Source organism: Triturus cristatus, chromosome 1_1 (genome assembly GCF_964204655.1).
Source record: "Triturus cristatus chromosome 1_1, aTriCri1.1, whole genome shotgun sequence".
NCBI classification, from domain to species: Eukaryota; Metazoa; Chordata; class Amphibia; order Caudata; family Salamandridae; genus Triturus; species Triturus cristatus.
In genome coordinates, this window is record NC_140579.1 from 597,978,591 (window position 1) to 598,122,769 (window position 144,179).

Below are 144,179 nucleotides of genomic sequence, written 5' to 3' on the forward strand. Positions count from 1 at the left end.
CTTTATGAGCACAGGAGCACAAATCGTCAAACAAGATTACAGTAGAATACACAGAAGTTGCACTTTATATGGATAGGCCCTGGTGGCCGCTCGAACCATATACTAAAATAGTGGTATAAGTACCACGAACAGAAAAGGGAAAAGGCCTAGGGCCTCTAGAATCGCTGGGCCTACAAGGAGCTAACTTCAGTTAGTGACCAGGAGGTCCACGGGTGGCGTGTGCAGAGCAAATAGTCACACGCGTGCTCCCATAGGTTTCAATTGGTGCGTAAAAAGTACAAAGTTAGTGCAAAAAGGATCTTCCGGATGGACTAGGAACTCAAGACTTGGAACACAGGCACTAGAGATGTAATACTACACTTGGGCACAGGAGTGCCAGCTTTACCTCACCCACAGGAAGCGGGTGCATAGGCCTCGAAGTGCGTCGGGTTTCTTCTATCTGTTCCGTGGAGCCTGTGGACAAAGATGCTGCAGGCGGTCGGTCCGGGAGAGATGCGGTGGATCCAAGAGTGGATCAGAGATGTTGAAGACCTGTAAGCAGAGGGGACAGTGTTCACAGTCACTAGCCAGTGACCAGCGTGGCACCAGGTGGGTACCAGGCAATGTCGGGTGCAAACAGGAAGAAAGGTGTAGTTTGTCTCTGCAGCCACGTGGTCCCTGGAGGTCGACGACGTCCAGGAGTCGGTTCACGAGCTGTCCCACGCAGGCTCTCGCTGTCGGCGGTGTCGGCGACTTAATCGAAGCAAACAAACCTTGGCAAAAGCAATTGTTGTGGAGAACAAGATAAGCTGATGGTTCTGACCAGCAAGGTCAGAAGGACTGCTCCTTTGGAGGGGAGCAAGGGCCAGTCGGGAGCAACCAGACCAGCGGTGTATTTCTTGAAGTTCGTCGCCAAGATGGCCACTAGCCAGCGGGCCAGCAACTGTTTAGGCGCGTCGAGTGGCGAAATGCAGAAGGGCCCCACGCAGATCGTAGAGATGCTGGAGGGCTCACCTTTGGTGTAGATGCTGCTCGAGGGTTGGGCTTCTCAGATCCCAAAGCACAACTTGGAGGGAGCCTCGGTTATTGCACTTGCAGCTTGTCGTGGTCGTTCCAAGATGGCTGGCTCCACGTGTCTCGGTGCCTCCACGGGTCTCCTCTTTTCAGGGACTGTGGATCGGGCGGTGAGAGGTTTGGAGGTCCAGGTCTTGTCAGTCTCTGGGCTTGGGCTCCGGCGGGAGGCGGCGGCAAAGCAGACGATGATTCGCTGGATGGTGCTTGCGTTAGCAAGGTGGTCACTCCCTGACCACAGGGGAGATTTCCTTCAGTCTTCTGTGCAGCAGAATGTCGAAGTTCCCGTCTTCTTCTTAGTTTCAAGTTGATTCTAGGATGTCTGAAGTCTTAGGACACAGCTCCTACCTTTAAGCGGATTCTAGGGGCCGGACTACCTGCTAGGTCCCTCCCTATGGGTGGGACCAGGAAGGGGGGTGGTTACACCCCCAATCCTTTGTCCAGCTCGCCCCAGGCCCGGGACTGGTGTGCCCCAAGACCGGATTGAACTGGCATATGCACCGAGGCGCCTTGTGAGCCACAGGCATGTCTGGTTTCTTTCAAGCCCTACCTGACCAATACACAAAATCCTGTCTGGGGTGGTGCATGCACCTCCCCTGGCAGGAAACCCTTTGTCCACACCTCCCAAGCTGGAAGGACTCCCAGCAGCAGGAGGGCAGACTTGTGTCTGTGGTGGCAGCATCCATTTTGTGGAGCTGAGGCTATGTCTGATTTTACCCGGGTTTCAGGTACTGTACATGTTGTGTCCCTCTAGAAGGGTGGAATGCTAACCCCGTCGCCAGAATTGGCGAGGGGTTAGTATTCCAATTCGTATGACACCTTACTCGACATGTTTTGATAAAGCCAAACCAAAGATAGCATTTAACCGCGAGGTTCATAATGCACTTAAGAGTATATGGTATGACGATATCTGGAAACAGTAGAAGGAAGTTGTTCCGACCACTGCAGACAGGCTCAGCTCATGCCAGAGCACCATCTCACATGGAACCAAGCACTCTGCCTTCAGGATTGTTAAGGCCTGCCATAGGAGTGACGTATAGGTTAACATGTGTCCCATTTGAGGTTAGGTATAGGTATACTACACCTAAGTAAGAGGTGGTTACACCAACTTACCCCAGCTGAGTGATCAGCCAGTTGTGTCAAATTTGTTAGGCCAGGCCAGGGGTGGCATAATACATGCTTCAGCCCCTGGTAGGCCTTAGATACACCAATGCCCTGGGTACCTAGTGTACACTGGTACAGGGGCTCACAGGGTGATCTAACCAAGTGGGTATGTACCTAGGGTACATGGAGTCCATTTTAAAGAGAGAACAGCCAGGCTGAGATCCTGAATGGCAGGATCTCAGGCCAACTAAGTCGAAAAACCAGCTAGACACTAGGCAAACATTTGGGGGTAACCATAGTCAGATATCCACCTTCCTACACAACCCCCCCCCCCAAACGAAGGGAGATAAGGCTGACCTTGACCAGGTAAGCCTATATTGCCCAAGTGGCCATATAAGGAGGAACCAGCACTGGCATGGTTACCCCCTGTCTCATGGTCCACTAAGCAATCCCTCACCCTAAGGGTATCAGAGGGTCTCCACCATAGGGAATCTCTACCTTTGGTGTGTCTTGGCAAAGTAAAAGGCTGGTGTTGAGATGGAGTACTGAAGTGAGTGTCCTCACAGTGAGGTCTCAGCTTCCTCCAATCATTCTCCACCATGGATGCCTTTCTTTCCTTAACTGAGTTGCACTGTGCTCTCAGGGTCAGCCTCTGGCTACCTAAAGCTGGAGGCTGGGTCCCTTTTGTGGGCTTACTAGAGGGACAGGTCAGGTTTGGGGCCCTAAGGTCCCATGTTTGCCTGTGCCCATCAGAATCCCTCTGGGGGAGGTCCCTAACTACCTGTAAAGGAGATCCCTCAGGAATGTTTTTACCCATCACCTGACTAGGGCTACTAGCCAGGCAATCCTCATTCTTTTGATGGGGGGGTTCTAGTGGACAGGGGCCCTCTGGGGGTCCACTGGCCTCCCTGACCTCTGCAGCCCTGGGCTGACTGAGGCAGGGTATAGAGAGGCAGGCTACCTGCACCAGACTGGGTCCCACCTTGGAAGGGGCCACTGACATCAGAGGCTCTGCCAGGCCAGGCCTGGCTACCTCTGGGGCAGTTCCTTCACAAGGGGTGAGGTCAGATCCCTGAGGAGGCTGACCTTTTCCTAATGTCTGGGGAGAGGGAGACTTTTCTACCTCCCCACTACTCTCTGTTTGTGTGGAGTGATCCATAGTTTCAGGCTTCACTACACCTATGTCAGTCTGAGTATAGGCTGAGACCATTACAGCCTTGCCAACCTTTTCAGGGGGGCACTCAGTTTGTGGTTGAGCTGTGACTGTCACAGCTCTGCCAATTTCTACAGGGAAGTCTGTCTGTGCCTGGGCTGTGGCTACCACTGCCCTTCCAACCTTTCCAGGGAGGAAATCTATTTGGACAGGGGTTGTGAATGGCACAACCCCACTACCCTTTTGTGAAAGGCCTACTATTTTAGAATGGGTGTCTTGTTCAACTCCAGCCCAAGCTGAGAGTTCTAAGTCATTCCCCAGTAAGCAGTCTACAGGCAAGGTTGGGGACACTGCCACCCTTTTAGGGCCAGTGACACCTCCCCAGCTGAGACATACCTCTGCCATGGGATGACTGTTCTGTTTGCCATCAATGTTGGTCACCTGGTAGGAGAAACCAGGCAAAAGCTGCTCAGAGGGAACTAGCCAATGGGCCACCATTGTGATGCTAGCTCCAATGTCTCTGTAGGCCTCTGCTTTTGTACCATTGATGTAGGGCTCCTGTCTGTACCTACCCAAAGTGTTGGGACAGGCAGTGAAGTTGGCAAACCCCATGCCACCATCACAGACAAGAGTATCTGCTGTAGGGGAATTGGCTAAGCCAGGGTCCCCCTGCGTTCCCCAAGTAAACCCACCCAGATTTCTGGGGGCACTCCCACCACCTGGGGGATTACTGCTGATAGTAATAGGTGGTGTGACAGGAGTAATTGGAGGAACAGTTTTGTTTTTAGCCCTTGGGCAACTGCTGTCAGTTTTCCAATGCCCAGGAGTTTTACACTCATGGCAGTAAGGCTTTTTACCTGTGGTAGAGGAGGGAGCTTGGGACCCACCACCCTGTGTGGAGTTTTGGGGCCCTGAGGAAGATTTCTCTTTTGCTTTATCCTCACCCTTCTCTTGAGGTTTGGTGGTATCTTTCTCTTGGTCACCACCCTGATTCTTAGGCCTGATCCTGGTCCTGACCCATTTATCTGCCCTCTTTCCCAATTCTTGGGGAGAGGTCAAATCTGAGTCTACCAGGTGTTGATGGAGGAGCTGGTTTTGACAGTTACTTAAAATCTGTTCTCTCATCATCAAATTGTACAATCCTGTATAATCAGATACCTTACTTCCCAGCAACCAACCCTCCAAAGCCTTAGTGGCACATTCAACATATTCAGACCAGTCCTGAGTCTGTGTCTTCTGGGTGTCTCTGAACATTAACCTGTACTGTTCAGTGGTTAAGCCTAACCCATCAACTAGGACACTCTTCAGGGCTCTGTAATTTCTGACATCCTCCTCCCTAACAGTGAGGAGTCTGTCTCTGCCTCTTCCTTCAAAGGAGAGCCAGAGGATTGCTGCCCACTGGTCTTCAGGAACCTGCTGTACTTTGCAGGCTCTCTCAAGAGCAGTCATCCATTTGTGGATGTCATCCCCACTTTTGTAGGGGGGCACAACCTTAGACAGGTTCCTATTATCAAAGACCCTATCTTTGTCCTTAGGGACAATGCTGCCACCAGTGGGTATAGACCCACTCTCTCTAGGTTGCCTAGCCTTGTTCAGTTTCTCTTCCATCAGGGCTACCTGTAGCTCCTGCTTCCTGATCCTCAGCTGGGCTTCCTGCATTCTGGCCTCATGTTCCCTCCTCTGAGGGGTGGTCATCCTTCTCCTGGAGTGACCTTGAGAGCCTCTAGAGGCATGAGAAGCATTAGAGTCACCTGAGCGATTCCTTTCCCTCCCAAGCACTTGGTTAAGTCCACTGGGGAGATCCAATGGGATGATCCCATTGTCAGTCCCCAATAGCCTTAGTTTAGCTGGGCCAAGTATAACACTTGGCACTGGGCTATTTCTCCCTTCATCCTCACTACTTTCTGTATCCTCACCACTTTCCTCCTCTGTAGTATGATTCTCATCTAAGGGATGGCTATTGGAAAGGGGTACTTCAGTAGCATCTTCAGAAGGGGGGCCTCCTGTTCCTGTCCCTAAGGGGGCTAACTGGGAAGCTTTCTTGAGCTCTCTCTGATTTTCATCATTTTGCAAGAGTTCTCTGAGCTCAGCAGAGGTAGGGTTCTTGGGCTGTTTAAGGCCTCTAAGAGTTGCCAAATGCCTGAGCTCATTCTGATTAAGGGTAGCAAAGATGGATGGTGCCCTCTGGGGGTCACTCTCAACAGAGATAGGTACATTGGACCCCTCTGCCCCAGCCATTGCCCTTAAGTGTGGGTGGATGTGTTGCAATCTACCTACACTTGGGTTTACCTACTAAACCTATCTAGTAGTTGTAGTCAGGGTGTGCTACTCCCTTTGCTCTACAACAACTAAGTTCAGTAGAACTTATGTATATCTAATCTTGTTTTATATGTACCTACAGGTACCTATGTGATCTTTCAATTGGTAACCAAGAGATTACAATGGTAAAACACAGCAAGCTCAAATCCAACCGCTGCTCACCAATGTGAGAAGTTGGCCTGGTATATGATGCTCACTAGTTAAAGTGATCACCTTGTACCATGCCAAGCAACCCTTATGGTGTGGTTGTAAGTCAACCTTTTCGGACTAGCTGCCCTAGTGGTAGCGTAGGCTAAGCAGTCTTTGAGGCTAAACTCGTGAAGCGTGTTAAGCCAGCTGTTTTTCCAAATGCAACCCCCTTTTATACCAATGAAAGGACACCACACAGATATATATTCAAAATATATATGTATTTATTTCTCAAAGTAACCCCTAGTCTCTTTATGAGCACAGGAGCACAAATCGTCAAACAAGATTACAGTAGAATACACAGAAGTTGCACTTTATATGGATAGGCCCTGGTGGCCGCTCGAACCATATACTAAAATAGTGGTATAAGTACCACGAACAGAAAAGGGAAAAGGCCTAGGGCCTCTAGAATCGCTGGGCCTACAAGGAGCTAACTTCAGTCAGTGACCAGGAGGTCCACGGGTGGCGTGTGCAGAGCAAATAGTCACACGCGTGCTCCCATAGGTTTCAATGGGTGCGTAAAAAGTACAAAGTTACTGCAAAAAGGATCTTCCGGATGGGCTAGGAACTCAAGATTTGGAACACAGGCACTAGAGATGTAATACCACACTTGGGCACAGGAGTGCCAGCTTTACCTCACCCACAGGAAGCGGGTGCATAGGCCTCGAAGTGCGTCGGGTTTCTTCTATCTGTTCCGTGGAGCCTGTGGACAAAGATGCTGCAGGCGGTCGGTCCGGGAGAGATGCGGTGGATCCAAGAGTGGATCGGAGATGTTGAAGACCTGTAAGCAGAGGGGACAGTGTTCACAGTCACTAGCCAGTGACCAGCGTGGCACCAGGTGTGTTCCAGGCAATGTCGGGTGCAAACAGGAAGAAAGGTGTAGCTTGTCTCTGCAGCCACGTGGTCCCTGGAGGTCGACGACGTCCAGGAGTCGGTTCACGAGCTGTCCCACGAACGTTCTCACTGTCGGCGGTGTCGGCGACTTGATCGAAGCAAACAAGCCTTAGCAAAAGCAATTGTTGTGGAGAACAAGATAAGCTGATGGTTCTGACCAGCAAGGTCAGAGGGACTGCTCCTTTGGAGGGGAGCAAGGGCCAGTCTGGAGCAACCAGACCAGCGGTGTATTTCTTGAAGTTCATCGCCAAGATGGCCACTAGCCAGCGGGCCAGCAACCGGTTAGGCGCGTCGAGTGGCGAAATGCAGAAGGGCCCCACGCAGATCGTGGAGATGCTGGAGGGCTCACCTTTGGTGCAGATGCTGCTCGAGGGTTGGGCTTCTCAGATCCCAAAGCACAACTTGGAGGGAGCCTCGGTTGTTGCACTTGCAGCTTGTCGTGGTCGTTCCAAGATGGCTGGCTCCACGTGTCTCGGTGCCTCCACGGGTCTCCTCTTTTCAGGGACTGTGGATCGGGCGGTGAGAGGTCTGGAGGTCCAGGTCTTGTCAGTCTCTGGGCTCGGGCTCCGGCGGGAGGCGGCGGCAAAGCAGACGTTGATTCGCTGGATGGTGCTTGCGTTAGCAAGGTGGTCACTCCCTGACCACAGGGGAGATTTCCTTCAGTCTTCTGTGCAGCAGAATGTCGAAGTTCCCGTCTTCTTCTTAGTTTCAAGTTGATTCCAGGATGTCTGAAGTCTTAGGACACAGCTCCTACCTTTAAGCGGATTCTAGGGGCCGGACTACCTGCTAGGTCCCTCCCTATGGGTGGGACCAGGAAGGGGGGTGGTTACACCCCCAATCCTTTGTCCAGCTCGCCCCAGGCCCGGGACTGGTGTGCCCCAGGACCGGATTGAACTGGCATATGCACCGAGGCTCCTTGTGAGCCACAGGCATGTCTGGTTTCTTTCAAGCCCGACCTGACCAATACACAAAATCCTGTCTGGGGTGGTGCATGCACCTCCCCTGGCAGGAAACCCTTTGTCCACACCTCCCAAGCTGGAAGGACTCCCAGCAGCAGGAGGGCAGACTTGTGTCTGTGGTGGCAGCATCCATTTTGTGGAGCTGAGGCTATGTCTGATTTTACCCGGGTTTCAGGTACTGTACATGTCGTGTCCCTCTAGAAGGGTGGAATGCTAACCCCGTCGCCAGAATTGGCGAGGGGTTAGTATTCCAATTCGTATGACACCTTACTCGACATGTTTTGATAAAGCCAAACCAAAGATAGCATTTAACCGCGAGGTTCATAATGCACTTAAGAGTATATGGTATGACGATATCTGGAAACAGTAGAAGGAAGTTGTTCCGACCACTGCAGACAGGCTCAGCTCATGCCAGAGCACCACCTCACATGGAACCAAGCACTCTGCCTTCAGGATTGTTAAGGCCTGCCATAGGAGTGACTTATAGGTTAACATGTGTCCCATTTAAGGTTAGGTATAGGTATACTACACCTAAGTAAGAGGTGGTTACACCAACTTACCCCAGCTGAGTGATCAGCCAGTTGTGTCAAATTTGTTAGGCCAGGCCAGGGGTGGCATAATACATGCTTCAGCCCCTGGTAGGCCTTAGATACACCAATGCCCTGGGTACCTAGTGTACACTGGTACAGGGGCTCACAGGGTGATCTAACCAATTGGGTATGTACCTAGGGTACATGGAGTCCATTTTAAAGAGAGAACAGCCAGGCTGAGATCCTGAATGGCAGGATCTCAGGCCAACTAAGTCGAAAAACCAGCTAGACACTAGGCAAAAATTTGGGGGTAACCATAGTCAGATATCCACCTTCCTACAGTTCACCAAAATGGCCACTAGCCAACGGGCCAGGGACCGGGCAGGCACGTCGAGTTGCAAAGTGCAGAGGGGCCACACCCAGATTGTGGAGATGCTGGAGGGCTCACCTTTGGTGCAGATGCTGCTTGGGTGTTGGGCTTCTCAGAACCCAAAGCACAACTTGGAGGGAGCCTCTGTCGTCGCGCTTGTAGCTTGTCGAGTGTCTTCCAAGATGGCTGGCTCCACGTGTCTCGGTGCCTTCACGGGTTCCTTCTTTGCAGGGACTGTGTATTGGGCTGTGAGAGGTCTGGAGGTCCAGTTCTTGTCAGTCTCTGGGCTCGGGCTCCACCAGGAAGCGGCAGCAAAGCAGACGTTGATTCGCTGGTTGGTGCTTGCTTTAGCAAGATGGTCACTCCCTGACCATAGGGGAGAATTCCTTCTGTCCTCTGTGCAGCAGAACGTCGAAGTTCCCGTCTTCTTCTTAGTGTAAAGTTGATTCCAGGATGTCTGAAGTCTTAGGACACAGCTCCTACCTTTAAGCGGATTCTAGGGGCCGGACTACCTGCTAGGTCCCTCCCTAAGGGTGGGACCAGGAAGGGGGGCGGTTACACCCCCAATCCTTTGTCCAGCTCGCCCCAGGTCCGGGGCTGGCGTGCCCCAGGTCCGGTTTGAACTGGCATATGCACCGAGGCTCCTTGTGAGCCTCAGGCATGTCTGATTCTATTCAAGCCCTACCTGACCAATACACAAAATCCTGTCTGGGGTGGTGCTCGCACCTCCCCTGGCAGGAAACCCTTTGTCCACGTCTCCCAAGCTGGAAGGACTCCCAGCAGCAGAAGGGCAGACTTGTGTCTGTGGTGGCAGCGTCCATTTTGTGGAGCTGAGGCTATGTCTGATTTTACCCGGGTTTCAGGTACTGTACATGTCGTGTCCCTCTAGAAGGGTGGAATGCTAACCCCGTCGCCAGAATTGGCGAGGGGTTAGTATTCCAATTCGTATTACACCTTACTCGACATGTTTTGATAAAGCCAAACCAAAGTTAGCATTTAACCGCGAGGTTCATAATGCACTTAAGAGTATATGGTATGACGATATCTGGAAACGGTAGAAGGAAGTTGTTCCGACCACTGCAGACAGGCTCAGCTCATGCCAGAGCACCATCTCACATGGAACCAAGCACTCTGCCTTCAGGATTGTTAAGGCCTGCCATAGGAGTGACTTATAAGTTAACATGTGTTCCATTTAAGGTTAGGTATAGGTATACTACACCTAAGTAAAAGGTGGATACACCAACTTACCCCAGCTGAGCGATCAGTCAGTTGTGTCAAATTGTTAGGCCAGGCCAGGGGTGGCAAAATACATGCTTCAGCCCCTGGTAGGCCTTAGATACTCCAATGCCCTGGGTACCTAGTGTACACTGGTACAGGGGCTCACAGGGTGATCCAATTCCAATTGGTTATGCACCTAAAGTGCATAGTGTCAATTTAGTAGAGAGAACAGCAGGCTGGGGGTCTGATTAGCAGGCCCACAGCCTCAATATGTCAAAAACCAGTGAAGCAAAAAGCAAAAATTTGGGGTAACAAGAGGATAGCAGACCCTACTCTCCTACACAACCTCCCCACAAACGCAGGGACATTAAACTAGCCTTGACCAGTCTCGTCTTCATGTCCTAAGTGGAAGTACCTGGAGAGACCATCTGCATTCCCATGGTCTGTACCTGGCCGGTGCTCCACTGTAAAGTCCATCCCCTGTAGGGAAATGGACCACCTAAGCAGTTTGGGGTTTTCACCCTTCATCTGATTTAGCCACAAGAGGGGCTTATGGTCGGTCTGAATCTTGAAGTGAGTGCCAAACAAGTATGGCCTCAACTTCTTCAGGGCCCACACCACAGCAAAGGCCTCCCTCTCAATAGCTGACCAATTCTTCTCTCTGGGGGTCAACCTTCTGCTAATAAAAGCAATGGGTTGGTCTTGACCATCTACATTAAGTTGTGACAGCACAGCTCCCACACCCAACTCAGAAGCATCTGTTTGGACAATAAACTCTTTGGAGTAGTCAGGACTTTTCAGGATAGGTGCAGAACACATGGCCTTCTTCAGGTCTTCAAATGCCTTTTGACAGCTTACTGTCCACTGAACCTTTTTGGGCATCTTCTTGGATGTCAGATCATTAAGAGGAGTCACAATGGACCCATAGTTCTTAACAAACTTCCTGTAGTACCCAGTCAAGCCCAAGAAAGCTCAAACTTGAGTCTGGGTGGTTGGAGGAGACCAGTCCTTGATGGATTGTATCTTACTCTCCAGTGGTTGAACTTGGCCTCCACCTACAAGGTGGCCCAAATACACAACCTTACTCTGCCCTATCTGGCACTTAGTAGCCTTGATAGTGAGGCCTGCCTTTTGCAGAGCCTCAAGTACCTTCTTCAGGTATACCAGGTGATCCTCCTAGGTGGAGCTAAAGACAGCAATGTCATCAAGATATGCTGCACAAAAGTCATCCAACCCAGTAAGGACTTGATTCACCAACCTTTGGAAGGTGGCAGGTGCATTCTTCAGACCAAAGGGCATCACCAAAAATGGTAGTGTCCTCCTGGGGTTGAAAATGCTGTTTTGGCCTTAGACTCCTCAGCTAACCTGATTTGCCAATAGCCAACTGCCAAATCAAATGTGCTCAAAAACTTAGCAGAAGCCAGTTTATCTATGAGCTCATCTGCCCTTGGAATAGGATGTGCATCTGTCCTAGTGACAGCATTGAGTCATCTGTAATCCACACAGAACCTCATCTCTCTCTTGCCATCTTTGGTGTGAGGTTTGGGGACCAGAACCACTGGGCTAGGCCAGGGGCTCTCTGAGGGCTCAATGAAACCCAGTTCCAGCATTTTGTGTACCTCAGCCTTTATACAGTCCCTGACATGGTCAGGTTGCCTGTAAAGTTTGTTCTTTACAGGAAGACTGTCACCAGTGTCCACCACATGGGTACACCAGTCAGTTTGACTGGGTATCAGTGAGAACATATGCTGAAATGATTGTAGAACCTGTCTACATTCAATCTGCTGATGCTCAGTGAGGTTGCCTCCAAGGGTCACTCCTTCAACTGAACCATCTTCAGGGTTCTGAGACAACAGGTCTGGGAGAGGGTCACTCTCTTCCTCCTGTCCCTCATCTGTAGCCATGAGCAAGCCCATGTCTGCCCTGTCAACATATGCTTTTAACCTGTTAACATGGAGTACCCTGTGGGGACTCCTGGGAGTGCCTAGGTCCACCAAGTAGGTAACCTCTCCCTTCTTTTCCAGGATTGTATGGGGTCCAAACCATTTGTCTTGGAGTGCTGCTGGGGCCACTGGCTCCAACACCCATACCTTCTGTCCTGGCTGAAACTCAACCAAGACAGCCTTTTGGTCATGCCAAGCTTTCTGTAAGGCCTGGCTTGCCTCAAGGTTTTTGGATGCCTTCTCCATATACTCAGCCATCCTGGAGCGGAGTCTAAGTACATAGTCCACTATGTCTTGTTTCGGCTTTTTGAGAGGTAACTCCCATCCTTCCCTCACCAGACATAGGGGGCCTCTTACAGGGTGCCCAAACAACAATTCAAAGGGGCTGTAGCCAACTCCTTTTTGTGGGACCTCTCTGTAAGCAAACAGAAGGCAGGGTAGAAGGATGTCCCATCTTCGCCTGAGCTTTTCAGGTAATCCTTTGATCATACCCTTTAGGGTCTTGTTGAATCTCTCAACAAGCCCATTGCATTGTGGGTGATAAGGGGTGGTGAACTTGTAGTTGACACCACATTCCTTCCACATAGCTGTCAAGTATCCTGACATGAAGTTGGTACCTCTGTCAGAAACCACCTCCTTAGGAAACCCCACTCTGGAGAAGACTCCCAGCAGGGCCCTGGCCACAACAGGAGCTGTTGTGGTCCTAAGGGGAATTGCCTCTGGATACCTGGTGGCATGATCCACTGCCACCAGTATAAATATGTGCCCAGATGCAGTGGGAGGATCCATGGGACCCACTATATCTATTCCCACTCTTTCAAAGGGGACCCCCACCAAAGGTAGTGGTATTAGGGGGGCCTTTGTTGTGCCACCTGATTTGCCACTGGCTTGGCAGGTTACACAGGAGCGACAACACTCCTTGGTATCTTCATTCATGTGAGGCCAGTGAAAGTGAGGGACAAGCCTGTCCCAAGTCTTGTTCTGGCCCAAGTGTCCTGCTAAAGGAATATCATGGGCCAAGGTAAGAAGGAAGCCCCTAAATTGCAGAGGTATAACAAACCTCCTGGTTGCACCAGGTTTTGGGTCTCTAGCCTCTGAATAAAGGAGCCCATCATCCCAATACACTTCATGGGTACCTTGAGCATTCCCAGCAGCCTCAGCAGCAGCCAGCTGTCTGAGGGGTTCAAGAGATGGACAGGATAACTGAGCCTGCCCGAAGTCAGCCCTGGAAGGTCCACCTGTCCCCAGAAACTCAACCTGGTAAGGTTCAAGCTCTTCAGGGACAGTTCCTTGAGGGTTCTCTAGATCATCCTCCTGGGAAGACTGATCATCACTTGGAGGCAGGGGGGAAGGCACAGCCTTGACCCTCCTGATCTTCTTCTTGGTAGGTGCTTGGTCCATTGTTCCAGGATCCAAGACCTGTGGTTCAGTAAGGCACTTTTTGGCCTGTGACCTGGTCACAGCAAGGACATGTGGTGATCTACCTAATGTAGGAGAGTAGGGTCTGCTATCCTATGGTCACCCCACATTTTTGCTTTTTGCTTCACTGGTTTTTGACATATTGAGGCTGTGGGCCTGCTAATCAGACCCCCAGCCTGCTGTTCTCTCTAACTAAATTGACACTATGCACCCTAGGTGCATAACCAATTGGAAGTGGATAACCCTGTGAGCCCCTGTACCAGTGTACACTAGGTACCCAGGGCATTGGTGTATCTAAGGCATGCCAGGGGCTGAAGCATGTATTATGCCACCCCAGGCTTGGCCTAACAAATTTGACACAACTGGCTGATCAATCAGCTGGGGTAAGCTGGTGTAACCACCTCTTACTTAGGTGTAGTATACCTATACCTAACCTTAAATGGGACACATGGTAACCTATAAGTCACTCCTATGGCAGGCCTTGACAATCCTGAAGGCAGAGTGCTTGGTTCCATGTGAGATGGTGCTCTGGCATGAGCTGAGCCTGTCTGCAGTGGTCGGAACAACTTCCTTCTACCGTTTCCAGATATCGTCATACCATATACTCTTAAGTGCATTATGAACCTCGCGGTTAAATGCTATCTTTGGTTTGGCTTTATCAAAACATGTCGAGTAAGGTGTCATACGAATTGGAATACTAACCCCTCGCCAATTCTGGCGACGGGGTTAGCATTTCACCCTTCTAGAGGGACACGACATGTACAGTACCTGAAACCCGGGTAAATTCAGACATAGCCTCAGCTCCACAAAATGGATGCTGCCACCACAGACACAAGTCTGCCCTCCTGCTGCTGGGAGTCCTTCCAGCTTGGGAGACGTGGACAAAGGGTTTCCTGCCAGGGGAGGTGCGAGCACCCCCCCAGACAGGATTTTGTGTATTGGTCAGGTAGGGCTTGAAAGAAACCAGACATGCCTGAGGCTCACAAGGAGCCTCGGTGCATATGCCAGTTCAATCCGGTCCTGGGGCACACCAGCCCCGGACCTGGGGCGAGCTGGACAAAGGATTGGGGGTGTAACCACCCCCCTTCCTGGTCCCACCCTTAGGGAGGGACCTAGCAGGTAGTCCGGCCCCTAGAATCCGCTTAAAGGTAGGAGCTGTGTCTTAAGACTTCAGACATCCTGGAATCAACTTACTACAAAGAAGAAGACGGGAACTTCGACGCTCTGCTGCACAGAGGACTGAAGGAAATCTCCCCTATGGTCAGGGAGTGACCATCTTGCTGACGCAAGCACCAACCAGCTATTCAACATCTGCTTTGCCGCCGCCTCCCGCCGGAGCCCGAGCCCAGAGCCCGACAAGACCTGGACCTCCAGACCTCTCACCGCCCGATCCACAGTCCCTGCAAAGAAGGGACCCGTGGAGGCACCGAGATACGTGGAGCCAGCCATCTTGGAAGTCCAACGACAAGCTGCAAGCGCAACGACAGAGGCTCCCTCCAAGTTGTGCTTTGGGTCCTGAGAAGCCCAACCACCGAGCAGCATCTGCACCAAAGGTGAGCCCTCCAGCATCTCCACGATCTGCGTGGGGCCCCTCTGCACTTTGCATCTCGACGCGCCTGCCCGGTCCCTGGACCGTTGGCTAGTGGCCATTTTGGCGACCTATTTAGAAATCAACAATGCTGGTCTGATTGCTCCAGACTGGCCCTAGCTGCTCTCCAAAAGAGCAGCCTCTCTGATCTTGCTGGTCAGAACAATCAGCTTTCCTCTCTTTCCACGACTCCTGCCTTTGCCAAGGCTTGTTTGCTTTTTTCGAGTCGCCGTCACCCCCGACAGCGAGAGCCTAAATGGGACAGCTCGTGAACCGACTCCTGTACGTCGTCGACCTTCAGGGACCACGTGGCTGCGGAGACAAGCTACACCTCATCACCTGTATGCACCCGACTTCGCCTGGTACCTACCTGGTGCCACGCCGGTCACTGGCTAGTGACTGTGAACACTGTCCCCTCTGCTTTCAGGTCTTCTACAACTCCGATCCACTCTTGGATCCACCGCATCTCTTCTGGACCGACCGCCTGCAGCATCTTTGTCATCAGGCTCCATTGAATCGATAGAAGAAACCCGACGCACTTCGAGACCTATGCACCCGCTTCCTGTGGGTGAGGTAAAGCTGGCACTCCGGTGCCCAAGTGTAGAGAAACATCTCTAGTGTCTGTGTTTTGAATCTTAAGATCGTAGTCCATCTAGAAGACCCTTTCTGCAGTAACTTTTAAACTTTTACGCACCCATTGAAAACCTATGGGAGCCCGCGTGTAACTTTCCTCACTGCACACGCGACCCGTGGACCTCCTGGTCACTAACTGAAGTTAGCTCCTTGTAGGCCCAGCGATTCTAGAGGCCCTAGGCCTTTTCCCTTTCCTGTTCGTGGTACTTATACCACTATTTTAGTATATGGTTTGAGTGGCCACCAGGGCCCATCCATATAAATTGCAACTTCTGTATATTATAACATTGTCTTGTTTAACGATTTGTGCTCCTGTGCTCATAAAGAGTCTTGGGGATACTTTGAGAAATAAATACATATATATTTTGAATATATATCTGTGTGGTGTCCTTTCATTGGTATAAAGGGGGGTTGCAATTGGTAAAACAGCCTGCTTAACACGCTTTAATGAGTTTAGCCTCAAAGACTGCTTAGCCTACGCTACCACTAGGGCAGCTAGTCCGAAAAGGTTGACTTTCAACCACACCATAAGGGTTGCTTGGCATGGTACAAGGTGGTCACTTTAACTAGTGAACAGCATATACCAGGCCAACTTCTCACACTGGTTTTGACAGTTATTTAAAATCTGTTCTCTCATCATCAAATTGTACAATCCTGTATAATCAGACACCTTACTTCCCAGCAACCAACCCTCCAAAGCCTTAGTGGCACATTCAATGTATTCAGACCAGTCCTGAGTCTGTGTCTTCTGGGTATCTCTGAACATTAACATGTACTGTTCAGTGGTTAAGCCTAACCCATAGACAAGGACACTCTTCAGGGCTCTGTAGTTTCTGACATCCTCCTCTCTAACAGTGAGGAGTCTATCTCTGCCTCTACCTTCAAAGGAGAGCCATAAGATTGCTGCCCATTGGTCCTCAGGAACCTGCTGCACTTTGCAGGCTCTCTCAAGAGCAGTCATCCACTTGTGGATATCATCCCCACTTTTGTAGGGGGGCACAACCTTGGACAGGTTCCTATTATCAAAGACCCTATCTTTGTCCCTAGGGACAATGCTGCCACCAGTGGGTATAGACCCACTCTCTCTAGGTTGCCTAGCCTTGGTCAGTTTCTCTTCCATCAGGGCTACCTCTAGCTCCTGTTTCCTGATCCTCAGCTGGGCTTCCTGCATTCTGGCCTCATGCTCCCACCTCTGAGGGCTGGTCATCCTTCTTCTGGAATGACCCTGAGAGCCTCTAGAGGCATGAGAGGCATTAGAGTCACCTGAGTGATTCCTCTGTCTCCCAAACCCCTGGTTAAGTCCACTGGGGAAACTCAATGGGGGGAACCTATTGTCATTCCCCAATAGTCTTAAGTTAGCTGAGCCAGGTATAGCACCTGGCACTGGGCTATTGCTCCCATCAGAACTACTACTAGTATCAGACTCACCCCCTTTGTCATCCCTGTCCCTATGCTGATCCTCATCATCTGTAGTCTGATTCTCAACTAAGGGGCGACTGTTAGAAAGGGGTACTTCAGTAGCATCTTCAGAAGGAGGGCCTCCTGTTCCAGTCCCTGAGGTGTCTAACTGGGAGGCTTTCTTGAGAGCTCTCTGATCTTCATCAGCTTGTAAGAGTTCTCTGAGTTCAGCAGAGGTAGGGTTCCTGGGCTGTTTAAGGCCCCTGATATTTGCCAACTGCCCGAGCTCATTCTGGTTTAGGGTAGCAAAGATGGTTGGTGCCCACTGGGGGTCACTCTCGACAGAGATGGGTACATTGGACCCCTCTGCCCCAGCCATTGCTCTTAAGTGTGGGTGGATGTGTTGCAACTACCTACACTTGGCTTTTCCTACTAAACCTATCTAGTAGTTGTAGTCAGGGTGTGCTACTCCCTTTGCTCTACAACAACTAAGTTCAGTAGAACTTAAGTATATCTATCTTGTTTTATATGTACCTACAGGTACCTATGTGATCTTTCAATTGGTAACCAAGAGATTACAATGGTAAAACACGGCAAGCTCAAATCCAACCGCTGCTCACCAATGTGAGAAGTTGGCCTGGTATATGATGTTCACTAGTCAAAGTGACCACCTTGTACCATGCCAAGGAACCCTTATGATGTGGTTGTAAGTCAACCTTTTCGGACTAGCTGCCCTAGTGGTAGCGTAGGCTAAGCAGTCTTTGAGGCTAAACTCGTTAAAGCGTGTTAAGCAGGCGGTTTTACCATATGTAACCCCCCTTTATACCAATGAAAGGACACCACACAGATATATATTCAAAATATATATGTATTTATTACTCAAAGTATCCCCTAGACTCTTTATGAGCACAGGAGCACAAATCGTTAAACAAGAAAGTATTACAATATACAGAAGTTGCACTTTATATGGATAGGCCCTGGTGGCCACTCAAACCATATACTAAAATAGTGGTATAAGTACCACGACTAGGAAAGGGAAAAGGCCTAGGGCCTCTAGAATCGCTGGGCCTACAAGGAGCTAACTTCAGTTAGTGACCAGGAGGTCCACGGGTCGCGTGTGCAGTGAGGAAAGTTACACGCGGGCTCCCATAGGTTTTCAATGGGTGCGTAAAAGTTCAAAAGTTACTGCTAAACGGGTCTTCTGGTTGAACTACGAAATCAAGACTTCAGATCTAAACATTAGAGATGTCACTCTACACTTGTGCACCGGAGTGCCAGCTTTAACTCACCCACAGGAAGCGGGTGCATAGGTCTCGAAGTGCGTCGGATTTCGTCTATCTGTTCAATGGAGCCTGGTGACAAAGATGCTGCATGCGGCCGGTCCAGAAGAGATGCGGTGGATCCAAGGGTGGATCGGAGTTGTAGAAGACCTGTAAGCATAGGGGACAGTGTTCACAGTCACTAGCCAGTGACCGGCGTGGCACCAGGTAGGTACCAGGCGATGTCGGGTGCAAACAGGTTAAGAGGTGTAGCTTGCCTCTGCAGCCACGTGGTCCCTGAAGGTCGACAACGTGCAGGAGTCGGTTCACGAGCTGTCCCACGCAGGCTCTCACTGTCGGCGGTGTTGGCGACTCGAAAGAAGCAAACAAGCCTTGGCAAAAGCAGGAGTCGCAGGAAATGAAGAAAGCTGGTGGTTCTGACCAGCAAGGTCAGAGGGGCTGCTCCTTTGGAGGGCAGCAGGGGCCAGTCTGGGGCAACCAGACCATTGTCGTAGTTTTCAAGATAGTTTGCCAAAATGGCCACTAGCCAACGGGCCAGGGACCGGGCAGGCGCGTCGAGTTGCAAAGTGCAGAGGGGCCCCACGCAGATCGTGGAGATGCTGGAGGGCTCACCTTTGGTGCAGATGCTGCTCGGGTGTTGGGCTTCTCAGGACCCAAAGCACAACTTGGAGGAAGCCTCTGTTGTCGCGCTTGCAGCTTGTCGAGTGTCTTCCAAGATGGCTGGCTCCACGTGTCTCGGTGCCTCCACGGGTTCCTTCTTTGCTGGGACTGTGGATCGGGCTGTGAGAGGTCTGGAGGTCCAGTTCTTGTCGGCCTCTGGGCTCGGGCTCCGGCAGGAGGCAGCGGCAAAGCAGATGTCGATTCGCTGGTTGGTGCTTGCGTTAGCAAGATGGTCACTCCCTGACCATAGGGAAGAATTCCTTCAGTCTTCTGTGCAGCAGAACGTCGAAGTTCCCGTCTTCTTCTTAGTGTTAAGTTGATTCCAGGATGTCTGAAGTCTTAGGACACAGCTCCTACCTTTAAGCGGATTCTAGGGGCCGGACTACCTGCTAGGTCCCTCCCTAAGGGTGGGACCAGGAAGGGGGGCGGTTACACCCCCAATCCTTTGTCCGGCTTGCCCCAGGTCCGGGGCTGGCGTGCCCCAGGACCGGTTTGAAATGGCATATACACCGAGGCTCCTTGTGAGCCTCAGGCATGTCTGATTCTATTCAAGCCCTACCTGACCAATACACAAAATCATGTCTGGGGTGGTGCTCGCACCTCCCCTGGCAGGAAACCCTTTGTCCACGTCTCCCAAGCTGGAAGGACTCCCAGCAGCAGGAGGGCAGACTTGTGTCTGTGGTGGCAGCGTCCATTTTGTGGAGCTGAGGCTATGTATGATTTTACCCGGGTTTCAGGTACTGTACATGTCGTGTCCCTCTAGAAGGGTGGAATGCTAACCCCGTCACCAGAATTGGCGAGGCGTTAGTATTCCAATTCGTATGACACCTTACTCGACATGTTTTGATAAAGCCAAACCAAAGTCAGCATTTAACTGCGAGGTTCATAATGCACTTAAGAGTATATGGTATGGCGATATCTGGAAACGGTAGAAGGAAGTTGTTCCGACCACTGCAGACAGGCTCAGCTCATGCCAGAGCACCATCTCACATGGAACCAAGCACTCTGCCTTCAGGATTGTTAAGGCCTGCCATAGGAGTGACTTATAGGTTAACATGTGTTCCATTTAAGGTTAGGTATAGTTATACTACACCTAAGTAAGAGGTGGATACACCAACTTACCCCAGCTGAGCGATCAGCCAGTTGTGTCAAATTGTTAGGCCAGGCCAGGGGGGGCACAATACATGCTTCAGCCCCTGGTAGGCCTTAGATACACCAATGCCCTGGGTACCTAGTGTACACTGTAACAGGGGCTCACAGGGTGATCCAATTCCAATTGGTTATGCACCTAAAGTGCATAGTGTCAATTTAGTAGAGAGAACAGCAGGCTGGGGGTCTGATTAGCAGGCCCACAGCCTCAATATGTCAAAAACCAGTGAAGCAAAAAGCAAAAATTTGGGGTGACCATAGGATAGCAGACCCTACTCTCCTACCGATACGGAGCCCACTGTCATTCTGGCACTGAGGAGCGACGCCTTACACTCTTTGATACGGAGCCTGTGAGAAATTGGCCTGGTATATGATGTTCACTAATTAAAGTGACCACCTTGTACCATGCCAAGCAACCCTTATGTTGTGGTTGTAAGTCAACCTTTTCGGACCAGCTGCCCTAGTGGTAGCGTAGGCTAAGCAGTCTTTGAGGCTAAACTCGTTTAGGCATGTTAAGCAATCTGTTTTACCATATGTAACCCCCCTTTACACCAATGAAAGGACACCACACAGATATATATTCAAAATATATATGTATTTATTACTCAAAGTATCCCCTAGACTCTTTATGAGCACAGGAGCACAAATCGTTAAACAAGAAAGTATTACAATATACGAAAGTTGCACTTTATATGGATAGGCCCTGGTGGCCGCTCAAACCATATACTAAAATAGTGGTATAAGTACCACGAACAGGAAAGGGAGAAGGCCTAGGGCCTCTAGAATCGCTGGGCCTACAAGGAGCTAACTTTAGTTAGTGACCAGGAGGTCCACGGGCCGCGTGTGCAGTGAGGAAAGTTACACGCGGGCGCCCATAGGTTTTCAATGGGTGCGTAATTGTTCAAAGGTTACTGCTAGAAGGGTCTTCTGGTTGGACTACGAATTCAAGACTTCAAACCTAGACATTAGAGATGTTACTCTACACTTGTGCACCGGAGTGCCAGCTTTACCTCACCCACAGGAAGCGGGTGCATAGGGCTCGATGTGCGTCGGGTTTCGTCTATCTGTTCAATGGAGCTTGACGACAAAGATGCTGCAGGCGGTCGGTCCAGAAGAGATGCGGTGGATCCAAGGTTGGATCGGAAGTGTAGAAGACCTGTAAGCAGAGGGGACAGTGTTCACAGTCACTAGCCAGTGACCGGCGTGGCACCAGGTAGGTACCAGACGATGTCGGGTGCAAACAGGTGAAGAGGGGTAGCTTGTCTCTGCAGCCACGTGGTCCCTGAAGGTTGACGATGTCCAGGAGTCGGTTCACGAGCTGTCCCACATAGGCTCTCGCTGTCAGCGGTGACGTCGACTCAGAAGAAGCAAACAAGCCTTGGCAAAAGCAGGAGTCGCAGGAAGTGAAGAAAGCTGTTAGCTCTGACCAGCAAGGTCAGAGGGGCTGCTCCTTTGGAGGAAAGCAGGGGCCAGTCTGATGCAACCAGACCAGCATCGTAGTTTTTCAAGATGGTCGCCAAGATGGCCACTAGTCAACAGACCAGTAACCGGTTAGGCGCGTCGAGTCGCAAAGTGCAGAGGGGCCCCACGCAGATCGTGGTGATGCTGGAGGGCTCACCTTTGGTGCAGATGCTGCTCGGATGTTGGGCTTCTCAGGACCCAAAGCACAGCTTGGAGGGAGCCTTTGTTGTCGCGCTTTCAGCTAGTCGAGTGTCTTTCAAGATGGCTGGCTCCACGGGTCTCGGTGCCTCCACGGGTTCCTTCTTTTCAGGGACTGTGTATCGGGCGGTGAGAAGTCTGAAGGTCCAGTCCTTGTCAGCCTCTGGGCTCGGGCTCCTGCGGGAGGCGGCGGCAAAGCAGACATCGATTCGCTGGATGGTGCTTGCGTTAGCAAGATGGTCACTCCCTGACCATAGGGGAGATTTCCTTCAGTCTTCTGTGCAGCAGAACGTCGAAGTTCCCATCTTCTTCTTAGTTTCAAGTTGATTCCAGGATGTCTGAAGTCTTTGGACACAGCTCCTACCTTTAAGCGGATTCTAGGGGCCGGACTACCTGCTAGGTCCCTCCCTAAGGGTGGGACCAGGAAGGGGGGTGGTTACACCCCCAATCCTTTGAAAAGCTCGCCCCAGGTCTGGGGCTGGTGTGCCCCAGGACCGGATTGAACTGGCATATGCACCGAGGCTCCTTGTGAGCCTCAGGCATGTCTGTTTCCTTTCAAGCCCTACCTGACCAATACACAAAATCCTGTCTGGGGTGGTGCTCGCACCTCCCCTGGCAGGAAACCCTTTGTCCACGTCTCCCAAGCTGGAAGGACTCCCAGCAGCAGGAGGGCAGACTTGTGTCTGTGGTGGCAGCGTCCATTTTGTGGAGCTGAGGCTGTGTCTGATTTTACCCGGGTTTCAGGTTCTGTACATGTCGTGTCCCTCTAGGAGGGTGGAATGCTAACCCCGTTGCCAGAATTGGCGAGGGGTTAGTATTCCAATTCGTATGACACCTTACTCGACATGTTTTGATAAAGCCAGACCAAAGATAGCATTTAACCGCGAGGTTCATAATGCACTTAAGAGTATATGGTATGGCGATATCTGGAACCGGTAGAAGGAAGTTGTTCCGACTACTGCAGACAGGCTCAGCTCATGCCAGAGCACCATCTCACATGAAACCAAGCACTCTGCCTTCAGGATTGTTAAGGCCTGCCATAGGAGTGACTTATAGGTTAACATGTGTCCCATTTAAGGTTAGGTATAGGCATACTACACCTAAGTAAGAGGTGGATACACCAACTTACCCCAGCTGAGTGATCAGCCAGTCGTGTCAAATTGCTAGGCCAGGCCAGGCCAGGGGTGGCGCAATACATGCTTCAGCCCCTGGTAGGCCTCAGATACACCAATGCCCTGAGTACCTAGGGTACACTAGTACAGGGGCTCACAGGGTGATCCAGTTCCAATGGGTCATGCACCTAAAGTGCATAGTGTCAATTTAGCAGAGAGAACAGCAGGCTGGGGGTCTGATTAGCAGGCCCACAGCCTCAATACGTCAAAAACCAGTGAAGCAAAAAGCAAAAATTTGGGGTGACCATAGGATAGCAGACCCTACTCTCCTACACAACCCCCCCCCCCCCCCCCAAGCGCAGGGACATTAAACTAGCCTGGACCAGTGCTGTCTTCATGTCCTAAGTGGAAGTACCTGGAGAGACCATCTGCATTCCCATGGTCTGTACCTGGCCGGTGCTCCACTGTAAAGTCCATCCCCTGTAGGGAAATGGACCACCTAAGCAGTTTGGGGTTTTCACCCTTCATCTGATTTAGCCACAAGAGGGGCTTATGGTCGGTCTGAATCTTGAAGTGAGTGCCAAACAAGTATGGCCTCAGCTTCTTCAGGGCCCACACCACAGCAAAGGCCTCCCTCTCAATAGCTGACCAATTCTTCTCTCTGGGGGTCAACCTTCTGCTAATAAAAGCAATGGGTTGGTCTTGACCATCTACATTAAGTTGTGACAGCACAGCTCCCACACCCAACTCAGAAGCATCTGTTTGGACAATAAACGCTTCGGAGTAGTCAGGACTTTTCAGGATAGGTGCAGAGCACATGGCCTCCTTCAGGTCATCAAATGCCTTTTGACAGCTTACTGTCCACTGAACCTTTTTGGGCATCTTTTTGGATGTCAGATCATTAAGAGGAGTCACAATGGACCCATAGTTCTTAACAAACTTCCTGTAGTACCCAGTCAAGCCGAAGAAAGCTCGGACCTGAGTCTGGGTGGTGAGAGGAGACCAGTCCTTGATGGATTGTATCTTACTCTCCAGTGGTTGAACTTGGCCTCCACCTACAAGGTGGCCCAAGTACACAACCTTACTCTGCCCTATCTGGCACTTAGTAGCCTTGATAGTGAGGCCTGCCTTTTGCAGAGCCTCAAGTACCTTCTTCAGGTGGATCAGGTGATCCTCCCAGGTGGAGCTAAAGACAGCAATGTCATCAAGATATGCTGCACAAAAGTCATCCAACCCAGTAAGGACTTGATTCACCAACCTTTGGAAGGTGGCAGGTGCATTTTTCAGACCAAAGGGCATCACCACAAATTGGTAGTGCCCTCCTGGGGTTGAAAATGCTGTTTTGGCCTTAGACTCCTCAGCTAACCTGATTTGCCAATAGCCAGCTGTCAAATCAAACGTTCTCAAAAACTTAGCAGAAGCTAGTTTATCTATGAGCTCATCTGCCCTTGGAATAGGATGTGCGTCTGTCCTAGTGACAGCATTGAGTCCTCTGTAATGCACACAGAACCTCATCTCTCTCTTGCCATCTTTGGTGTGAGGTTTGGGGACCAGAACCACTGGGCTAGCCCAGGGGCTCTCTGAGGGCTTTGAAACTTTTTTATTCACAAACAGAGACTTTTCTCCTTTGAATATCTCCCCCTTGCCTGATCCTAGAATGGCCGAAACTAACGTGGTTGACCTGTTCTCCTCTACTACTAACATGTCATCCAACTGCTGCTTTGTTCCTAATCATGTATTTTATATTGTATTTTATCATGTTTCTACACCTTGTTTTTCCTGCAATTGTTTTTCCATCATCTACGAATTCTAACATATGCTTATCACTTAAACTCTATCCGGGAATGATTCACACGGCCTCTTTCTTTCCCCACTCCAAAATGGCCCCCGCACTCACGCCTTTCTCGGTTCCCCACTGGCACAGTCCTATTTTCATTTCCACTACTACTTGCTGCCTTAAACCACACTTGCATCCTCGAGTCCAGTCCCCATTCCCGGTTGACACGGACTTCCCATCGCTCCACCGAGACTCTCACGAGGTAAGCGCCCAACCCCGAGCAGCTCCTTAGGCTATCCGCCACACCTTCTTTCCATTAACGAGCCTTTCCCCTCCATTTAGCTCATTTTTTGAATACGGACAGCCATTGCAGCTGCCGCCCGGATCCTTTACCAGACGCGCTAAAATCCAATACGCGAACAACGATTGTTCCCTTTAGCCCATCTACCTGGTAAGCATGCCCTCATATCACTTGACTGTCCTTAGACTAGCTCCTCACCTAAAGCCCCTATTGATACGAGCTTTACTTTCAGCTCACGGATCGCCGATGTCTACTCCCGCATTCCACGCGGACGTTCCCGCTGATACCCAGATTGGAACTCCCCCCCTAGAGCCCATCAGGTAACCCGGCACTCTGCCTCTAAAACACCTTGTGACGGGGATATCCTCCCCTAACGCTCTTCGTTCTCCATCCCCAGCAACTTTTAGGAGCCTCCAACCGCCCTCCGCGGTTTAACCTTGACGCATCATGTTTATATGCATTCGCCGAATTTAGGTAACTATCACTCCCACTCCTTGCCCAGCACCAGGCACTTTGCCAGGCAACTCACTATCGCGTACTTGCTCGTTTCCACCACACTACCGCCTGTCACCACTACCTGCCATCCTTGCCGCGAACTCCATCATTGCCACAATCACCCCACGACCATAGCTTCGCACGCTACTTGTCGCATCGTCGCATGAATCTGGCAACCCTTCCTCTACGTTCGCAAAGGCATTCGCCGATTTGAGTCATGTATCACTCTCACGCCTTGCCCAGCACCAGGCACTTCTCCAAGCAACCAATAATTGCGGAACCAATCGCCTCTACTGTAAGACCGCTCATCACTATCCTTTGCCTGGCACTCCATCACTGCCACGACCACCACACGACCTACTCGCTGCATCGTCGCATGAATCTGGCAACGCTTCCATCACCACTTGTCGCATGAGGCACTATTCCTGAGCACACAATTGTCGTTCTGCTGTTGTTCTGTTGAATGTTGTCAAACGAAATGCTGATTATCCTTCTTCTTCTCCCCTTCCTTCCCTCATTAACGTCCACAGGCTTTGCAATTATACCAGGCAATTGTTTGTAAACTCTTTAGTCCTGATGATGATCCCACTATACTAGGAGCTAGGGATCGAAACGTCACGTCGACTTTCTATAACAGTTCCACATTGTATCCATTGTGAAAATGTATTGTGGATGCTGTTGGCCAGAGCTTACTTAAGTTGATTATTGTATTGTAAGCCCCCATGGTCGCTCCAAAGCCTTTTGCCTGTTATTTCTTTGTACTTCTTTCTATTTTTGATCTTCCCCTTTCCTCTCTGTTGAAAACTTGGTACAGGATTGTGCCCTTGTTTCATCAGTCTTCACTATTCTAACTTATAATTTTGTGAAATTCAAGATTAAATTAGGCCTGGGCGAAGCACTACGCTACGCTCGCGTAGTTTGCGAAGTTCGCGCTACTTCGCACTACGCGAACTGCACGTAGCACAGTGCGAACACGCGTAGCGTAGTGTTGCGTAGTGCTGCGGTCATTTTTTGCTTGCTCGCGGTCCTCAACGTCAAGTTGGCGACCGCGAGCAAGCAAAATGACATCCTGGCGAGACTTTTTCCTTGTTCGCAATCGCGAGCATGGAAAATAAACCTCCCGGCGAGATTCACAACGCGAGAAGGTCAGGTTTCTCATTGCGAGGGGTCGCGTATGCTCGCGACCGCTCGCGATGAGAAACTACCAGTTCGCGTTGAGAAAGCTGCAGCTCGAGGAAAAATCTACTCGAGCAGCAGAAAAGTACAGCTCGCACTGTGCAAGATGCCATTTTCAATGATTGCACAGTGCCGGTTGCTTGTCCGCACTGTGCAATCATTGAAAACAACATCTTGCACAGAGCGAACATGTTACTTCGCAGTTCGCGAAGTGCTACGCGTAGCTCGCGTAGTGCGAACTTCACTTTGCGTAGCTTCGCGAAGTGCTACTTCGCGAACTACGCCCACCCTTAGATTAAATGCTCCTCTGTCCAGCTGGACACAGGAGGAACACACATAGGTCTCATTGAAGTCTATGTTGTATTAGTCTTCCTAATCAAGATTACGCTAGGGACCATTGTTCTTAAAAAAAAACAACTCCAGCATCTTGTGTACCTCAGTCTTTATACAGTCCCTGACATGGTCAGGTTGCCTGTAAAGTTTGTTCTTCACAGGAAGACTGTCACCGGTGTCCACCACATGGGTACACCAGTCAGTTTGACTAGGTATCAGTGAGAACATATGCTGAAATGATTGTAGAACTTGTCTACATTCAATTTGCTGATGCTCAGTGAGGTTGCCTCCCAGGGTCACTCCTTCAACTGAGCCATCTTTAGGGTTCTGAGACAACAGGTCTGGGAGAGGGTCACTCTCCTCCTCCTGTCCCTCATCTGTAGCCATGAGCAAGCCCATGTCTGCCCTGTCAACATATGCTTTTAACCTGTTAACATGGAGTACCCTGTGGGGACTCCTAGGAGTGCCTAGGTCCACCAAGTAGGTAACCTATCCCTTCTTTTCCAGGATTTTATGGGGTCCAGACCATTTGTCTTAGAGTGCTGCTGGGGCCACTGGCTCCAACACCCATACCTTCTGTCCTGGCTGAAACTCAACCAAGACAGCCTTTTGGTCATGCCAAGCTTTCTGTAAGGCCTGGCTTGCCTCAAGGTTTTTGGATGCCTTCTCCGTGTACTCAGCCTTCCTGGAGCGGAGACCAAGTACATAGTCCACTATCTCTTGCTTAGGCTTTTTGAGAGGTAACTACCATCCTTCCCCCACCAGACATAGGGGTCCTCTTACAGGGTGCCCAAATAACAATTCAAAGGGGCTGTAGCCAATTCCTTTTTGTGGGACCTCTCTGTAAGCAAACAGAAGGCAGGGTAGAAGGATGTCCCATCTTCGCCTGAGCTTTTCAGGTAATCCTTTGATCATACCCCTAAGGGTCTTGTTGAATCTCTCAACAAGCCCATTGCATTGTGGGTGATAAGGAGTGGTGAACTTGTAGTTGACACCACATTCCTTCCACATAGCTGTCAAGTATCCTGACATGAAGTTGGCATCTCTGTCAGAAACTACCTCCTTAGGAAACCCCACTCTGGAGAAGACTCCCAGTAAGGCCCTGGCCACAACAGGAGCTGTTGTGGTCCTAAGGGGAATTGCCTCTGGATACCTGGTGGCATGATCCACTACCACCAGTATAAATCTGTGCCCAGATGCAGTGGGGGGATCCATGGGACCCACAATATCAATCCCCACTCTCTCAAAGGGAACCCCCACCACAGGTAGTGGTATTAGGGGGGCCTTTGTTGTGCCACCTGATTTGCCACTGGCTTGACAGGTTACACAGGAGCGACAAAACTCCTTGGTATCTTCATTCATGTGAGGCCAGTGAAAGTGAGGGACAAGCCTGTCCCAAGTCTTGTTCTGGCCTAAGTGTCCTGCTAGAGGAATATCATGGGCCAAGGTAAGAAGGAAGCCCCTAAATTGCAGAGGTATAACCAACCTCCTGGTTGCACCAGGTTTTGGGTCTCTAGCCTCTGAATAAAGGAGCCCATCATCCCAATATACTTTATGGGTACCTTGAGCATTCCCAGCAGCCTCAGCAGCAGCCAGCTGTCTGAGGGGTTCAAGAGATGGACAGGATAACTGAGCCTGCCCCAAGTCAGCCCTAGAAGGTCCCCCTGTCCCCAGAAACTCAACCTGGTCAGGTTCAAGCTCTTCAGGGACAGTTCCTTCAAGGTTCTTGAGATCATCCTCCTGGGAAGACTGATCATCACTTGGAGGCAGGGGGGAAGGCACAGCCTTAACCCTCCTGTTCTTCTTCTTGGTAGGTGCTTGGTCCATTGTTAAAGGATCCAAGACCTGAGGTTCAGTAAGGCACTTTTTGGCCTGTGACCTGGTCACAGCAAGGACATGTGGTGATATACCTAACATCTCTGCATGTGTCCTGTACTCCGCTTCTGACCATAGATGTGAGAAGTTGGCCTGGTATATGCTGTTCACTAGTTAAAGTGACCACCTTGTACGATGCCAAGCAACACTTATGGTGTGGTTGTAAGTCAACCTTTTCGGACTAGCTGCCCTAGTGGTAGCGTAGGCTAAGCAGTCTTTGAGGCTAAACTCGTTAATGCGTGTTAAGCAGGCTGTTTTACCAAATGTAACCCCCCTTTATACCAATGAAAGGACACCACACAGATATATATTCAAAATATATATGTATTTATTACTCAAAGTATCCCCTAGACTCTTTATGAGCACATGAGCACAAATCGTTAAACAAGACAACGTTATAATATACAGAAGTTGCACTTTATATGGATGGGCCCTGGTGGCCACTCAAACCATATACTAAAATAGTGGTATAAGTACCACGAACAGGAAAGGGAAAAGGCCTAGGGCCTCTAAAATCACTGGGCCTACAAGGAGCTAACTTCAGTTAGTGACCAGGAGGTCCACGGGTCGCGTGTGCAGTGAGGAAAGTTACACGCGGGCTCCCATAGGTTTTCAATGGGTGCGTAAAAGTTTAAAAGTTACTGCAGAAAGGGTCTTCTGGATGGACTACGAACTTAAGATTCAAAACACAGACACTAGAGATGTTTCTCTACACTTGGGCACCGGAGTGCCAGCTTTACCTCACCCACAGGAAGCGGGTGCATAGGTCTCGAAGTGCGTGGGGTTTCTTCTATCGATTCAGTGGAGCCTGATGACAAAGATGCTGCAGGCAGTCGGTCCAGAAGAGATGCGGTGGATCCAAGAGTGGATCGGAGTTGTAGAAGACCTGAAAGCAGAGGGGACAGTGTTCACAGTCACTAGCCAGTGACCGGCGTGGCACCAGGTAGGTACTAGGCGATGTCGGGTGCAAACAGGTGATGAGGGGTAGCTTGTCTCCGCAGCCACGTGGTCCCTGAAGGTCGACGACGTCCAGGAGTCGGTTCACTAGCTGTCCCACGCAGGCTCTCACTGTCGGCGGTGTCGGCGACTCGAAAGAGGCAAACAAGCCTTGGCAAAGGCAGGAGTCGTGGAAAGAGAAGTAAGCTGATTGTTCTGATCAGCAAGGTCAGAGGGGCTGCTCCTTTGGAGAGCAGCTGGGGCCAGTCTGGAGCAACCAGACCAGCGTCGTTGATTTCAAGTTAGGTCACCAAAACGGCCACTAGCCAACGGGCCAGGGACCGGGCAGGCGCGTCAAGATGCAAAGTGCAGAGGGGCCCCACGCAGATCGTGGAGATGCTGGAGGGCTCACCTTTGGTGCAGATGCTGCTCGGTAGTTGGGCTTCTCAGGACCCAAAGCACAACTTGGAGGGAGCCTCTGTTGTTGCGCTTGCAGCTTGTCGTTGGTCTTCCAAGATGGCTGGCTCCACGTGTCTCGGTGCCTCCACCGGTTCCTTCTATGCAGGGACTGTGGATCGGGCTGTGAGAGGTCTGGAGGTCTAGGTCTTGTTGGGCTCTGGGCTCGGGCTCCGGCGGGAGGCGGCGGCAAATCAGACGTCGAATAGCTGGTTGGTGCTTGCGTTAGCAAGATGGTCACTCCCTGACCATAGGGGAGATTTCCTTCTGTCCTCTGTGCAGCAGAGCGTCGAAGTTCCCGTCTTCTTCTTGTGGTTAAGTTGATTCCAGGATGTCTGAAGTCTTAGGACACAGCTCCTACCTTTAAGCAGATTCTAGGGGCCGGACTACCTGCTAGGTCCCTCCCTAAGGGTGGGACCAGGAAGGGGGGTGGTTACACCCCCAATCCTTTGTCCAGCTCGCCCCTGCTCCGGGGCTGGTGTGCCCAGGACCGGTTTGAACTGGCATATGCACCGAGGCTCCTTGTGAGCCTCAGGCATGTCTGTTTCCTTTCAAGCCCTACCTGACCAATACACAAAATCCTGTCTGGGGTGGTGCTCGCACCTCCCCTGGCAGGAAACCCTTTGTCCACATCTCCCAAGCTGGAAGGACTCCCAGCAGCAGGAGGGCAGACTTGTGTCTGTGGTGGCAGCATCCATTTTGTGGAGCTAAGGCTATGTCTGATTTTACCCGGGTTTCAGGTTCTGTACATGTCGTGTCCCTCTAGAAGGGTGGAATGCTAACCCCGTTGCCAGAATTGGCGAGGGGTTAGTATTCCAATTCGTATGACACCTTACTCGACATGTTTTGATAAAGCCAAACCAAAGATAGCATTTAACCGCGAGGTTCATAATGCACTTAAGAGTATATGGTATGACGATATCTGGAAACGGTAGAAGGAAGTTGTTCCGACCACTGCAGACAGGCTCAGCTCATGCCAGAGCACCATCTCACATGGAACCAAGCACTCTGCCTTCAGGATTGTCAAGGCCTGCCATAGGAGTGACTTATAGGTTACCATGTGTCCCATTTAAGGTCAGGTATAGGTATACTACACCTAAGTAAGAGGTGGTTACACCAACTTACCCCAACTGAGTGATCAGCCAGTTGTGTCAAATTTGTTAGGCCAGGCCAGGGGTGGCATAATACATGCTTCAGCCCCTGGTAGGCCTTAGATACACCAATGCCCTGGGTACCTAGTGTACACTGGTACAGGGGCTCACAGGGTGATCCACTTCCAATTGGTTATGCACCTAGGGTGCATAGTGTCAATTTAGTAGAGAGAACAGCAGGCTGGGGGTCTGATTAGCAGGCCCACAGCCTCAATATGTCAAAAACCAGTGAAGCAAAAAGCAAAAATTTGGGGTGACCATAGGATAGCAGACCCTACTCTCCTACACAACCCCCCCCAAACGCTGGGACATTAAACTAGCCTTGACCAGTCTCGTCTTCATGTCCTAAGTGGAAGTACCTGGAGAGACCATCTGCATTCCCATGGTCTGTACCTGGCCGGTGCTCCACTGTAAAGTCCATCCCCTGTAGGGAAATGGACCACCTAAGCAGTTTGGGGTTTTCACCCTTCATCTGATTTAGCCACAAAAGGGGCTTATGGTCGGTCTGAATCTTGAAGTGAGTGCCAAACAAGTATGGCCTCAGCTTCTTCAGGGCCCACACCACAGCAAAGGCCTCCCTCTCAATAGCTGACCAATTCTTCTCTCTGGGGGTCAACCTTCTGCTAATAAAAGCAATGGGTTGGTCTTGACCATCTACATTAAGTTGTGACAGCACAGCTCCCACACCCAACTCAGAAGCATCTGTTTGGACAATAAACTCTTTGGAGTAGTCAGGACTTTTCAGGATAGGTGCAGAGCACATGGCCTTCTTCAGGTCATCAAATGCCTTTTGACAGCTTACTGTCCACTGAACCTTTTTGGGCATCTTCTTGGATGTCAGATCATTAAGAGGAGTCACAATGGACCCATAGTTCTTAACAAACTTCCTGTAGTACCCAGTCAAGCCCAAGAAAGCTCGAACTTGAGTCTGGGTGGTTGGAGGGGACCAGTCCTTGATGGATTGTATCTTACTCTCCAGTGGTTGAACTTGGCCTCCACCTACAAGGTGGCCCAAATACACAACCTTACTCTGCCCTATCTGGCACTTAGTAGCCTTGATAGTGAGGCCTGCCTTTTGCAGAGCCTCAAGTACCTTCTTCAGGTGATTCAGGTGATCCTCCCAGGTGGAGCTAAAGACAGCAATGTCATCAAGCTATGCTGCACAAAAGTCATCCAACCCAGTAAGGACTTGATTCACCAACCTTTGGAAGGTGGCAGGTGCATTCTTCAGACCAAAGGGCATCACCAAAAATTGTTAATGCCCACCTGGGGTTGAGAATGCTGTTTTGGCCTTGGACTCCTCAGCTAACCTGATTTGCCAATAGCCAGCTGTCAAATCAAATGTGCTCAAAAACTTAGCAGACGCCAGTTTATCTATGAGCTCATCTGCCCTTGGAATAGGATGTGCATCTGTCCTAGTGACAGCATTGAGTCCTCTGTAATCCACACAGAACCTCATCTCTCTCTTGCCATCTTTGGTGCGAGGTTTGGGGACCAGAACCACTGGGCTAGTCCAGGGGCTCTCTGAGGGTTCAATGACACCCAATTCCAGCATTTTGTGTACCTCAGCCTTTATACAGTTCCTGACGTGGTCAGGTTGTCTGTAAAGTTTGTTCTTCACAGGCAGACTGTCACCAGTGTCCACCACATGGGTACACCAGTCAGTTTGACTAGGTATCAATGAAAACATGTGTTGAAATGATTGTAGAACCTGTCTACATTCAATCTGCTGATGCTCAGTGAGGTTGCCTCCAAGGGTCACTCCTTCAACTGAACCATCTTCAGGGTTCTGAGACAACAGGTCTGGGAGAGGGTCACTCTCTTCCTCCTGTCCCTCATCTGTAGCCATGAGCAAGCCCATGTCTGCCCTGTCAACATATGCTTTTAACCTGTTAACATGGAGTACCCTGTGGGGACTTCTGGGAGTTCCTAGGTCCACCAAGTAGGTAACCTCTCCCTTCTTTTCCAGGATTGTATGGGGTCCAGACCATTTGTCTTGGAGTGCTGCTGGGGCCACTGGCTCCAACACCCATACCTTCTGTCCTGGCTGAAACTCAACCAAGACAGCCTTTTGGTCATGCCTGGCTTGCCTCAAGGTTTTTGGATGCCTTCTCCATATACTCAGCCATCCTGGAGCGGAGACCAAGTACATAGTCCACTATGTCTTGTTTAGGCTTTTTGAGAGGTAACTCCCATCCTTCCTTCACTAAACACAGTGGGCCTCTCACAGGGTGCCCAAACAACAATTCAAAGGGGCTGTAGCCAACTCCTTTTTGTGGGACCTCTCTGTAAGCAAACAGAAGGCAGGGTAGAAGGATGTCCCATCTTCGCCTGAGCTTTTCAGGTAATCCTTTGATCATACCCTTTAGGGTCTTGTTGAATCTCTCAACAAGCCCATTGCATTGTGGGTGATAAGGAGTGGTGAACTTGTAGTTGACACCACATTCCTTCCACATAGCTGTCAAGTATCCTGACATGAAGTTGGTACCTCTGTCAGAAACCACCTCCTTAGGAATTCCCACTCTGGAGAATACTCCTAGCAGGGCCCTGGCCACAACAGGAGCTGTAGTGGTCCTAAGGAGAATTGCCTCTGGATACCTGGTGGCATGATACACTACCATTAGTATAAATCTGTGCCCAGATGCAGTGGGAGGATCCATGGGACCCACTATATCTATTCCCACTCTTTCAAAGGGAACCCCCACCACAGGTAGTGGTATTAGGGGGGCCTTTGTTGTGCCACCTGATTTGCCACTGGCTTTGCAGGTTACACAGGAGCGACAAAACTCCTTGGTATCTTCATTCATGTGAGGCCAGTGAAAGTGAGGGACAAGCCTGTCCCAAGTCTTGTTCTGGCCTAAGTGTCCTGCTAGAGGAATATCATGGGCCAAGGTAAGAAGGAAGCCCCTAAATTGCAGAGGTATAACCAACCTCCTGGTTGCACCAGGTTTTGGGTCTCTAGCCTCTGAATAAAGGAGCCCATCATCCCAATATACCTTATGGGTACCTTGAGCATTCCCAGCAGCCTCAGCAGCAGCCAGCTGTCTGAGGGGTTCAAGAGATGGACAGGATAACTGAGCCTGCCCCAAGTCAGCCCTGGAAGGTCCCCCTGTCCCCAGAAACTCAACCTGATCAGGTTCAAGCTCTTCAGGGACAGTTCCTTCAGGGTCCTCTAGATCATCTTCCTGGGAAGGCTGATCATCACTTGGAGGCAGGGGGGAAGGCACAGCCTTAACCCTCCTGTTCTTCTTCTTGGTAGGTGCTTGGTCCATTGTTCCAGGATCCAAGACCTGTGGTTCAGTAAGGCACTTTTTGGCCTGTGACCTGGTCACAGCAAGGACATATGGTGATATACCTAACATCCCTGCATGTGTCCTGTACTCCACTTCTGACCATAGAGAACTCTCTAGGTCATTGCCCAACAAACATTCTACTGGGAGGTCTGCACTAACCACAACCCTTTTGAGGCCAGTTACCCCTCCCCATGAGAAGTTAACAACAGCCACACTATGTGAAGTAGTGGCATTGCTGGCATTGGTCACCAGGTAGTTCTCACCTGGTATGTACTGTCCAGGGTCCACAAAGCCTGGTGTCACCATAGTGACACTGGCACATGTGCCCCTGTAGGCTTGAGCCACTTTTTCATTTATTAAAGGAGTCTGTCTGTACTTGCCCAGGTTACTGGGGCTCACAGTCAGGGACAAATCCATGTCCCCATCACAGATCAAGACTGCCTGGGTCAGGGTTCTGTCTAAGTCAGAATCTCCTTCAGTTCCCATAGTGATTCCCACTACACCCTTTGTCTGGGGACCAACACTGCTAACAGTAGTACTGGGAGCAGGTGCCTTAGGGGCAACAGTGTTGGGGGCTCCACCCTTCTTACAATCACTAGTCCAGTGAGTTGTATTCTTGCAAGATTTGCACCAGGGTTTCTTTGGACCTTCTTTCTTCTTCCCTTTAGGTTGGGACCCACCCTCGTTAGTACTAGTTTGGGGCCCTGTTGAAGACTTCTGGTCTTTGGATTTCTGATTACAAGATGGCGATCACTCAGGCCAAACAAGACTACTATGTAGCCTTAACAACCTCGCTCTCTTCGCCGAAGGAGCTTTTCAAAATCGTGGATTCTTTAGTCAACCTGCAAACTCCTGATCCTGTCACTCCATCCCAAGACCTATGTGATAAGATTGCCTCTTTCTTTCACACTAAAATACACGACATCCATCTGGGTCTTGAGGAACAAAGAGCGTCTATCAGTGTGCCTTCCGCCTTGGTTGAGATGAACATGATTTCTACTGACATCTCTCCACTGTGCACCCTGGACTCCTTTTCCCCGCTGGCTCTGCATGATCTGGAGATCTTGCTTGAAAAGACCAAGTCCGGCTCGCCCCTGGATACTTGCCCTTTGAAGATCATGAAGCAGTGTAGGGAGATCCTTCTACCTCCACTGCTAGAAATAATGAATCTTGCCATCACTGATGGCATCTTTCCTCTGGAGTGGAAGAAGGCAGCGGTGAAACCTCTGCTAAAGAAGGCCTCTCTCGATCCGGAAGTCTTAAAAAATTTCCGTCCAATCTCACTGCTCCCGGCTCCAGCAAAGATGCTTGAGGCACATCTTAACAAGCATCTCGCTGCCTTTGTGGATAGTTCGGGCTGCCTCGACCCCTCCCAACATGGATTCAGGAGGGAACATAGTACCGAGTCAGCCCTTACCATCGTGCTTGACAAGATCCGCACGACAGTTGATGGGGGCCAGACCGCCCTCCTGGTCCTACTTGATCTAACGGCGGCCTTCGATACCCTCTCCCCCTCAGTTCTTACATCACGCCTGAGGGATGTGGGGGTGAAGGACGCAGCTCTGGATCTATTGACTTCTTTCCTTGTTGGGAGGGAACAAAGAGTCAAGCTGGGGGAGTTTCTATCTCCATCCCGTCCTGTGCTATGTGGGGTCCCCCAAGGGTCGGCGCTTAGTCCGACCCTATTTAACATCTATGTAACCCCTCTAGCCAGACTCATAAGAACGTTCGGGATGGAGGTAGTCTCTTATGCAGATGACACCCAAATACTCGTCTCTCTCCCCCTTTCAGATGTGCAAACCGCCTCCAAGTTTAGATCTTGTATGGAGGCGGTCGGTCATTGGATGATCCAGAACTCCCTTAAACTGAATGGGGAGAAGACTGAGGTGATGGTGTTTGGAGGGAAAGAAAACATCTGGTCAGCCAATTGGTGGCCTGACTCGCTGGGAATCTGTCCTTCCCCCACTACATCTGCTAAGAATCTCGGGGTGCTGATAGACCCTGCTCTTGATTTGAACAAACAGGTGAGTAGGACCATCTCCACCTGTTGGGGTCTGATCCACACTCTTCGCAGGATCAGGAAATACCTTTCCTTGCAGGCCAGAAAGCAAATTGCTGTCGCACTTATTGGTTCACGTTTGGACTACTGTAATGCGTTGTATGCGGGGCTAAATAGGAGCCTCCTACAACGCTTACAGGTAGTTCAAAATGCCACAGCCAGATTTGTTCTGGATATCCCCAGACGCTCTTCGGCCATGGAGGCTAGGAAAACGCTGCACTGGCTACCGGTGGAACTTCGTATACGGTTTAAGATCCTATGTATGACATACAGAGCATTTGCCAAGAATAACGATTCAGGAGTCGGATCTATCATCTCCCATTACATTCCTGGAAGGAACTTGCGTTCCGCCGGGAAATTGCTTCTGATAGCTCCCCGTATTCGAAGAGCTAAATGGGGTGGCAGGGCCTTTTCCACTCTGGCCCCCAAATGGTGGAATGATCTTCCTCTTGACCTCAGATCTTTGCCCTCCCTGCAGAAATTCCGTAGCGCGCTTAAAACTTACCTCTTTCGGCAGGCCTATATGTAAGGATGTTTGTTTCAATTACTGATCGTATTCTTAGGCGCCTTGATACCTTCGGGTCATTGTTTTGCGCGATATAAATTGCTATCATATCATATCATATCATCTCCACCCTTTTGGTCTGTTTTCTTCTGATCACCCCCTTGGCCCTGGTTCTGGTTCTTTTGCTTAACCCTGGTTCTGACCCATTTGTCTGCCTTCTTTCCCAATTCTTGGGGAGAGGTCAGATCTGAGTCAACCAAGTGTTGATGCAGCTGCTGGTTCTGACAGTTATTTAAAATCTGTTCTCTCATCATCAAATTGTACAATCCTGTATAATCAGATACCTTACTTCCCAGCAACCAACCCTCCAAAGCCTTAGTGGCACATTCAATGTATTCAGACCTGTCCTGAGTCTGTGTCTTCTGGGTGTCTCTGAACATTAACCTGTACTGTTCAGTGGTTAAGCCTAACCCATCAACTAGGACACTCTTCAGGGCTCTGTAGTTTCTGACATCCTCCTCCCTAACCGTGAGGAGTCTATCTCTGCCTCTTCCTTCAAAGGAGAGCCATAAGATTGCTGCCCACTGGTCTTCAGGAACCTGCTGCACTTTGCAGGCTCTCTCAAGAGCAGTCATCCACTTGTGGATATCATCCCCACTTTTGTAGGGGGGCACAACCTTGGACAGGTTCCTATTGTCAAAGACCCTATCTTTGTCCTTAGGGACAATGCTGCCACCAGTGGGTATAGACCCACTCTCTCTAGGTTGCCTAGCCTTACTCAGTTTCTCTTCCATCAGAGCTACTTCTAGCTCCTGTCTCCTCATTCTCAGCTGAGCTTCCTGCATTCTGGCCTCATGTTCCCTCCTCTGAGGGGTGGTCATCCTCCTTCTGGAGTGACCTTGAGAGCCTCTAGAGGCATGAGAAGCATTAGACTCACCTGAGTGATTCCTCTGCCTCCCAAGCCCCTGGTTAAGTCCACTAGGGAGATCCAATGGGATGATCCCATTGTCAGTCCCCAGTAGCCTTAGGTTAGCTGGGCCACGTATAACACTTGGCACTGGGCTAGTTCTCCCTTCATCCCCACTACCTTCTGTCTCAGTACCCTTCTCACTTTCATCCTCTGTAGTATGATTCTCATCTAAGGGGTGACTATTGGAAAGGGGTACCTCAGTAGCATCTTCAGAAGGGGGGCCTCCTGTTCCAGTCCCTAAGGGGCCTAACTGGGAGGCTTTCTTGAGAGCTTTCTGATCTTCATCAGCTTGTAAAAGCTCTCTGAGTTCAGCAGAGGTAGGGTTCTTGGGCTGTTTAAGGCCCCTGATATTTGCCAACTGCCTGAGCTCATTTTGGTTTAGGGTAGCAAAGATGGATGGTGCCCTCTGGGGGTCACTCTCAACAGAGATGGGTACATTGGACCCCTCTGCCCCAGCCATTGCTCTTAAGTGTGGGTGGATGTGTTGCAATCTACCTACACTTGGGTTTTCCTACTAAACCTATCTAGTAGTTGTAGTCAGGGTGTGCTACTCCCTTTGCTCTACAACAACTAAGTTCAGTAGAACTTAAGTATATCTATCTTGTTTTATATGTACCTACAGGTACCTATGTGATCTTTCAATTGGTAACCAAGAGATTACAATGGTAAAACACAGCAAGCTCAAATCCAACCGCTGCTCACCAATGTGAGAAGTTGGCCTGGTATATGCTGTTCACTAGTTAAAGTGACCACCTTGTACCATGCCAAGCAACCCTTATGGTGTGGTTGTAAGTCAACCTTTTCGGACTAGCTGCCCTAGTGGTAGCGTAGGCTAAGCAGTCTTTGAGGCTAAACTCGTTAATGCATGTTAAGCAGGCTGTTTTACCAAATGTAACCCCCCTTTATACCAATGAAAGGACACCACACAGATATATATTCAAAATATATATGTATTTATTTCTCAAAGTATCCCCTAGACTCTTTATGAGCACAGGAGCACAAATCGGTAAACAAGACAACGTTATAATATACAGAAGTTGCACTTTATATGGATGGGCCCTGGTGGCCACTCCAACCATATACTAAAATAGTGGTATAAGTACCACGAACAGGAAAGGGAAAAGGCCTAGGGCCTCTAAAATCGCTGGGCCTACAAGGAGCTAACTTCAGTTAGTGACCAGGAGGTCCACGGGTCGGGTGTGCAGTGAGGAAAGTTACACGCGGGCTCCCATAGGTTTTCAATGGGTGCGTAAAAGTTTAAAAGTTACTGCAGAAAGGGTCTTCTGGATGGACTACGAACTTAAGATTCAAAACACAGACACTAGAGATGTTTCTCTACACTTGGGCACCGGAGTGCCAGCTTTACCTCACCCACAGGAAGCGGGTGCATAGGTCTCGAAGTGCATCGGGTTTCTTCTATCGATTCAGTGGAGCCTGATGACAAAGATGCTGCAGGCAGTCGGTCCAGAAGAGATGCAGTGGATCCAAGAGTGGATCGGAGTTGTAGATGACCTGAAAGCAGAGGGGACAGTGTTCACAGTCACTAGCCAGTGACCGGCGTGGCACCAGGTAGGTACTAGGCGATGTCGGGTGCAAACAGGTGATGAGGGGTAGCTTGTCTCCGCAGCCACGTGGTCCCTGAAGGTCGACGACGTCCAGGAGTCGGTTCACTAGCTGTCCCACGCAGGCTCTCACTGTCGGCGGTGTCGGCGACTCGAAAGAGGCAAACAAGCCTTGGCAAAGGCAGGAGTCGTGGAAAGAGAAGTAAGCTGATTGTTCTGATCAGCAAGGTCAGAGGGGCTGCTCCTTTGGAGAGCAGCTGGGGCCAGTCTGGAGCAACCAGACCAGCGTCGTTGATTTCAAGTTAGGTCACCAAAACGGCCACTAGCCAACGGGCCAGGGACCGGGCAGGCGCGTCGAGATGCAAAGTGCAGAGGGGCCCCACGCAGATCGTGAAGATGCTGGAGGGCTCACCTTTGGTGCAGATGCTGCTCAGTAGTTGGGCTTCTCACGACCCAAAGCACAACTTGGAGGGACCCTCTGTTGTTGCGCTTGCAGCTTGTCGTCGGTCTTCCAAGATGGCTGGCTCCACGTGTCTCGGTGCCTCCACGGGTTCCTTCTTTGCAGGGACTGTGGATCGGGCTGTGAGAGGTCTGGAGGTCCAGGTCTTGTTGGGCTCTGGGCTCGGGCTCCGGCGGGAGGCGGCGGCAAAGCAGAATAGCTGGTTGGTGCTTGCTTTAGCAAGATGGTCACTCCCTGACCATAGGGGAGATTTCCTTCTGTCCTCTGTGCAGCAGAGCATCGAAGTTCCCGTCTTCTTCTTGGGGTTAAGTTGATTCCAGGATGTCTGAAGTCTTAGGACACAGCTCCTACCTTTAAGCGGATTCTAGGGGCCGGACTACCTGCTAGGTCCCTCCCTAAGGGTGGGACCAGGAAGGGGGGTGGTTACACCCCCAATCCTTTGTCCAGCTCGCCCCAGGTCTGGGGCTGGTGTGCCCCAGGACCGGTTTGAACTGGCATATGCACCGAGGCTCCTTGTGAGCCTCAGGCATGTCTGTTTCCTTTCAAGCCCTACCTGACCAATACACAAAATCCTGTCTGGGGTGGTGCTCGCACCTCCCCTGGCAGGAAACCCTTTGTCCACGTCTCCCAAGCTGGAAGGACTCCCAGCAGCAGGAGGGCAGACTTGTGTCTGTGGTGGCAGCATCCATTTTGTGGAGCTAAGGCTATGTCTGATTTTACCCGGGTTTCAGGTTCTGTACATGTCGTGTCCCTCTAGAAGGGTGGAATGCTAACCCCGTCGCCAGAATTGGCGAGGGGTTAGTATTCCAATTCGTATGACACCTTACTCGACATGTTTTGATAAAGCCAAACCAAAGATAGTATTTAACCGCGAGGTTCATAATGCACTTAAGAGTATATGGTATGACGATATCTGGAAACGGTAGAAGGAAGTTGTTCCGACCACTGCAGACAGGCTCAGCTCATGCCAGAGCACCATCTCGCATAGAACCAAGCACTCTGCCTTCAGGATTGTCAAGGCCTGCCATAGGAGTGACTTATAGGTTACTGTAGGAAGGTGGATATCTGACTATGGTTACCCCCAAATTTTTGCCTAGTGTCTAGCTGGTTTTTCGACTTAGTTGGCCTGAGATCCTGCCATTCAGGATCTCAGCCTGGCTGTTCTCTCTTTAAAATGGACTCCATGTACCCTAGGTACATACCCAATTGGTTGGATCACCCTGTCAGCCCCTGTACCAGTGTACACTAGGTACCCAGGGCATTGGTGTACCCAAGGCCTGCCAGGGGCTGCAGCAGGTATTATGCCACCCCAGGCTTGGCCTAACAATCTGACACAACTGGCTGATCACTCAGCTGGGGTAAGTTGGTGTAATCACCTCTTACTTAGGTGTAGTATACCTATACCTAACCTTAAATGGGACACCTGGTAACCTATAAGTCACTCCTATGGCAGGCCTTAACAATCCTGAAGGCAGAGTGCTTGGTTCCATGTGAGATGGTGCTCTGGCATGAGCTGAGCCTGTCTGCAGTGGTCGGAACAACTTCCTTCTACTGTTTCCAGATATCGTCATACCATATACTCTTAAGTGCATTATGAACCTCGCGGTTAAATGCTAACTTTGGTTTGGCTTTATCAAAACATGTCGAGTAAGGTGTCATACGAATTGGAATACTAACCCCTCGCCAATTCTGGCGACGGGGTTAGCATTCCACCCTTCTAGAGGGACACGACATGTACAGTACCTGAAACCCGGGTAAAATCAGACATAGCCTCAGCTCCACAAAATGGATGCTGCCACCACAGACACAAGTCTGCCCTCCTGCTGCTGGGAGTCCTTCCAGCTTGGGAGGTGTGGACAAAGGGTTTCCTGCCAGGGGAGGTGCATGCACCACCCCAGACAGGATTTTGTGTATTGGTCAGGTAGGGCTTGAAAGAAACCAGACATGCCTGTGGCTCACAAGGAGCCTCGGTGCATATGCCAGTTCAAACCGGTCCTGGGGCACACCAGTCCCGGGCCTGGGGCGAGCTGGACAAAGGATTGGGGGTGTAACCACCCCCCTTCCTGGTCCCACCCATAGGGAGGGACCTAGCAGGTAGTCCGGCCCCTAGAATCCGAATAAAGGTAGGAGCTGTGTCCTAAGACTTCAGACATCCTGGAATCAACTTGAAACTAAGAAGAAGACGGGAACTTCGACATTCTGCTGCACAGAAGACTGAAGAAAATCTCCCCTGTGGTCAGGGAGTGACCACCTTGCTAACGCAAGCACCATCCAGCGAATCACCGTCTGCTTTGCCGCCGCCTCCCGCCGGAGCCCGAGCCCAGAGACTGACAAGACCTGGACCTCCAGACCTCTCACCGCCCGATCCACAGTCCCTGAAAAGAGGAGACCCGTGGAGGCACCGAGACACGTGGAGCCAGCCATCTTGGAACGACTAAGACAAGCTGACAAGTGCAACAACCGAGGCTCCCTCCAAGTTGTGCTTTGGGTCCTGAGAAGCCCAACCCTCGAGCAGCATCTGCACCAAAGGTGAGCCCTCCAGCATCTCTACGATCTGCGTGGGGCCCTTCTGCATTTTGCCACTCGACGCGCCTAACCGGTTGCTGGCCCGCTGGCTAGTGGCCATCTTGGCGACGAAATCTACGACAAACACCGCTGGTCTGGTTGCTCCAGACTGGCCCTTGCTCCCCTCCAAAGGAGCAATCCCTCTGACCTTGCTGGTCAGAACCAACAGCTGATTTCCGAATCCTCCTACAATTGCTTTTGCCAAGGCTTGTTTGCTTCGATCAAGTCGCCGACACCGCCGACAGCGAGAGCCTGCGTGGGACAGCTCGTGAGCCGACTCCTGGACGTCGTCGACCTTCAGGGACCACGTGGCTGCGGAGACAAGCTACCCCTCATCACCTGTTTGCACCCGACATCGCCTGGTACCCACCTGGTGCCACGCTGGTCACTGGCTAGTGACTGTGAACACTGTCCCCTCTGCTTACAGGTCTTCAACATCTCCGATCCACTCTTGGATCCACTGCATCTCTCCCGGACCGACCGCCTGCAGCATCTTTGTCTTCAAGCTCCACGGAACAGATAGAAGCAACCCGACGCACTTCGAGGCCTATGCACCCGCTTCCTGTGGGTGAGGTAAAGCTGGCACACCTGTGCCCAAGTGTAGTAATACATCTCTAGTGCCTGTGTTCCAAATCTTAAGTTCCTAGGTCATCCGGAAGATTCCTTTTGCAGTAACTTTGTACTTTTTACGCACCCATTGAACCCTATGGGAGCACGCGTGTGACTATTTGCTCTGCACACGCCACCCGTGGACCTCCTGGTCACTAACTGACGTTAGCTCCTTGTAGGCCCAGCGATTCTAGAGGCCTTAGGCCTTTTCCCTTTTCTGTTCGTGGTACTTATACCACTATTTTAGTATATGGTTCGAGTGGCCACCAGGGCCTATCCATATAAAGTGCAACTTCTGTGTATTCTGTGATAATCTTGTTTGACGATTTGTGCTCCTGTGCTCATAAAGAGACTAGGGGTTACTTTGAGAAATAAATACATATATATTTTGAATATATATCTGTGTGGTGTCCTTTCATTGGTATAAAAGGGGGTTACTATTGGTAAAACAGCTTGCTTAACACGCTTCACGAGTTTAGCCTCAAAGACTGCTTAGCCTACGCTACCACTAGGGCAGCTAGTCCAAAAAGGTTGACTTACAACCACACCATAAGGGTTGCTTGGCATGGTACAAGGTGGTCACTAGAACTAGTGAACAGCATATGCCAGGCCAACTTCTCACATTGGTGAGCAGCGGTTGGATTTGAGCTTGCTGTGTTTTACCATTGTAATCTCTTGGTTACCAATTGAAAGATCACATAGGTACCTGTAGGTACATATAAAACAAGATTAGATATACATAAGTTCTACTGAACTTAGTTGTTGTAGAGCAAAGGGAGTAGCACACCCTGACTACAACTACTAGATAGGTTTAGTAGGTAAACCCAAGTGTAGGTAGATTGCAACACATCCACCCACACTTAAGAGCAATGGCTGGGGCAGAGGGGTCCACTGTACCCATCTCTGTCGAGAGTGACCCCCAGAGGGCACCATCCATCTTTGCTACCCTTAATCAGAATGAGCTCAGGCATTTGGCAACTCTTAGAGGCCTTAAACAGACCAAGAACCCAAACTCTGCTGAGCTCAGAGAGCTCTTACAGAATGATGAGAATCAGAGAGCACTCAAGAAAGCTTCCCAGTTAGCCCCCTTAAGGTCAGGAACAGGAGGCCCCCCTTCTGAAGATGCCACAGAGGTACCCCCTTCCAATAGTCACCCCTTAGATGGGATGCCTACCACAGAGGAAGAAAGTGATGGGGATACAGATGTGAGTGGGGATGAAGGGAGAACTAGCCCAGTGCCAAGTGTTATACTTGGCCCAGCTAAACTAAGGCTATTGGGGACTGACAGTGGGTTCACCCCATTGGATCTCCCCAGTGGACTTAACACAGGGCTTGGAAGGCAAAGGAATCGCTCAGGTGACTCCAATGCTTCCCATGGCTCTAGAGGCTCTCAAGGTCACTCCAGAAGGAGACTGACCACCCCTCAGAGGAGGGAACATGAGGCCAGAATGCAGGAAGCCCAGCTGAGGATCAGGAAGCAGGAGCTAGAGGTAGCCCTGATGGAAGAAAAACTGAGGAAGGCTAGGCAACCTAGAGAGAGTGGGTCTATACCCGCTGGTGGCAGCATTGTCCCTAAGGACAAAGATAGGGTCTTTGATAATAGGAACCTGTCTAAGGTTGTGCCCCCCTACAAAAGTGGGGATGACATCCACAAATGGATAACTGCTCTTGAGAGAGCCTGCAAAGTACAGCAGGTTCCTGAAGACCAGTGGGCAGCAATCCTCTGGCTCTCCTTTGAAGGAAGAGGCAGAGACAGACTCCTCACTGTTAGAGAAGAGGATGTCAGAAACTACAGAGTCCTGAAGAGTGTTCTGGTTGATGGGTTAGGCTTAACCACTGAACAGTACAGGTTAATGTTCAGAGATACCCAAAAGACACAGACTCAGGACTGGTCTGAATATGTTGAATGTGCCACTAAGGCTTTGGAGGGTTGGTTGCTGGGAAGTAAGGTATCTGATTATACAGGATTGTACAATTTGATGATGAGAGAACAGATTTTAAGTAACTGTCAAAACCAGCTCCTCCATCAACACCTGGTAGACTCAGATTTGACCTCTCCCCAAGAATTGGGAAAGAGGGCAGATAAATGGGTCAGGACCAGGATCAGGCCTAAGAATCAGGGTGGTGACCAAAAGAAAGATACCACCAAACCTCAAGAGAAGGGAGGGGATAAGGCAAAAGAGAAATCTTCCTCAGGGCCCCAAAACTCCACACAGGGTGGTGGGTCCCAAGCTCCCTCCTCTACCACAGGTAAAAAGCCTTACTGCCATGAGTGTAAAACTCCTGGGCATTGGAAAACTGACAGCAGTTGCCCAAGGGCTACAAACAAAACTGTTCCTCCAATTACTCCTGTCACACCACCTATTACTGTCAGCAGTAATCCCCCAGGTGGTGGGAGTGCCCCCAAAAATTTGGGTGGGTTTACTTGGGGAACACAGGGGGACCCTGGCTTAGCCAATTCCCCTGCAGCAGATACTCTTGTCTGTGATGGTGGCATGGGGTTTGCCAACTTCACTGCCTGTCCCAACACTTTGGGTAGGTACAGACAAGAGCCCTACATCAATGGTACAAAAGCTGAGGCCTACAGAGACACTGGAGCTAGCATCACAATGGTGGCCCATTGGCTAGTTCCCTCTGAGCAGCTTTTGCCTGGTTTCTCCTACCAGGTGACCAACATTGATGGCAAACAGAACAGTCATCCCATGGCAGAGGTATGTCTCAGCTGGGGAGGTGTCACTGGCCCTAAAAGGGTGGCAGTGTCCCCAACCTTGCCTGTAGACTGCTTACTGGGGAATGACTTAGAACTCTCAGCTTGGGCTGGAGTTGAACAAGACACCCATTCTAAAATGGTAGGCCTTTCACAAAAGGGTAGTGGGGTTGTGCCATTCACAACCCCTGTCCAAATAGATTTCCTCCCTGGAAAGGTTGGAAGGGCAGTGGTAGCCACAGCCCAGGCACAGACAGACTTCCCTGTAGAGACTGGCAGAGCTGTGACAGTCACAGCTCAAACACAAACTGAGTGCCTCCCTGAAAAGGTTGGCAAGGCTGTAATGGTCTCAGCCTATACTCAGACTGACATAGGTGTAGTGAAGCCTGAAACTATGGATCACTCCACACAAACAGAGAGTAGTGGGGAGGAAGAAAAGTCTCCCTCTCCCCAGACATTAGGAAAACGCCAGCCTCCTCAGGGAGCTGACCTCACCCCTTGTGAAGGAACTGCCCCAGAGGTAGCCAGGCCTGGCCTGGCAGAGCCTCTGATGTCAGTGGCCCCTTCCAAGGTGGGACCCAGTCTGGTGCAGGTAGCCTGCCTCTCTCTACCCTGCCTCAGTCAGCCCAGGGCTGCAGAGGTCAGGGAGGCCAGTGGACCCCAAGAGGGCCCCTGTCCACAAGAACCCCCCCATCAAAAGAATGAGGATTGCCTGGCTAGTAGCCCTAGTCAGGTGATGGGTAAAAACATTCCTGAGGGATCTCCTTTACAGGTAGTTAGGGACCTCCCCCAGAGGGATTCTGTTGGGTACAGGCAAACATGGGACCTTAGGGCCCCAGACCTGACCTGTCCCTCCAGTAAGCCCACAAAAGGGACCCAGCCTCCAGCTTTAGGTAGCCAGAGGCTGACCCTGAGAGCACAGTGCAACTCAGTTAAGGAAAGAAAGGCATCCATGGTGGAGGATGATTGGAGGAAGCTGAGGCCTCACTTTGAGGACACTCACTTCAGTACTCCATCTCAACACCAGCCTTTTACTTTGCCAAGACACACCAAAGGTAGAGATTCCCTATGGTGGAGACCCTCTGATACCCTTAGGGTGAGGGATTGCTTAGTGGACCATGAGACAGGGGGTAACCATGCCAGTGCTGGTTCCTCCTTATATGGCCACTTGGGCAATATAGGCTTACCTGGTCAAGGTCAGCCTTATCTCCCTTCGTTTGGGGGGGGGTTGTGTAGGAAGGTGGATATCTGACTATGGTTACCCCCAAATTTTTGCCTAGTGTCTAGCTGGTTTTTCGACTTAGTTGGCCTGAGATCCTGCCATTCAGGATCTCAGCCTGGCTGTTCTCTCTTTAAAATGGACTCCATGTACCCTAGGTACATACCCAATTGGTTGGATCACCCTGTCAGCCCCTGTACCAGTGTACACTAGGTACCCAGGGCATTGGTGTACCCAAGGCCTGCCAGGGGCTGCAGCAGGTATTATGCCACCCCAGGCTTGGCCTAACAATCTGACACAACTGGCTGATCACTCAGCTGGGGTAAGTTGGTGTAATCACCTCTTACTTAGGTGTAGTATACCTATACCTAACCTTAAATGGGACACCTGGTAACCTATAAGTCACTCCTATGGCAGGCCTTAACAATCCTGAAGGCAGAGTGCTTGGTTCCATGTGAGATGGTGCTCTGGCATGAGCTGAGCCTGTCTGCAGTGGTCGGAACAACTTCCTTCTACTGTTTCCAGATATCGTCATACCATATACTCTTAAGTGCATTATGAACCTCGCGGTTAAATGCTAACTTTGGTTTGGCTTTATCAAAACATGTCGAGTAAGGTGTCATACGAATTGGAATACTAACCCCTCGCCAATTCTGGCGACGGGGTTAGCATTCCACCCTTCTAGAGGGACACGACATGTACAGTACCTGAAACCCGGGTAAAATCAGACATAGCCTCAGCTCCACAAAATGGATGCTGCCACCACAGACACAAGTCTGCCCTCCTGCTGCTGGGAGTCCTTCCAGCTTGGGAGGTGTGGACAAAGGGTTTCCTGCCAGGGGAGGTGCATGCACCACCCCAGACAGGATTTTGTGTATTGGTCAGGTAGGGCTTGAAAGAAACCAGACATGCCTGTGGCTCACAAGGAGCCTCGGTGCATATGCCAGTTCAAACCGGTCCTGGGGCACACCAGTCCCGGGCCTGGGGCGAGCTGGACAAAGGATTGGGGGTGTAACCACCCCCCTTCCTGGTCCCACCCATAGGGAGGGACCTAGCAGGTAGTCCGGCCCCTAGAATCCGAATAAAGGTAGGAGCTGTGTCCTAAGACTTCAGACATCCTGGAATCAACTTGAAACTAAGAAGAAGACGGGAACTTCGACATTCTGCTGCACAGAAGACTGAAGAAAATCTCCCCTGTGGTCAGGGAGTGACCACCTTGCTAACGCAAGCACCATCCAGCGAATCACCGTCTGCTTTGCCGCCGCCTCCCGCCGGAGCCCGAGCCCAGAGACTGACAAGACCTGGACCTCCAGACCTCTCACCGCCCGATCCACAGTCCCTGAAAAGAGGAGACCCGTGGAGGCACCGAGACACGTGGAGCCAGCCATCTTGGAACGACTACGACAAGCTGACAAGTGCAACAACCGAGGCTCCCTCCAAGTTGTGCTTTGGGTCCTGAGAAGCCCAACCCTCGAGCAGCATCTGCACCAAAGGTGAGCCCTCCAGCATCTCCACGATCTGCGTGGGGCCCTTCTGCATTTTGCCACTCGACGCGCCTAACCGGTTGCTGGCCCGCTGGCTAGTGGCCATCTTGGCGACGAAATCTACGACAAACACCGCTGGTCTGGTTGCTCCAGACTGGCCCTTGCTCCCCTCCAAAGGAGCAATCCCTCTGACCTTGCTGGTCAGAACCAACAGCTGATTTCCGAATCCTCCTTCAATTGCTTTTGCCAAGGCTTGTTTGCTTCGATCAAGTCGCCGACACCGCCGACAGCGAGAGCCTGCGTGGGACAGCTCGTGAGCCGACTCCTGGACGTCGTCGACCTTCAGGGACCACGTGGCTGCGGAGACAAGCTACCCCTCATCACCTGTTTGCACCCGACATCGCCTGGTACCCACCTGGTGCCACGCTGGTCACTGGCTAGTGACTGTGAACACTGTCCCCTCTGCTTACAGGTCTTCAACATCTCCGATCCACTCTTGGATCCACTGCATCTCTCCCGGACCGACCGCCTGCAGCATCTTTGTCTTCAAGCTCCACGGAACAGATAGAAGCAACCCGACGCACTTCGAGGCCTATGCACCCGCTTCCTGTGGGTGAGGTAAAGCTGGCACACCTGTGCCCAAGTGTAGTAATACATCTCTAGTGCCTGTGTTCCAAATCTTAAGTTCCTAGGTCATCCGGAAGATTCCTTTTGCAGTAACTTTGTACTTTTTACGCACCCATTGAACCCTATGGGAGCACGCGTGTGACTATTTGCTCTGCACACGCCACCCGTGGACCTCCTGGTCACTAACTGACGTTAGCTCCTTGTAGGCCCAGCGATTCTAGAGGCCTTAGGCCTTTTCCCTTTTCTGTTCGTGGTACTTATACCACTATTTTAGTATATGGTTCGAGTGGCCACCAGGGCCTATCCATATAAAGTGCAACTTCTGTGTATTCTGTGATAATCTTGTTTGACGATTTGTGCTCCTGTGCTCATAAAGAGACTAGGGGTTACTTTGAGAAATAAATACATATATATTTTGAATATATATCTGTGTGGTGTCCTTTCATTGGTATAAAAGGGGGTTACTATTGGTAAAACAGCTTGCTTAACACGCTTCACGAGTTTAGCCTCAAAGACTGCTTAGCCTACGCTACCACTAGGGCAGCTAGTCCAAAAAGGTTGACTTACAACCACACCATAAGGGTTGCTTGGCATGGTACAAGGTGGTCACTAGAACTAGTGAACAGCATATGCCAGGCCAACTTCTCACAGTTACCATGTGTCCCATTTAAGGTCAGGTATAGGGATACTACACCTAAGTAAGAGGTGGTTACACCAACTTACCCCAGCTGAGTGATCAGCCAGTTGTGTCAAATTTGTTAGGCCAGGCCAGGGGTGGCATAATACATGCTTCAGCCCCTGGTAGGCCTTAGATATACCAATGCCCTGGGTACCTAGTGTACACTGGTACAGGGGCTCACAGGGTGATCCACTTCCAATTGGTTATGCACCTAGGGTGCATAGTGTCAATTTAGTATAGAGAACAGCAGGCTGGGGGTCTGATTAGCAGGCCCACAGCCTCAATATGTCAAAAACCAGTGAAGCAAAAAGCAAACATTTGGGGTGACCATAGGATAGCAGACCCTACTCTCCTACAATAGAGAACTCTCTAGGTCATTGCCCAACAAACATTCTACTGGGAGGTCTGCACTACCCACAACCCCTTTGAGGCCAGTTACCCCTCCCCACGAGAAGTTAACAATAGCCACACTATGGGAAGTAGTGGTATTGCTGGCATTGGTCACCAGGTAATTCTCACCTGGTATGTACTGTCCAGGATCCACAAAGCCTGATGTCACCATAGTGACACTGGCACATGTGTCCCTGTAGGCTTGAGCCACTTTTCTATTAATCAATGGAGTCTGTCTGTACTTGCCCAGATTACTGGGGCTCACAGTCAGGGACAAATCCATGTCCCCATCACAGATCAAGACTGCCTGTGTATGGGTTCTGTCTAGGTCAGAATCTCCTTCAGTTCCTATAGTGATTCCCACTACACCCTTTGTCTGGGGACCAACACTGCTAACAGTACTACTGGGAGCAGGTGCCTTAGGGGCAACAGTGTTGGGGGCTCCACCCTTCTTACAATCACTAGTCCAGTGAGTTGTATTCTTGCAAGATTTGCACCAGGGTTTCTTTGGACCTTCTTTCTTCTTTCCTTTAGATTGTTGGGACCCACCCTCATTAGTACTAGTTTGGGGCCCTGTTGAAGTCTTCTGGTCTTTGGATTTCTGGTCATTACCCTTTTGGTCTGTTTTCTTCTGATCACCCCCTTGGCCCTGGTTCTGGTTCTTTAGCTTAACCCTGGTTCTGACCCATTTGTCTGCCTTCTTTCCCAATTCTTGGGGAGAGGTCAGATCCGAGTCAACCAAGTGTTGATGCAGTTGCTGGTTTTGACAGTTATTTAAAATCTGTTCTTTCAACATCAAATTGTACAATCCTGTATAATCTGAAACCTTACTTCCCAGCAACCAACCCTCCAAAGCCTTAGTGGCACATTCAACATATTCAGACCAGTCCTGAGTCTGTGCCTTCTGGGTATCTCTGAACATTAACCTGTACTGCTCAGTGGTTAAGCCTAACCCATCAACCAGGACACTCTTCAGGGCTCTGTAGTTTCTGACATCCTCCTCTCTAACAGTGAGGAGTCTATCTCTGCCTCTACCTTCAAAGGAGAGCCATAAGATTGCTGCCCACTGGTCCTCAGGAACCTGCTGTACTTTGCAGGCTCTCTCAAGAGCAGTCATCCATTTGTGGATATCATCCCCACTTTTGTAGGGGGGCACAACCTTGGACAGGTTCCTATTATTAAAGACCCTATCAATGTCCCTCGGGACAATGCTGCCACCAGTGGGTATAGACCCACTCTCTTTAGGTTGCCTAGCCTTGTTCAGTTTCTATTCCATCAGGGCTACTTCTAACTCCTGTTTCCTGATCCTCAGCTGAGCTTCCTGCATTCTGGCCTCATGCTCCCTCCTCTGAGGGCTGGTCATCCTTCTTCTGGACTGACCCTGAGAGCCTCTAGAGGCATGAGAGGTATTAGAGTCACCTGAGTGATTCCTCTGTCTCCCAAACCCCTGGTTAAGTCCACTGGGGAAACTCGATGGGGGGAACCCATTGTCATTCCCAAATAGTCTTAAGTTAGCTGGGCCAAGTATGATACCTGGCACTGGGCTATTTCTCCCATCAGAATCACTACTATTATCAGACTCATCCCCCTTGTCATTCTCGTCCCTATGCTGATCCTCATCCTCTGTAGTCTGATTCTCACCTAAGGGTTGACTGTTAGGAAGGGGTGCTTCAGTAGCATCTTCAGAAGGAGGGCCTCCTGTTCCAGTCCCTGAGGGGCCTAACTGGGAGGCTTTCTTGAGAGCTCTCTGATCTTCATCAGTTTGCAAGAGTTCTCTGAGTTCAGCAGAGGTAGGGTTCTTGGGCTGTTTAAGGCCCCTAGAATTAGCCAACTGCCTGAGCTCGTTCTGGTTTAGGGTAGCAAAGATGGATGGTGCCCTCTGGGGGTCATTCTCGACAGAGATGGGTACCTTGGACCCCTCTGCCCCAGCCATTGCTCTTAAGTGTGGGTGGAAGTGTTGCAACTACCTACACTTGGGTTTTCCTACTAAACCTATCTAGTAGTTGTAGTCAGGGTGTGCTACTCCCTTTTCTCTACAACAACTAAGTTCAGTAGAACTTAAGTATATAACTAACTTGTTTTATATGTACCTAAAGGTACCTGTATGCTCTTTCAATTGGTACCAAAGAGATTACAGATGTAAAACAACAGCAAGCTCAAATCCCAACCGCTGCTCACCAATGTGAGAAGTTGGCCTGGTATATGATGTTCACTAATTAAAGTGACCACCTTGTACCATGCCAAGCAACCCTTATGGTGTGGTTGTAAGTCAACCTTTTCGGACCAGCTGCCCTAGTGGTAGCGTAGGCTAAGCAGTCTTTGAGGCTAAACTCGTTTAGGCATGTTAAGCAAGCTGTTTACCATATGTAACCCCCCTTTACACCAATGAAAGGACACCACACAGATATATATTCAAAATATATATGTATTTATTACTCAAAGTATCCCCTAGACTCTTTATGAGCACAGGAGCACAAATCGTTAAACAAGATAGTATTACAATATACGAAAGTTGCACTTTATATGGATAGGCCCTGGTGGCCGCTCAAACCATATACTAAAATAGTGGTATAAGTCCCACGAACCGAAAGGGAGAAAGCCTAGGGCCTCTAGAATCGCTGGGCCTACAAGGAGCTAACTTTAGTTAGTGACCAGGAGTTCCAAAGGGTCGCGTGTGCAGTGAGGAAAGTTACACGCGGGCGCCCATAGGTTTTCAATGGGTGCGTAATTGTTCAAAAGTTACTGTTAGAAGGGTCTTCTGGTTGGACTACGAATTCAAGACTTCAAAACTAGACATTAGAGATGTTACTCTACACTTGTGCACCGGAGTGCCAGCTTTACCTCACCCACAGGAAGCGGGTGCATAGGGCTCGAAGTGCGTCGGGTTTCGTCTATCTGTTCAATGGAGCCTGACGACAAAGATGCTGCAGGCGGTCGGTCCAGAAGAGATGCGGTGGATCCAAGGTTGGATCAGAAGTGTAGAAAACCTGTAAGCATGTAAGCAGAGGGGACAGTGTTCACAGTCACTAGCCAGTGACCGGCGTGGCACCAGGTAGGTACCAGGCGATGTCGGATGCAAACAGGTGAAGAGGGGTAGATTGTCACTGCAGCCACGTGGTCCCTGAAGGTCGACGACATACAGGAGTCGGTTCACGAGCTGTCCTATGCAGGCTCTCACTGTCGGCGGTGTCGCCGACTCAGAAGAAGCAAACAAGCCTTGGCAAAAGCAGGAGTCGCAGGAAGTGAAGAAAGCTGTTAGCTCTGCCCAGCAAGGTCAGAGGGGCTGCTCCTTTGGAGGGAAGCAGGAGCCAGTCTGGAGCAATCAGACCAGCATCGTAGTTTTTCAAGATGGTTGCCAGGATGGCCACTAGTCAACAGACCAGTAACCAGTTAGGCGCGTTGAGTTGCGAAGTGCAGAGGGGCCCCACGCAGATCGTGGAGATGCTGGAGGGCTCACCTTTGGTGCAGATGCTGCTCGGATGTTGGGCTTCTCAGGAGCCAAAGCACAACTTGGAGGAAGCCTCTGTTGTCGCGCTTTCAGCTAGTCGAGTGTCTTTCAAGATGGCTGTCTCCACGGGTCTCGGTGCCTCCACGGGTTCCTTCTTTTCAGGGACTGTGGATCAGGCGGTGAGAGGTCTGGAGGTCCAGTCCTTGTCGGTCTCTGGGCTTGGGCTCCGGCGTGAGGCGGCGGCAAAGCAGACGTCGATTCGCTGGATGGTGCTTGCGTTAGCAAGATGGTCACTCCCTGACCATAGGGGAGATTTCCTTCAGTCTTCTGTGCAGCAGAACGTCGAAGTTCCCGTCTTCTTCTTAGTTTCAAGTTGATTCCAGGATGTCTGAAGTCTTTGGACACAGCTCCTACCTTTAAGCGGATTCTAGGGGCCGGACTACCTGCTAGGTCCCTCCCTAAGGGTGGGACCTGGAGGGGGGGTGGTTACACCCCCATTCCTTTGTCCAGCTCGCCCCAGGTCTGGGGCTGGTGTGCCCCAGGACCGGATTGAACTGGCATATGCACCGAGGCTCCTTGTGACCCTCAGGCATGTCTGTTTCCTTTCAAGCCCTACCTGACCAATACACAAAATCCTGTCTGGGGTGGTGCTCGCACCTCCCCTGGCAGGAAGCCCTTTGTCCACGTCTCCCAAGCTGGAAGGACTCCCAGCAGCAGGAGGGCAGACTTGTGTCTGTGGTGGCAGCGTCCATTTTGTGGAGCTGAGGCTATGTCTGATTTTACCCGGGTTTCAGGTTCTGTACATGTCGTGTCCCTCTAGGAGGTTGGAATGCTAACCCCGTCGCAAGAATTGGCGAGGGGTTAGTATTCCATTCGTATGACACCTTACTCGACATGTTTTGATAAAGCCAGACCAAAGATAGCATTTAACAGCGAGGTTCATAATGCACTTAAGAGTATATGGTATGGCGATATCTGGAAACGGTAGAAGGAAGTTGTTCCAACTACTGCAGACAGGCTCAGCTCATGCCAGAGCACCATCTCACATGAAACCAAGCACTCTGCCTTCAGGATTGTTAAAGCCTGCCATAGGAGTGACTTATATGTTAACATGTGTCCCATTTAAGGTTAGGTATAGGCATACTACACCTAAGTAAGAGGTGGATACACCAACTTACCCCAGCTGAGTGATCAGCCAGTTGTGTCAAATTGCTAGGCCAGGCCAGGGGTGGCACAATACCTGCTTCAGCACCTGGTAGGCCTCAGATACACCAATGCCCTGAGTACCTAGGGTACACTAGTACAGGGGCTCACAGGGGGATCCAGTTCCAATGGGTCATGCACCCAAAGTGCATAGTGTCAATTTAGCAGAGAGAACAGCAGGCTGGGGGTCTGATTAGCAGGCCCACAGCCTCAATACGTCAAAAACCAGTGAAGCAAAAAGCAAAAATTTGGGGTGACCATAGGATAGCAGACCCTACTCTCCTACAGAGCCCACTGTCATTCTCGCACTGAGGAGCAACGCCGTACACTCTATGATACGGGGCCCACTGACACTGAGGAGCGACGCCGTACACTCTGTGATACGGAGCCCACTGACACTGAGGAGCGACACCGTACCCGCTGTGATACGGAGCCCACTGAGACTGAGGAGCGACGCCTTACACTCTGTGATACGGAGCACACTGACACTGAGGAGCGACGCCTTACACTCTGTGATACGGAGCCCACTGAGACTGAGGAGCGACGCCTTACACTCTGTGATACGGAGCACACTGACACTGAGGAGCGACGCCTTACACTCTGTGATACGGAGCCCACTGACACTGAGGAGCGACGCCTTACACTCTGTGATACGGAGCCCACTGCCACTGAGGATTAACGCCTTACACTCTGTGATACGGAGCCTACTGACACTGAGGAGCGACGCCGTACACTCTGTGATACGAAGCCCACTGACACTGAGGAGCGACGCCTTACACTCTGTCATACGAAACCCACTGACAAGGAGGAGCAACGCCGTACACTCTGTGATACGGAGCCCACTGACACTGAAGAGCGACGCCTTACACTCTGTGATACGGAACCCACTGACACTGAGGAGCGACGCCGTACACTCTGTGATACGGAGCCCACTGACACTGAGGAGCGACGCCTTACACTCTGTGATACGGAGCCCACTGACACTGAGGAGCGACGCTGTACACGCTGTGATACGAAGCCCACTGACACTGAGGAGCGACGCCTTACATGCTGTGATACGGAGCCCACTGACACTGAGGAGCGATGCCTTACACGCTGTGATACGGAGCCCACTGACACTGAGGAGCGACCCCTTACGCGCTGTGGTACGGAGCCCACTGACACTGAGGAGCGACGCCGTACACTCTGTGATACAAAACCCACTGAAACTGAGGAGCGACGCCTTACAATCTATGATACGGAGCCCACTGACACTGAGGAGCTATGCCTTATACTCTGTGATACGGAGCCCACTGACACTGAGGAGCGACGCCTTACACGCTGTGATACGGAGCCCACTGACACTGAGGAGCGACGCCGTATACTCTGTGATCCGGTGACCACTGACACTGAGGAGCGACGCCTTACACGCTGTGATACGGAGCCCACTGACACTGAGGAGCGACGCCGTACACTCTGTGATACAAAACCCACTGAAACTGAGGAGCCACGCCTTACACTCTGTGATACGGAGCCCACTGACACTGAGGAGCTATGCCTTATACTCTGTGATACGGAGCCCACTGACACTGAGGAGCGACGCCTTACACGCTGTGATACGGAGCCCACTGACACTGAGGAGCGACGCCGTACACTCTGTGATACAAAACCCACTGAAACTGAGGAGCCACGCCTTACACTCTGTGATACGGAGCCCACTGACACTGAGGAGCTATGCCTTACACTCTGTGATACGGAACCCACTGACACTGAGGAGCGACGCCGTATACTCTGTGATACGGAAACCACTGACACTGAGGAGCGACGCCTTACACGCTGTGATACGGAGCCCACTGACAATGAGATGCGACGCCTTACACTCTGTGATACGGAGCCCACTGACACTGAGGAGCGACGCCGTACACTCTGTGATACGGAGCCCACTGACACTGAGGAGCGATGCCTTACACTCTGTGATACGGAGCCCACTGACACTGAGGAGCGACGCCTTACACGCTGTGATACGGAGCCCACTGACACTGAAGAGCGACGCCTTACACTCTGTGATACGGAGCCCACTGACACTGAGGAGCGACGCCGTACACTCTGTGATACGGAGTCCATTGACACTGAGGAGCGACGCCTTACACGCTGTGATACGGAGCCCTCTGACACTGAGAAGCGAAGCCTTACACTCTTTAATACGGAGCCCACCGTCATTCTGGCACTGAGGAGCGACGCCTTACACTCTTTGATACGGAGCCCACTGACACTGAGGAGCGACGCCGTACACTCTGTGATACGGAGCCCACTGACACTGAGGAGCGACGCCTTACACTCTGTGATACGGAGCCCACTGACACTGAGGAGTGACGCCGTACACGCTGTGATACGGAGCCCACTGACACTGAGGAGCGACGCCTTACACGCTGTGATACGGAGCCCACTGACACTGAGGAGCGACGCCTTACACGCTGTGATACGGAGCCCACTGACACTGAGGAGCGACGCCGTACACTCTGTGATACGGAGCCCACTGACACTGAGGAGCGACGCCTTACACTCTGTGATACAGAGCCCACTGACACTGAGGAGCGACACCTTACACTCTGTGATATGGAGCCCACTGACACTGAGGAGCGACGCCTTACACTCTGTGATACAAAACCCACTGACACTGAGGATCGACGCCTTACACTCTGTGATCCGGAGCCCACTGACACTGAGGAGCTCTGCCTTACACACTGTGATACGGAATCCGCTGACACTGAGGAGCGACATCGTACACTGTGATACGGAGCCCACTGACACTGAGGAGCGACACCTTACACGCTGTGATACGGAGCCCACTGACACTGAGGAGCGACGCCTTACACTCTGTGATGCGGAGCCCAATGACACTGAGGAGCGACTCCGTACACTGTGATACGGAGCCCACTGACACTGAGGAGCGACGCCTTACACTCTGTGATACGGAGCCCACTGACACTGAGGAGCGACGCCGTACACTCTGTGATACGGACCCATTGACACTGAGGAGCGACGCCGTACACTCTGTGATACGGACCCATTGACACTGAGGAGCGACGCCTTACACTCTGTGATACGGAGCCCTCTGACACTGAGAAGCGAAGCCTTACACTCTTTGATACGGAGCCCACCGTCATTCTGGCACTGAGGAGCGACGCCTTACACTCTTTGATACGGAGCCCACTGTCATTCTGGCACTGAGGAGCGATGCCGTACACTCTGTGATACGGAGCCCACTGACACTGAGGAGCGACACCTTACACTCTTTGATACGGAGCCCACTGTTATTCTGGCACTGAGGAGCGACGCCTTACACTCTTTGATACGGAGCCCACTGACACTGAGGAGCGACGCCGTACACTCTGTGATACGGAGCCCACTGACACTGAGGAGCGATGCCTTACACGCTGTGATACGGAGCCCACTGACACTGAGGAGCGACACCGTACACTCTGTGATACAAGCCCACTGACACTGAGGAGCAACACCGTACACGCTGTGATACGGAGCCCACTGACACTGAGGAGCGACGCCTTACACTCTGTGATACGGAGCCAACTGACTCTGAGGAACGACGCTTTATACGCTGTGCTACGGAGCCCACTGACACTGAGGAGCGACGCCTTACACGCTGTGATACGGAGCACACTGACACTGAGGAGCGACGCCTTACACTCTGTGATACGGAGCCCACTGACACTGAGGAGTGACACCTTACACGCTGTAATATGGAGCCCACTGACACTGAGGAGCGACGCCTTACACTCTGTGATACGGAGCCCGCTGACACTGAGGAGCGGCGCCTTCACTTTGTGATAAGGAGCCCACTCACACTGAGGAGCGACGCCTTACACTCTGTCATACGAAACCCACTGACAAGGAGGAGCGACGCCGTACACTCTGATACGGAGCCCACTGACACTGAAGAGCGATGCCTTACACTCTGTGATACGGAACCCACTGACACTGAGGAGCGACGCCGTACACTCTGTGATACGGAGCCCACTGACACTGAGGAGCGACGCCTTAGACTCTGTGATACGGAGCCCACTGACACTGAGGAGTGACGCTGTACACGCTGTGATACGGAGCCCAGTGACACTGAGGATCGACGCCTTACATGCTGTGTTATGGAGCCCACTGACACTGAGGAGCGACGCCTTACACGCTGTGATACTGAGCCCACTGACACTGAGGAGCGACGCCTTACACGCTGTGATACGGAGCCCACTGACACTGAGGAGCGACGCCGTACACTCTGTGATACGGAGCCCACTGACACTGAGGAGCGACGCCTTACACTCTGTGATACAGAGCCCACTGAAACTGAGGAGCGACACCTTACAGTCTGTGATATGGAGCCTACTGACACTGAGGAGCGACGCCTTACACTCTGTGATACAAAACCCACTGACACTGGGGAGCGACCCCTTACACTCTGTGATACAGAGCCCACTGACACTGAGGAGCTCTGCCTTACACTCTTTGATACGGAATCCACTGACACTGAGGAGCGACGCTGTACACTCTGTGATACGGAGTCCACTGACACTGAGGAGCGACGCCTTACACTCTGTGATACGGAGCCCACTGACACTGAGGAGCGACGCCGTACACTGTTATAAGGAGCCCACTGACACAGAGAAGCGACACTGTGAGAAGTTGGCCTGGTATATGATGCTCACTAGTTAAAGTGATCACCTTGTACCATGCCAAGCAATCCTTATGGTGTGGTTGTAAGTCAACCTTTTCGGACCAGCTGCCCTAGTGGTAGCGTAGGCTAAGCAGTCTTTGAGGCTAAACTCGTGATGCGTGTTAAGCAAGCTGTTTTACCAATAGTAACCCCCTTTTATACCAATGAAAGGACACCACACAGATATATATTCAAAATATATATGTATTTATTTCTCAAAGTAACCCCTAGTCTCTTTATGAGCACAGGAGCACAAATCGTCAAACAAGATTATCACAGAATACACAGAAGTTGCACTTTATATGGATAGGCCCTGGTGGCCACTCGAACCATATACTAAAATAGTGGTATAAGTACCACGAACAGAAAAGGGAAAAGGCCTAGGGCCTCTAGAATCGCTGGGCCTACAAGGAGCTAACGTCAGTTAGTGACCAGGAGGTCCACGGGTGGCGTGTGCAGAGCAAATAGTCACACGCGTGCTCCCATAGGTTTCAATGGGTGCGTAAAAAGTACAAAGTTACTGCAAAGGAGATCTTCCGGGTTGACTAGGAACTTAAGATTTGGAACACAGGCACTAGAGATGTATTACTACACATGGGCACCGGAGTACCAGCTTTACCTCACCCACAGGAAGCGGGTGCATAGGCCTCGAAGTGCGTCGGGTTTCTTCTATCTGTTCCGTGGGGCCTGTAGACAAAAGTGCTGCAGGCGGTCGGTCGGGAAGAGATGCAGTGGATCCAAGAGTGGATCGGAGATGTTGAAGACCTGTAAGCAGAGGGGACAGTGTTCACAGTCACTAGCCAGTGACCAGCGTGGCACCAGGTGGGTACCAGGCGATGTCGGGTGCAAACAGGTGATGAGGGGTAGCTTGTCTCCGCAGCCACGTGGTCCCTGAAGGTCGACGACGTCCAGGAGTCGGCTCACGAGCTGTCCCACGCAGGCTCTCGCTGTCGGCGGTGTCGGCGACTTGATCGAAGCAAACAAGCCTTGGCAAAAGCAATTGTAGGAGGATTCGGAAATCAGCTGTTGGTTCTGACCAGCAAGGTCAGAGGGATTGCTCCTTTGGAGGGGAGCAAGGGCCAGTCTGGAGCAACCAGACCAGCGGTGTTTGTCGTAGATTTCGTCGCCAAGATGGCCACTAGCCAGCGGGCCAGCAACCGGTTAGGCGCGTCGAGTGGCAAAATGCAGAAGGGCCCCACGCAGATCGTGGAGATGCTGGAGGGCTCACCTTTGGTGCAGATGCTGCTCGAGGGTTGGGCTTCTCAGGACCCAAAGCACAACTTGGAGGGAGCCTCGGTTGTTGCACTTGTCAGCTTGTCGTAGTCGTTCCAAGATGGCTGGCTCCACGTGTCTCGGTGCCTCCACGGGTCTCTTCTTTTCAGGGACTGTGGATCGGGCGGTGAGAGGTCTGGAGGTCCAGGTCTTGTCAGTCTCTGGGCTCGGGCTCCGGCGGGAGGCGGCGGCAAAGCAGACGGTGATTCGCTGGATGGTGCTTGCGTTAGCAAGGTGGTCACTCCCTGACCACAGGGGAGATTTTCTTCAGTCTTCTGTGCAGCAGAATGTCGAAGTTCCCGTCTTCTTCTTAGTTTCAAGTTGATTCCAGGATGTCTGAAGTCTTAGGACACAGCTCCTACCTTTATTCGGATTCTAGGGGCCGGACTACCTGCTAGGTCCCTCCCTATGGGTGGGACCAGGAAGGGGGGTGGTTACACCCCCAATCCTTTGTCCAGCTCGCCCCAGGCCCGGGACTGGTGTGCCCCAGGACCGGTTTGAACTGGCATATGCACCGAGGCTCCTTGTGAGCCACAGGCATGTCTGGTTTCTTTCAAGCCCTGCCTGACCAATACACAAAATCCTGTCTGGGGTGGTGCACGCACCTCCCCTGGCAGGAAACCCTTTGTCCACACCTCCCAAGCTGGAAGGACTCCCAGCAGCAGGAGGGCAGACTTGTGTCTGTGGTGGCAGCATCCATTTTGTGGAGCTGAGGCTATGTCTGATTTTACCCGGGTTTCAGGTACTGTACATGTCGTGTCCCTCTAGAAGGGTGGAATGCTAACCCCGTCGCCAGAATTGGCGAGGGGTTAGTATTCCAATTCGTATGACACCTTACTCGACATGTTTTGATAAAGCCAAACCAAAGATAGCATTTAACCGCGAGGTTCATAATGCACTTAAGAGTATATGGTATGACGATATCTGGAAACAGTAGAAGGAAGTTGTTCCGACCACTGCAGACAGGCTCAGCTCATGCCAGAGCACCATCTCACATGGAACCAAGCACTCTGCCTTCAGGATTGTTAAGGCCTGCCATAGGAGTGACTCATAGGTTACCAGGTGTCCCATTTAAGGTTAGGTATAGGTATACTACACCTAAGTAAGAGGTGATTACACCAACTTACCCCAGCTGAGTGATCAGCCAGTTGTGTCAGATTGTTAGGCCAAGCCTGGGGTGGCATAATACATGCTTCAGCCCCTGGCAGGCCTTGGATACACCAATGCCCTGGGTACCTAGTGTACACTGGTACAGGGGCTGACAGGGTGATCCACTTTCAATTGGTTATGCACCTAGGGTGCATAGTTTTAATTTAGTAGAGAGAACAGCAGGCTGGGGGTCTGATTGGCAGGCCCACAGCCTCAATATGTCAAAAACCAGTGAAGCAAAAAGCAAAAATTTGGGGTGACCATAGGATAGCAGACCCTACTCTCCTACACAACCCCCCCCCAAACGCTGGGACATTAAACTAGCCTTGACCAGTCTCGTCTTCATGTCCTAAGTGGAAGTACCTGGAGAGACCATCTGCATTCCCATGGTCAGTACCTGGCCGGTGCTCCACTGTAAAGTCCATCCCCTGTAGGGAAATGGACCACCTAAGCAGTTTGGGGTTTTCACCCTTCATCTGATTTAGCCACAAGAGGGGCTTATGGTCGGTCTGAATCTTGAAGTGAGTGCCAAACAAGTATGGCCTCAGCTTCTTCAGGGCCCACACCACAGCAAAGGCCTCCCTCTCAATAGCTGACCAATTCTTCTCTCTGGGGGTCAACCTTCTGCTAATAAAAGCAATGGGTTGGTCTTGACCATCTACATTAAGTTGTGACAGCACAGCTCCCACACCCAACTCAGAAGCATCTGTTTGGACAATAAACTCTTTGGAGTAGTCAGGACTTTTCAGGATAGGTGCAGAGCACATGGCCTCCTTCAGGTCATCAAATGCCTTTTGACAGCTTACTGTCCACTGAACCTTTTTGGGCATCTTCTTGGATGTCAGATCATTAAGAGGAGTCACAATGGACCCATAGTTCTTAACAAACTTCCTGTAATACCCAGTCAAGCCCAAGAAAGCTCGAACTTGAGTCTGGGTGGTTGGAGGGGACCAATCCTTGATGGACTGTATCTTACTCTCCAGTGGTTGAACTTGGCCCCCACCTACAAGGTGGCCCAAATACACAACCTTACTCTGCCCTATCTGGCACTTAGTAGCCTTGATAGTGAGGCCTGCCCTTTGCAGAGCCTCAAGAGCCTTCTTCAGGTGGATCAGGTGATCCTCCCAGGTGGAACTAAAGACAGCAATGTCATCAAGATATGCTGCACAAAAGTCATCCAACCCAGTAAGGACTTGGTTCACCAGCCTTTGGAAGGTGGCAGGTGCATTCTTCAGACCAAAGGGCATCACCACAAACTGATAATGCCCACCTGGGGTTGAGAATGCTGTTTTGGCCTTAGACTCCTCAGCTAATCTGATTTGCCAATAGCCAGCTGTCAAGTCAAATGTGCTCAAAAACTTTGCAGAAGCTAGTTTGTCTATGAGCTCATCTGCCCTTGGAATAGGGTGTGCATCTGTCCTGGTGACAGCATTGAGTCCTCTGTAGTCCACACAGAACCTCATCTCTCTCTTGCCATCTTTGGTGTGAGGTTTGGGGACCAGAACCACTGGGCTAGCCCAGGGGCTCTCTGAGGGTTCAATGACACCTAATTCCAGCATTTTATGTACCTCAGCCTTTATACAGTCCCTGACGTGGTCAGGTTGTCTGTAAAGTTTGTTCTTTACAGGCAGACTGTCACCAGTGTCCACAACATGGGTACACCAGTCAGTTTGACTAGGTATCAAGGAAAACATATGTGAAAATGATTGTAGAACCTGTCTACATTCAGTCTGCTGATGGGCAGTGAGGTTGCCTCCAAGGGTCACTCCTTCAACTGAGCCATCTTCAGGGTTCTGAGACAACAGGTCTGGGAGAGGGTCACTCTCTTCCTCCTGTCCCTCATCTGTAGCCATGAGCAAGCCCATGTCTGCCCTGTCAACATATGCTTTAAGCCTGTTAACATGGAGTACCCTGTGGGGACTCCTGGGAGTTCCTAGGTCCACCAAGTAGGTGACCTCTCCCTTCTTTTCCAGGATTGTATGGGGTCCAGACCATTTGTCTTGGAGTGCTGCTGGGGCCACTGGCTCCAACACCCATACCTTCTGTCCTGGCTGATACTCAACCAAGACAGCCTTTTGGTCATGCCAAGCTTTCTGTAAGGCCTGGCTTGCCTCAAGGTTTTTAGATGCCTTCTCCATATACTCAGCCATCCTGGAGCGGAGACCAAGTACATAGTCCACTATGTCTAGCTTAGGCTTTTTGAGAGGTAACTCCCATCCTTCCTTCACCAAACACAGTGGGCCTCTCACAGGGTGCCCAAACAACAATTCAAAGGGGCTGTAGCCAACTCCTTTTTGTGGGACCTCTCTGTAAGCAAACAGAAGGCAGGGTAGAAGGATATCCCATCTTCGCCTGAGCTTTTCAGGTAACCCTTTGATCATACCCTTTAGGGTCTTGTTGAATCTCTCAACAAGCCCATTGCATTGTGGGTGATAAGGGGTGGTGAACTTGTAGTTGACACCACATTCCTTCCACATAGCTGTCAAGTATCCTGACATAAAGTTGGTACCTCTGTCAGATACTACCTCCTTAGGAAACCCCACTCTGGAGAATACTCCCAGCAGGGCCCTGGCCACAACAGGAGCTGTAGTGGTCCTAAGGGGAATTGCCTCTGGATACCTGGTGGCATGATCCACTACCACCAGTATAAATCTGTGCCCAGATGCAGTGGGAGGATCCATGGGACCCACTATGTCTATTCCCACTCTTTCAAAGGGAACCCCCACCACAGGTAGTGGTATCAGGGGGGCCTTTGTTGTGCCACCTGATTTGCCACTGGCTTGGCAGGTAACACAGGAGCGACAAAACTCCTTTGTATCTTCATTCATATGAGGCCAGTGAAAGTGAGGGACAAGTCTGTCCCAGGTCTTGTTCTGGCCTAGGTGTCCTGCTAAAGGAATATCATGGGCCAAGGTAAGAAGGAAGCCCCTAAATTGCAGAGGTATAACCAACCTCCTGGTTGCACCAGGCTTGGGGTCTCTAGCCTCTGAATAAAGGAGCCCTTCATCCCAATACACTTTATGGGTACCTTGAGCATTCCCAGCAGCCTCAGCAGCAGCCAGCTGTCTGAGGGGTTCAAGAGAGGGACAGGATAACTGAGCCTGCCTCAAGTCAGCCCTTGAAGGTCCCCCTGTCCCCAGAAACTCAACCTGATCAGGTTCAAGCTCTTCAGGGACAGTTCCTTCAGGGTCCTCTAGATCAGCTTCCTGGGAAGGCTGATCATCACTCTGAGGCAGGGGGGAAGGCACAGCCTTGACCCTCCTGTTCTTCTTCTTGGTAGGTGCTTGGTCCATTGTTCCAGGATCCAAGACCTGTGGTTCAGTGAGGCACTTTTTGGCCTGTGACCTGGTCACAGCAAGGACATGTGATGATATACCTAACATCTCTGCATGAGTCCTGTACTCCACTTCTGACCATAGAGAACTCTCTAGGTCATTGCCCAACAAACATTCTACTGGGAGGTCTGCACTAACCACAACCCTTTTGAGGCCAGTTACCCCTCCCCATGAGAAGTTAACAACTGCCACACTATGTGAAGTAGTGGCATTGCTGGCATTGGTCACCAGGTAGTTCTCACCTGGTATGTACTGTCCAGGGTCCACAAAGCCTGGTGTCACCATAGTGACACTGGCACATGTGTCCCTGTAGGCTTGAGCCACTTTGTCATTAATTAAAGGAGTCTGTCTGTACTTGCCCAGGTTACTGGGGCTCACAGTCAGGGACAAATCAATGTCCCCATCACAGATCAAGACTGCCTGTGTCAGGGTTCTGTCTAAGTCAGAATCTCCTTCAGTTCCCATAGTGATTCCCACTACACCCTTTGTCTGGGGACCAACACTGCTAACAGTAGTACTGGGAGCAGGTGCCTTAGGGGCAACAGTGTTGGGGGCTCCACCCTTTTTGCAATCACTAGTCCAGTGAGTTGTATTCTTGCAATGATTGCACCAGGGTTTCTTTTGACCTTCTTTCTTCTTTTTGGACTGTTGGGACCCACCCTCCTTAGTAGTAGTTTGGGGCCCTGTTGAAGACTTCTGGTCTTTAGGTTTCTGATCTCCACCCTTTTGGTCTGTTTTCTTCTGATCACCCCCTTGGCCCTGGTTCTGGTTCTTTTGCTTAACCCTGGTTCTGACCCATTTGTCTGCCTTCTTTCCCAATTCTTGGGGAGAGGTCAGATCAGAGTCAACCAAGTGTTGATGCAGTTGCTGGTTTTGACAGTTATTTAAAATCTGTTCTCTCATCATCAAATTATACAATCCTGTAAAATCAGATACCTTACTTCCCAGCAACCAACCCTCCAAAGCCTTAGTGGCACATTCAATGTATTCAGACCAGTCCTGAGTCTGTGTCTTTTGGGTGTCTCTGAACATTAACCTGTACTGCTCAGTGGTTAAGCCTAACCCATCAACTAGAACACTCTTCAGGACTCTGTAGTTTCTGACATCCTCTTCTCTAACAGTGAGGAGTCTGTCTCTGCCTCTTCCCTCAAAGGAGAGCCAGAGGATTGCTGCCCACTGGTCTTCAGGAACCTGCTGTACTTTGCAGGCCCTCTCAAGAGCAGTTATCCACTTGTGGATGTCATCCCCACTTTTGTAGGGGGGCACAACCTTAGACAGGTTTCTATTATCGAAAACCCTATCTTTGTCCTTAGGGACAATGCTGCCACCAGTGGGTATAGACCCACTCTCTTTATGCTGTCTAGCCTTGCTAAGTTTCTCTTCCATCAGGGCTACTTCTAGCTCCTGCTTCCTGATCCTCAGCTGAGCTTCTTGCATCTTGGCCTCATGTTCCCTCCTCTGAGGGGTGGTCATCCTTCTCCTGGAGTGACCTTGAGAGCCTCTAGAGCCATGGGAAGCATTGGAGTCACCTGAGCGATTCCTTTGCCTTCCAAGCCCTGTGTTAAGTCCACTGGGGAGATCCAGTGGGGTGAACCCACTGTCAGTCCCCAATAGCCTTAGTTTAGCTGGGCCAAGTATAACACTTGGCACTGGGCTAGTTCTCCCTTCATCCTCACTACTGTCAGTATCCTTTTCACTCTCCTCCTCTGTGGTAGGCATCCCATCTAAGGGGTGACTATTGGGAAGGGGTACTTCAGTGGTATCTTCAGAAGGGGGGCCTCCTGTTCCTGTCCCTAAGGGGGCTAACTGGGAAGCTTTCTTGAGTGCTCTCTGATTCTCATCATTCTGTAAGAGCTCTCTGAGCTCAGCAGAGTTTGGGTTCTTGGGCTGTTTAAGGCCTCTAAGAGTTGCCAAATGCCTGAGCTCATTCTGATTAAGGGTAGCAAAGCTGGATGGTGCCCTCTGGGGGTCACTCTCAACAGAGATGGGTACAGTGGACCCCTCTGCCCCGGCCATTGCTCTTAAGTGTGGGTGGATGTGTTGCAATCTACCTACACTTGGGTTTACCTACTAAACCTATCTAGTAGTTGTAGTCAGGGTGTGCTACTCCCTTTGCTCTACAACAACTAAGTTCAGTAGAACTTAAGTATATCTAATCTTGTTTTATATGTACCTACAGGTACCTATGTGATCTTTCAATTGGTAACCAAGAGATTACAATGGTAAAACACAGCAAGCTCAAATCCAACCGCTGCTCACCAATGTGAGAAGTTGGCCTGGTATATGATGCTCACTAGTTAAAGTGATCACCTTGTACCATGCCAAGCAACCCTTATGGTGTGGTTGTAAGTCAACCTTTTCGGACCAGCTGCCCTAGTGGTAGCGTAGGCTAAGCAGTCTTTGAGGCTAAACTCGTGATGCGTGTTAAGCAAGCTGTTTTACCAATAGTAACCCCCTTTTATACCAATGAAAGGACACCACACAGATATATATTCAAAATATATATGTATTTATTTCTCAAAGTAACCCCTAGTCTCTTTATGAGCACAGGAGCACAAATCGTCAAACAAGATTATCACAGAATACACAGAAGGTGCACTTTATATGGATAGGCCCTGGTGGCCACTCGAACCATATACTAAAATAGTGGTATAAGTACCACGAACAGAAAAGGGAAAAGGCCTAGGGCCTCTAGAATCGCTGGGCCTACAAGGAGCTAACGTCAGTTAGTGACCAGGAGGTCCACGGGTGGCGTGTGCAGAGCAAATAGTCACACGCGTGCTCCCATAGGTTTCAATGGGTGCGTAAAAAGTACAAAGTTACTGCAAAGGAGATCTTCCGGGTTGACTAGGAACTTAAGATTTGGAACACAGGCACTAGAGATGTATTACTACACATGGGCACCGGAGTACCAGCTTTACCTCACCCACAGGAAGCGGGTGCATAGGCCTCGAAGTGCGTCGGGTTTCTTCTATCTGTTCCGTGGGGCCTGTAGACAAAAGTGCTGCAGGCGGTCGGTCGGGAAGAGATGCAGTGGATCCAAGAGTGGATCGGAGATGTTGAAGACCTGTAAGCAGAGGGGACAGTGTTCACAGTCACTAGCCAGTGACCAGCGTGGCACCAGGTGGGTACCAGGCGATGTCGGGTGCAAACAGGTGATGAGGGGTAGCTTGTCTCCGCAGCCACGTGGTCCCTGAAGGTCGACGACGTCCAGGAGTCGGCTCACGAGCTGTCCCACGCAGGCTCTCGCTGTCGGCGGTGTCGGCGACTTGATCGAAGCAAACAAGCCTTGGCAAAAGCAATTGTAGGAGGATTCGGAAATCAGCTGTTGGTTCTGACCAGCAAGGTCAGAGGGATTGCTCCTTTGGAGGGGAGCAAGGGCCAGTCTGGAGCAACCAGACCAGCGGTGTTTGTCGTAGATTTCGTCGCCAAGATGGCCACTAGCCAGCGGGCCAGCAACCGGTTAGGCGCGTCGAGTGGCAAAATGCAGAAGGGCCCCACGCAGATCGTGGAGATGCTGGAGGGCTCACCTTTGGTGCAGATGCTGCTCGAGGGTTGGGCTTCTCAGGACCCAAAGCACAACTTGGAGGGAGCCTCGGTTGTTGCACTTGTCAGCTTGTCGTAGTCGTTCCAAGATGGCTGGCTCCACGTGTCTCGGTGCCTCCACGGGTCTCCTCTTTTCAGGGACTGTGGATCGGGCGGTGAGAGGTCTGGAGGTCCAGGTCTTGTCAGTCTCTGGGCTCGGGCTCCGGCGGGAGGCGGCGGCAAAGCAGACGGTGATTCGCTGGATGGTGCTTGCGTTAGCAAGGTGGTCACTCCCTGACCACAGGGGAGATTTTCTTCAGTCTTCTGTGCAGCAGAATGTCGAAGTTCCCGTCTTCTTCTTAGTTTCAAGTTGATTCCAGGATGTCTGAAGTCTTAGGACACAGCTCCTACCTTTATTCGGATTCTAGGGGCCGGACTACCTGCTAGGTCCCTCCCTATGGGTGGGACCAGGAAGGGGGGTGGTTACACCCCCAATCCTTTGTCCAGCTCGCCCCAGGCCCGGGACTGGTGTGCCCCAGGACCGGTTTGAACTGGCATATGCACCGAGGCTCCTTGTGAGCCACAGGCATGTCTGGTTTCTTTCAAGCCCTACCTGACCAATACACAAAATCCTGTCTGGGGTGGTGCACGCACCTCCCCTGGCAGGAAACCCTTTGTCCACACCTCCCAAGCTGGAAGGACTCCCAGCAGCAGGAGGGCAGACTTGTGTCTGTGGTGGCAGCATCCATTTTGTGGAGCTGAGGCTATGTCTGATTTTACCCGGGTTTCAGGTACTGTACATGTCGTGTCCCTCTAGAAGGGTGGAATGCTAACCCCGTCGCCAGAATTGGCGAGGGGTTAGTATTCCAATTCGTATGACACCTTACTCGACATGTTTTGATAAAGCCAAACCAAAGATAGCATTTAACCGCGAGGTTCATAATGCACTTAAGAGTATATGGTATGACGATATCTGGAAACAGTAGAAGGAAGTTGTTCCGACCACTGCAGACAGGCTCAGCTCATGCCAGAGCACCATCTCACATGGAACCAAGCACTCTGCCTTCAGGATTGTTAAGGCCTGCCATAGGAGTGACTCATAGGTTACCAGGTGTCCCATTTAAGGTTAGGTATAGGTATACTACACCTAAGTAAGAGGTGATTACACCAACTTACCCCAGCTGAGTGATCAGCCAGTTGTGTCAGATTGTTAGGCCAAGCCTGGGGTGGCATAATACATGCTTCAGCCCCTGGCAGGCCTTGGATACACCAATGCCCTGGGTACCTAGTGTACACTGGTACAGGGGCTGACAGGGTGATCCACTTTCAATTGGTTATGCACCTAGGGTGCATAGTTTTAATTTAGTAGAGAGAACAGCAGGCTGGGGGTCTGATTGGCAGGCCCACAGCCTCAATATGTCAAAAACCAGTGAAGCAAAAAGCAAAAATTTGGGGTGACCATAGGATAGCAGACCCTACTCTCCTACAGACACCTTACACTCTGTGATACGGAGCCCACTGACACTGAGGAGCGACGCCTTACATTCTATGATACGGAGCCCACTGACATTCTGGCACTGAGGAGCGATGCTGTACACTCTGTGATACGGAGCCCACTGACACTGAGGAGCGACACCTTACACTCTTTGATACGGAGCCCACTGTCATTCTTGCACTGAGGAGCGACGCCTTACACTCTTTGATACGGAGCCCACTGACACTGAGGAGCAACGCCGTACACTCTGTGATACGGAGCCCACTGACACTGAGGAACGACTCCTTACACGCTGTAGGAGAGTAGGGTCTGCTATCCTATGGTCACCCCAAATTTTTGCTTTTTGCTTCACTGGTTTTTGACATATTGAGGCTGTGGGCCTGCCAATCAGACCCCCAGCCTGCTGTTCTCTCTACTAAATTAAAACTATGCACCCTAGGTGCATAACCAATTGGAAGTGGATCACCCTGTCAGCCCCTGTACCAGTGTACACTAGGTACCCAGGGCATTGGTGTACCCAAGGCCTGCCAGGGGCTGAAGCATGTATAATGCCACCCCAGGCTTGGCCTAACAATTTGACACAACTGGCTGATCACTCAGCTGGGGTAAGTTGGTGTAATCACCTCTTACTTAGGTGTAGTATACCTATACCTAACCTTAAATGGGACACCTGGTAACCTATAAGTCACTCCTATGGCAGGCCTTAACAATCCAGAAGGCAGAGTGCTTGGTTCCATGTGAGATGGTGCTCTGGCATGAGCTGAGCCTGTCTGCAGTGGTCGGAACAACTTCCTTCTACTGTTTCCAGATATCGTCATACCATATACTCTTAAGTGCATTATGAACCTCGCGGTTAAATGCTATCTTTGGGTTGGCTTTATCAAAACATGTCGAGTAAGGTGTCATACGAATTGGAATACTAACCCCTCGCCAATTCTGCCGACGGGGTTAGCATTCCACCCTTCTAGAGGGACACGACATGTACAGTACCTGAAACCCGGGTAAAATCAGACATAGCCTCAGCTCCACAAAATGGATGCTGCCACCACAGACACAAGTCTGCCCTCCTGCTGCTGGGAGTCCTTCCAGCTTGGGAGGTGTGGACAAAGGGTTTCCTGCCAGGGGAGGTGCGTGCACCACCCCAGACAGGATTTTGTGTATTGGTCAGGTAGGGCTTGAAAGAAACCAGACATGCCTGTGGCTCACAAGGAGCCTCGGTGCATATGCCAGCTCAAACCGGTCCTGGGGCACACCAGTCCCGGGCCTGGGGCGAGCTGGACAAAGGATTTGGGGTGTAACCACCCCCCTTCCTGGTCCCACCCATAGGGAGGGACCTAGCAGGTAGTCCGGCCCCTAGAATCCGCTTAAAGGTAGGAGCTGTGTCCTAAGACTTCAGACATCCTGGAATCAACTTAACACTAAGAAGAAGACGGGAACTTCGACGCTCTGCCGCACAGAGGACTGAAGCAAATCTCCCCTGTGGTCAGGGAGTGACCACCTTGCTACCGCAAGCACCATCCAGCGAATCAACGCCTGCTTTGCCGCCGCCTCCCGCCGGAGCCCGAGCCCAGAGACTGACAAGACCTGGACCTCCAGACCTCTCACCGCCCGATCCACAGTCCCTGAAAAGAGGAGACCCGTGGAGGCACCGAGACACGTGGAGCCAGCCACCTTGAAACGACCACGACAAGCTGACAAGTGCAACAACCGAGGCTCCCTCCAAGTTGTGCTTTGGGATCTGAGAAGCCCAACCCTCGAGCAGCATCTGCACCAAAGCTGAGCCCTCCAGCATCTCCACGATCTGCGTGGGGCCCTTCTGCATTTTGCCACTCGACGCGCCTAACCGAATGCTGGCCCGCTGGCTAGTAGCCATCTTGGTGACGAACTTTACGAAATACACCGCTGGTCTGGTTGCTCCAGACTGGCCCTTGCTCCCCTCCAAAGGAGCAGTCCTTCTGACCTTGCTGGTCAGAACCATCAGCTTATTTCATCTCCTACAACAATTGCTTTTGCCAAGGCTTGTTTGCTTCGATCAAGTCGCCGACACCGCCGACAGCGAGAGCCTGCGTGGGACAGCTTGTGAACCGACTCCTGGACGTCGTCAACCTCCAGGGACCACGTGGCTGCAGAGACAAGCTACACCTTTCTTCCTGTTTGCACCCGACATTGCCTGGTACCCACCTGGTGCCACGCTGGTCACTGGCTAGTGACTGTGAACACTGTCCCCTCTGCTTACAGGTCTTCAACATCTCCGATCCACTCTTGGATCCACTGCATCTCTCCCGGACCGACCGCCTGCAGCATCTTTGTCTTCAAGCTCCACGGAACAGATAGAAGAAACCCGACGCACTTCGATGCCTATGCACCCGCTTCCTGTGGGTGAGGTAAAGCTGGCACACCTGTGCCCAAGTGTAGTATTACATCTCTAGTGCCTGTGTTCCAAATCTTGAGTTCCTAGTCCATCCGGAAGATCCTCTTTGCAGTAACTTTGTACTTTTTACGCACCCATTGAAACCTATGGGAGCACGCGTGTGACTATTTGCTCTGCACACGCCACCCGTGGACCTCCTGGTCACTAACTGAAGTTAGCTCCTTGTAGGCCCAGCGATTCTAGAGGCCCTAGGCCTTTTCCCTTTTCTGTTCGTGGTACTTATACCACTATTTTAGTATATGGTTTGAGCGGCCACCAGGACCTATCCATATAAAGTGCAACTTCTGTGTATTCTACTGTAATCTTGTTTGACGATTTGTGCTCCTGTGCTCATAAAGAGACTAGGGGTTACTTTGAGAAATAAATACATATATATTTTGAATATATATCTGTGTGGTGTCCTTTCATTGGTATAAAAGGGGGTTACATTTGGTAAAACAGCTGGCTTAACACGTTTCACGAGTTTAGCCTCAAAGACTGCTTAGCCTACGCTACCACTAGGGCAGCTAGTCCGAATAGGTTGACTTACAACCACACCATAAGGGTTGCTTGGCATGGTACAAGGTGATCTCTTTAACTAGTGAGCATCATATACCAGGCCAACTTCTCACACACGCTGTGATACGGAGCCCACTGACATTCTGGCACTGAGGAGCGATGCTGTACACTCTGTGATACGGAGCCCACTGACACTGAGGAGCGACACCTTACACTCTTTGATACGGAGCCCACTGTCATTCTGGCACTGAGGAGCGACGCCTTACACTCTTTGATACGGAGCCCACTGACACTGAGGAGCGACGCCGTACACTCTGTGATACGGAGCCCACTGACACTGAGGAGCGACGCCTTACACGCTGTGATACGGAGCCCACTGACACTGAGGAGCGACACCGTACACTCTGTGATACAAGCCCACTGACACTGAGGAGCAACACCGTACACGCTGTGATACGGAGCCCACTGACACTGAGGAGCGACGCCTTACACTCTGTGATACGGAGCCAACTGACACTGAGGAGCGACGCTTTATACGCTGTGCTACGGAGCCCACTGACACTGAGGAGCGACGCCTTACACGCTGTGATACGGAGCCCACTGACACTGAGGAGCGACGCCTTACACTCTGTGATACGGAGCCCACTGACACTGAGGAGTGACACCTTACACGCTGTAATATGGAGCCCACTGACACTGAGGAGCGACGCCTTACACTCTGTGATACGGAGCCCACTGACACTGAGGAGCGGCGGCTTACGCTCTGTGATAAGGAGCCCACTCACACTGAGGAGCGACGCCTTACACTCTGTCATACGAAACCCACTGACAAGGAGGAGCGACGCCGTACACTCTGTGATACGGAGCCCACTGACACTGAAGAGCGACGCCTTACACTCTGTGATACGGAACCCACTGACACTGAGGAGCGACGCTGTATACTCTGTGATACGGAGCCCACTGACACTGAGGAGCGACGCCTTACACTCTGTGATACGGAGCCCACTGACACTGAGGAGTGACGCTGTACACGCTGTGATACGGAGCCCAGTGACACTGAGGATCGACGCCTTACACGCTGTGTTACGGAGCCCACTGACACTGAGGAGCGACGCCTTACACGCTGTGATACGGAGCCCACTGACACTGAGGAGCGACGCCTTACACGCTGTGATATGGAGCCCACTGACACTGAGGAGCGACGCCGTACACTCTGTGATACGGAGCCCACTGACACTGAGGAGCGACGCCTTACACTCTGTGATACAGAGCCCACTGACACTGAGGAGCGACACCTTACAGTCTGTGATATGGAGCCTACTGACACTGAGGAGCGACGCCTTACACTCTGTGATACAAAACCCACTGACACTGGGGAGCGACCCCTTACACTCTGTCATACGGAGCCCACTGACACTGAGGAGCTCTGCCTTACACTCTTTGATACGGAATCCACTGACACTGAGGAGCGACTCCGTACACTGTGATACGGAGCCCACTGACACTGAGGAGCGACACCTTACACGCTGTGATACGGAGCCCACTGACACTGAGGAGCGACGCCTTACACTCTGTGATACGGAGCCCACTGACACTGAGGAGCGACGCCGTACACTGTGATACGGAGCCCACTGACACAGAGAAGCGACACCTTACACTCTGTGATACGGAGCCCACTGACACTGAGGAGCAACGCCTTACACGCTGTGATACGGAGCCCACTGACACTGAGGAGCGACGCCTTACACTCTGTGATACGGACCCATTGACACTGAGGAGCGACGCCTTACACTCTGTGATACGGAGCTGTAGGAGAGTAGGGTCTGCTATCCTATGGTCACCCCAAATTTTTGCTTTTTGCTTCACTGGTTTTTGACGTATTGAGGCTGTGGGCCTGCTAATCAGACCCCCAGCCTGCTGTTCTCTCTGCTAAATTGACACTATAAACTTTAGGTGCATAACCCATTGACACTGGATCACCCTGTGAGCCCCTGTAGTAGTGTACCCTAGGTACCCAGGGCATTGGTGTATCTGAGGCCTACCAGGGGCTGAAGCATGTATTGTGCCACCCCTGGCCTGGCCTAGCAATTTGACACAACTGGCTGATCACTCAGCTGGGGTAAGTTGGTGTATCCACCTCTTACTTAGGTGTAGTATGCCTATACCTAACCTTAAACGGGACACATGTTAACCTATAAGTCACTCCTAAGCCAGGCCTTAACAATCCTGAAGGCAGAGTGCTTGGTTCCATGTGAGATGGTGCTCTGGCATGAGCTGAGCCTGTCTGCAGTGGTCGGAACAACTTCCTTCTACCGTTTCCAGATATCGCCATACCATATACTCTTAAGTGCATTATGAACCTCGCGGTTAAATGCTATCTTTGGTTTGGCTTTATCAAAACATGTCGAGTAAGGTGGCATACGAATTGGAATACTAACCCCTCGCCAATTCTGGCGACGTGGTTAGCATTCCACCCTCCTAGAGGGACACGACATGTACAGAAACTGAAACCCGGGTAAAATCAGACATAGCCTCAGTTCCACAAAATGGACGCTGCCACCACAGACACAAGTCTGCCCTCCTGCTGCTGGGAGTCCTTCCAGCTTGGGAGACATGGACAAAGGGTTTCCTGCCAGGGGAGGTGCGAGCACCACCCCAGACAGGATTTTGTGTATTGGTCAGGTAGGGCTTGAAAATAAACAGACATGCCTGAGGATCACAAGGAGCCTCGGTGCATATGCCAGTTCAAACCGGTCCTGGGGCACACCAGCCCCAGACCTGGGGCGAGCTGGACAAAGGATTGGGGGTGTAACCACCCCCCTTCCTGGTCCCACCCTTAGGGAGGGACCTAGCAGGTAGTCCGGCCCCTAGAATCCGCTTAAAGGTAGGAGCTGTGTCCAAAGACTTCAGACATCCTGGAATCAACTTGAAACTATGAAGAAGACGGGAACTTCGACGTTCTGCTGCACAGAATACTGAAGGAAATCTCCCCTATGGTCAGGGAGTGACCATCTTGCTAATGCAAGCACCATTCAGCGAATCAACGTCTGATTTGCCTCCGCCTCCCGCTAGAGCCCGAGCCCAGAGACCGACAAGAACTGGACCTCCAGACCTCTCACTGCCCGATCCACAGTCCCTGCAAAGAAGGAACCCGTGGAGGCACCGAGACACGTGGAGCCAGCCATCTTGGAAGATACTCGACTAGCTGCAAGCGCGACAACAGAGGCTCCCTCCGAGTTGTGCTTTGGGTACTGAAAAGCCCAACATCCGAGCAGCATCTGCACCAAAGGTGAGCCCTCCAGCATCTCCACGATCTGCGTGGGGCCCCTCTGCACTTCGCGACATGACGCGCCTAACCGGTTACTGGTCCGTTGACCAGTGGCCATCTTGGCAACCATCTTGAAAAAGTACAATGCTGGTCTGCTTGCTCCAGACTGGCCCCTGCTTCCCTCCAAAGGAGCAGCCCCTCTGACCTTGCTGGTCAGAGCTAACAGCTTTCTTCACTTCCTGTGACTCCTGCTTTTGCCAAGGCTTGTTTGCCTCTTCTGAGTTGCCGACACCGCCGACAACGAGAGCTTGCGTGGTACAGCTTGTGAACCAACTCCTGGACGTTGGCGACCTTCAGGGACCACGTGGCTGCAGAGACAAGCTACACATCTTCACCTGTTTGCACCCGACATCGCCTGGTACCTACCTGGTGCCACGCTGGTCACTGGCTAGTGACTGTGAACACTGTCCCCTCTGCTTACAGGTCTTCTACAACTCCGATCCACCCTTGGATCCACCGCATCCCTTCCGGACCGACCGCCTGCAGCATCTTTGTCTTCAGGCTCCATTGAACATATAGAAGAAACCCGACGCACTTCGAGCCCTATGCACCCGCTTCCTGTGGGTGAGGTAAAGCTGGCACTCCGGTGCACAAGTGTAGAGTAACATCTCTAGTGTCTATGTTTCCAATCTTGAGTTCATAGTCCATCCGGAAGATCCTTTTTGCAGTAACTTTGTAACTTTTACGCACCCATTGCAAACCTATGGGAGCTCGCGTGTGACTATTTGCTCTACACACGCAACCCGTGGACCTCCTGGTCACTAACTAAAGTTAGCTCCTTGTAGGCCCAGCGATTCTAGAGGCCCTAGGCCTTTTCCCTTTTCTGTTCGTGATCCTTATACCACTATTTTAGTATATGGTTCGAGTGGCCACCAGGGCCTATCCATATAAAGTGCAACTTCTGTGTATTCTAACGTATTCTTGTTTAACGATTTGTGCTCCTGTGCTCATAAAGAGTCTAGGGGATACTTTGAGAAATAAATACATATATATTTTCAATATATATCTGTGTGGTGTCCTTTCATTGGTATAAAAGGAGGTTACATTTGGTAAAACAGCCTGCTTAACACGCTTTACGAGTTTAGCCTCAAAGACTGCTTAGCCTACGCTACCACTAGGGCAGCTGGTCCGAAAAGGTTGACTTACAACCACACCTTAAGGGTTGCTTGGCATGGTACAAGGTGGTCACTTTAACTAGTGAACATCATATACCAGGCCAACTTCTCACATTGGTGAGCAGCGGTTGGATTTGAGCTTGCTGTGTTTTACCTCTGTAATCTCTTTGTTACCAATTGAAAGATCATACAGGTACCTTTAGGTACATATAAAACAAGAATAGATATACTTAAGTTCTACTGAACTTAGTTGTTGTAGAGCAAAGGGAGTAGCACACCCTGACTACAACTACTAGATAGGTTTAGTAGGTAAACCCAAGTGTAGGTAGATTGCAACACATCCACCCACACTTAAGAGCAATGGCTGGGGCAGAGGGGTCCAATGTACCCATCTCTGTTGAGAGTGACCCCCAGAGGGCACCATCCATCTTTGCTACCCTAAATCAAAAAGAGCTCAGGCAGTTGGCAAATATCAGGGGCCTTAAACAGCCCAAGAATCCTACTTCTGCTTAACTCAGAGAGCTTTTACAGGCTGATGAAGATCAGAAAGCTCTCAGGAAAGCCTCCCAGTTAGGCCCCTTAGGGACTGGAACAGGCGGCCCCCCTTCTGAAAATGCTACTGAGGTACACCTTTCCAATAGTCACCCCTTAGATGAGATTCATACTACAGAGGATGAAAGTGAGAAGGGTACTGATACAGAAGGTAGTGAGGATGAAGGGAGAACTAGCCCAGTGCCAAGTGTTATACGTGGCCCAGCTAACTTAAGGCTACTGGGGACTGACAATGGGATCACCCCATTGGATCTCCCTAGTGGACTTAACCAGGGGCTTGGGAGGCAAAGGAATCACTCAGGTGAATCTAATGCTTCTCATGCCTCTAGAGGCTCTCAAGGTCACTCCAGGAGAAGGATGACCACCCCTCAGAGGAGGGAACATGAGGCCAGAATGCAGGAAGCTCAGCTGAGAATCAGGAAACAGGAGCTAGAAGTAGCTCTGATGGAAGAGAAACTGAGTAAGGCTAGGCGACCTAAAGAGAGTGGGTCTATACCCACTGGTGGCAGCATTGTCCCTAAGGACAAAGGTAGGGTCTTTGATAATAGGAACCTGTCTAAGGTTGTGCCCCCCTACAAAAGTGGGGATGACATCCACAAATGGATGACTGCTCTTGAGAGAGCCTGCAAAGTGCAGCAGGTTCCTGAAGACCAGTGGGCAGCAATCCTCTGGCTCTCCTTTGAAGGAAGAGGCAGAGACAGACTCCTCACTGTTAGGGAGGAGGATGTTAGAAACTACAGAGTCCTGAAGAGTGTCCTAGTTGATGGGTTAGGCTTAACCACTGAACAGTACAGGTTAATGTTCAGAGACACTCAGAAGACACCGACTCAGGACTGGTCTGAATACATTGAATGTGCCACTAAGGCTTTGGAGGGTTGGTTGCTGGGAAGTAAGGTGTCTGATTATACAGGATTGTACAATTTGATGATGAGAGAGCAGATTTTAAGTAATTGTCAAAACCAGCTTCTCCATCAACACCTGGTAGACTCAGATTTGACCTCTCCCCAAGAATTGGGAAAGAGGGCAGATAAATGGGTCAGGACCAGGATCAGTCCTAAAAACCAGGGTGGTGACCAAAATAAAGATACCACAAAGCCTCAAGAGAAGGGTGGGGATAAAGCAAAAGAGAAATCTTCCTCAGGGCCCCAAAACTCCACACAGGGTGGTGGGTCCCAAGCTCCCTCCTCTACCACAGCTAAAAAGCCTTACTGCCATGAATGTAAAATTCCTGGGCATTGGAAAACTGACAGCAGTTGCCCAAAGGCTAAAAACAAAACTGTTCCTCCAATTACTCCTGTCACACCACCTATTACTGTCAGCAGTAATCCCCCAGGTGGTGGGAGTGCCCCCAGAAATTTGGGTGGGTTTACTTGGGGAACACAGGGGGACCCTGGCTTAGCCAATTCCCCTACAGCAACTACTCTTGTCTGTGATGGTGGCATGGGGTTTGCCAACTTCACTGCCTGTCCCAACACTTTGGGTAGGTACAGACAGGAGCCCTACATCAATGGTACAAAAGCTGAGGCCTACAGAGACACTGGAGCTAGCATCACGATGGTGGCCCATTGGCTAGTTCCCTCTGAGCAGCTTTTGCCTGGTTTCTCCTACCAGGTAACTAACATTGATGGCAAACAGAACAGTCATCCCATGGCAGAGGTATGTCTCAGCTGGGGAGGGGTCACTGGCCCTAAAAGGGTGGCAGTGTCCCCAACCTTGCCTGTAGACTGCTTACTGGGGAATGACTTAGAACTCTCAGCTTGGGCTGGAGTTGAACAAGACACCCATTCTAAAATGGTAGGCCTTTCACAAAAGGGTAGTGGGGTTGTGCCATTCACAACCCCTGTCCAAATAGATTTCCTCCCTGGAAAGGTTGGAAGGGCAGTGGTAACCACAGCCCAGGCACAGACAGACTTCCCTGTAGAGACTGGCAGAGCTGTGACAGTCACAGCTCAAACACAAACTGAGTGCCCACCTGAAAGGGTTGGCAAGGCTGTAATGGTCTCAGCCTATACTCAGACTGACATAGGTGTAGTGAAGCCTGAAACTATGGATCACTCCACACAAACAGAGAGTAGTGGGGAGGAAGAAAAGTCTCCCTCTCCCCAGACATTAGGAAAAGGTCAGCCTCCTCAGGGATCTGACCTCACCCCTTGTGAAGGAACTGCCCCAGAGGTAGCCAGGCCTGGCCTGGCAGAGCCTCTGATGTCAGTGGCCTCTTCCAAGGTGGGACCCAGTCTGGTGCAGGTAGCCTGCCTCTCTCTACCCTGCCTCAGTCAGCCCAGGGCTGCAGAGGTCAGGGAGGCCAGTGGACCCCAAGAGGGCCCCTGTCCACAAGAAACCCCCCCCATCAAAAGAATGAGGATTGCCTGGCTAGTAGCCCTAGCCAGGTGATGGGTAAAAATATTCCTGAGGGATCTCCTTTACAGGTAGTTAGGGACCTCCCCCAGAGGGATTCCGTTGGGCACAGGCAACCATGGGACCTTAGGGCCCCAAACCTGACCTGTCCCTCCAGTAAGCCCACAAAAGGGACCCAGCCTCCAGCTTTAGGTAGTCAGAGGCTGACCCTGAGAGCACAGTGCAACTCAGCTAAAGAAAGAAAGGCATCCATGGTGGAGGATGATTGGAGGAAGCTGAAACCTCACTTTGAGGACACTCACTTCAGTATTCCATCTCCACACCAGCCTTTTACTTTGCAAAGACACACCAAAGGTAGAGATTCCCTATGGTGGAGACCCTCTGATACCCTTAGGGTGAGGGATTGCTTAGTGGACCATGAGACAGGGGGTAACCATGCCAGTGCTGGTTCCTCCTTATATGGCCACTTGGGCAATATAGGCTTACCTGGTCAAGGTCAGCCTTATCTCCCTTCGTTTGGGGGGGGGGGGGTTGTGTAGGAAGGTGGATATCTGACTATGGTTACCCCCACATTTTTGCCTAGTGTGTAGCTGGTTTTTCGACTTAGTTGGCCTGAGATCCTGCCATTCAGGACCTCAGCCCATCTGCTCTCTCTTTAAAATGGACTCCATGTACCCTAGGTGCATAACCCATTGGAACTAGATCACCCTGTGAGCCCCTGTACCAGTGAACACTAGGTACCCAGGGCATTGGTGTATCTAAGGCCACCAAGGGCTGAAGCATGTATTGTGCCACCCCTGGCCTGGCCTAACAAATTTGACACAACTGGCTGATCACTCAGCTGGGGTAAGTTGGTGTAACCACCTCTTACTTAGGTGTAGTATACCTATACCTAACCTTAAATGGGACACCTGGTAACCTGTAAGTCACTCCTATGGCAGGCCTTAACAATCCTGAAGGCAGAGTGCTTGGTTCCATGTGAGATGGTGCTCTGGCATGAGCTGAGCCTGTCTGCAGGGGTCGGAACAACTTCCTTCTACTGTTTCCAGATATCGTCATACCATATACTCTTAAGTGCATTATGAACCTCGCGGTTAAATGCTATCTTTGGTTTGGCTTTATCAAAACATGTCGAGTAAGGTGTCATACGAATTGGAATACTAACCCCTCGCCAATTCTGGCGACGGGGTTAGCATTCCACCCTTCTAGAGGGACACGACATGTACAGTACCTGAAACCCGGGTAAAATCAGACATAGCCTCAGCTCCTCAAAATGGATGCTGCCACCACAGACACAAGTCTGCCCTCCTGCTGCTGGGAGTCCTTCCAGCTTGGGAGGTGTGGACAAAGGGTTTCCTGCCAGGGGAGGTGCGTGCACCACCCCAGACAGGATTTTGTGTATTGGTCAGGTAGGGCTTGAAAGAAACCAGACATGCCTGAGGCTCACAAGGTGCCTCGGTGCATATGCCAGTTCAAACCGGTCCTGGGGCACACCAGCCCTGGACCTGGGGCGAGCTGGACAAAGGATTGGGGGTGTAACCACCCCCCTTCCTGGTCCCACCCTTAGGGAGGGACCTAGCAGGTAGTCCGGCCCCTAGAATCCGAATAAAGGTAGGAGCTGTGTCCTAAGACTTTAGACATCCTGGAATCAACTTAACTACAAGAAGAAGACGGGAACTTCGACGCTCTGCCGCACAGAGGACTGAAGCCAATCTCCCCTGTGGTCAGGGAGTGACCACCTTGCTAACGCAAGCACCATCCAGCAAATCAACGTCTGCTTTGCCGCCGCCTCCCGCCGGAGCCCGAGCCCAGAGACCGACAAGACCTGGACCTCCAGACCTCTCACCGCCCGATCCACAGTCCCTGAAAAGAAGGAACCCGTGGAGGCACCGAGACACGTGGAGCCAGTGTGAGAAGTTGGCCTGGTATATGATGCTCACTAGTTAAAGTGATCACCTTGTACCATGCCAAGCAACCCTTATGGTGTGGTTGTAAGTCAATCTTTTCGGACTAGCTGCCCTAGTGGTAGCGTAGGCTAAGCAGTCTTTGAGGCTAAACTCGTGAAGCGTGTTAAGCCAGCTGTTTTACCAAATGCAACCCCCTTTTATACCAATGAAAGGACACCACACAGATATATATTCAAAATATATATGTATTTATTTCTCAAAGTAACCCCTAGTCTCTTTATGAGCACAGGAGCACAAATCGTCAAACAAGATTACAGTAGAATACACAGAAGTTGCACTTTATATGGATAGGCCCTGGTGGCCGCTCAAACCATATACTAAAATAGTGGTATAAATACCACGAACAGAAAAGGGAAAAGGCCTAGGGCCTCTAGAATCGCTGGGCCTATAAGGAGCTAACTTCAGTTAGTGACCAGGAGGTCCACGGGTGGCGTGTGCAGAGCAAATAGTCACACACGTGCTCCCATAGGTTTCAATGGGTGCGTAAAAAGTACAAAGTTACTGCAAAGAGGATCTTCCGGATGGACTAGGAACTCAATATTTGGAACACAGGCACTAGATATGTAATACTACACTTGGGCACAGGTGTGCCAGCTTTACCTCACCCACAGGAAGCGGGTGCATAGGCCTCGAAGTGCGTCGGGTTTCTTCTATCTGTTCCGTGGAGCTTGAAGACAAAGATGCTGCAGGCGGTCGGTCCGGGAGAGATGCAGTGGATCCAAGAGTGGATCGGAGATGTTGAAGACCTGTAAGCAGAGGGGACAGTGTTCACAGTCACTAGCCAGTGACCGGCGTGGCACCAGGTGGGTACCAGGCAATGTCGGGTGCAAACAGGAAGAAAGGTGTAGCTTGTCTCTGCAGCCACGTGGTCCCTGGAGGTCGACGACGTCCAGGAGTCGGTTCACGAGCTGTCCCACGCAGGCTCTCGCTGTCGGCGGTGTCGGCGACTTGATCGAAGCAAACAAGCCTTGGCAAAAGCAATTGTTGTAGGAGATTAAATAAGCTGATGGTTCTGACCAGCAAGGTCAGAGGGACTGCTCCTTTGGAGGGGAGCAAGGGCCAGTCTGGAGCAACCAGACCAGTGGTGTATTTTGTAAAGTTCGTCGCCAAGATGGCTACTAGCCAGCGGGCCAGCAACCGGGTAGGCGCGTCGAGTGGCAAAATGCAGAAGGGCCCCACGCAGATCGTGGAGATGCTGGAGGGGTCACCTTTGGTGCAGATGCTGCTCGAGAGTTGGGCTTCTCGGATCCCAAAACACAACTTGGAGGGAGCCTCGGTTGTTGCACTTGTCAGCTTGTCGTGGTCGTTTCAAGATGGCTGGCTCCACGTGTCTCGGTGCCTCCACGGGTCTCCTCTTTTCAGGGACTGTGGATCGGGCGATGAGAGGTCTGGAGGTCCAGGTCTTGTCAGTCTCTGGGCTCGGGCTCCGGCGGGAAGCGGCGGCAAAGCAGACGTTGATTCGCTGGATGGTGCTTGCGTTAGCAAGGTGGTCACTCCCTGACCACAGGGGAGATTGGCTTCAGTCCTCTGTGCAGCAGAGCGTCGAAGTTCCCGTCTTCTTCTTAGTTTTAAGTTGATTCCAGGATGTCTGAAGTCTTAGGACACAGCTCCTACCTTTAAGCGGATTCTAGGGGCCGGACTACCTGCTAGGTCCCTCCCTATGGGTGGGACCAGGAAGGGGGTGGTTACACCCCCAATCCTTTGTCCAGCTCGCCCCAGGCCCGGGACTGGTGTGCCCCAGGACCGGTTTGAACTGGCATATGCACCGAGGCTCCTTGTGAGCCACAGGCATGTCTGGTTTCTTTCAAGCCTACCTGACCAATACACAAAATCCTGTCTGGGGTGGTGCATGCACCTCCCCTGGCAGGAAACCCTTTGTCCACACCTCCCAAGCTGGAAGGACTCCCAGCAGCAGGAGGGCAGACTTGTGTCTGTGGTGGCAGCATCCATTTTGTGGAGCTGAGGCTATGTCTGATTTTACCCGGGTTTCAGGTACTGTACATGTCGTGTCCCTCTAGAAGGGTGGAATGCTAACCCCGTCGCCAGAATTGGCGAGGGGTTAGTATTCCAATTCATATGACACCTTACTCGACATGTTTTGATAAAGCCAAACCAAAGATAGCATTTAACCGCGAGGTTCATAATGCACTTAAGAGTATATGGTATGACGATATCTGGAAACAGTAGAAGGAAGTTGTTCCGACCACTGCAGACAGGCTCAGCTCATGCCAGAGCACCATCTCACATGGAACCAAGCACTCTGCCTTCAGGATTGTTAAGGCCTGCCATAGGAGTGACTTATAGGTTACCATGTGTCCCATTTAAGGTTAGGTATAGGTATACTACACCTAAGTAAGAGGTGATTACACCAACTTACCCCAGCTGGGTGATCAGCCAGTTGTGTCAAATTGTTAGGCCAAGCCTGGGGTGGCATAATACATGCTTCAGCCCCTGGCAGGCCTTGGGTACACCAATGCCCTGAGTACCTAGTGTACACTGGTACAGGGGCTGACAGGGTGATCCACTTCCAATTGGTTATGCACCTAGGGTGCATAGTTTTAATTTAGTAGAGAGAACAGCAGGCTGGGGGTCTGATTGGCAGGCCCACAGCCTCAATATGTCAAAAACCAGTGAAGCAAAAAGCAAAAATTTGGGGTGACCATAGGATAGCAGACCCTACTCTCCTACACAACCCCCCCCCAAACGCTGGGACATTAAACTAGCCTTGACCAGTCTCGTCTTCATATCCTAAGTGGAAGTACCTGGAGAGACCATCTGCATTCCCATGGTCAGTACCTGGCCGGTGCTCCACTGTAAAGTCCATCGCCTGTAGGGAAATGGACCACCTAAGCAGTTTGGGGTTTTCACCCTTCATCTGATTTAGCCACAAGAGGGGCTTATGGTCGGTCTGAATCTTGAAGTGAGTGCCAAACAAGTATGGCCTCAGCTTCTTCAGGGCCCACACCACAGCAAAGGCCTCCCTCTCAATAGCTGACCAATTCTTCTCTCTGGGGGTCAACCTTCTGCTAATAAAAGCAATGGGTTGGTCTTGACCATCTACATTAAGTTGTGACAGCACAGCTCCCACACCCAACTCAGAAGCATCTGTTTGGACAATAAACTCTTTGGAGTAGTCAGGACTTTTCAGGATAGGTGCAGAGCACATGGCCTCCTTCAGGTCATCAAATGCCTTTTGACAGCTTACTGTCCACTGAACCTTTTTGGGCATCTTCTTGGATGTCAGATCATTAAGAGGAGTCACAATGGACCCATAGTTCTTAACAAACTTCCTGTAGTACCCAGTCAAGCCCAAGAAAGCTCGAACTTGAGTCTGGGTGGTTGGAGGGGACCAGTCCTTGATGGATTGTATCTTACTCTCCAGTGGTTGAACTTGGCCTCCACCTACAAGGTGGCCCAAATATACAACCTTACTCTGCCCTATCTGGCACTTAGTAGCCTTGATAGTGAGGCCTGCCGTTTGCAGAGCCTCAAGAGCCTTCTTCAGGTGGATCAGGTGATCCTCCCAGGTGGAGCTAAAGACAGCAATGTCATCAAGATATGCTGCGCAAAAGTCATCCAACCCAGTAAGGACTTGGTTCACCAGCCTTTGGAAGGTGGCAGGTGCATTCTTCAGACCAAAGGGCATCACCACAAACTGGTAGTGCCCACCTGGGGTTGAGAATGCTGTTTTGGCCTTAGACTCCTCAGCTAATCTGATTTGCCAATAGCCAGCTGTTAAGTCAAATGTGCTCAAAAACTTTGCAGAAGCTAGTTTGTCTATGAGCTCATCTGCCCTTGGAATAGGGTGTGCATCTGTCCTGGTGACAGCATTGAGTCCTCTGTAATCCACACAGAACCTCATCTCTCTCTTGCCATCTTTGGTGTGAGGTTTGGGGACCAGAACCACTGGGCTAGCCCAGGGGCTCTCTGAGGGTTCAATGACACCTAATTCCAGCATTTTATGTACCTCAGCCTTTATACAGTCCCTGACGTGGTCAGGTTGCCTGTAAAGCTTGTTCTTTACAGGCAGACTGTCACCAGTGTCCACCACATGGGTACACCAGTCAGTTTGACTAGGTATCAAGGAAAACATATGTGAAAATGATTGTAGAACCTGTCTACATTCAGTCTGCTGATGGGCAGTGAGGTTGCCTCCAAGGGTCACTCCTTCAACTGAGCCATCTTCAGGGTTCTGAGACAACAGGTCTGGGAGAGGGTCACTCTCTTCCTCCTGTCCCTCATCTGTAGCCATGAGCAAGCCCATGTCTGCCCTGTCAACATATGCTTTAAGCCTGTTAACATGGAGTACCCTGTGGGGACTCCTGGGAGTTCCTAGGTCGACCAAGTAGGTGACCTCTCCCTTTTTTTCCAGGATTGTATGGGGTCCAGACCATTTGTCTTGGAGTGCTGCTGGGGCCACTGGCTCCAACACCCATACCTTCTGTCCTGGCTGAAACTCAACCAAGACAGCCTTTTGGTCAAGCCAAGCTTTCTGTAAGGCCTGGCTTGCCTCAAGGTTTTTGGATGCCTTCTCCATATACTCAGCCATCCTGGAGCGGAGACCAAGTACATAGTCCACTATGTCTAGCTTAGGCTTTTTGAGAGGTAACTCCCATCCTTCCTTCACCAAACACAGTGGGCCTCTTACAGGGTGCCCAAACAACAATTCAAAGGGGCTGTAGCCAACTCCTTTTTGTGGGACCTCTCTGTAAGCAAACAGAAGGCAGGGTAGAAGGATGTCCCATCTTCGCCTGAGCTTTTCAGGTAATCCTTTGATCATACCCTTTAGGGTCTTGTTGAATCTCTCAACAAGCCCATTGCATTGTGGGTGATAAGGGGTGGTGAACTTGTAGTTGACACCACATTCCTTCCACATAGCTGTCAAGTATCCTGACATAAAGTTGGTACCTCTGTCAGATACTACCTCCTTAGGAAACCCCACTCTGGAGAATACTCCCAGCAGGGCCCTGGCCACAACAGGAGCTGTAGTGGTCCTAAGGGGAATTGCCTCTGGATACCTGGTGGCATGATCCACTACCACCAGTATAAATCTGTGCCCAGATGCACTGGGAGGATCCATGGGACCCACTATGTCTATTCCCACTCTTTCAAAGGGGACCCCCACCACAGGTAGTGGTATTAGGGGGGCCTTTGTTGTGCCACCTGATTTGCCACTGGCTTGGCAGGTCACACAGGAGCGACAAAACTCCTTTGTATCTTCATTCATTTGAGGCCAGTGAAAGTGAGGGACAAGCCTGTCCCAAGTCTTGTTCTGGCCTAAGTGTCCTGCTAAAGGAATATCATGGGCCAAGGTAAGAAGGAAGCCCCTAAATTGCAGAGGTATAACCAACCTCCTGGTAGCACCAGGCTTGGGGTCTCTAGCCTCTGAATAAAGGAGCCCTTCATCCCAATACACTTTATGGGTACCTTGAGCATTCCCAGCAGCCTCAGCAGCAGCCAGCTGTCTGAGGGGTTCAAGAGAGGGACAGGATAACTGAGCCTGCCTCAAGTCAGCCCTTGAAGGTCCCCCTGTCCCCAGAAACTCAACCTGATCAGGTTCAAGCTCTTCAGGGACAGTTCCTTCAGGGTCCTCTAGATCAGCTTCCTGGGAAGGCTGATCATCACTCTGAGGCAGGGGGGAAGGCACAGCCTTGACCCTCCTGTTCTTCTTCTTGGTAGGTGCTTGGTCCATTGTTCCAGGATCCAAGACCTGAGGTTCAGTGAGGCACTTTTTGGCCTGTGACCTGGTCACAGCAAGGACATGTGATGATATACCTAACATCTCTGCATGAGTCCTGTACTCCACTTCTGATCATAGAGAACTCTCTAGGTCATTGCCCAACAAACATTCTACTGGGAGGTCTGCACTAACCACAACCTTTTTGAGGCCAGTTACCCCTCCCCATGAGAAGTTAACAACTGCCACACTATGTGAAGTAGTGGCATTGCTGGCATTGGTCACCAGGTAGTTCTCACCTGGTATGTACTGTCCAGGGTCCACAAAGCCTGGTGTCACCATAGTGACACTGGCACATGTGTCCCTGTAGGCTTGAGCCACTTTTTCATTTATTAAAGGAGTCTGTCTGTACTTGCCCAGGTTACTGGGGCTCACAGTCAGGGACAAATCAATGTCCCCATCACAGATCAAGACTGCCTGTGTCAGGGTTCTGTCTAAGTCAGAATCTCCTTCAGTTCCCATAGTGATTCCCACTACACCCTTTGTCTGGGGACCAACACTGCTAACAGTAGTACTGGGAGCAGGTGCCTTAGGGGCAACAGTGTTGGGGGCTCCACCCTTTTTGCAATCACTAGTCCAGTGAGTTGTATTTTTGCAATGATTGCACAAGGGTTTCTTTGGACCTTCTTTCTTCTTTTTGGACTGTTGTTGGGACCCATCCTCCTTAGCAGTAGTTTGGGGCCCTGTTGAAGACTTCTGGTCTTTGGATTTCTGATCTCCACCCTTTTGGTCTGTTTTCTTCTGATCACCCCCTTGGCCCTGGTTCTGGTTCTTTTGCTTAACCCTGGTTCTGACCCATTTGTCTGCCTTCTTTCCCAATTCTTGGGGAGAGGTCAGATCAGAGTCAACCAAGTGTTGATGCAGTTGCTGGTTTTGACAGTTATTTAAAATCTGTTCTCTCATCATCAAATTATACAATCCTGTAAAATCAGATACCTTACTTCCCAGCAACCAACCCTCCAAAGCCTTAGTGGCACATTCAACATATTCAGACCAGTCCTGAGTCTGTGTCTTTTGGGTGTCTCTGAACATTAACCTGTACTGTTCAGTGGTTAAGCCTAACCCATCTACCAGAACACTCTTCAGGACTCTGTAATTTCTGACATCCTCTTCTCTAACAGTGAGGAGTCTGTCTCTGCCTCTTCCTTCAAAGGAGAGCCAGAGGATTGCTGCCCACTGGTCTTCAGGAACCTGCTGTACCTTGCAGGCTCTCTCAAGAGCAGTTATCCATTTGTGGATGTCATCCCCACTTTTGTAGGGGGGCACAACCTTAGACAGGTTCCTATTATCAAAGACCCTATCTTTGTCCTAAGGGACAATGCTGCCACCAGTGGGTATAGACCCACTCTCTCTAGGTTGCCTAGCCTTGTTCAGTTTTTCTTCATCAGGGCTACTTCTAGCTCCTGCTTCCTGATCCTCAGCTGGGCTTCCTGCATTCTGGCCTCATGTTCCCTCCTCTGAGGGGTGGTCATCCTTTTCCTGGAGTGACCTTGAGAGCCTCTAGAGCCATGGGAAGCATTGGAGTCACCTGAGCGATTCCTTTGCCTCCCAAGCCCTGTGTTAAGTCCACTGGGGAGATCCAATGGGGTAAACCCACTGTCAATCCCCAATAGCCTTAGTTTAGCTGGGCCAAGTATAACACTTGGCACTGGGCTAGTTCTCCGTTCATCCTCACTACTTTCTGTATCCTCACCACTTTCCTCCCCTGTAGTATGATTCTCATCTAAGGGATGGCTATTGGAACTGGGTACCTCTGTAGCATCTTCAGAAGGGGGGCCTCCTGTTCCTGACCCTAAGGGGGCTAACTGGGAAGCTTTCTTGAGTTCTCTCTGATTCTCATCATTTTGCAAGAGTTCTCTGAGCTCAGCAGAGGTAGGGTTCTTGGGCTGTTTAAGGCCTCTAAGAGTTGCCAAATGCCTGAGCTCATTCTGGTTAAGGGTAGCAAAGCTGGATGGTGCCCTCTGGGGGTCACTCTCAACAGAGATGGGTACAGTGGACCCCTCTGCCCCGGCCATTGCTCTTAAGTGTGGGTGGATGTGTTGCAATCTACCTACACTTGGGTTTACCTACTAAACCTATCTAGTAGTTGTAGTCAGGGTGTGCTACTCCCTTTGCTCTACAACAACTAAGTTCAGTAGAACTTATGTATATCTAATCTTGTTTTATATGTACCTACAGGTACCTATGTGATCTTTCAATTGGTAACCAAGAGATTACAATGGTAAAACACAGCAAGCTCAAATCCAACCGCTGCTCACCAATGTGAGAAGTTGGCCTGGTATATGATGCTCACTAGTTAAAGTGATCACCTTGTACCATGCCAAGCAACCCTTATGGTGTGGTTGTAAGTCAACCTTTTCGGACTAGCTGCCCTAGTGGCAGCGTAGGCTAAGCAGTCTTTGAGGCTAAACTCGTGAAGCGTGTTAAGCCAGCTGTTTTACCAAATGCAACCACCTTTTATACCAATGAAAGGACACCACACAGAAATATATTCAAAATATATATGTATTTATTTCTCAAAGTAACCCCAAGTCTCTTTATGAGCACAGGAGCACAAATCGTCAAACAAGATTACAGTAGAATACACAGAAGTTGCACTTTATATGGATAGGCCCTGGTGGCCGCTCAAACCATATACTAAAATAGTGGAATAAGTACCACGAACAGAAAAGGGAAAAGGCCTAGGGCCTCTAGAATCGCTGGGCCTATAAGGCGCTAACTTCAGTTAGTGACCAGGAGGTCCACGGGTGGCGTGTGCAGAGCAAATAGTCACACGCGTACTCCCATAGGTTTCAATGGGTGCGTAAAAAGTACAAAGTTACTGCAAAGAGGATCTTCCGGATGGACTAGGAACTCAAGATTTGGAACACAGGCACTAGAGATGTAATACTACACTTGGGCACAGGTGTGCCAGCTTTACCTCACCCACAGGAAGCGGGTGCATAGGCCTCGAAGTGCGTCGGGTTTCTTCTATCTGTTCCGTGGAGCTTGAAGACAAAGATGCTGCAGGCGGTCGGTCCGGGAGAGATGCAGTGGATCCAAGAGTGGATCGGAGATGTTGAAGACCTGTAAGCAGAGGAGACAGTGTTCACAGTCACTAGCCAGTGACCGGCGTGGCACCAGGTGGGTACCAGGCAATGTCGGGTGCAAACAGGAAGAAAGGTGTAGCTTGTCTCTGCAGCCACGTGGTCCCTGGAGGTCGACGACGTCCAGGAGTCGGTTCACCAGCTGTCCCACGCAGGCTCTCGCTGTCGGCGGTGTCGGTGACTTGATCGAAGCAAACAAGCCTTGGCAAAAGCAATTGTTGTAGGAGATGAAATAAGCTGATGGTTCTGACCAGCAAGGTCAGAGGGACTGCTCCTTTGGAGGGGAGCAAGGGCCAGTCTGGAGCAACCAGACCAGTGGTGTATTTTGTAAAGTTCGTCGCCAAGATGGCTACTAGCCAGCGGGCCAGCAACCGGGTAGGCGCGTCGAGTGGCAAAATGCAGAAGGGCCCCACGCAGATCGTGGAGATGCTGGAGGGCTCACCTTTGGTGCAGATGCTGCTCGAGAGTTGGGCTTCTCAGATCCCAAAACACAACTTGGAGGGAGCCTCGGTTGTTGCACTTGTCAGCTTGTCGTGGTTGTTTCAAGATGGCTGGCTCCACGTGTCTCGGTGCCTCCACGGGTCTTCTCTTTTCAGGGACTGTGGATCGGGCGGTGAGAGGTCTGGAGGTCCAGGTCTTGTCAGTCTCTGGGCTCGGGCTCCGGCGGGAGGCGGCGGCAAAGCAGACGTTGATTCGCTGGATGGTGCTTGCGTTAGCAAGGTGGTCACTCCCTGACCACAGGGGAGATTGGCTTCAGTCCTCTGTGCAGCAGAGCGTCGAAGTTCCCGTCTTCTTCTTAGTTTTAAGTTGATTCCAGGATGTCTGAAGTCTTAGGACACAGCTCCTACCTTTAAGCGGATTCTAGGGGCCGGACTATCTGCTAGGTCCCTCCCTATGGGTGGGACCAGGAAGGGGGGTGGTTACACCCCCAATCCTTTGTCCAGCTCGCCCCAGGCCCGGGACTGGTGTGCCCCAGGACCGGTTTGAACTGGCATATGCACCGAGGCTCCTTGTGAGCCACAGGCATGTCTGGTTTCTTTCAAGCCCTACCTGACCAATTCACAAAATCCTGTCTGGGGTGGTGCATGCACCTCCCCTGGCAGGAAACCCTTTGTCCACACCTCCCAAGCTGGAAGGACTCCCAGCAGCAGGAGGGCAGACTTGTGTCTGTGGTGGCAGCATCCATTTTGTGGAGCTGAGGCTATGTCTGATTTTACCCGGGTTTCAGGTACTGTACATGTCGTGTCCCTCTAGAAGGGTGGAATGCTAACCCCGTCGCCAGAATTGGCGAGGGGTTAGTATTCCAATTCGTATGACACCTTACTCGACATGTTTTGATAAAGCCAAACCAAAGATAGCATTTAACCGCGAGGTTCATAATGCACTTAAGAGTATATGGTATGACGATATCTGGAAACAGTAGAAGGAAGTTGTTCCGACCACTGCAGACAGGCTCAGCTCATGCCAGAGCACCATCTCACATGGAACCAAGCACTCTGCCTTCAGGATTGTTAAGGCCTGCCATAGGAGTGACTTATAGGTTACCATGTGTCCCATTTAAGGTTAGGTATAGGTATACTACACCTAAGTAAGAGGTGATTACACCAACTTACCCCAGCTGGGTGATCAGCCAGTTGTGTCAAATTGTTAGGCCAAGCCTGGGGTGGCATAATACATGCTTCAGCCCCTGGCAGGCCTTGGGTACACCAATGCCCTGGGTACCTAGTGTACACTGGTACAGGGGCTGACAGGGTGATCCACTTCCAATTGGTTATGCACCTAGGGTGCATAGTTTTAATTTAGTAGAGAGAACAGCAGGCTGGGGTCTGATTGGCAGGCCCACAGCCTCAATATGTCAAAAACCAGTGAAGCAAAAAGCAAAAATTTTGGGTGACCATAGGATAGCAGACCCTACTCTCCTACAGCCAGCCATCTTGAAAAGACCACGACAAGCTGCAAGCGCAACCACCGAGGCTCCCTCCAAGTTGTGCTTTGGGATCTGAGAAGCCCAACCCTCGACCAGCATCTGCACCAAAGGTGAGCCCTCCAGCATCTCCACGATCTGCGTGGGGCCCTTCTGCATTTTGCTACTCGACGCGCCTAACCGGTTGCTGGCCCGTTGGCTAGTGGCCATCTGGGCGACGAACTTCAAGAACTACACTGCTGGTCTGGTTGCTCCAGACTGGCCCTTGCTCCCCTCCAAAGGAGCAGTCCCTCTGACCTTGCTGGTCAGAACCATCAGCTTATTTCGTTTTCCACAACAATTGCTTTTGCCAAGGCTTGTTTGCTTCGACCAAGTCGCCGACACCGCTGACAGCGAGAGCCTGCGTGGGACAGCTTCTGAACCGACTCCTGGAAGTCATCGACCTTCAGGGACCACGTGGCTGCAGAGACAACTGCACCTTTCCTCCTGTTTGCACCCGACATCGCCTGGTACCCACCTGGTGCCACGCTGGTCACTGGCTAGTGACTGTGAACACTGTCCCCTCTGCTTACAGATCTTCTACAACTCCGATCCACCCTTGGATCCACCGCATCCCTTCCGGACCGACCGCCTGCAGCATCTTTGTCTTCAGGCTCCATTGAACATATAGAAGAAACCCGACGCACTTCGAGACCTATGCACCCGCTTCCTGTGGGTGAGGTAAAGCTGGCACTCCGGTGCCCAAGTGTAGAGTATCATCTCTAGTGTCTGTGTTTCCAATCTTGAGTTCATAGTCCATCCGGAAGATCCTTTTTGCAGTAACTTTGTAACTTTTAAGCACCCATTGAAAACCTATGGGAGCTCGCGTGTGACTATGTGCTCTGCACACGCAACCCGTGGACCTCCTGGTCACTAACTAAAGTTATCTCCTTGTAGGCCCAGCCATTCTAGAGGCCCTAGGCCTTTTCCCTTTTCTGTTCGTGGTCCTTATACCACTATTTTAGTATATGGTTCGAGTGGCCACCAGGGCCTATCCATATAAAGTGCAACTTCTGTGTATTCTAACGTATTCTTGTTTGCTCCTGTGCTCATAAAGAGTCTAGGGGATACTTTGAGAAATAAATACATATATATTTTCAATATATATCTGTGTGGTGTCCTTTCATTGGTATAAAAGGGGGTACATTTGGTAAAACAGCCTGCTTAACACGCTTCACGAGTTTAGCCTCAAAGACTGCTTAGCCTACGCTACCACTAGGGCAGCTGGTCCGAAAAGGTTGACTTACAACCACACCATAAGGGTTGCTTGGCATGGTACAAGGTGGTCACTCTAACTAGTGAACATCATATACCAGGCCAACTTCTCACAATAACCAATTGGAAGTGGATCACCCTGTGAGCCCCTGTACCAGTGTACACTAGGTACCCAGGGCATTGGTGTATCTAAGGCCTGCCAGGGGCTGAAGCATGTATTATGCCACCCCAGGCTTGGCCTAACAAATTTGACACAACTGGCTGATCTCTCAGCTGGGGTAAGTTGGTGTAACCACCTCTTACTTAGGTGTAGTATACCTATACCTAACCTTAAATGGGACACATGTTAACCTATAAGTCACTCCTATGGCAGGCCTTAATAATCCTGAAGGCAGAGTGCTTGGTTCCATGTGAGATGGTGCTCTGGCATGAGCTGAGCCTGTCTGCAGTGGTCGGAACAACTTCATTCTACCGTTTTCAGATATCGTCATACCATATACTCTTAAGTGCATTATGAACCTCGCGGTTAAATGCTATCTTTGGTTTGGCTTTATCAAAACATGTCCAGTAAGGTGTCATACGAATTGGAATACTAACCCCTCGCCAATTCTGGCGACGGGGTTAGCTTTCTACCCTTCTAGAGGGACACGACATGTACAGTACCTGAAACCCGGGTAAAATCAGACATAGCCTCAGCTCCACAAAATGGATGCTTCCACCACAGACACAAGTCTGCCCTCCTGCTGCTGGGAGTCCTTACAGCTTGGGAGACGTGGACAAAGGGTTTCCTGCCAGGGGAGGTGCTAGCACCACCCCAGACAGGATTTTGTGTATTGGTCAGGTAGGGCTTGAAAGAAACCAGACATGCCTGAGGCTCACAAGGAGCCTCGGTGCATATGCCAGTTCAGTCCAGTCCTGGGGCACACCAGCCCCGGACCTGGGGCGAGCTGGACAAAGGATTGGGGGTGTAACCACCCCCCTTCCTGGTCCCACCCTTAGGGAGGGACCTAGCAGGTAGTCCGGCCCCTAGAACCCGCTTAAAGGTAGGAGCTGTGTCCTAAGACTTCAGACATCCTGGAATCAACTTAACCACAAGAAGAAGACGGGAACTTCGACGCTCTGCTGCACAGAGGACTGAAGGAAATCTCCCCTATGGTCAGGGAGTGACCATCTTGCTAACGCAAGCACCAACCAGCTATTGAACGTCTGCTTTGCCGCCGCCTCCAGCCGGAGCCCGAGCCCAGAGCCCGACAAGACCTGGACCTCCAGACCTCTCACCGCCCGATCCACAGTCCCTGAGAAGAAGGAACCCGTGGAGGCATCGAGACACGTGGAGACAGCCATCTTGGAAGACCGACGACAAGCTGCAAGCGCAACGACAGAGGCTCCCTCCAAGTTGTGCTTTGGGTCCTGAGAAGCCCAACCAACGAGCAGCATCTGCACCAAAGGTGAGCCCTCCAGCATCTCCACGATCTGCGTGGGGCCCCTCTGCACTTTGCATCTCGACGCGCCTGCCCAGTCCCTGGCCCGTTGGCTAGTGGCCATTTTGGCGACCTATTTTAAAATCAACGATGCTGGTCTGGTTGCTCCAGACTGGCCCTAGCTGCTCTCCAAAAGAGCAGCCCCTCTGACCTTGCTGGTCAGAACAATCATCTTTCTTGAACTTCCATGACTCCTGCCTTTGCCAAGGCTTGTTTGCTTCTTCCGAGTCGCCGATACCGCCAACAGCGAGAGCCAGCGTGGGACAATTCGTGACTCGACTCCTGGACGTTGTCGAACTTCAGGGACCACGTGGCTGCGGAGACAAGCTACACCTAACCACCTGTTTGCACCCGACATCGCCTGGTACCTACCTGGTGCCACGCCAGTCACTGGCTAGTGACTGTGAACACTGTCCCCTCTGCTTTCAGGTCTTCTACAACTCCGATCCACCCTTGGATCCAAAGCAGCTCTTCTGGACCGACCGCCTGCAGCATCTTTGTCATCAGGCTCCATTGAATCGATAGAAGAAACCCGAAGCACTTCGAGACCTATGCACCCGCTTCCTGTGGGTGAGGTAAAGCTGGCACTCCGGTGCCCAAGTGTAGAGAAACATCTCTAGTGTCTGTGTTTTGAATCTTGAGATCGTAGTCCATCCAGAAGACCCTTTCTGCAGTAACTATCCAACTTTTACGCACCCATTGAAAACCTATGGGAGCACGCGTGTGACTTTCCTCACTGCACACGCGACCCGTGGACCTCCTGGTCACTAACTGAAGTTAGCTCCTTGTAGGCCCAGCGATTCTAGAGGCCCTAGGCCTTTTCCCTTTCCTGTTCGTGGTACTTATACCACTATTTTAGTATATGGTTTGAGTGGCCACCAGGGCCCATCCATATAAAGTGCAACTTCTGTATATTATAACGTTGTCTTGTTTAACGATTTGTGCTCCTGTGCTCATAAAGAGTCTAGGGGATACTTTGAGAAATAGATACATATATATTTTGAATATATATCTGTGTGGTGTCCTTTCATTGGTATAAAGGGGGGTTACATTTGGTAAAACAGCCTGCTTAACACGCTTTAACGAGTTTAGCCTCAAAGACTGCTTAGCCTACGCTACCTCTAGGGCAGCTAGTCCGAAAAGGATGACTTACAACCACACCATAAGGGTTGCTTGGCATGGTACAAGGTGGTCACTTTAACTAGTGAACATCATATACCAGGCCAACTTCTCACAGAGCCCACTGACACTGAGGAGCGACGCCTTACACGCTGTGATACGGAGCCCACTGACACTGAGGAGCGACGCCTTACACTCTGTGATACGGAGCCCACTGACACTGAGGAGCGACGCCTTACACTCTGTCATACGAAACCCACTGACAAGGCGGAGCGACGCCATACATTCTGTGATACGGAGCCCACTGACACTGAAGAGCGACGCCTTACACTCTGTGATACGGACCCCACTGACACTGAGGAGCGACGGCGTACACTCTGTGATACGGAGCCCACTGACATTGAGGAGCGACGCCTTACACTCTGTGATACGGAGCCCACTGACACTGAGGAGTGACGCCATACACGCTGTGATATGCAGCCCAGTGACACTGAGGAGCGACACCTTACACTCTGTGATATGGAGCCCACTGACACTGAGGAGCGACGCCTTACACGCTGTGATACGGAGCCCACTGACACTGAGGAGCGACACCGTACACGCTGTGATACGGAGCCCAGTGACACTGAGGATCGACGCCTTACACGCTGTGATACGGAGCCCACTGACACTGAGGAGCGACGCCTTACACGCTGTGAGACGGAGCCCACTGACACTGAGGAGCGACGCCTTACACTCTGTGATACGGAGCCCACTGACACTGAGGAGCGACGCCTTACACTCTGTCATACGAAACCCACTGACAAGGCGGAGCGACGCCATACATTCTGTGATACGGAGCCCACTGACACTGAAGAGCGACGCCTTACACTCTGTGATACGGAATCCACTGACACTGAGGAGCGACGGCGTACACTCTGTGATACGGAGCCCACTAACACTGAGGAGCGACGCCTTACACTCTGTGATACGGAGCCCACTGACACTGAGGAGCGACGCCTTACACTCTGTGAGATGGAGCCCACTGACACTGAGGAGCGACACCTTACACTCTGTGATATGGAGCCCACTGACACTGAGGAGCGACGCCTTACACGCTGTGATACGGAGCCCACTGACACTGAGGAGCGACACCGTACACGCTGTGATACGGAGCCCAGTGACACTGAGGATCGACGCCTTACACGCTGTGATACGGAGCCCACTGACACTGAGGAGCGACGCCTTACACGCTGTAAGACTGAGCCCACTGACACTGAGGAGCGACGCCGTACACTCTGTGATACGGAGCCCACTGACACTGAGGAGCGACGCCTTACACTCTGTGATACAGAGCCCACTGACACTGAGGAGCGACACCTTACTGTAGGAGAGTAGGTTCTGCTATCCTATGGTCACCCCAAATTTTTGCTTTTTGCTTCACTGGTTTTTGACATATTGAGGCTGTGGGCCTGACAATCAGACCCCCAGCCTGCTGTTCTCTCTACTAAATTAAAAGTATGCACCCTAGGTGCATAACCAATTGGAAGTGGATCACCCTGTCAGCCCCTGTACCAGTGTACACTAGGTACCCAGGGCATTGGTGTACCCAAGGCCTGCCAGGGGCTGAAGCATGTATTATGCCACCCCAGGCTTGGCCTAACGATTTGACACAACTGGCTGTTCACTCAGCTGGGGTAAGTTGGTGTAATCACCTCTTACTTAGGTGTAGTATACCTATACCTAACCTTAAATGGGACACCTGGTAACCTATAAGTCACTCCTATGGCAGGCCTTAACAATCCTGAAGGCAGAGTGCTTGGTTCCATGTGAGATGGTGCTCTGGCATGAGCTGAGCCTGTCTGCAGTGGTCGGAACAACTTCCTTCTACTGTTTCCAGATATCGTCATACCATATACTCTTAAGTGCATTATGAACCTCGCCGTTAAATGCTATCTTTGGTTTGGCTTTATCAAAACATGTCGAGTAAGGTGTCATACGAATTGGAATACTAACCCCTCGCCAATTCTGGCGACGGGGTTAGCATTCCACCCTTCTAGAGGGACACGACATGTACAGTACCTGAAACCCGGGTAAAATCAGACATAGCCTCAGCTCCACAAAATGGATGCTGCCACCACAGACACAAGTCTGCCCTCCTGCTGCTGGGAGTCCTTCCAGCTTGGGAGGTGTGGACAAAGGGTTTCCTGCCAGGGGAGGTGCGTGCACCACCCCAGACAGGGTTTTGTGTATTGGTAAGGTAGGGCTTGAAAGAAACCAGACATGCCTGTGGCTCACAAGGAGCCTCGGTGCATATGCCAGTTCAAACCGGTCCTGGGGCACACCAGTCCCGGGCCTGGGGCGAGCTGGACAAAGGATTGGGGGTGTAACCACCCCCCTTCCTGGTCCCACCCATAGGGAGGGACCTAGCAGGTAGTCCGGCCCCTAGAATCCGCTTAAAGGTAGGAGCTGTGTCCTAAGACTTCAGACATCCTGGAATCAACTTGAAACTAAGAAGAAGACGGGAACTTCGACATTCTGCTGCACAGAAGACTGAAGGAAATCTCCCCTGTGGTCAGGGAGTGACCACCTTGCTAACGCAAGCACCATCCAGCGAATCAACGTCTGCTTTGCCGCCGCCTCCCGCCGGAGCCCGAGCCCGAGCCCAGAGACTGACAAGACCTGGACCTCCAGACCTCTCACCGCCCGATCCACAGTCCCTGAAAAGAGGAGACCCGTGGAGGCACCGAGACACGTGGAGCCAGCCATCTTGGAACGACAACGACAAGCTGCAAGCGCAACAACCGAGGCTCCCTCCAAGTTGTGCTTTGGGATCTGAGAAGCCCAACCCTCGAGCAGCATCTGCACCAAAGGTGAGCCCTCCAGCATCTCCACGATCTGCGTGGGGCCCTTCTGCATTTTGCCACTCGACGCGCTTAACCGGTTGCTGGCCCGCTGGCTAGTAGCCATCTTGGCGATGAACTTCACGAAATACACCACTGGTCTGGTTGCTCCAGACTGGCCCTTGCTCCCCTCCAAAGGAGCAGTCCCTCTGACCTTGCGGGTCAGAACCATCAGCTTATTTCATCTCCTACAAGAATTGCTTTTGCCAAGGCTTGTTTGCTTCGATCAAGTTGCCGACACCGCCGACAGCGAGAGCCTGCGTGGGACAGCTCGTGAACCGACTCCTGGACGTCGTCGACCTCCAGGGACCACGTGGCTGCAGAGACAAGCTACACCTTTCTTCCTGTTTGCACCCGACATTGCCTGGTACCCACCTGGTGCCACGCTGGTCACTGGCTAGTGACTGTGAACACTGTCCCCTCTGCTTACAGGTCTTCAACATCTCCGATCCACTCTTGGATCCACCGCATCTCTCCCGGACCGACCGCCTGCAGCATCTTTATCTTCAGGCTCCACGGAACAGATAGAAGAAACCCGACGCACTTCGAGGCCTATGCACCCGCTTCCTGTGGGTGAGGTAAAGCTGGCACTCCTGTGCCCAAGTGTAGTATTACATCTCTAGTGCCTGTGTTCCAAATCTTGAGTTCCTAGTCCATCCGGAAGATCCTCTTTTCAGTAACTTTGTACTTTTTAAGCACCCATTGAAACCTATGGGAGCACGCGTGTGACTATTTGCTCTGCACACGCCCCCCGTGGACCTCCTGGTCACTAACTAAAGTTAGCTCCTTGTAGGCCCAGCGATTCTAGAGGCCCTAGGCCTTTTCCCGTTTCTGTTCGTGGTACTTATACCACTATTTTAGTATATGGTTCGAGCGGCCACCAGGGCCTATCCATATAAAGTGCAACTTCTGTGTATTCTACTGTAATCTTGTTTGACGATTTGTGCTCCTGTGCTCATAAAGAGACTAGGGGTTACTTTGAGAAATAAATACCTATATATTTTGAATATATATCTGTGTGGTGTCCTTTCATTGGTATAAAAGGGGGTTGCATTTGGTAAAACAGCTGGCTTAACACGCTTCACGAGTTTAGCCTCAAAGACTGCTTAGCCTACGCTACCACTAGGGCAGCTAGTCCGAAAAGGTTGACTTACAACCACACCATAAGGGTTGCTTGGCATGGTACAAGGTGATCACTTTAACTAGTGAGCATCATATACCAGGCCAACTTCTCACATTGGTGAGCAGCGGTTGGATTTGAGCTTGCTGTGTTTTACCATTGTAATCTCTTGGTTACCAATTGAAAGATCACATAGGTACCTGTAGGTACATATAAAACAAGATTAGATATACATAAGTTCTACTGAACTTAGTTGTTGTAGAGCAAAGGGAGTAGCACAACCTGACTACAACTACTATATAGGTTTAGTAGGTAAACCCAAGTGTAGGTAGATTGCAACACATCCACCCACACTTAAGAGCAATGGCTGGGGCAGAGGGGTCCACTGTACCCATCTCTGTTGAGAGTGACCCCCAGAGGGCACCATCCATCTTTGCTACCCTTAACCAGAATGAGCTCAGGCATTTGGCAACTCTTAGAGGCCTTAAACAGCCCAAGAACCCTACCTCTGCTGAGCTCAGAGAACTCTTGCAAAATGATGAAAATCAGAGAGAGCTCAAGAAAGCTTCCCAGTTAGCCCCCTTAGGGTCAGGAACAGGAGGCCCCCCTTCTGAAGATGCTACAGAAGTACCCCTTTCTAATAGCCATCCCTTAGATGAGAATCATACTACAGAGGAGGAAAGTGGGGAGGATACAGAAAGTAGTGATGATGAAGGGAGAACTAGCCCAGTGCCAAGTGTTATACTTGGCCCAGCTAAACTACGGCTATTGGGTACTGACAATGGGATCATCCCATTGGATCTCCCCAGTGGACTTAACCAGGGGCTTGGGAGGCAAAGGAATCGCTCAGGTGACTCTAATGCTTCTCATACCTCTAGAGGCTCTCAAGGTCACTCCAGGAAAAGGATGACCACCCCTCAGAGGAGGGAACATGAGGCCAGAATGCAGGAAGCCCAGCTGAGGATCAGGAAGCAGGAGCTAGAAGTAGCCCTGATGGAAGAAAAACTGAACAAGGCTAGGCAACCTAGAGAGAGTGGGTCTATACCCACTGGTGGCAGCATTGTCCCTAAGGACAAAGATAGGGTCTTTGATAATAGGAACCTGTCTAAGGTTGTGCCCCCCTACAAAAGTGGGGATGATATCCACAAATGGACAACTGCTCTTGAGAGAGCCTGCAAAGTACAGCAGGTTCCTGAAGACCAGTGGGCAGCAATCCTCTGGCTCTCCTTTGAAGGAAGAGGCAGAGACAGACTCCTCACTGTTAGAGAAGAGGATGTCAGAAATTACAGAGTCCTGAAGAGTGTTCTGGATGATGGGTTAGGCTTAACCACTGAACAGTACAGGTTAATGTTCAGAGACACCCAAAAGACACAGACTCAGGACTGGTCTGAATATGTTGAATGTGCCACTAAGGCTTTGGAGGGTTGGTTGCTGGGAAGTAAAGTATCTGATTTTACAGGATTGTATAATTTGATGATGAGAGAGCAGATTTTAAATACCTGTCAAAACCAGCAACTGCATCAACACTTGGTTGACTCTGATCTGACCCCTCCCCAAGAATTGGGAAAGAAGGCAGACAAATGGGTCAGAACCAGGGTTAGGCAAAAGAACCAGAACCAGGGCCAAGGGGGTGATCAGAAGAAAACAGACCAAAAGGGTGGAGATCAGAAATCTAAAGACCAAAAGTCTTCAACAGGGCCCCAAACTACTGCTAAGGAGGGTGGGTCCCAACAACAATCCAAGGGAAAGATGAAAGAAGGTCAAAAGAAACCCTGGTGCAATCATTGCAAGAATACAACTCACTGGACTAGTGATTGTAAGAAGGGTGGAGCCCCCAACACTGTTGCCCCTAAGGCACCTGCTCCCAGTACTACTGTTAGCAGTGTTGGTCCCCAGACAAAGGGTGTAGTGGGAATCACTATGGGAACTGAAGGAGATTCTGACTTAGACAGAACCCTGACACAGGCAGTCTTGATCTGTGATGGGGACATTGATTTGTCCCTGACTGTGAGCCCCAGTAACCTGGGCAAGTACAGACAGACTCCTTTAATTAACGAAAAAGTGGCTCAAGCCTACAGGGACACATGTGCCAGTGTCACTATGGTGACACCAGGCTTTGTGGACCCTGGACAGTACATACCAGGTGAGAATTACCTGGTGACCAATACCAGCAATGCCACTACTTCACATAGTGTGGCAGTTGTTAACTTCTCATGGGGAGGGGTAACTGGCCTCAAAAGGGTTGTGGTTAGTGCAGACCTCCCAGTAGAATGTTTGTTGGGCAATGACCTAGAGAGTTCTCTATGGTCAGAAGTGGAGTACAGGACTCATGCAGAGATGTTAGGTATATCATCACATGTCCTTGCTGTGACCAGGTCACAGGCCAAAAGGTGCCTCACTGACCTCAGGTCTTGGATCCTGGAACAATGGACCAAGCACCTACCAAGAAGAAGAACAGGAGGGTTAAGGCTGTGCCTTCCCCCCTGCCTCAGAGTGATGATCAGCCTTCCCAGGAAGCTGATCTAGAGGACCCTGAAGGAACTGTCCCTGAAGAGCTTGAACCTGATCAGGTTGAGTTTCTGGGGACAGGGGGACCTTCAAGGGCTGACTTGAGGCAGGCTCAGTTATCCTGTCCCTCTCTTGAACCCCTCAGACAGCTGGCTGCTGCTGAGGCTGCTGGGAATGCTCAAGGTACCCATATAGTGTATTGGGATGAAGGGCTCCTTTATTCAGAGGCTAGAGACCCCAAGCCTGGTGCCACCAGGAGGTTGGTTATACCTCTGCAATTTAGGGGCTTCCTTCTTACCTTGGCCCATGATATTCCTTTAGCAGGACACTTAGGCCAGAATACGACTTGGGACAGGCTTGTCCCTCACTTTCACTGGCCTCACATGAATGAAGATAAAAAGGAGTTTTGTCGCTCCTGTGTGACCTGCCAAGCCAGTGGCAAATCAGGTGGCACAACAAAGGCCCCCCTAATACCACTACCTGTGGTGGGGGTCCCCTTTGAAAGAGTGGGAATAGATATAGTGGGTCCCATGGATCCTCCCACTGCATCTGGGCACAGATTTATACTGGTGGTAGTGGATCATGCCACCAGGTATCCAGAGGCAATTCCCCTTAGGACCACTACAGCACCTGTTGTGGCCAGGGCCCTGCTGGGAGTATTCTCCAGAGTGGGGTTTCCTAAGGAGGTAGTTTCTGACAGAGGTACCAACTTCATGTCAGGATACTTGACAGCTATGTGGAAGGAATGTGGTGTCAACTACAAGTTCACCACTCCTTATCACCCACAATGCAATGGGCTTGTTGAGAGATTCAACAAGACCCTAAAGGGTATGATCAAAGGATTACCTGAAAAGCTCAGGCGAAGATGGGACATCCTTCTACCCTGCCTTCTGTTTGCTTACAGAGAGGTCCCACAAAAAGGAGTTGGCTACAGCCCCTTTGAATTGTTGTTTGGGCAACCTGTAAGAGGCCCACTGTGTTTGGTGAAGGAAGGATGGGAGTTACCTCTCAAAAAGCCTAAACAAGACATAGTGGACTATGTACTTGGTCTCCGCTCCAGGATGGCTGAGTATATGGAGAAGGCATCCAAAAACCTTGAGGCAAGCCAGGCCTTACAGAAAGCTTGGCATGACCAAAAGGCTGTCTTGGTTGAGTTTCAGCCAGGACAGAAGGTATGGGTGTTGGAGCCAGTGGCCCCAGCAGCACTCCAAGACAAATGGTCTGGACCCCATACAATCCTGGAAAAGAAGGGAGAGGTCACCTACTTGGTGGACCTAGGAACTCCCAGGAGTCCCCACAGGGTACTCCATGTTAACAGGCTTAAAGCATATGTTGACAGGGCAGGCATGGGCTTGCTCATGGCTACAGATGAGGGACAGGAGGAAGAGAGTGACCCTCTCCCAGACCTGTTGTCTCAGAACCCTGAAGATGGCTCAGTTGAAGGAGTGACCCTTGGAGGCAACCTCACTGCCCATCAGCAGACTGAATGTAGACAGGTTCTACAATCATTTTCACATATGTTTTCCTTGATACCTAGTCAAACTGACTGGTGTACCCATGTGGTGGACACTGGTGACAGTCTGCCTGTAAAGAACAAGCTTTACAGGCAACCTGACCACGTCAGGGACTGTATAAAGGCTGAGGTACATAAAATGCTGGAATTAGGTGTCATTGAACCCTCAGAGAGCCCCTGGGCTAGCCCAGTGGTTCTGGTCCCCAAACCTCACACCAAAGATGGCAAGAGAGAGATGAGGTTCTGTGTGGACTACAGGGGTCTCAATGCTGTCACCAGGACAGATGCACACCCTATTCCAAGGGCAGATGAGCTCATAGACAAACTAGCTTCTGCAAAGTTTTTGAGCACATTTGACTTGACAGCTGGCTATTGGCAAATCAGATTAGCTGAGGAGTCTAAGGCCAAAACAGCATTCTCAACCCCAGGTGGGCACTACCAGTTTGTGGTGATGCCCTTTGGTCTGAAGAATGCACCTGCCACCTTCCAAAGGCTGGTGAACCAAGTCCTTACTGGGTTGGATGACTTTTGCGCAGCATATCTTGATGACATTGCTGTCTTTAGCTCCACCTGGGAGGATCACCTGATCCACCTGAAGAAGGCTCTTGAGGCTCTGCAAAGGGCAGGCCTCACTATCAAGGCTACTAAGTGCCAGATAGGGCAGAGTAAGGTTGTATATTTGGGCCACCTTGTAGGTGGAGGCCAAGTTCAACCACTGGAGAGTAAGATACAATCCATCAAGGACTGGTCTCCTCCAACCACCCAGACTCAAGTTCGAGCTTTCTTGGGCTTGACTGGGTACTACAGGAAGTTTGTTAAGAACTATGGGTCCATTGTGACTCCTCTTAATGATCTGACATCCAAGAAGATGCCCAAAAAGGTTCAGTGGACAGTAAGCTGTCAAAAGGCATTTGATGACCTGAAGGAGGCCATGTGCTCTGCACCTATCCTGAAAAGTCCTGACTACTCCAAAGAGTTTATTGTCCAAACAGATGCTTCTGAGTTGGGTGTGGGAGCTGTGCTGTCACAACTTAATGTAGATGGTCAAGACCAACCCATTGCTTTTATTAGCAGAAGGTTGACCCCCAGAGAGAAGAATTGGTCAGCTATTGAGAGGTAGGCCTTTGCTGTGGTGTGGGCCCTGAAGAAGCTGAGGCCATACTTGTTTGGCACTCACTTCAAGATTCAGACCGACCATAAGCCCCTCTTGGGGCTAAATCAGATGAAGGGTGAAAACCCCAAACTGCTTAGGTGGTCCATTTCCCTACAGGGGATGGACTTTACAGTGGAGCACCGGCCAGGTACTGACCATGGGAATGCAGATGGTCTCTCCAGGTACTTCCACTTAGGACATGAAGACGAGACTGGTCAAGGCTAGTTTAATGTCCCTGCGTTTGGGGGGGGGGGGTTGTGTAGGAGAGTAGGGTCTGCTATCCTATGGTCGCCCCAAATTTTTGCTTTTTGCTTCACTGGTTTTTGACATATTGAGGCTGTGGGCCTGCCAATCAGACCCCCAGCCTGCTGTTCTCTCTACTAAATTAAAACTATGCACCCTAGGTGCATAACCAATTGGAAGTGGATCACCCTGTCAGCCCCTGTACCAGTGTACACTAGGTACCCAGGGCATTGGTTTACCCAAGGCCTGCTAGGGGCTGAAGCATGTATTATGCCACCCCAGGCTTGGCCTAACAATTTGACACAACTGGCTGTTCACTCAGCTGGGGTAAGTTGGTGTAATCACCTCTTACTTAGGTGTAGTATACCTATACCTAACCTTAAATGGGACACCTGGTAACCTATAAGTCACTCCTATGGCAGGCCTTAACAATCCTGAAGGCAGAGTGCTTGGTTCCATGTGAGATGGTGCTCTGGCATGAGCTGAGCCTGTCTGCAGTGGTCGGAACAACTTCCTTCTACTGTTTCCAGATATCGTCATACCAGATACTCTTAAGTGCATTATGAACCTCGCGGTTAAATGCTATCTTTGGTTTGGCTTTATCAAAACATGTCGAGTAAGGTGTCATACGAATTTGAATACTAACCCCTCGCCAATTCTGGCGACGGGGTTAGCATTCCACCCTTCTAGAGGGACACGACATGTACAGTACCTGAAACCCGGGTAAAATCAGACATAGCCTCAGCTCCACAAAATGGATGCTGCCACCACAGACACAAGTCTGCCCTCCTGCTGCTGGGAGTCCTTCCTGCTTGGGAGGTGTGGACAAAGGGTTTCCTGCCAGGGGAGGTGCGTGCACCACCCCAGACAGGATTTTGTGTATTGGTCAGGTAGGGCTTGAAAGAAACCAGACATGCCTGTGGCTCACAAGGAGCCTTGGTGCATATGCCAGTTCAAACCGGTCCTGGGGCACACCAGTCCCGGGCCTGGGGCGAGCTGGACAAAGGATTGGGGGTGTAACCACCCCCCTTCCTGGTCCCACCCATAGGGAGGGACCTAGCAGGTAGTCCGGCCCCTAGAATCCCCTTAAAGGTAGGAGCTGTGTCCTAAGACTTCAGACATCCTGGAATCAACTTGAAACTAAGAAGAAGATGGGAACTTCGACATTCTGCTGCACAGAAGACTGAAGGAAATCTCCCCTGTGGTCAGGGAGTGACCACCTTGCTAACGCAAGCACCATCCAGCGAATCAACGTCTGCTTTGCCGCCGCCTCCCACCGGAGCCCGAGCCCAGAGACTGACAAGACCTGGACCTCCAGACCTCTCACCGCCCGATCCACAGTCCCTGAAAAGAGGAGACCCGTGGAGGCACCGAGACACGTGGAGCCAGCCATCTTGGAACGACAACGACAAGCTGCAAGCGCAACAACCGAGGCTCCCTCCAAGTTGTGCTTTGGGATCTGAGAAGCCCAACCCTCGAGCAGCATCTGCACCAAAGGTGAGCCCTCCAGCATCTCCACGATCTGCGTGGGGCCCTTCTGCATTTTGCCACTCGACGCGCCTAACCGGTTGCTGGCCCGCTGGCTAGTAGCCATCTTGGCGATGAACTTCACGAAATACACCGCTGGTCTGGTTGCACCAGACTGGCCCTTGCTCCCCTCCAAAGGAGCAGTCCCTCTGACCTTGCGGGTCAGAACCATCAGCTTATTTCATCTCCTACAACAATTGCTTTTGCCAAGGCTTGTTTGCTTTGATCAAGTCGCCGACACCGCCGACAGCGAGAGCCTGCGTGGGACAGCTCGTGAACCGACTCCTGGACGTCGTTGACCTCCAAGGACCACGTGGCTGCAGAGACAAGCTACACCTTTCTTCCTGTTTGCACCCGACATTGCCTGGTACCCACCTGGTGCCACGCTGGTCACTGGCTAGTGACTGTGAACACTGTCCCCTCTGCTTACAGGTCTTCAACATCTCCGATCCACTCTTGGATCCACCGCATCTCTCCCGGACCGACCGCCTGCAGCATCTTTATCTTCAGGCTCCACGGAACAGATAGAAGAAACCCAACGCACTTCGAGGCCTATGCACCCGCTTTCTGTGGGTGAGGTAAAGCTGGCACTCCTGTGCCCAAGTGTAGTATAACATCTCTAGTGCCTGTGTTCCAAATCTTGAGTTCCTAGTCCATCCGGAAGATCCTCTTTGCAGTAACTTTGTACTTTTTACGCACCCATTGAAACCTATGGGAGCACGCGTGTGACTATTTGCTCTGCACACGCCCCCCGTGGACCTCCTGGTCACTAACTAAAGTTAGCTCCTTGTAGGCCCAGGGATTCTAGAGGCCCTAGGCCTTTTCCCTTTTCTGTTCGTGGTACTTATACCACTATTTTAGTATATGGTTCGAGCGGCCACCAGGGCCTATCCATATAAAGTGCAACTTCTGTGTATTCTACTGTAATCTTGTTTGACGATTTGTGCTCCTGTGCTCATAAAGAGACTAGGGGTTACTTTGAGAAATAAATACCTATATATTTTGAATATATATCTGTGTGGTGTCCTTTCATTGGTATAAAAGGGGGTTGCATTTGGTAAAACAGCTGGCTTAACACGCTTCACGAGTTTAGCCTCAAAGACTGCTTAGCCTACGCTACCACTAGGGCAGCTAGTCCGAAAAGGTTGACTTACAACCACACCATAAGGGTTGCTTGGCATGGTACAAGGTGATCACTTTAACTAGTGAGCATCATATACCAGGCCAACTTCTCACACTTACACTCTGTGATATGGAGCCCACTGACACTGAGGAGCGACGCCTTACACTCTGTGATACAAAACCCACTGACACTAAGGAGCGACGCCTTACACTCTGTGATACGTAGACCACTGACACTGAGGAGCTCTGCCTTACACTCTGTGATACGGAGCCTACTGACACTGAGGAGCGACGCCGTACACTCTGTGATATGGAGCCCACTGACACTGAGGAGCGATGCCTTACACTCTGTCATACGAAACCCAGTGACAAGGAAGAGCGATGCCGTACACTCTGTGATACGGAGCCCACTGAGACTTAGGAGCGACGCCTTACACTCTGTGATACGGAGCCCACTGACACTGAGGAGCGGCGCCTTACACTCTGTGATACGGAGCCCACTGACACTGAAGAGCGACGCCTTACACTCTGTGATACGGAGCCTACTGACACTGAGGAGTCACGCCTTACACTCTGTGATACGGAGCCAACTGACACTGAGGAGCGACGCCTTTCACTCTGTGATACGGAGCCCACTGACACTGAGAAGCGACGCCTTACAAGCTGTGATACAGAGCCCACTGACACTGAGGAGCGATGCCTTACACTCTGTGATACGGAGCCCACTGACACTGAGGAGCGACGCCTTACACTCTGTGATACGGAGCCCACTGACACTGAGGAGCGACGCCTTACACGCTGTGATACGGAGCCCACTGACACTGAGGAGCGACGCTGTACACCATTGATACGGAGCCCACTGACACTGAGGAGCGACGCCTTACACTCTGTGATACAGAGCCCACTGACACTGAGGAGCGACGCCTTACACTCTGTGATACGGAACCCAATGACACTGAGGAGCTCTGCCTTACACTCTGTGATACGGAATCCACTGACACTGAGGAGCGACGCCGTACACGCTGTGATACGGAGCCCACTGACACTGAGGAGCGACGCCTTACACTCTGTGATACGGAGCCCACTGACACTGAGGAGCGATGCCGTACACTGTGATACGGAGCCCACTGACACTGAGGAGCGACGCCTTACACTCTGTGATACGGAGCCCACTGACACTGAGGAGCGACGCCTTACACGCTGTGATACAGAGCCCACTGACACTGAGGAGCGACGCCTTACACTCTGTGATACGGAGCCCACTGACACTGAGGAGCGACGCCTTACACTCTGTGATACGGAGCCCACTGACACTGAGGAGCGACGCCTTACACGCTGTGATACGGAGCCCACTGACACTGAGGAGCGACGCTGTACACTATTGATACGGAGCCCACTGACACTGAGGAGCGACGCCTTACACTCTGTGATACAGAGCCCACTGACACTGAGGAGCGACGCCTTACACTCTGTGATACGGAACCCAATGACACTGAGGAGCTCTGCCTTACACTCTGTGATACGGAATCCACTGACACTGAGGAGCGACGCCGTACACGCTGTGATACGGAGCCCACTGACACTGAGGAGCGATGCCGTACACTGTGATACGGAGCCCACTGACACTGAGGAGCGACGCCTTACACTCTGTGATACGGAGCCCACTGACACTGAGGAGCGACGCCTTACACGCTGTGATACAGAGCCCACTGACACTGAGGAGCGACGCCGTACACTCTGTGATACGGACCCATTGACACTGAGGAGCGACGCCTTACACTCTGTGATACGGAGCCCACTGACACTGAGAAGCGAAGCCTTACACTCTTTGATACGGAGCCCACTGTCATTCTGGCACTGAGGAGCGACGCCTTACACTCTTTGATACGGAGCCCACTGTCATTCTGGCACTGAGGAGCGACGCCGTGCACTCTGTGATACGGAGCCCACTGACACTGAGGAGCGACGCCTTACATTCTATGATACGGAGCCCACTGACATTCTGGCACTGAGGAGCGATGCCGTACACTCTGTGATATGGAGTCCACTGACACTGAGGAGCGACGCCTTACACTGTTTGATACGGAGCCCACTGTCATTCTGGCACTGAGGAGCGACGCCTTACACTCTTTGATATGGAGCCCACTGTCATTCTGGCACTGAGGAGCGACGCCGTACACTCTGTGATACGGAGCCCACTAACACTGAGGAGCGACGCCTTACACGCTGTGATACGGAGCCCACTGACACTGAGGAGCGACACCTTACACGCTGTAATATGGAGCCCACTGACACTGAGGAGCGACGCCGTACACTCTGTGATACGGAACCCACTGACACTAAGGAGCGACGCCTTACACTCTGTGATACGTATCCCACTGACACTGAGGAGCTCTGCCTTACCCTCTGTGATACGGAACCCACTGACACTAAGGAGCGACGCCTTACACTCTGTGATACGTAGCCCACTGACACTGAGGAGCGATGCTTTACACTCTGTGATACGGAGCCCACTGACACTGAGGAGCGACGCCGTACACTCTGTGATATGGAGCCCACTGACACTGAGGAGCGACGCCTCACACTGTGATATGGAGCCCACTGACACTGAGGAGTGACGCCTTACACTCTGTGATACGGAGCCCACTGACACTGAGGAGCGACGCCTTACACGCTGTGATACGGAGCCCACTGACACTGAGGAGCGACGCCTTACACTCTGTGATACGGAGCCCACTGACACTGAGGAGCGACGCCATACACTCTGTGATACGGACCCATTGACACTGAGGAGCGAAGCCTTACACTCTGTGATACGGAGCCCACTGACACTGATAAGCGAAGCCTTACACTCTTTGATACGGAGCCCACTGTCATTCTGGCACTGAGGAGCGACGCCTTACACTCTTTGATACGGAGCCCACTGTCATTCTGGCACTGAGGAGCGACGCCGTACACTCTGTGATACGGAGCCCACTGACACTGAGGAGCGACGCCTTACACTATGTGATACGGAGCCCACTAACACTGAGAAGCGAAGCCTTACACTCTTTGATACGGAGCCCACTGTCATTCTGGCACTGAGGAGCGACGCCTTACACTCTTTGATCCGGAGCCCACTGTCATTCTGGCACTGAGGAGCAACACCTTACACTCTCTGAAACGGAGCCCACTGACACTGAGGAGCGACGCCTTACACGCTGTAATACGGAGCCCACTGACACTGAGGAGCGACGCCTTACACTCTGTGATACGGAGCCCACTGACACTGAGGAGCGGCGCCTTACACTCTGTGATACGGAGCCCACTGACACTGAAGAGCGACGTCTTACACTCTGTGATACAGAGACTACTGACACTGAGGAGCGACGCCGTACACTCTGTGATACGGAGCCCACTGACACTGAGGAGCGATGCCTTACAATCTGTCATACGAAACCCAGTGACAAGGAAGAGCGATGCCGTACACTCTGTGATACGGAGCCCACTGACACTTAGGAGCGACGCCTTACACTCTGTGATACGGAGCCCACTGACACTGAGGAGCGGCGCCTTACACTCTGTGATACGGAGCCCACTGACACTGAAGAGCGACGCCTTACACTCTGTGATACGGAGCCTACTGACACTGAGGAGTGACGCCTTACACTCTGTGATACGGAGCCCACTGACACTGAGGTGCGACGCCTTTCACTCTGTGATACGGAGCCCACTGACACTGAGGAGCGACGCCTTACACGCTGTGATACGGAGCCCACTGACACTGAGGAGCGACGCTGTGAGAAGTTGGCCTGGTATATGATGCTCACTAGTTAAAGTGATCACCTTGTACCATGCCAAGCAACCCTTATGGTGTGGTTGTAAGTCAACCTTTTCGGACTAGCTGCCCTAGTGGTAGCGTAGGCTAAGCAGTCTTTGAGGCTAAACTCGTGAAGCGTGTTAAGCCAGCTGTTTTACCAAATGTAACCCCCTTTTATACCAATGAAAGGACACCACACAGATATATATTCAAAATATATATGTATTTATTTCTCAAAGTAACCCCTAGTCTCTTTATGAGCACAGGAGCACAAATCGTCAAACAAGATTACAGTGGAATACACAGAAGTTGCACTTTATATGGATAGGCCCTGGTGGCCACTCAAACCATATACTAAAATAGTGGTATAAGTACCACGAACAGAAAAGGGAAAAGGCCTAGGGCCTCTAGAATCACTGGGCCTACAAGGAGCTAACGTCAGTTAGTGACCAGGAGGTCCACGGGTGGCGTGTGCAGAGCAAATAGTCACACGCGTGCTCCCATAGGTTTCAATGGGTGCGTAAAAAGTACAAAGTTACTGCAAAGAGGATCTTCCGGATGGACTAGGAACTCAAGATTTGGAACACAAGCACTAGAGATGTAATACTACACTTGGGCACAGGTGTGCCAGCTTTACCTCACCCACAGGAAGCGGGTGCATAGGCCTCGAAGTGCGTCGGGTTTCTTCTATCTGTTCCGTGGAGCCTGAAGACAAAGATGCTGCAGGCGGTCGGTCCGGGGGAGATGCAGTGGATCCAAGAGTGGATCGGAGATGTTGAAGACCTGTAAGCAGAGGGGACAGTGTTCACAGTCACTAGCCAGTGACCGGCGTGGCACCAGGTGGGTACCAGGCAATGTCGGGTGCAAACAGGAAGAAAGGTGTAGCTTGTCTCTGCAGCCACGTGGTCCCTGGAGGTCGACGACGTCCAGGAGTCGGTTCACTAGCTGTCCCACGCAGGCTCTTGCTGTCGGCGGTGTCGGCGACTTGATCGAAGCAAACAAGCCTTGGCAAAAGCAGTTGTTGTAGGAGATGAAATAAGCTGATGGTTCTGACCAGCAAGGTCAGAAGGACTGCTCCTTTGGAGGGGAGCAAGGGCCAGTCTGGAGCAACCAGACCAGCGGTGTATTTCTTGAAGTTCGTCGCCAAGATGGCTACTAGCCAGCGGGCCAGCAACCGGTTAGGCGCGTCGAGTGGCAAAATGCAGAAGGGCCCCACGCAGATCGTGGAGATGCTGGAGGGCTCACCTTTGGTGCAGATGCTTCTCGGGTGTTGGGCTTCTCAGATCCCAAAGCACAACTTGGAGGGAGCCTCGGTTGTTGCACTTGTCAGCTTGTCGTAGTCGTTCCAAGATGGCTGGCTCCACGTGTCTCGGTGCCTCCACGGGTCTCCTCTTTTCAGGGACTGTGGATCGGGCGGTGAGAGGTCTGGAGGTCCAGGTCTTGTCAGTCTCTGGGCTCGGGCTCCGGCGGGAGGCGGCGGCAAAGCAGACGTTGATTCGCTGGATAGTGCTTGCGTTAGCAAGGTGGTCACTCCCTGACCACAGGGGAGATTAGCTTCAGTCCTCTGTGCAGCAGAGCGTCGAAGTTCCCGTCTTCTTCTTAGTGTTAAGTTGATTCCAGGATGTCTGAAGTCTTAGGACACAGCTCCTACCTTTAAGCGGATTCTAGGGGCCGGACTACCTGCTAGGTCCCTCCCTATGGGTGGGACCAGGAAGGGGGGTGGTTACACCCCCAATCCTTTGTCCAGCTCGCCCCAGGCCCGGGACTGGTGTGCCCCAGGACCGGTTTGAACTGGCATATGCACCGAGGCTCCTTGTGAGCCACAGGCATGTCTGGTTTCTTTCAAGCCCAACCTGACCAATACACAAAATCCTGTCTGGGGTGGTGCACGCACCTCCCCTGGCAGGAAACCCTTTGTCCACACCTCCCAAGCTGGAAGGACTCCCAGCAGCAGGAGGGCAGACTTGTGTCTGTGGTGGCAGCATCCATTTTGTGGAGCTGAGGCTATGTCTGATTTTACCCGGGTTTCAGGCACTGTACATGTCGTGTCCCTCTAGAAGGGTGGAATGCTAACCCCGTCGCCAGAATTGGCGAGGGGTTAGTATTCCAATTCGTATGACACCTTACTCGACATGTTTTGATAAAGCCAAACCAAAGATAGCATTTAACCGCGAGGTTCATAATGTACTTAAGAGTATATGGTATGACGATATCTGGAAACAGTAGAAGGAAGTTGTTCCGACCACTGCAGACAGGCTCAGCTCATGCCAGAGCACCATCTCACATGGAACCACGCACTCTGCCTTCAGGATTGTTAAGGCCTGCCATAGGAGTGACTTATAGGTTACCAGGTGTCCCATTTAAGGTTAGGTATAGGTATACTACACCTAAGTAAGAGGTGATTACACCAACTTACCCCAGCTGAGTGATCAGCCAGTTGTGTCAAATTGTTAGGCCAAGCCTGGGGTGGCATAATACATGCTTCAGCCCTTGGCAGGCCTTGGGTACACCAATGCCCTGGGTACCTAGTGTACACTGGTACAGGGGCTGACAGGGTGATCCACTTCCAATTGGTTATGCACCTAGGGTGCATAGTTTTAATTTAGTAGAGAGAACAGCACGCTGGGGGTCTGATTGGCAGGCCCACAGCCTCAATATGTCAAAAACCAGTGAAGCAAAAAGCAAAAATTTGGGGTGACCATAGGATAGCAGACCCTACTCTCCTACACAACCCCCCCCCCAAACGCTGGGACATTAAACTAGCCTTGACCAGTCTCGTCTTCATGTCCTAAGTGGAAGTACCTGGAGAGACCATCTGCATTCCCATGGTCAGTACCTGGCCGGTGCTCCACTGTAAAGTCCATCCCCTGTAGGGAAATGGACCACCTAAGCAGTTTGGGGTTTTCACCCTTCATCTGATTTAGCCACAAGAGGGGCTTATGGTCGGTCTGAATCTTGAAGTGAGTGCCAAACAAGTATGGCCTCAGCTTCTTCAGGGCCCACACCACAGCAAAGGCCTCCCTCTCAATAGCTGACCAATTCTTCTCTCTGGGGGTCAACCTTCTGCTAATAAAAGCAATGGGTTGGTCTTGACCATCTACATTAAGTTGTGACAGCACAGCTCCCACACCCAACTCAGAAGCATCTGTTTGGACAATAAACTCTTTGGAGTAGTCAGGACTTTTCAGGATAGGTGCAGAGCACATGGCCTCCTTCAGGTCATCAAATGCCTTTTGACAGCTTACTGTCCACTGAACCTTTTTGGGCATCTTCTTGGATGTCAGATCATTAAGAGGAGTCACAATGGACCCATAGTTCTTAACAAACTTCCTGTAGTACCCAGTCAAGCCCAAGAAAGCTCGAACTTGAGTCTGGGTGGTTGGAGGGGACCAGTCCTTGATGGATTGTATCTTACTCTCCAGTGGTTGAACTTGGCCTCCACCTACAAGGTGGCCCAAATATACAACCTTACTCTGCCCTATCTGGCACTTTGTAGCCTTGATAGTGAGGCCTGCCCTTTGCAGAGCCTCAAGAGCCTTCTTCAGGTGGATCAGGTGATCCTCCCAGGTGGAGCTAAAGACAGCAATGTCATCCAGATATGCTGCGCAAAAGTCATCCAACCCAGTAAGGACTTGGTTCACCAGCCTTTGGAAGGTGGCAGGTGCATTCTTCAGACCAAAGGGCATCACCACAAACTGGTAGTGCCCACCTGGGGTTGAGAATGCTGTTTTGGCCTTAGACTCCTCAGCTAATCTGATTTGCCAATAGCCAGCTGTTAAGTCAAATGTGCTCAAAAACTTTGCAGAAGCTAGTTTGTCTATGAGCTCATCTGCCCTTGGAATAGGGTGTGCATCTGTCCTGGTGACAGCATTGAGTCCTCTGTAATCCACACAGAACCTCATCTCTCTCTTGCCATCTTTGGTGTGAGGTTTGGGGACCAGAACCACTGGGCTAGCCCAGGGGCTCTCTGAGGGTTCAATGACACCTAATTCCAGCATTTTATGTACCTCAGCCTTTATACAGTCCCTGACGTGGTCAGGTTGTCTGTAAAGCTTGTTCTTTACAGGCAGACTGTCACCAGTGTCCACCACATGGGTACACCAGTCAGTTTGACTAGGTATCAAGGAAAACATATGTGAAAATGATTGTAGAACCTGTCTACATTCAGTCTGCTGATGGGCAGTGAGGTTGCCTCCAAGGGTCACTCCTTCAACTGAGCCATCTTCAGGGTTCTGAGACAACAGGTCTGGGAGAGGGTCACTCTCTTCCTCCTGTCCCTCATCTGTAGCCATGAGCAAGCCCATGTCTGCCCTGTCAACATATGCTTTAAGCCTGTTAACATGGAGTACCCTGTGGGGACTCCTGGGAGTTCCTAGGTCGACCAAGTAGGTGACCTCTCCCTTCTTTTCCAGGATTGTATGGGGTCCAGACCATTTGTCTTGGAGTGCTGCTGGGGCCACTGGCTCCAACACCCATACCTTCTGTCCTGGCTGAAACTCAACCAAGACAGCCTTTTGGTCATGCCAAGCTTTCTGTAAGGCCTGGCTTGCCTCAAGGTTTTTGGATGCCTTCTCCATATACTCAGCCATCCTGGAGCGGAGACCAAGTACATAGTCCACTATGTCTAGCTTAGGCTTTTTGAGAGGTAACTCCCATCCTTCCTTCACCAAACACAGTGGGCCTCTCACAGGGTGCCCAAACAACAATTCAAAGGGGCTGTAGCCAACTCCTTTTTGTGGGACCTCTCTGTAAGCAAACAGAAGGCAGGGTAGAAGGATGTCCCATCTTCGCCTGAGCTTTTCAGGTAATCCTTTGATCATACCCTTTAGGGTCTTGTTGAATCTCTCAACAAGCCCATTGCATTGTGGGTGATAAGGGGTGGTGAACTTGTAGTTGACACCACATTCCTTCCACATAGCTGTCAAGTATCCTGACATAAAGTTGGTACCTCTGTCAGATACTACCTCCTTAGGAAACCCCACTCTGGAGAATACTCCCAGCAGGGCCCTGGCCACAACAGGTGCTGTAGTGGTCCTAAGGGGAATTGCCTCTGGATACCTGGTGGCATGATCCACTACCACCAGTATAAATCTGTGCCCAGATGCAGTGGGAGGATCCATGGGACCCACTATATCTATTCCCACTCTTTCAAAGGGGACCCCCACCACAGGTAGTGGTATTAGGGGGGCCTTTGTTGTGCCACCTGATTTGCCACTGGCTTGGCAGGTCACACAGGAGCGACAAAACTCCTTTGTATCTTCATTCATTTGAGGCCAGTGAAAGAGAGGGACAAGTCTGTCCCAAGTCTTGTTCTGGCCTAAGTGTCCTGCTAAAGGAATGTCATGGGCCAAGGTAAGAAGGAAGCCCCTAAATTGCAGAGGTATAACCAACCTCCTGGTAGCACCAGGCTTGGGGTCTCTAGCCTCTGAATAAAGGAGCCCTTCACCCCAATACACTTTATGGGTACCTTGAGCATTCCCAGCAGCCTCAGCAGCAGCCAGCTGTCTGAGGGGTTCAAGAGAGGGACAGGATAACTGAGCCTGCCTCAAGTCAGCCCTTGAAGGTCCCCCTGTCCCCAGAAACTCAACCTGATCAGGTTCAAGCTCTTCAGGGACAGTTCCTTCAGGGTCCTCTAGATCAGCTTCCTGGGAAGGCTGATCATCACTCTGAGGCAGGGGGGAAGGCACAGCCTTGACCCTCCTGTTCTTCTTCTTGGTAGGTGCTTGGTCCATTGTTCCAGGATCCAAGACCTGAGGTTCAGTGAGGCACTTTCTGGCCTGTGACCTGGTCACAGCAAGGACATGTGATGATATACCTAACATCTCTGCATGAGTCCTGTACTCCACTTCTGACCATAGAGAACTCTCTAGGTCATTGCCCAACAAACATTCTACTGGGAGGTCTGCACTAACCACAACCCTTTTGAGGCCAGTTACCCCTCCCCATGAGAAGTTAACAACTGCCACACTGTGTGAAGTAGTGACATTGCTGGCATTGGTCACCAGGTAGTTCTCACCTGGTATGTACTGTCCAGGGTCCACAAAGCCTGGTGTCACCATAGTGACACTGGCACATGTGTCCCTGTAGGCTTGAGCCACTTTGTCATTAATTAAAGGAGTCTGTCTGTACTTGCCCAGGTTACTGGGGCTCACAGTCAGGGACAAATCAATGTCCCCATCACAGATCAAGACTGCCTGTGTCAGGGTTCTGTCTAAGTCAGAATCTCCTTCAGTTCCCATAGTGATTCCCACTACACCCTTTGTCTGGGGACCAACACTGCTAACAGTAGTACTGGGAGCAGGTGCCTTAGGGGCAACAGTGTTGGGGGCTCCACCCTTTTTGCAATCACTAGTCCAGTGAGTTGTATTTTTGCAATGATTGCACCAGGGTTTCTTTTGACCTTCTTTCTTCTTTTTGGACTGTTGTTGGGACCCACCCTCCTTAGCAGTAGTTTGGGGCCCTGTTGAAGACTTCTGGTCTTTAGATTTATGATCTCCACCCTTTTGGTCTGTTTTCTTCTGATCACCCCCTTGGCCCTGGTTCTGGTTCTTTTGCTTAACCCTGGTTCTGACCCATTTGTCTGCCTTCTTTCCCAATTCTTGGGGAGAGGTCAGATCAGAGTCAACCAAGTGTTGATGCAGTTGCTGGTTTTGACAGTTATTTAAAATCGGTTCTCTCATCATCAAATTATACAATCCTGTAAAATCAGATACCTTACTTCCCAGCAACCAACCCTCCAAAGCCTTAGTGGCACATTCAACATATTCAGACCAGTCCTGAGTCTGTGTCTTTTGGGTGTCTCTGAACATTAACCTGTACTGTTCAGTGGTTAAGCCTAACCCATCTACCAGAACACTCTTCAGGACTCTGTAATTTCTGACATCCTCTTCTCTAACAGTGAGGAGTCTGTCTCTGCCTCTTCCTTCAAAGGAGAGCCAGAGGATTGCTGCCCACTGGTCTTCAGGAACCTGCTGTACTTTGCAGGCTCTCTCAAGAGCAGTTATCTATTTGTGGATGTCATCCCCACTTTTGTAGGGGGGCACAACCTTAGACAGGTTCCTATTATCAAAGACCCTATCTTTGTCCTTAGGGACAATGCTGCCACCAGTGGGTATAGACCCACTCTCTCTAGGTTGCCTAGCCTTGTTCAGTTTTTCTTCCATCAGGGCTACTTCTAGCTCCTGCTTCCTGATCCTCAGCTGGGCTTCCTGCATTCTGGCCTCATGTTCCCTCCTCTGAGGGGTGGTCATCCTTTTCCTGGAGTGACCTTGAGAGCCTCTAGAGCCATGAGAAGCATTGGAGTCACCTGAGCGATTCCTTTGCCTCCCAAGCCCTGTGTTAAGTCCACTGGGGAGATCCAATGGGGTAAACCCATTGTCAGTCCCCAATAGCCTTAGTTTAGCTGGGCCAAGTATAATACTTGGCACTGGGCTAGTTCTCCCTTCATCATCACTACTTTCTGTATCCTCACCACTTTCCTCCTCTGTAGTATGATTCTCATCTAAGGGATGGCTATTGGTACTGGGTACCTCTGTAGTATCTTCAGAAGGGGGGCCTCCTGTTCCTGACCCTAAGGGGGCTAACTGGGAAGCTTTCTTGAGTTCTCTCTGATTCTCATCATTCTGTAAGAGTTCTCTGAGCTCAGCAGAGGTAGGGTTCTTGGGCTGTTTAAGGCCTCTAAGAGTTGCCAAATGCCTGAGCTCATTCTGATTAAGGGTAGCAAAGCTGGATGGTGCCCTCTGGGGGTCACTCTCAACAGAGATGGGTACAGTGGACCCCTCTGCCCCGGCCATTGCTCTTAAGTGTGGGTGGATGTGTTGCAATCTACCTACACTTGGGTTTACCTACTAAACCTATCTAGTAGTTGTAGTCAGGGTGTGCTACTCCCTTTGCTCTACAACAACTAAGTTCAGTAGAACTTATGTATATCTAATCTTGTTTTATATGTACCTACAGGTACCTATGTGATCTTTCAATTGGTAACCAAGAGATTACAATGGTAAAACACAGCAAGCTCAAATCCAACCGCTGCTCACCAATGTGAGAAGTTGGCCTGGTATATGATGCTCACTAGTTAAAGTGATCACCTTGTACCATGCCAAGCAACCCTTATGATGTGGTTGTAAGTCAACCTTTTCGGACTAGCTGCGATAGTGGTAGCGTAGGCTAAGCAGTCTTTGAGGCTAAACTCGTGAAGCGTGTTAAGCCAGCTGTTTTACCAAATGTAACCCCCTTTTATACCAATGAAAGGACACCACACAGATATATATTCAAAATATATATGTATTTATTTCTCAAAGTAACCCCTAGTCTCTTTATGAGCACAGGAGCACAAATCGTCAAACAAGATTACAGTGGAATACACAGAAGTTGCACTTTATATGGATAGGCCCTGGTGGCCACTCAAACCATATACTAAAATAGTGGTATAAGTACCACGAACAGAAAAGGGAAAAGGCCTAGGGCCTCTAGAATCGCTGGGCCTACAAGGAGCTAACGTCAGTTAGTGACCAGGAGGTCCACGGGTGGCGTGTGCAGAGCAAATAGTCACACGCGTGCTCCCATAGGTTTCAATGGGTGCGTAAAAAGTACAAAGTTACTGCAAAGAGGATCTTCCGGATGGACTAGGAACTCAAGATTTGGAACACAAGCACTAGAGATGTAATACTACACTTGGGCACAGGTGTGCCAGCTTTACCTCACCCACAGGAAGCGGGTGCATAGGCCTCGAAGTGCGTCGGGTTTCTTCTATCTGTTCCGTGGAGCCTGAAGACAAAGATGCTGCAGGCGGTCGGTCCGGGGGAGATGCAGTGGATCCAAGAGTGGATCGGAGATGTTGAAGACCTGTAAGCAGAGGGGACAGTGTTCACAGTCACTAGCCAGTGACCGGCGTGGCACCAGGTGGGTACCAGGCAATGTCGGGTGCAAACAAGAAGAAAGGTGTAGCTTGTCTCTGCAGCCACGTGGTCCCTGGAGGTCGACGACGTCCAGGAGTCGGTTCACGAGCTGTCCCACGCAGGCTCTTGCTGTCGGCGGTGTCGGCGACTTGATCGAAGCAACAAAGCCTTGGCAAAAGCACTTGTTGTAGGAGATGAAATAAGCTGATGGTTCTGACCAGCAAGGTCAGAAGGACTGCTCCTTTGGAGGGGAGCAAGGGCCAGTCTGGAGCAACCAGACCAGCGGTGTATTTCTTGAAGTTCGTCGCCAAGATGGCTACTAGCCAGCGGGCCAGCAACCGGTTAGGCGCGTTGAGTGGCAAAATGCAGAAGGGCCCCACGCAGATCGTGGAGATGCTGGAGGGCTCACCTTTGGTGCAGATGCTGCTCGGGTGTTGGGCTTCTCAGATCCCAAAGCACGACTTGGAGGGAGCCTCGGTTGTTGCACTTGTCAGCTTGTCGTAGTCGTTCCAAGATGGCTGGCTCCACGTGTCTCGGTGCCTCCACGGGTCTCCTCTTTTCAGGGACTGTGGATCGGGCGGTGAGAGGTCTGAAGGTCCAGGTCTTGTCAGTCTCTGGGCTCGGGCTCCGGCGGGAGGCGGCGGCAAAGCAGATGTTGATTCGCTGGATGGTGCTTGCGTTAGCAAGGTGGTCACTCCCTGACCACAGGGGAGATTGGCTTCAGTCCTCTGTGCAGCAGAGCGTCGAAGTTCCCGTCTTCTTCTTAGTGTTAAGTTGATTCCAGGATGTCTGAAGTCTTAGGACACAGCTCCTACCTTTAAGCGGATTCTAGGGGCCGGACTACCTGCTAGGTCCCTCCCTATGGGTGGGACCAGGAAGGGGGGTGGTTACACCCCCAATCCTTTGTCCAGCTCGCCCCAGGCCCAGGACTGGTGTGCCCCAGGACCGGTTTGAACTGGCATATGCACCGAGGCTCCTTGTGAGCCACAGGCATGTCTGGTTTCTTTCAAGCCCTACCTGACCAATACACAAAATCCTGTCTGGGGTGGTGCATACACCTCCCCTGGCAGGAAACCCTTTGTCCACACCTCCCAAGCTGGAAGGACTCCCAGCAGCAGGAGGGCAGACTTGTGTCTGTGGTGGCAGCATCCATTTTGTGGAGCTGAGGCTATGTCTGATTTTACCCGGGTTTCAGGCACTGTACATGTCGTGTCCCTCTAGAAGGGTGGAATGCTAACCCCGTCGCCAGAATTGGCGAGGGGTTAGTATTCCAATTCGTATGACACCTTACTCGACATGTTTTGATAAAGCCAAACCAAAGATAGCATTTAACCGCGAGGTTCATAATGCACTTAAGAGTATATGGTATGACGATATCTGGAAACAGTAGAAGGAAGTTGTTCCGACCACTGCAGACAGGCTCAGCTCATGCCAGAGCACCATCTCACATGGAACCACGCACTCTGCCTTCAGGATTGTTAAGGCCTGCCATAGGAGTGACTTATAGGTTACCAGGTGTCCCATTTAAGGTTAGGTATAGGTATACTACACCTAAGTAAGAGGTGATTACACCAACTTACCCCAGCTGAGTGATCAGCCAGTTGTGTCAAATTGTTAGGCCAAGCCTGGGGTGGCATAATACATGCTTCAGCCCTTGGCAGGCCTTGGGTACACCAATGCCCTGGGTACCTAGTGTACACTGGTACAGGGGCTGACAGGGTGATCCACTTCCAATTGGTTATGCACCTAGGGTGCATAGTTTTAATTTAGTAGAGAGAACAGCAGGCTGGGGGTCTGATTGGCAGGCCCACAGCCTCAATATGTCAAAAACCAGTGAAGCAAAAAGCAAAAATTTGGGGTGACCATAGGATAGCAGACCCTACTCTCCTACAGTACTGCATCGCTCCTCAGTGCCAGAATGACAGTGGGCTCCGTATCAAAGAGTGTAAGGCGTCGCTCCTCAGTGCCAGAATGACAGTTGGCTTCGTATCAAAGAGTGTAAGGCTTCGCCGGAGCCCGAGCCCAGAGACTGACAAGACCTGGACCTCCAGACCTCTCACCGCCCGATCCACAGTCCCTGAAAAGAGGAGACCCGTGGAGGCACCGAGACACGTGGAGCCAGCCATCTTGAAACGACCACGACAAGCTGACAAGTGCAACAACCGAGGCTCCCTCCAAGTTGTGCTTTGGGATCTGAGAAGCCCAACCGTCGAGCAGCATCTGCACCAAAGGTGAGCCCTCCAGCATCTCCACGATCTGCGTGGGGCCCTTCTGCATTTTGCCACTCGACGTGCCAAACCGGTTGCTGGCCCGCTGGCTAGTGGCCATCTTGGCGACGAACTTCAAGAAATACACCGCTGGTCTGGTTGCTCCAGACTGGCCCTTGCTCCCCTCCAAAGGAGCAGTCCTTCTGACCTTGCTGGTCAGAACCATCAGCTTATTTCATCTCCTACAACAATTGCTTTTGCCAAGGCTTGTTGGCTTCGATCAAGTTGCCGACACCGCCGACAGCGAGAGCCTGCGTGGGACAGCTCGTGAACCGACTCCTGGGCGTCGTCGACCTCCAGGGACCACGTGGCTGCAGAGACAAGCTACACCTTTCTTCCTGTTTGCACCCGACATTGCCTGGTACCCACCTGGTGCCACGCTGGTCACTGGCTAGTGACTGTGAACACTGTCCCCTCTGCTTACAGGTCTTCAGCATCTCCGATCCACTCTTGGATCCACCGCATCTCTCCCGGACCGACCGCCTGCAGCATCTTTGTCTTCAGGCTCCACGGAACAGAGAGAAGAAACCCGACGCACTTCGAGGCCTATGCACCCGCTTCCTGTGGGTGAGGTAAAGCTGGCACACCTGTGCCCAAGTGTAGTATTACATCTCTAGTGCCTGTGTTCCAAATCTTGAGTTCCTAGTCCATCCGGAAGATCCTTTTTGCAGTAACTTTGTACTTTTTACGCACCCATTGAAACCTATGGGAGCACGCGTGTGACTATTTGCTCTGCACACGCCACCCGTGGACCTCCTGATCACTAACTGAAGTTAGCTCCTTGTAGGCCCAGCGATTCTAGAGGCCCTAGGCCTTTTCCCTTTTCTGTTCGTGGTACTTATACCACTATTTTAGTATATGGTTCGAGCGGCCACCAGGGCCTATCCATATAAAGTGCAACTTCTGTGTATTCTACTGTAATCTTGTTTGACGATTTGTGCTCCTGTGCTCATAAAGAGAATAGGGGTTACTTTGAGAAATAAATACATATATTTTGAATATATATCTGTGTGGTGTCCTTTCATTGGTATAAAAGGGGGTTGCATTTGGTAAAACAGCTGGCTTAACACGCTTCACGAGTTTAGCCTCAAAGACTGCTTAGCCTACGCTACCACTAGGGCAGCTAGTCCGAAAAGGTTGACTTACAACCACACCATAAGGGTTGCTTGGCATGGTACAAGGTGATCACTTTAACTAATGAGCATCATATACCAGGCCAACTTCTCACATTGGTGGCAGCGGTGGGATTTGAGCTTGCTGTGTTTTACCATTGTAATCTCTTGGTTACCAATTGAAAGATCACATAGGTACCTGTAGGTACATATAAAACAAGATTAGATATACATAAGTTCTACTGAACTTAGTTGTTGTAGAGCAAAGGGAGTAGCACACCCTGACTACAACTACTAGATAGGTTTAGTAGGTAAACCCAAGTGTAGGTAGATTGCAACACATCCACCCACACTTAAGAGCAATGGCTGGGGCAGAGGGGTCCACTGTACCCATCTCTGTTGAGAGTGACCCCCAGAGGGCACCATCCATCTTTGCTACCCTTAATCAGAATGAGCTCAGGCATTTGGCAACTCTTAGAGGCCTTAAACAGCCCAAGAACCCTACCTCTGCTGAGCTCAGAGATCTCTTGCAAAATGATGAAAATCAGAGAGAGCTCAAGAAAGCTTCCCAGTTAGCCCCCTTAGGGACAGGAACAGGAGGCCCCCCTTCTGAAGATGCTACAGAGGTACCCAGTTCCAATAGTCACCCCTTAGATGGCAATAATACCACAGAGGATGAGAGTGATAAAGGGGCTGATACAGAAAGTAGTGATGATGATGGGGGAGAACTAGCCCAGTGCCAAGTGTTATACTTGGCCCAGCTAAACTAAGGCTATTGGGGACTGACAATGGGTTTACCCCATTGGATCTCCCCAGTGGACTTAACACAGGGCTTGGGAGGCAAAGGAATCGCTCAGGTGACTCCAATGCTTCTCATGGCTCTAGAGGCTCTCAAGGTCACTCCAGGAAAAGGATGACCACCCCTCAGAGGAGGGAACATGAGGCCAGAATGCAGGAAGCCCAACTGAGGATCAGGAAGCAGGAGCTAGAAGTAGCCCTGATGGAAGAAAAACTGAACAAGGCTAGGCAACCTAGAGAGAGTGGGTCTATACCCACTGGTGGCAGCATTGTCCCTAAGGACAAAGATAGGGTCTTTGATAATAGGAACCTGTCTAAGGTTGTGCCCCCCTACAAAAGTGGGGATGACATCCACAAATGGATAACTGCTCTTGAGAGAGCCTGCAAAGTACAGCAGGTTCCTGAAGACTAGTGGGCAGCAATCCTCTGGCTCTCCTTTGAAGGGAGAGGCAGAGACAGACTCCTCACTGTTAGAGAAGAGGATGTCAGAAATTACAGAGTCCTGAAGAGTGTTCTGGTAGATGGGTTAGGCTTAACCACTGAACAGTACAGGTTACTGTTCAGAGACACCCAAAAGACACAGACTCAGGACTGGTCTGAATATGTTGAATGTGCCACTAAGGCTTTGGAGGGTTGGTTGCTGGGAAGTAAGGTATCTGATTTTACAGGATTGTATAATTTGATGATGAGAGAACAGATTTTCTTCTTTGATAGCTTTATTTCGGTCAGATGACCATAAAAGCACAGGTAAAATATATACAAGCATAAAATACATAAATAATTCAGAATTTGAGATAAAAAGTTATTAAACAACAGTTATCAAAGTGAAAACAATCAAGAGTACAATATACATATTCGATCTCTAATAAGAAGTAAAAACATTTATAGGGGTCCTAACGCCTTCAAAATCCGATTGCGCGTGTGCCAAACATTGGTCAAAAATTTTGCTACTGCGAAAACAATTGGGCCAGAGAGGTCAGTTTTTAAGATTCTGTACATTGGTGCGTATTCCCTGCAACCCATGTTCCTTATCAACGGGAGGAGCCAGTATTTTCGTGCTATTTTATATGCAGGGCAGAAGAAAACCACGTGCAAATCAGTTTCTTCCATGGCGTCACAAGCCGGGCACTGCTTTTGGGTGGAATCCGATGACCAGGTACTTGTAAAAAATCTGAACGGCAATGTGCCGTATCTCCATTGGAGAAACAGCTTCCTGGTGAGTGCGGGGGAGATGGAATCCAGCACCCTCTCCAGTCTATAGACATCCTTGCTCTGCATGAACACAGAAGCTAGGGACCCTTCTGTCTGGGTAGCTTGAGCCCTGTTTATTTTATATTCATGGTAAACCTTAGCCAGGGACCTTTTGGATATTTTCGGTGCGGCTCTCGCCGGGTCATTCCATAGGTCAGGGAGCCCTATTCCCACACAAATGGCTTGGATGTTTTTGATCCAGGGAATACTGAGCACCATTGGTTCTTTCAAAAGTTCAGCCAATTCCGCCCTATATTCTACTAGATCAATACTGCTCCACAACCTACGCCAAAGTGCTAGAGGTCTCAGGCCTATTTCGTCAGCTAATGGTCGTAGGCCCAGATCTAGCCTCAAGGGGAGGAGCGGAGTGCTGGGAGGGAGTGCGGATATCTGTCTAATAAACTTGTTTTCCACTAATGACAGACTCTTGCAAGATGTGTGGCCCCATATTTCCGCCCCATACATTATTGCTCCCCGAGCCTGGGCTTTGTATATCTGGATCAATGCCCCCAATGGACGATATGATGAACCCTTCATCATACGAGCAATACCCCCAGTGATCTGCGTGAGTTTGAGGCTTGCCCTGCTCTGGTGGGATCCCCAGGTCATGGTCTCGTTGATGGTCACACCAAGGTATTCAAAAGTAGTCACTCTCTCCAGCCGTCCAACACCCAATTGCGGATTTGGGCGAAGTTTTTGCCTCGGGTTCAGAACCATATATTTGGTTTTTGCCGCGTTAATTTCGAGCCCCCTATCGCTACAGAAGGCCACGAAGGAGTCAAGAATCCTCTGAATACCCATGGGGGTTTTGGATAGCAGCAGGGTGTCGTCCGCAAACATAATTGCGGGCACCCTGCTGCCATTCAATTTCGGGGCGTCAGTGTATTCAGTGGCATTCAAATGGGCGATTACCCCGTTGACAAAGAGGCAGAACAGGGTCGGTGCCAATACACAGCCCTGCCTTACCCCCGGTCAACGGGGAATCTGTCGGTCAATTCCCCCGCCCTCCCACACCTCACTCGGGCATAGTTGTTGTGATGCAATCTCTGTAAGATCAAGAGGATGTCCGGGGGGACGCCCATCTCTGCCAAGATGCTCCAGAGTTTCCCCCGGGGCACCAAATCAAAAGCGGCACGTAAGTCCACAAAAATTGTGTACAAACTACCGCCCTCGATTTTCGCTACCCGCCAGTAGACCAGATTCAATCTAAAAACCTGGTCCACTGTGGATACCCCCCTCCTGAATCCCGCCTGGTAAGGGCTAAGGGCTCCCACCTCCTCGATCCAGTCCTGTAGCCTATTCAACATCACCCTACCAAACAGCTTCTGCGTCACGTCGATCAAGCTGATTGGTCTATAGTTGGCTGGGAGGAGAGGAGAGCCCCTTTTAAAAATGGGGACCACCTCAGCCCCCAGCCAAGTACTAGGGATCTCCATACCACCAATAACTCCATTGAAGAGGGCGGTAAGATAAGGGGCCCATACAACAGGTTCCTGCTTAAACATATCCCCTGGTAGTCCGTCCAGTCCCGGCGCCTTTCCAGGGGCAAGTCCTGAAATGGCAGCAATCACTTCACCAAGCGTTATCAGCTCCCCTTCGTAGTCCCGGAGGCCTACCTCAACAGCAGCAGGGGATTCTTCCGAGTCAGGGCTATATAAAGTCTGAAAGTGAGTCTGCCAAACCCCAGGAGCAATATTGGGTTCTAGTGCCGATTTTAAGTTCCCCGACCCCCCATTCACAATCCTCCAGAACAACCTATGGTCTTGGGTTGCTAGTGCCTTAGTGAGTTTTTCCCACTGTTCTTCCTCCCATTCTGCCTTAGCGTGGGCAGTGAGTTTCTTATAAGCTCGCCTGCTTTGTTTTAGGGTATCCCCACCAAGACCCTCCTTGATTAATTTGAGGAGCTCTGTTTTTGCCCTTCTGCAGGCCAGGTTGTACCATAGTGTTTTTCCTGGGCGCCCCCCTTTTGCCATTCGCGGGCTACAAGTGAGATGGGGTGCCGCAGCTTTTATAAGATCCTCATGGGCTTTGAATAATTTACCCTGGGAGTCTTTACTAAGTGGTTCGACATCCAAGCAACCCACAGTTTCCAAAATGGGAATTATCCCATCATAGAGCCTAGGGAGTTTGTTCTTGCTCGTAGCCAAGTGCTCCCACCTGATCCTTCTGCGGTTGTTGTCAAGGAGAAGTGCAGGGGTATTTTCTACCACATTATTCAGAGGAGCTTGGGGGCCAGGATGGACAAGGTCGAGCTCAAGTGCATTGTGGTCACTATCAGACCTTTCCATCACCCTGAAGTCCTGGATTGTCGGCCACTTCACTATTTGAGCCAAGACATAATCCAGGCGGGACTCTCTTCCCAGCCTGTTGTAGGTGGTTTTACTGGGTATGTCAGATTTTATTCGCCCATTGCAAGCTCTGAGTCCAAACTTCAGGGTGAGGGCTGTGATTTGCACCGCTAAAGGGGTCCATGCCTTTGGAGGTGGGGCTTCCACCATAGGAACTGCCCATTTAACTTCTTCATCAGATGATAACCCATCCAATAGACCAGGGAGTGGCTCAAAGTGAGAATTAAAATCCCCTCCCACGACATAATATGAGTCACTCGATAGGTCAGTTAGAAAATTGGAGAGTTCATCTATGGTCGGCGATTCCTTTGCATTCCCCATTGGCCTGGAATAAATGTTGATAAACACCAGTTTAACTTGGTTGGGCCATAATAGAGAAATTGCAAGGATGTCCTCAGAGTTGGTCGGCATCCGAGTTGCCACACAACCCAGATGGGATGCAACCCAAGTCGTGAGTCCTCCTGACGGCCGGCCTTTGCCCTCCCATCTCGCTGGAATGGAGAATGACATGTGGCCTTGATGGCCATGTTCCTCTCTGGCCCAGGTCTCCTGGAACATACATACGTCCCCCGACTCGATGTAATTTGCCCAGTCCGAGTCCTCCAGTTTGTTTGCGAGGCCAGCGATATTCCAACAGATTAGCCTAAAAAATCCAGGGGTGTTAGGTGCCGGACCAGGAGAATTAAGAAGTGTAATTCCGGGCTCCACTAAAATTTGGGGTTCTGACGTAGTACCAGCAGTAGGGGCCGGTAAATCAAAGGGTCTACTGTGGTCATTCTCCACCAGTGATGGGTCAATCGGAGTTCCAAAGGCATTGGGAACATTATAGGCCAATAAATTGTCCAAGACCGCCAGATTGTTCAGTGGCCCATCCAATTTAACATCAGTCGAGGCAGGTAGCTTGGGAGAACTGCAAACACCGCAATCCAAAGCCATTGGCTTGTGACTAGAGAGTCAATCAACCCCATCCAAACTGTTCAGGCAATTAAAGCGATTAAAATGGAAGTAGGGCCTGTCCTGCACTTGAAGACTTGGACGTTGTACATGATCCTTGTGTCTATGTCTCTGATCCACCCTCACCCACTCATCTTGTGTCGGAATATGATGCATATGGGTAGGGGGAAAAAAAAGGATACTGGCATGGTCTGGATAGTAGAGTCCAGTGACCTGTTTAATCCTTTGCAAATGTGCCGCACAGTGCCCGGGTCCTTAAAGCTTGTCAGGATACAGTCCCCTATTATTGATTTCCTAGTTTTACCTAACCAGGGGACCCTTCTTACCATAATAATCTCATTGTTAAAATGGGACGGTAAGGGTCGATTCCAATTTAGCCATTTAATGACCTTGTATTTTAGTGATTGGTAATCTTCATTCTCCCCTAGTCTTAAGCGGGGGACGCCTGCTAGGACCACCGTTAGGCTATTAGCCTCTGGCGGCAAGTCTGGTCTCCGTGGACTTGGAGCCGGCCGACCCGGGGAGGGTAGAGGGGTACCACCAACTTCTAGATTGCCGTCAATAGTCCCCGAATGGGAACTTTGAGGGGCCGAGTACCTTGTCTCTCTGGGCCTATTAGATGCATTGCAGCGCGGTGCCTGGTCTAAGACAGCCATTAATGGTTGCAAAGGAGGGGCAGTAGTCGCACTCTGTGGGGAGACTTTGTTATTGCCCTTCGTAGTTCCTTTTTTAGTAAGGTTTCCTGCGGAGGGATAAGGTCCCGTGTTACTGGATTGCTTACTAACTAAGGTGTTCAGATTAGTAAGAGATGTTTCCAATAAAGTGAGCCTGCTCTCTACTTTTAACAAACTATCGCTAATGGGCTGCAGAAGAGAACGCAGTAGCGATTCTATGCTCCCTATAGCTGTAAAAGGGTTAGGTGTGTCAGCCACTGGGGCATTTAGAATAGTAGCTCTAGTTGGACTAGGGGCCTTTGAGGGAAGAGCAGTGGGGACAATCATATTATCCCTCCCAGGTTGGGGTGCAAGTGTGTGTTTTTTGCCGAAATCTAGATGTGACAGTTTGGCTTTCCCCCTGCCCCCCATTGACTTTTTACTGCGTTTACTCGGTGGGGGCCTGTGCAACTCTACCTCAACTCTTTGTTTAGGCTTGCTTTTCTTAGCTGCATGCGGAGGTGGGGTTTGAGTAACCAGATTAACAGGAGTAGGACAAGTCCCAGCAGGGGTTATATCTAGAGGTTTTCCAGGGACCAACTCAGGGGAAGTGGGGATGTCCCGTAATAAGAGAGGGAAGTCCTCAGGGGTCAGAGGTTTTGGACTAAGTGGGGGCGTGCCATCCTCTTGGGTAATGGGATACGGGGCGATCTCTGATAGGGGCGTATTCTTCATGGAATCAATGGAGCACCGCTCGGCCCTGCGTTTCTCCAATGAGTTTTCCTTACCTACATCTTCTTTGGTAGGTTTGAAGTACTTGTCCAACGTCCCTGCGTTGTAGCCCCCTTCCCTGGCAGTAGATTTGCAGGGTCCTGGAGAGGGCATCCTCCTGGACTGGTTGTGAATAGGAAGAAAGGGGAATAGCCCGGCCCGGCCTCCTTTGGCCCCTGACGGCCACAGACGGCCCGCCCTCTGCCCGGGCTCAGCCCGGCGCCGCCCGCGCGCGTCCCGCGACGCGGAAGAAGGCGCGTGTTTTTGAAGCGCCTCCGGGCGCGTTGGCGGCGTCAGCAGCCGCAGGGGTGCTTGGGAGCTGTAGTCTCCCCCCGCTCTCGGCCGCAAATATGGTGATGGCGGCGGCGGGGGAGACAAACAGCGAAGAGTGACCAAGGCTGTAGCGCCAGCAGCGCTGGCGTGACGGTATCCAGGCGGCTCCCTCAGCGGCGGCAAGTGGCGAAGTCGGTCAGTTTCCCAGCTCCTCAGTGGAAGGCGCGTGTTTTTGAAGCGCCTCCGGGCGCGTTGGCGGCGTCAGCAGCCGCAGGGGTGCTTGGGAGCTGTAGTCTCCCCCCGCTCTCGGCCGCAAATATGGTGATGGCGGCGGCGGGGGAGACAAACAGCGAAGAGTGACCAAGGCTGTAGCGCCAGCAGCGCTGGCGTGACGGTATCCAGGCGGCTCCCTCAGCGGCGGCGGCAAGTGGCGAAGTCAGATTTTAAATAACTGTCAAAACCAGCAACTGCATCAACACTAGGTTGACTCTGATCTGACCTCTCCCCAAGAATTGGGAAAGAAGGCAGACAAATGGGTCAGAACCAGGGTTAAGCAAAAGAACCAGAACCAGGGCCAAGGGGGTGATCAGAAGAAAACAGACCAAAAGGGTGGAGATCAGAAACCTAAAGACCAGAAGTCTTCAACAGGGCCCCAAACTACTGCTAAGGAGGGTGGGTCCCAACAACAGTCCAACAAGAAGAAAGAAGGTCAAAAGAAACCCTGGTGCAATCATTGCAAAAATACAACTCACTGGACTAGTGATTGCAAAAAGGGTGGAGCCTCCAACACTGTTGCCCCTAAGGCACCTGCTCCCAGTACTACTGTTAGCAGTGTTGGTCCCCAGACAAAGGGTGTAGTGGGAATCACTATGGGAACTGAAGGAGATTCTGACTTAGACAGAACCCTGACACAGGCAGTCTTGATCTGTGATGGGGACATTGATTTGTCCCTGACTGTGAGACCCAGTAACCTGGGCAAGTACAGACAGACTCCTTTAATGAATGAAAAAGTGGCTCAAGCCTACAGGGACACATGTGCCAGTGTCACTATGGTGACACCAGGCTTTGTGGACCCTGGACAGTACATACCAGGTGAGAATTACCTGGTGACCAATGCCAGCAATGCCACTACTTCACATAGTGTGGCAGTTGTTAACTTCTCATGGGGAGGGGTAACTGGCCTCAAAAGGGTTGTGGTTAGTGCAGACCTCCCAGTAGAATGTTTGTTGGGCAATGACCTAGAGAGTTCTCTATGGTCAGAAGTGGAGTACAGGACTCATGCAGAGATGTTAGGTATATCATCACATGTCCTTGCTGTGACCAGGTCACAGGCCAAAAAGTGCCTCACTGAACCTCAGGTCTTGGATCCTGGAACAATGGACCAAGCACCTACCAAGAAGAAGAACAGGAGGGTCAAGGCTGTGCCTTCCCCCCTGCCTCAGAGTGATGATCAGCCTTCCCAGGAAGCTGATCTAGAGGACCCTGAAGGAACTGTCCCTGAAGAGCTTGAACCTGATCAGGTTGAGTTTCTGGGGACAGGGGGACCTTCAAGGGCTGACTTGAGGCAGGCTCAGTTATCCTGTCCCTCTCTTGAACCCCTCAGACAGCTGGCTGCTGCTGAGGCTGCTGGGAATGCTCAAGGTACCCATAAAGTGTATTGGGATGAAGGGCTCCTTTATTCAGAGGCTAGAGACCCCAAGCCTGGTGCTACCAGGAGGTTGGTTATACCTCTGCAATTTAGGGGCTTCCTTCTTACCTTGGCCCATGATATTCCTTTAGCAGGACACTTAGGCCAGAATAAGACTTGGGACAGGCTTGTCCCTCACTTTCACTGGCCTCATATGAATGAAGATACAAAGGAGTTTTGTCGCTCCTGTGTGACCTGCCAAGCCAGTGGCAAATCAGGTGGCACAACAAAGGCCCCCCTAATACCACTACCTGTGGTGGGGGTCCCCTTTGAAAGATTGGGAATATACATAGTGGGTCCCATGGATCCTCCCACTGCATCTGGGCACAGATTTATACTGGTGGTAGTGGATCATGCCACCAGGTATCCAGAGGCAATTCCCCTTAGGACCACTACAGCTCCTGTTGTGGCCAGGGCCCTGCTGGGAGTATTCTCCAGAGTGGGGTTTCCTAAGGAGGTAGTATCTGACAGAGGTACCAACTTTATGTCAGGATACTTGACAGCTATGTGGAAGGAATGTGGTGTCAACTACAAGTTCACCACCCCTTATCACCCACAATGCAATGGGCTTGTTGAGAGATTCAACAAGACCCTAAAGGGTATGATCAAAGGATTACCTGAAAAGCTCAGGCGAAGATGGGACATCCTTCTACCCTGCCTTCTGTTTGCTTACAGAGAGGTCCCTCAAAAAGGAGTTGGCTACAGCCCCTTTGAATTGTTGTTTGGGCACCCTGTAAGAGGCCCACTGTGTTTAGTGAAGGAAGGATGGGGGTTACCTCTCAAAAAGCCTAAGCAAGACATAGTGGACTATGTACTTGGTCTCCGCTCCAGGATGGCTGAGTATATGGAGAAGGCATCCAAAAACCTTGAGGCAAGCCAGGCCTTACAGAAAGCTTGGCATGACCAAAAGGCTGTCTTGGTTGAGTTTCAGCCAGGACAGAAGGTATGGGTGTTGGAGCCAGTGGCCCCAGCAGCACTCCAAGACAAATGGTCTTGACCCCATACAATCCTGGAAAAGAAGGGAGAGGTCACCTACTTGGTCGACCTAGGAACTCCCAGGAGTCCCCACAGGGTACTCCATGTTAACAGGCTTAAAGCATATGTTGACAGGGCATACATGGGCTTGCTCATGGCTACAGATGAGGGACAGGAGGAAGAGAGTGACCCTTTCCCTGACCTGTTGTCTCAGAACCCTGAAGATGGCTCAGTTGAAGGAGTGACCCTTGGAGGCAACCTCACTGCCCATAAGCAGACTGAATGTAGACAGGTTCTACAATCATTTTCACATATGTTTTCCTTGATACCTAGTCAAACTGACTGGTGTACCCATGTGGTGGACACTGGTGACAGTCTGCCTGTAAAGAACAAGCTTTACAGACAACCTGACCACGTCAGGGACTGTATAAAGGCTGAGGTACATAAAATGCTGGAATTAGGTGTCATTGAACCCTCAGAGAGCCCCTGGGCTAGCCCAGTGGTTCTGGTCCCCAAACCTCACACCAAAGATGGCAAGAGAGAAATGAGGTTCTGTGTGGACTACAGGGGTCTCAATGCTGTCACCAGGACAGATGCACACCCTATTCCAAGGGCAGATGAGCTCATAGACAAACTAGCTTCTGCAAAGTTTTTGAGCACATTTGACTTAACAGCTGGCTATTGGCACATCAGATTAGCTGAGGAGTCTAAGGCCAAAACAGCATTCTCAACCCCAGGTGGGCACTACCAGTTTGTGGTGATGCCCTTTGGTCTGAAGAATGCACCTGCCACCTTCCAAAGGCTGGTGAACCAAGTCCTTACTGGGTTGGATGACTTTTGCGCAGCATATCTGGATGACATTGCTGTCTTTAGCTCCACCTGGGAGGATCACCTGATCCACCTGAAGAAGGCTCTTGAGGCTCTGCAAAGGGCAGGCCTCACTATCAAGGCTACTAAGTGCCAGATAGGGCAGAGTAAGGTTGTATATTTGGGCCACCTTGTAGGTGGAGGCCAAGTTCAACCACTGGAGAGTAAGATACAATCCATCAAGGACTGGTCTCCTCCAACCACCCAGACTCAAGTTCGAGCTTTCTTGGGCTTGACTGGGTACTACAGGAAGTTTGTTAAGAACTATGGGTCCATTGTGACTCCTCTTAATGATCTGACATCCAAGAAGATGCCCAAAAAGGTTCAGTGGACAGTAAGCTGTCAAAAGGCATTTGATGACCTGAAGGAGGCCATGTGCTCTGCACCTATCCTGAAAAGTCCTGACTGCTCCAAAGAGTTTATTGTCCAAACAGATGCTTCTGAGTTGGGTGTGGGAGCTGTGCTGTCACAACTTAATGTAGATGGTCAAGACCAACCCATTGCTTTTATTAGCAGAAGGTTGACCCCCAGAGAGAAGAATTGGTCAGCTATTGAGAGGGAGGCCTTTGCTGTGGTGTGGGCCCTGAAGAAGCTGAGGCCATACCTGTTTGGCACTCACTTCAAGATTCAGACCGACCATAAGCCCCTCTTGTGGCTAAATCAGATGAAGGGTGAAAACCCCAAACTGCTTAGGTGGTCCATTTCCCTACAGGGGATGGACTTTACAGTGGAGCACCGGCCAGGTACTGACCATGGGAATGCAGATGGTCTCTCCAGGTACTTCCACTTAGGACATGAAGACGAGACTGGTCAAGGCTAGTTTAATGTCCCAGCGTTTGGGGGGGGGGGGGTTGTGTAGGAGAGTAGGGTCTGCTATCCTATGGTCACCCCAAATTTTAGCTTTTTGCTTCACTGGTTTTTGACATATTGAGGCTGTGGGCCTGCCAATCAGACCCCCAGCCTGCTGTTCTCTCTACTAAATTAAAACTATGCACCCTAGGTGCATAACCAATTGGAAGTGGATCACCCTGTCAGCCCCTGTACCAGTGTACACTAGGTACCCAGGGCATTGGTGTACCCAAGGCCTGCCAGGGGCTGAAGCATGTATTATGCCACCCCAGGCTTGGCCTAACAATTTGACACAACTGGCTGTTCACTCAGCTGGGGTAAGTTGGTGTAATCACCTCTTACTTAGGTGTAGTATACCTATACCTAACCTTAAATGGGACACCTGGTAACCTATAATTCACTCCTATGGCAGGCCTTAACAATCCTGAAGGCAGAGTGCTTAGTTCCATGTGAGATGGTGCTCTGGCATGAGCTGAGCCTGTCTGCAGTGGTCGGAACAACTTCCTTCTACTGTTTCCAGATATCGTCATACCATATACTCTTAAGTGCATTATGAACCTCGCGGTTAAATGCTATCTTTGGTTTGGCTTTATCAAAACATGTCGAGTAAGGTGTCATACGAATTGGAATACTAACCCCTCGCCAATTCTGGCGACGGGGTTAGCATTCCACCCTTCTAGAGGGACACGACATGTACAGTACCTGAAACCCGGGTAAAATCAGACATAGCCTCAGCTCCACAAAATGGATGCTGCCACCACAGACACAAGTCTGCCCTCCTGCTGCTGGGAGTCCTTCCAGCTTGGGAGGTGTGGACAAAGGGTTTCCTGCCAGGGGAGGTGCATGCACCACCCCAGACAGGATTTTGTGTATTGGTCAGGTAGGGCTTGAATAGAGACCAGACATGCCTGTGGCTCACAAGGAGCCTCGGTGCATATGCCAGTTCAAACCGGTCCTGGGGCACACCAGTCCCGGGCCTGGGGCGAGCTGGACAAAGGATTGGGGGTGTAACCACCCCCCTTCCTGGTCCCACCCATAGGGAGGGACCTAGCAGGTAGTCCGGCCCCTAGAATCCGCTTAAAGGTAGGAGCTGTGTCCTAAGACTTCAGACATCCTGGAATCAACTTGAAACTAAGAAGAAGACTGGAACTTTGACATTCTGCTGCACAGAAGACTGAAGAAATCTCCCCTGTGGTCAGGGAGTGACCACCTTGCTAACGCAAGCACCATCCAGCGAATCAACGTCTGATTTGCCGCCGCCTCCCGCCGGAGCCCGAGCCCAGAGACTGACAAGACCTGGACCTCCAGACCTCTCACTGCCCGATCCACAGTCCCTGAAAAGAGGAGACCCGTGGAGGCACCGAGACACGTGGAGCCAGCCATCTTGAAACGACCACGACAAGCTGACAAGTGCAACAACCGAGGCTCCCTCCAAGTTGTGCTTTGGGATCTGAGAAGCCCAACCCTCGAGCAGCATCTGCACCAAAGGTGAGCCCTCCAGCATCTCCACGATCTGCGTGGGGCCCTTCTGCATTTTGCCACTCGACGCGCCTAACCGGTTGCTGGCCCGTTGGCTAGTAGCCATCTTGGCGACGAACTTTACGAAATACACCGCTGGTCTGGTTGCTCCAGACTGGCCCTTGCTCCCCTCCAAAGGAGCAGTCCTTCTGACCTTGCTGGTCAGAACCATCAGCTTATGTCATCTCCTACATCAATTGCTTTTGCCAAGGCTTGGTTGCTTCGATCAAGTCGCCGACACCGCCGACAGCGAGAGCCTGCGTGGGACAGCTCGGGAACCGACTCCTGGACGTCGTCGAACTCCAGGGACCACGTGGCTGCAGAGACAAGCTACACCTTTCTTCCTGTTTGCACCCGACATTGCCTGGTACTCACCTGGTGTAGGAGAGTAGGGTCTGCTATCCTATGGTCACCCCAAATTTTTGCTTTTTGCTTCACTGGTTTTTGACATATTGAGGCTGTGGGCCTGCCAATCAGACCCCCAGCCTGCTGTTCTCTCTACTAAATTAAAACTATGCACCCTAGGTGCATAACCAATTGGAAGTGGATCACCCTGTCAGCCCCTGTACCAGTGTACACTAGGTACCCAGGGCATTGGTGTACCCAAGGCCTGCCAAGGGCTGCAGCATGTATTATGCCACCCCAGGCTTGGCCTAACAATTTGACACAACTGGCTGATCACTCAGCTGGGGTAAGTTGGTGTAATCACCTCTTACTTAGGTGTAGTATACCTATACCTAACCTTAAATGGGACACCTGGTAACCTATAAGTCACTCCTAGGGCAGGCCTTAACAATCCTGAAGGCAGAGTGCTTGGTTCCATGTGAGATGGTGCTCTGGCATGAGCTGAGCCTGTCTGCAGTGGTCGGAACAACTTCCTTCTACTGTTTCCAGATATCGTCATACCATATACTCTTAAGTGCATTATGAACCTCGCGGTTAAATGCTATCTTTGGTTTGGCTTTATCAAAACATGTCGAGTAAGGTGTCATACGAATTGGAATACTAACCCCTCGCCAATTCTGGCGACGGGGTTAGCATTCCACCCTTCTAGAGGGACACGACATGTACAGTGCCTGAAACCCGGGTAAAATCAGACATAGCCTCAGCTCCACAAAATGGATGCTGCCACCACAGACACAAGTCTGCCCTCCTGCTGCTGGGAGTCCTTCCAGCTTGGGAGGTGTGGACAAAGGGTTTCCTGCCAGGGGAGGTGCGTGCACCACCCCAGACAGGATTTTGTGTATTGGTCAGGTAGGGCTTGAAAGAAACCAGACATGCCTGTGGCTCACAAGGAGCCTCGGTGCATATGCCAGTTCAAACCGGTCCTGGGGCACACCAGTCCCGGGCCTGGGGCGAGCTGGACAAAGGATTGGGGGTGTAACCACCCCCCTTCCTGGTCCCACCCATAGGGAGGGACCTAGCAGGTAGTCCGGCCCCTAGAATCCGAATAAAGGTAGGAGCTGTGTCCTAAGACTTCAGACATCCTGGAATCAACTTAAAACTAAGAAGAAGACGGGAACTTCGACGCTCTGCTGCACAGAGGACTGAAGCCAATCTCCCCTGTGGTCAGGGAGTGACCACCTTGCTAACGCAAGCACCATCCAGCGAATCAACGTCTGCTTTGCCGCCGCCTCCCGCCGGAGCCCGAGCCCAGAGACTGACAAGACCTGGACCTCCAGACCTCTCACCGCCCGATCCACAGTCCCTGCAAAGAGGAGACCCGTGGAGGCACCGAGACACGTGGAGCCAGCCATCTTGAAACGACTACGACAAGCTGACCAGTGCAACAACCGAGGCTCCCTCCAAGTTGTGCTTTGGGTCCTGAGAAGCCCAACCCTCGAGCAGCATCTGCACCAAAGGTGAGCCCTCCAGCATCTCCACGATCTGCGTGGGGCCCTTCTGCATTTTGCCACTCGACGCGCCTAACCGGTTGCTGGCCCGCTGGCTAGTGGCCATCTTGGCGACGAAATCTACGACAAACACCGCTGGTCTGGTTGCTCCAGACTGGCCCTTGCTCCCCTCCAAAGGAGCAGTTCCTCTGACCTTGCTGGTCAGAACCATCAGCTTAAACTCCTTGCCTACAACAATTGCTTTTGCCAAGGCTTGTTTGCTTCGATCAAGTCGCCGACACCGCCGACAGCGAGAGCCTGCGTGGGACAGCTCGTGACTCGACTCCTGGACGTCGTCGACCTTCAGGGACCACGTGGCTGCAGAGTCAAGCTACACCTTCCTTCCTGTTTGCACCCGACATCGCCTGGTACCCACCTGGTGCCACGCTGGTCACTGGCTAGTGACTGTGAACACTGTCCCCTCTGCTTTCAGGTCTTCAACATCTCCGATCCACTCTTGGATCCACTGCATCTCTTCCCGACCGACCGCCTGCAGCCCTTTTGTCTACAGGCCCCACGGAACAGATAGAAGAAACCCGACGCACTTCGAGGCCTATGCACCCGCTTCCTGTGGGTGAGGTTAAGCTGGCACACCTGTGCCCAAGTGTAGTATTACATCTCTAGTGCCTGTGTTCCAAATCTTAAGTTCCTAGGTCATCCGGAAGATTCCTTTTGCAGTAACTTTGTACTTTTTACGCACCCATTGAAACCTATGGGAGCACGCGTGTGACTATTTGCTCTGCACACGCCACCCGTGGACCTCCTGGTCACTAACTGACGTTAGCTCCTTGTAGGCCCAGCGATTCTAGAGGCCCTAGGCCTTTTCCCTTTTCTGTTCGTGGTACTTATACCACTATTTTAGTATATGGTTCGAGTGGCCACCAGGGCCTATCCATATAAAGTGCAACTTCTGTGTATTCTGTGATAATCTTGTTTGACGATTTGTGCTCCTGTGCTCATAAAGAGACTAGGGGTTACTTTGAGAAATAAATACATATATATTTTGAATATATATCTGTGTGGTGTCCTTTCATTGGTATAAAAGGGGGGTTGCTATTGGTAAAACAGCTTGCTTAACACGCATCACGAGTTTAGCCTCAAAGACTGCTTAGCCTACGCTACCACTAGGGCAGCTAGTCCAAAAAGGTTGACTTACAACCACACCATAAGGGTTGCTTGGCATGGTACAAGGTGGTCACTAGAACTAGTGAACAGCATATACCAGGCCAACTTCTCACATTGGTGAGCAGCGGTTGGATTTGAGCTTGCTGTGTTTTACCATTGTAATCTCTTGGTTACCAATTGAAAGATCACATAGGTACCTGTAGGTACATATAAAACAAGATTAGATAGACTTAAGTTCTACTGAACTTAGTTGTTGTAGAGCAAAGGGAGTAGCACACCCTGACTACAACTACTAGATAGGTTTAGTAGGTAAACCCAAGTGTAGGTAGATTGCAACACATCCACCCACACTTAAGAGCAATGGCTGGGGCAGAGGGGTCCACTGTACCCATCTCTGTTGAGAGTGACCCCCCGAGGGCACCATCCATCTATGCTACCCTTAATCAAAATGAGCTCAGGCAGCTGGCAACTCTTAGAGGCCTTAAACAGCCCAAGAACCCTACCTCTGCTTTGCTCAGAGAGCTCTTGCAAGAAGATGAAAATCAAAAAGAGCTCAGGAAAGCTTCCCAGTTAGCCCCCTTAGGGACAGGAACAGGAGGCCCCCCTTCTGAAGATGCCACTGAAGTACCCCTTCCCAATAGTCACCCCTTAGATGGGATGCCTACCACAGAGGATGAGAGTGAAAAGGATACTGACAGTAGTGAGGATGAAGGGAGAACTAGCCCAGTGCCAAGTGTTATACTTGGCCCAGCTAAACTAAGGCTATTGGGGACTGACAGTGGGTTCACCCCACTGGATCTCCCCAGTGGACTTAACACAGGGCTTGGAAGGCAAAGGAATCGCTCAGGTGACTCCAATGCTTCCCATGGCTCTAGAGGCTCTCAAGGTCACTCCAGGAGAAGGATGACCACCCCTCAGAGGAGGGAACATGAGGCCAAGATGCAAGAAGCTCAGCTGAGGATCAGGAAGCAGGAGCTAGAAGTAGCCCTGATGGAAGAGAAACTTAGCAAGGCTAGACAGCATAAAGAGAGTGGGTCTATACCCACTGGTGGCAGCATTGTCCCTAAGGACAAAGATAGGGTTTTCGATAATAGAAACCTGTCTAAGGTTGTGCCCCCCTACAAAAGTGGGGATGACATCCACAAGTGGATAACTGCTCTTGAGAGGGCCTGCAAAGTACAGCAGGTTCCTGAAGACCAGTGGGCAGCAATCCTCTGGCTCTCCTTTGAGGGAAGAGGCAGAGACAGACTCCTCACTGTTAGAGAAGAGGATGTCAGAAACTACAGAGTCCTGAAGAGTGTTCTAGTTGATGGGTTAGGCTTAACCACTGAGCAGTACAGGTTAATGTTCAGAGACACCCAAAAGACACAGACTCAGGACTGGTCTGAATACATTGAATGTGCCACTAAGGCTTTGGAGGGTTGGTTGCTGGGAAGTAAGGTATCTGATTTTACAGGATTGTATAATTTGATGATGAGAGAACAGATTTTAAATAACTGTCAAAACCAGCAACTGCATCAACACTTGGTTGACTCTGATCTGACCTCTCCCCAAGAATTGGGAAAGAAGGCAGACAAATGGGTCAGAACCAGGGTTAAGCAAAAGAACCAGAACCAGGGCCAAGGGGGTGATCAGAAGAAAACAGACCAAAAGGGTGGAGATCAGAAACCTAAAGACCAGAAGTCTTCAACAGGGCCCCAAACTACTACTAAGGAGGGTGGGTCCCAACAGTCCAAAAAGAAGAAAGAAGGTCAAAAGAAACCCTGGTGCAATCATTGCAAGAATACAACTCACTGGACTAGTGATTGCAAAAAGGGTGGAGCCCCCAACACTGTTGCCCCTAAGGCACCTGCTCCCAGTACTACTGTTAGCAGTGTTGGTCCCCAGACAAACGGTGTAGTGGGAATCACTATGGGAACTGAAGGAGATTCTGACTTAGACAGAACCCTGACACAGGCAGTCTTGATCTGTGATGGGGACATTGATTTGTCCCTGACTGTGAGCCCCAGTAACCTGGGCAAGTACAGACAGACTCCTTTAATTAATGACAAAGTGGCTCAAGCCTACAGGGACACATGTGCCAGTGTCACTATGGTGACACCAGGCTTTGTGGACCCTGGACAGTACATACCAGGTGAGAACTACCTGGTGACCAATGCCAGCAATGCCACTACTTCACATAGTGTGGCAGTTGTTAACTTCTCATGGGGAGGGGTAACTGGCCTCAAAAGGGTTGTGGTTAGTGCAGACCTCCCAGTAGAATGTTTGTTGGGCAATGACCTAGAGAGTTCTCTATGGTCAGAAGTGGAGTACAGGACTCATGCAGAGATGTTAGGTATATCATCACATGTCCTTGCTGTGACCAGGTCACAGGCCAAAAAGTGCCTCACTGAACCACAGGTCTTGGATCCTGGAACAATGGACCAAGCACCTACCAAGAAGAAGAACAGGAGGGTCAAGGCTGTGCCTTCCCCCCTGCCTCAGAGTGATGATCAGCCTTCCCAGGAAGCTGATCTAGAGGACCCTGAAGGAACTGTCCCTGAAGAGCTTGAACCTGACCAGGTTGAGTTTCTGGGGACAGGGGGACCTTCAAGGGCTGACTTGAGGCAGGCTCAGTTATCCTGTCCCTCTCTTGAACCCCTCAGACAGCTGGCTGCTGCTGAGGCTGCTGGGAATGCTCAAGGTACCCATAAAGTGTATTGGGATGAAGGGCTCCTTTATTCAGAGGCTAGAGACCCCAAGCCTGGTGCAACCAGGAGGTTGGTTATACCTCTGCAATTTAGGGGCTTCCTTCTTACCTTGGCCCATGATATTCCTTTAGCAGGACACCTAGGCCAGAACAA